The 144,179-nt window shown below is 38.8% G+C and overlaps 4 protein-coding genes and 1 pseudogene across 9 annotated transcripts; 3 read left to right on the top strand and 2 right to left on the bottom strand.

Annotated features, from left to right (window-relative positions):
• Positions 1 to 4,178: 4,178 nt before the first annotated feature.
• Positions 4,179 to 40,047, bottom strand: NSL1 (NSL1 component of MIS12 kinetochore complex). The gene is made up of 6 exons (XM_043569387.1): positions 39,802 to 40,047; positions 36,326 to 36,401; positions 31,732 to 31,862; positions 30,103 to 30,157; positions 7,490 to 7,557; positions 4,179 to 5,710 (listed from the first exon to the last, which is right to left on the bottom strand). The coding sequence occupies exons 1-6, from the start codon at positions 40,033 to 40,035 to the stop codon at positions 5,429 to 5,431; spliced, it is 846 nt and encodes a 281-aa protein (XP_043425322.1). The 5' UTR covers positions 40,036 to 40,047; the 3' UTR covers positions 4,179 to 5,428.
• LOC122476690 lies at positions 30,637 to 30,732 on the top strand (annotated as a pseudogene).
• Positions 40,048 to 40,157: 110 nt separating the features above from the next.
• TATDN3 (TatD DNase domain containing 3) lies at positions 40,158 to 61,720 on the top strand. 3 transcript variants are annotated; one of them, XM_043569389.1, is made up of 10 exons: positions 40,158 to 40,258; positions 41,769 to 41,801; positions 42,697 to 42,770; positions 42,988 to 43,072; positions 47,725 to 47,787; positions 49,034 to 49,143; positions 49,307 to 49,362; positions 50,677 to 50,789; positions 58,519 to 58,596; positions 61,377 to 61,720. In XM_043569389.1, exons 1-10 carry the CDS (start codon positions 40,193 to 40,195, stop codon positions 61,518 to 61,520), a joined length of 822 nt encoding a protein of 273 aa, XP_043425324.1. In that variant the 5' UTR covers positions 40,158 to 40,192; the 3' UTR covers positions 61,521 to 61,720. The 3 variants fall into 3 exon arrangements, with proteins under 3 accessions (XP_043425324.1, XP_043425323.1, XP_043425325.1); XM_043569388.1 differs by having other exon boundaries at positions 58,516 to 58,596; XM_043569390.1 differs by having other exon boundaries at positions 58,522 to 58,596; positions 61,377 to 61,598.
• Positions 61,721 to 73,936: 12,216 nt separating this feature from the next.
• On the bottom strand, positions 73,937 to 104,476 carry SPATA45 (spermatogenesis associated 45). Of its 4 annotated transcripts, none has more exons than XM_043569205.1 (4): positions 104,369 to 104,476; positions 99,847 to 100,012; positions 80,365 to 80,680; positions 73,937 to 74,064 (listed from the first exon to the last, which is right to left on the bottom strand). In XM_043569205.1, the coding sequence occupies exons 3-4, from the start codon at positions 80,639 to 80,641 to the stop codon at positions 74,045 to 74,047; spliced, it is 297 nt and encodes a 98-aa protein (XP_043425140.1). In that variant the 5' UTR covers positions 80,642 to 80,680; positions 99,847 to 100,012; positions 104,369 to 104,476; the 3' UTR covers positions 73,937 to 74,044. The 4 variants fall into 4 exon arrangements, with proteins under 4 accessions (XP_043425140.1, XP_043425141.1, XP_043425138.1 ...); XM_043569206.1 differs by lacking the exon at positions 104,369 to 104,476 and adding an exon at positions 104,012 to 104,199; XM_043569203.1 differs by lacking the exon at positions 104,369 to 104,476 and adding an exon at positions 100,159 to 100,285.
• A 61-nt stretch (positions 104,477 to 104,537) lies between these two features.
• On the top strand, positions 104,538 to 142,385 carry FLVCR1 (FLVCR heme transporter 1). The gene is made up of 10 exons (XM_043569202.1): positions 104,538 to 105,502; positions 110,621 to 110,765; positions 116,343 to 116,483; positions 125,048 to 125,115; positions 126,600 to 126,703; positions 136,511 to 136,621; positions 137,124 to 137,229; positions 137,667 to 137,778; positions 139,168 to 139,235; positions 139,392 to 142,385. Exons 1-10 carry the CDS (start codon positions 104,765 to 104,767, stop codon positions 139,479 to 139,481), a joined length of 1,683 nt encoding a protein of 560 aa, XP_043425137.1. The 5' UTR covers positions 104,538 to 104,764; the 3' UTR covers positions 139,482 to 142,385.
• The last annotated feature ends 1,794 nt before the right edge of the window (positions 142,386 to 144,179 follow it).

Raw genomic sequence — 144,179 nt, 5'->3', positions numbered from 1 at the left:
GATTCTGGGAGCAAATTGGCAAATTTCTCTTACCAATGTCTCTCTCTGCAGACACTTAGACTTGATCTTCCTCTGATCTACTAATTCATTACTCTTTCCTCCATACACATTCCTTCTTCATATGCTATGGTCTGGGCAACATACCTCTTGGTTTCTTTTTTTTTTTTTTTTTTAATATATGAAATTTATTGTCAAATTGTTTTCCATACAACACCCAGTGCTCATCCCAAAATGTGCCTTCCTCAATACCCATCACCCATCCTCTCCTCCCTCCCACCCCCCATCAACCCTCAGTTTGTTCTCAGTTTTTAACAGTCTCTTATGCTTTGGCTCTCTCCCACTCTAACCTCTTTTTTTTTTTTTTTTCTTTTTTCCTCCCCCTCCCCCATGGGTTCCTGTTAAGTTTCTCAGGATCCACATAAGAGTGAAACCATATGGTATCTGTCTTTCTCTGTATGGCTTATTTCACTCAGCATCACACTCTCCAGTTCCATCCACGTTGCTACAAAAGGCCATATTTCATTTTTTCTCATTGCCACGTAGTATTCCATTGTGCATATAAACCACAATTTCTTTATCCATTCATCAGTTGATGGACATTTAGGCTCTTTCCATAATTTGGCTATTGTTGAGAGTGCTGCTATGAACATTGGGGTACCTCTTGGTTTCTTCAGAAGACGAGTGTGTGTTTCTCTTACTCTTGCTATTTTGGGGTAAATACTACACAAGGAGAAAAATGGATTCAATAGATCTCCATTTCCTTTCACCTCCTTTGTCAAAATTAATGGCTTCTCATCACCAATTCTAAAATGTACAAAGTTCTTAAGAGCTGACCCTGCCTCTGTTCAAGTTCACCTATAACAAGTTTTTGTTTTCTTTTTTTTAATTTTCCTTATAACAAATCTTTTTAGACAAGACCTATACATCAAGCCTTACCTGATGGTCCTCAGTACACCATGCATTTGGTCTGACAACCACCAGCCTTGGGATATTCCCTTCACATTGCCAGGAATCCTCCTGATTATTTGCCTAAAATATCCAAAACTGCAGAAATGTCACCTCCTCCACAAAGACTTCCATGACTTCTCAAAGTTTGCCACATATACATCTATATAGCATTTACTGCTTTGCATGATCATTGTTCATATGGTCATTCTCTTCACTAGAATATAAACTTCTTGAAGACAATGTTTATCCTATGAACGTTTTCATTTCCTTCATCAAACCAAGTATTAATAGTGCTTACAGCATGCTCACTATGTAAACTTTGTGCCAAGTAGTAGTCTAAGGATTTTATATTATGAACACATTTACTTCACATAATAATATTAACATCATTCCCATGTTACATTAGAGAAGACAGCAACACAGAGAGGTTAAGTAACTTGCCCAATGTTATTTAACTCTTAATAATAACCAATAGGGGCGCCTGGGTGGCTCAGTCAGTTAAGCGTCTGACTTCGGCTCAGATCATGATCTCATGGTTCATGGGTTCAAGCCCTGCATCAGGCTCTGTGCTAACAGCTCAGAGCTTGGAACCTGCTTCAGATTCTGTGTCTCCCTCTGTCTCTGCCCCTCCCTCGCTCACACTCTGTCTCTCTAAAAATAAATAAACATTAAAAAATTAAAAACAAAACAAAACAAAACCAATAGATGATCTGGCTCTGAGACTATGCTCTGAACCTGACCTTTGAACTGAGTAGGTGCCTGACGTGTATTTGTTGAATGGATGAATCAACGTGAAGGTAGAGAAGGAAAAACCATAGCCTTCAAAAGAAGTCAAACAAATTCAGTCTTAGAGATAGCCATATTTTGAAGCCAACAAAAAGTTTTATTTTATTGACTTTGTTCTCCATTGCAGCCCAAGCCATAAAGACCCAGAGAAAGGGGGCTAGGATAAAATTTCTGTTGTCTACTGTTATGGACTGAGTATTTGCATCTCCTCAAAATCCCTAGTTGAAGCCCTAACCCCCAGTGTGGTTCTATTTGGAGACGGGGCCTCTAAGGGAATAATTTAAGATTAAATGAGGTTATATGGGTGGGGCTCTGATCCAATAGGATTAATGTCCTTACAAGAAGAGATACCAGCACTTCTACCCCTACGTATACACAAAGGAAGAGAGACTGCACCAGACACCGAATTTGCCAGCCTCTTCATCGTGGATTTCAAGCCTCCAGAAATATGAGAAATTGAATTGCTGTTGTTGAAGCCACCCAGTCTGATATTTTGTTACAGCAGCTCAAGTACACTAATATAGTTTGTAATGGCTGAAGTATGGAAAACAGATTTTCCTTCACTTCTTCCAGAAATCAGCTGCTTTAATGTGTTTTCTCTCCTTTGGAACTGGATTTGACCTTCTTGTGTTGTACTTTCGTTTTTGTTTTTTGTTTAAAGGAAATTTTAAGACTCCATGCAACCCAGCCTTCTTCATACCACAAGGAGGCTGATGTTTGATTTTGTTTTCCTTCAATACTGCCTACAACTATAGATTTTATTCCTTTTCATCATCTTAGCTAATTCATGCTTTATGCAGGAATTCAATCTCTCTTCTTTTTTTTTTTTTTTAATTTTTTTTTTCAACATTTATTTATTTTTGGGACAGAGAGAGACAGAGCATGAACGGGGGAGGGGCAGAGAGAGAGGGAGACACAGAATCGGAAACAGGCTCCAGGCTCTGAGCCATCAGCCCAGAGCCTGACGCGGGGCTCGAACTCACGGACCGCGAGATCGTGACCTGGCTGAAGTCGGACGCTTAACCGACTGCGCCACCCAGGCGCCCCTCAATCTCTCTTCTTAGAAGAAAATACTTCTAATCTCTCTTAGAAACGTATACTTAACCAATACTTTTACTTGTATCAGCCATGCTTATCCTAGTTAAAAATGGCAACATACTGTCTTGTCCAGTGGTCTTTGATTCAGAACTCTCCTATAACTGTGGAGTGGAACTTTGGGCTCTCTGAGGGATTTCAAGTTTCAGGTGTCTGGGACCTTTAAGGTATAACAAACTTTTTTTTTTTTTAAATTATAAAAATTTCCAAACAGACAAAAGAGTAGAGGAATGGGGCGCCTGAGTGGCCCAGTCAGTTAAACGTCCGACTTCAGCTCAGGTCATGATCTCACGGTTCATGAGTTCGAGCCTCGCGTCCGGCTCTGGGCTGACAGCTCAGAGCCTGGAGCCTGCTTCAGATTCTGTGTCTCCCTCTGTCTGCCCCTCTGCTGCTTACACTCTGTCTCTCACATTGTCCCAAAAATAAATTAACGTTAAAAAAAATTAAAAAAAAAGAGTAGAGGAATGGATACATTATACAGATCCACTATTATTAAGATTTTTGCCACATTTACTTAATCTATTCTTTTTTTCTTTGCTGACGTATTTCTGAGAAAATCCAAGACATGAAGTCATTAAATTCTATGTATCTCAATATGTACCTCTTAAAAAAGGAAGACATTTTCTTAGGGGCATGTGGGTGGCTCACTTGGTGAAGCATTTGACTTTGGCTCAGGTCATGATCTTATGGTTTCTGAGTTCAAGCAACACATCAGGCTTTGCACTGACAGCTCAGAGCCTCAAGCCTGCTTCGAGTTCTCTGTCTCCCTCTCTCTCTCTGCTCTCCCCACTCACGCAGTCTCTTTCTCTCTCAAAAAGAAGTAAATAGACATCTTAAAAAAAGGAAGACATTTTCTTATATAATCATCAATGCAATTATCCAGGAAAGTTAACAATTGTTTATAGGCTATTGAAGTGAAACACCTCATATAGAATTTTATGCCATAAAAAACTTAGCACTATATTAGAATAGCAATATTCTGTAGCCTCACAACAATTTAATTTTTTTTTTAATTTTTAATGTTTATTTTTGAGAGAGAGACAGAGACAGGGTGCCAGCAGGAGAAGGACAGGGAGAGAGGGAGACACAGAATCCAAAGCAGGCTCCAGGCTCTGAGCTGTCAGCACAGAGCCCAATATGGGGTTCGAACTCACGAACTGCAAAACCATGACCTGAGCTGAAGTCGGACACTTAACCAACTGAACCACCCAGGTGCTCCTGTAGCCTCATAACAACTTTAAAGTGAAATTTAGTATGTTGAGAAATGCAGGATGCTTATTTACCATTCAACTAAAGCTGAGCTCAAGATGCCTGAGATAATTAAAAAATACATAGTTTTAAGATTTCAGTTCTTTGTACATTATTTTAATAAAAAACACACTGCTGTTACAAATATACAGATATCAAATTGTAACATTAAAATACAGAGTGAAATACAGTGGCTTTATAAATTTTCTTCAATGAGACAGATTTTCTGTCACACTTAGACATTTTATGATTAAGTCATAATAAACAAGGGAAGTACAGATTTTCCAACCTCATGATTAGTAAATTCCTCTGCAAGTGAATGAAGTCGTACAGTCATCAAAAGGAGAAAAGTTAGATGGCCCTGTCTGCATTGTATTACTGTGACAAAGAGGTACAGTAAGAGCTATAAGAAACTGTAGTGAAATGTTAGAAGTATAGGCAACATAGCTTTCTCAGACTTCTACCAATAATTATGTCCTTGATAAATAAGCATCCTTAAATGTAAAATAGTTCAGTATGACTACATCTATTTTTGTTCCGCAATGACAATTTGTTAATGTATTAATGCGATATATATTTTTGAACTGCAATGATGTGGAAATAATGAAAAACCCTAAAAAGAAACTACTAGTCCTAAGTCAAATAATATTTAAAAGTGGAAAGGCCTGTGGAGAACAGAAGTGTGAACAAGAAATACTGGCTCCATGCCAATTTTTATTTCTAACAGAAAGTCTTATATAAATAAGTCTTCTTTGTCTTACAAAACAAAACAAAAACACAAAAATCCTAAAAATAACACCACAAATCCAAATTAGCTGAACTTGGGAGTAACAAAGTCAAAGCCAGTCTTCTCATCTGCATATCAATGTGATAAGTCAAAACTGCATTGAAAAAAAACAAAAACAAAACCCAAATGCATCTGCTCCTGGCTCCTAATCAGAACAGAGGATTACTTTTATCATTTAAATAAAGATACCTGTTACACTGCTCTTTTTCAGAGAAAGATGTACACCAGAAATCTAATAGAATGTGTTACTCGTGGTATTCCACAAAAGCTGTAAGGTAGCTGAGAGTTGATTACATTTAAGGACAGTAAAAGTTTGCACTCTTAATACCCACTGATCTCTTTGTGCCAATATTCAAAAAATATGCTTTTCATCACTAAAGACAAAATGATAAGGAAACACAATGATTACATTCTATGTCAGCATAGAGCTACTATATTTGTATAAAGGAATCACTAGTTAAAGAGTTATTTGTCTTTTTAAAGGAAGCCCTGTCTAGGCATTAGGCTGTAATCTAAATGTTGATAGTGCCGAATTTCAACTCGCAAGATAAACAAAAAGAGCTGTCAAGAGGTGTCAAGATTAATTCTCTTTGGCCGCAACGGATACCATTTTCTCTGGGGACAGTCTTTAGTTTGCCTTCTTTTCAGTACCACATCAGTGGCTTTCCTGGTAGAAGTCTCTGTTGGTGTGGTTTCTATTTGTGTAATAAAGCTCTCAGGTTTAACATCTGGTTGCTTGTAACAAGCGGAAAAGACTTCTTGGTGGACTCTCTGGAGCTGGATAATAGGCTGCATCTTTAAAACTTGGGAAAATCCATTTCCTTGTTCAATTAATGCAGGCAAGGACTTAAACAAACAACAGTAATACTTAACATTAATCTCAGTTTGAAACACAACCACACAGAAACAGATACAACACTCAAGATTTTAATTCTTTAGGTCAAGGCTTTTCTAAGACCTAATTATTTGGGTCATGGATATTTGCTTTTACCTTAAAATACCAATTTTAAATGCTGAGAGATTTTAACCAAAAACTAAAACTAAAAAGATATATTCTATTCCTACAATGTCTGGTAATAAAATAAAACAAAACTTTGGCAACAGGAAGTTAACAGAATTTCAGAGCCAAGGATTTGATGTCTGAGATTCCATATTTTAGGATGGTAAGTATTTTGGAAATCCCGATCATCAAGACCAGGCAGGGATCAGTACATTTTTCCTGTAAAGGGCCTCACACCCCTGTCACAATTACTCAACTCTGCCATTGTAATGTAAAGAAGCCACAGACAATAAGTAAATGGATAGGCAGAGCTGTGACATGAAGTTTTATTTACAAAAACAAGTGCAGGCTGGGTTCTTGCCTGGCTCACTAGTTTGCTAACTCCTGATAAAGAACATGCAATGGGAGAAGCATGAGCATCAGAAAATCATGGAATCAATACAAACCACAAAATAATGTCATAGAAAATTATCAGAACAAGGAAGATTCAGGAGTTTTTTAAAAATAATTTTCATATACTAGAAATCCAAATGTTTTCTTGTTTGCATAAAATAAATGTCGAGAAGATAAACAATTTTATTATAATACTAAGACTCCAAATTGAATACGCAGCATACATAATACAGTGATTAAGAGTATACTGGGGGGGGCGCCTGGGTGGCGCAGTTGGTTAGGCGTCCGACTTCAGCCAGGTCACGATCTCGCGGTCCGTGAGTTCGAGCCCCGCGTCAGGCTCTGGGCTGATGGCTCAGAGCCTGGAGCCTGTTTCCGATTCTGTGTCTCCCTCTCTCTCTGCCCCTCCCCCATTCATGCTCTGTCTCTCTCTGTCCCAAAAATAAATAAACGTTGAAAAAAAAAATTTATAAAAAAAAAAAAGAGTATACTGGGGCTCCTGGGTGGCTGAGTTGGTTAAGCGTCTGACTCTTGATTTCAGCGCAGGTCATGATTTCACAGCTCGTGAGATTGAGCCCCACACAGGGCTCTGCACTGACAGCGAGGAGCCTTCTTGGGATTTTCTCTCTTCCTCTCTCTCCACCCCTCCCCAATGTGCACATGTGTGATCTCTCTCTCTCTCTCTCTCTCTCTCTCTCTCTCTCTCTCTCTGTCAAACTAAATAAATAAAACTTTAAAAAAAAAAAAAAAAAAAAAGAAGTAAAGGCTCGGGAGCCAAATATCCAGGGTGTAAGTCCTGACTCATTTACTTGGGCAATCTAGAGCCTCTCTGAGCCGCAGTTTCTCAACTATAAAACACAAATTAGCAGTACCTATCTCATAGTGTTATTTTAAGGATTAAGATAATATATGTAAAGCAGTTAGATGGTGTCTGACCCATAAATGCTCACTACGTGTTAGGTGGTATTATTATCCAAAACTGTCTGATAGACTGCTAAATCTCAGAATTAAAAAATATAACCAATCTTCAAAGAAGTCAGATATATTGGCATATACTTCCTATTAAATGGTAGTTATTCTGAATGTTGTCACTTCATAAATTCATTAAAGATCTACTTAAAAGACTACTGAGAATTCCTGTTACAATAGACTAAAATACACATAGATGTTGAAAACAAACACCTAGCTACACATTTCATTCATTTTATAACTGTTTAGCATGTAGCTTTTACCTTCATGGCTTCACTGATCTCTTTAGCTATTGTTTCTCCTCTGCATTTCAAATTTTCCACACGAGAGGCTGCAAAGAAACCACCAAACAGTATTTTAGGTTCTTTATCTAATACCAAGTCATAAAAGATACACAGATGCTATTTGGACAAAAATCCATTAAGACTACCCACCTTAGCTCAATCTTTCTTAGCATACTTTGTAATCTATTACAACAAGTGTCCCATTAAATTTATCTAGATAAATAAAAAGACTATGGAAATGTTAGAACCGTAGAGTAAAACTAATAGGTATGATAGGCAACAAGAGTTCTATTAGGAGTAGTCCTAACACTATATGCCCCTAATAGCCTAATGTTTGTTCTATATGTGATCTACCACTGTATTTAACATCTTCAAGCACTCTCATCCCATTTTAAAGTAAATATAGGCTAATATTTGATACTTATTACTCTGAATTTTATACACGTAAAACACATTTGAATTTGGAATAAACAATCACATTGTATTGAGGATACTAGATGGAATTTCTGGAAAAAAATCTGGAATAGATTGTCAATAATATTAATTTAAAATTTTTAATATTTATTTTTTTTTAATTTTATTTATTTATTTTTTATTAATATCCAAGTTAGTTAGCATATAGTACAATAATGATTTCAGGAGTAGATTCCAGCGATTCATCCCCTATGAAGAACACCAGTGCTTATACCAAAAAGTGTCTTCCTTAATGCTCCTTACTCATTTAGCCCATCTCCCCACCCACAACTCCTCCAGCAACCCTCAGTTTGTTCTCTGTATTTAAGAGACTCTTATGTTTTGTCCCTCTCCTTGTTTTTATATTAATTTTACTTCCCTTCCCTTATGTTCATCTGTTCTTTCCTAATTCCTTGGTGCTTTACTGATTCCTAATACATTTTATTTTTTTCCAATCTTTGTTATAAATGTTCATGGCTACTTCATAACAGAACTGCATATGCAATGATATAAAAGGACAAAAATCCTACTAAACTCCAAGCAAAACTGGGTAAGAAAAATCCTTCCATTTTGAAATTATCTACAAATTAGTTTTTAGAAGAGTAGTTCTCACTGGAAATTACTTCAGATCTAAGCAAATATATAACCATGTTAGGAGAGCTACAACCTTACTGGCTTCAAGAAAGTGGCAGATAAGCCAAGCAAGAAAAATTTCTTTCATAGCTGCTATTTTCTTTTCTGACTTTCCTTAGGTCAAAAATGTAGACCACATTTAGGAAAAGAAAAAAAAAGGAAACGAATAGCAAAAGCACCTGGAAGAAAGAGGGTACTCAAAGAAAGGGAAAGGCAAAGGTAACAGGATGGCCTCAGAAAAAGGGTTCTTAACCAGCTTTGCTACCAGAGATTTCTTTGGCACTTGGATGAAGCCTACAGACCCTTTCTAAGAATAGTTTTAAATGTGTTAGTTTTTTTTTAAGTGAGGTACAATTTACATACAGCAAAATGTAGATCTCAAGTTTAACATTCAGTCACCTTTGACATATGCAAACCATACATGGGGCACTTCCTTCACCCTACAAAGTTCCCTTGTGCCCCTTTCCCAACCAACCTTCTCTACAAGAAGCAACCACTCATCTGATTTCTGTCATTATTCATCGCTTTTGCTTACTCTAGAATTTTAGAGTGTTTTACAATAAAATTTAAAATACAACTACTGAAGTGTTGTGATAGGTAATACATGTGCTTCTTTATTAATGATTTAAATAAGATCAAGTGGCAGGTCTAATAATTACCATCATACGAAAATAATGAGCATCAACAATATTGTGGGGTATCTGCAATAACTAAAATTGAAAATATCTGTGGCTTTTAGTAGCAAAAAGTTACAGGTACTGCTAATTCTACCACCATGATCTATATTCAACACTGAAGGAAATGCTAAATTTCAGTATGAGGTTAGTAAAAATAACAATGTATTTTTTTCTATCCAAATTAATAATCTCCCTGTATTCTAAGGACCCTTGCCTTAGAATAATATGCTAATTTCCAATCTTTTAAGATTTGGGGATATTTAGGGGATATATCCCCAAAGTACTTAGGCAATTATTAAATTTTCTTCTGAGCATGGCATATCAGTGATCCATCCCTTGGGACTCTTGTGGCAGTCTGGCTTCTAGCCAGGCTCTCACTTATTCTCTCCCCCTCGAACTTGCATACCTGTATGGGAATTGCTGAGTCTTCCAACATTTATTACGTTATTTTCCATGGACTAGGCCCAGCACTGGGTACTCAGAGTAAGGAAAAAGGGTCTCTGCCCCTCAAGGAACTTACCGGTTAGAAAAGAAAGACACACAGAAACAAGCCAGTTTTTGAAAAGGTTAAACTTGTCCTGCACAGCCTCACATTTCCATGATCCTGCCACAAATTCCACTCTCTGCCTGAATGAGCATTCCCCTGCTACAGACTCCCAGTCTCCTGAACAGTTCTAGTAGAATAACTGGAAAACTTCATTGCACTGATTTGTTTAGAATAGTTTCTCAACCCTTTGAGACTCAACTTCCCCCTTTAGAACATATTTCGTAAAGTCCCCTTTACTATTCTAAAAAAAAAAAAAAAGATAGTATTTCTGTACATATAAATAAAAATACAAAGGAAAAACAGATATAATGAAGTACTCAAATAATTGTACCTATTATCCTGAGTAAATTTGGATTCAAGAAAATTTATATTAGAAGTCATTCTACATAGAAAACAAAAGATCATAAGCAGAAATAGAAAAATTAGTGTTTTGGGGTGCCTGGGTGGCTCAGTCGGTTGGGCGTCCGACTTCAGCTCAGGTCACGATCTCGCGGTCCGTGAGTTCGAGCCCCGCGTCGGGCTCTGGGCTGATGGCTCAGAGCCTGGAGCCTGCTTCCGATTCTGTGTCTCCCTCTCTCTCTGCCCCTCCCCCGTTCATGCTCTGTCTCTCTCTGTCTCAAAAATAAATAAACGTTAAAGAAAAAAAATTTTTTTAAAAAGAAAAATTAGTGTTTTATAAGAAATAACAGTCTATATTACTTGAATATGACAAAAAAAAAAAAAAGAGGAAATAATGGAGTATGGATAACCTACCAAGACAAAGTATAGGCTGTTGAAATGGTGAAAATTAGGAAGTGCAGTATTACTACAAATGAGATGGCCTTATTGAAAGTGTCATGTCAAAATAATTCACCATATTATAACATGGTAAGGTATAAGGGAATTAAATCCTACTTAGAAATTCCACCATAATTCAGACTACATTCAGTATATACATTTACTTAAAAAGACTTCAGTGATCATACTGTCAAAAGGTGATGAGGAACACAGGATAGACTGGGCCAAAACAAGAATATAGAGCAGATACGTGGCTGCTCTTTATGGATACATTCTGAGTAAGAATAAACAGGAGCAATCCAAAAATAGAATCGGAATTTTAAATAGATTTTTCATATTAAAATTTTTAATAGTCACATAATTTATCATTATACAAAAATATAGTTTTTAATATTTAGCGTGGCAATAATAGCAAGTATTTAAAGAATAATTGTTGGGGCGCCTGGGTGGCGCAGTCGGTTAAGCGTCCGACTTCAGCTCAGGTCAGGATCTCGTGGTCCGCGAGTTCGAGCCCCGCGTCGGGCTCTGGGCTGATGGCTCAGAGCCTGGAGCCTGTTTCCGATTCTGTGTCACCCTCTCTCTCTGCCCCTCCCCCATTCATGCTCTGTCTCTCTCTGTCCCAAAAAAATAAATAAACGTTGAAAAAAAAAATGAAAAAAAAATTGTTAATGTTTATTCTATTTTGAGAGAAAGAAAGACAAAGCGTGAGCGGGAGAGGGGCAGAGACAAAGGGAGACACAGAATCCAAAGCAGCCTTCAGACTCTGAGCTATCAGCAAAGAGCCCAATGTAGGGCTCAAACCCACGAACTATCAGGTCATGACCAGAGCTGAAGTCAGACGCTGAACTGATTGAGCAATCCAGGCGCCCCTATAATAGCAAGTATTTGAAAATCATTTCTATTACAAAAATGAGGGGCACCTGGGTGACTCAGTCAGTTAAGCTTGTGACTTCAGCTCAGGTCATGGTCCCCGGTTCCTGGGTTCGGGCCCCGCATTGGGTTCTGTGCTGAAAGCTCAGAGCCTGGAGCCTGTTTCAGATTCTGTGTCTCCCTCTCTCTGCCCCTTCCTCATTGGTGCTCTCTCTCTCTCAAAATAAATAAATATTTTAAAACCTCTAATTAAAAAAAAAATGAGATTTCTACTTTTGTATGTTTCCATTAATTTAGTAACATTTGGTTCTAGTCCTATTTAAAAGCAGTCTCAAGTCTTCTATTACATATTTTCCATCACCTTTGTTGCTTTTGTAATAACTACATACTGTACCAGAAACTTTTTCAATTAAAAATTTTGGAAATGCTCCTAAGTAATTGTCTTTGGAAAAAAGGGAGTATGAAAGTTGTTAACTGATAAAACATGGCTTTGGCTGCAAAGATCTGTTTGTTTCTTTTTGGTTCTGTTTTCCTTTACTGCACATGTTAACAAACAGAGAAAGAGTATCTGAAGAAATACGATGATGTAATGATGTAAGTCAGAATAGTGGTTACCTCTCATGGCTAGGGATTACTGACCAGAAAGGAAGATAAGAAAACTTTTTTGGGTACTGGAAGTGTCACATAGTACAGCCTGCCCATAAAGTCAGGAAGCAGAATAAGTATGTATTAGTTTCAGATAATATACTATCTTTTTCTTTAAACTCAAATTACCTTTTCAGGTAAAATACTTCTAAATTTAAGACAATGGGTCCAATTGTTAATACGTGAAAACTACAATAAATAGACTATTTTCCTTGTTTTTAGACTTTTTGGCCACTTTCAATTGTGCTTATTGTATACATGAAAACATAATGGGCACCTTATTTGAAAATATAAGTAACATACTGTTTAAAAATAAGTTTGTCCTGGGGCACCTGGGTGTCTCAGCTGGTTGAACGTCCCACTTTTGATTTCAGCTCAGGTCACGATCAGCTCAGGTCATTGGATTGAGCCCCATGTTGGGCTCTGTGCTAAGTGTAAAGCCCGCTTAAGATTCTCTCTCTCTCTCTCTCTTTCTAAAAAAAAAAAAAGTTTGTCCCATGTTTCCTAACTATACAGACACTCAGTATATCTAGATTGAGGAGGAAGCTGCATGTGTTTATGTGTATGTGTGTATATAGATTCATCAAGCTGTGCACTGTATGTTATACCTCAACATACACACACACACACACACACACACACACACAATAATGAACAGAGTATTTTTTAACATTTACTCTTGAAACTCATCTTACTTTTATTTATAGGATATGGTAGTTAATATTATTCTTCATTGTTACTGCATGATTTACAAAATAATCTATTACCCAAGGGATTCCTAATTTTTGTATAAACATGTGCCTCTTTGAAAAAAACTGTCTATAAGCCTACACTGATGGACACAATAGCTGTTCTCCATCTGTAGCACAAGCAATGACAATGTAAAAGTCGCCCAGAGTAGTTTAAGTGTAAAATGGAGTTAGGTCAGAGACTTGGATAATTATAAACAGATTTTCACACATGAATTTCTGGTGGAATAATCTGAAATTGTGCTGGACATATAAGACATTTAGTATTCCTGGCTCCTGAGTATAGAATGCCAGCTGGGCCCTCCCCATTACTCTGGTAACCAAAAACTTCCCCCACTTTTCAAAACTGCCTCTAGGGGGCAGTACTGCCACCAGTGAGAACCAGTGTTCTAACTTAATTTTTAGAACTTCCTTGGGAACATCATTCTCTTAACCTTGGACTCCCTAAGTGTTGACACAATGCCTGACATGTAGAGCAGGTGCTCAGTACGTATGATGGAACAAGACTATGATAAGAGTGCGCTTTGGAGGCAAAAGAGGGGTGAGGTCAATCCAACAGGAAAACTGAAAGGAGAGTAGAAGTTTCAGAGGTGCTCTAAGAGTTGCCTTAAAAAAGATCTGGTGCTGGATGGCTGGGGTAAGTGGGAATAGGAGGTGGATGGTAGAGGATGTGCTACACCAAAACAAGGGAATAAATCAAGAAAGAAGAAAACACAGGAACCAGGAAACAGGATTCAAAACAGAAGTACAGGAAATTCCTAGGATGATGAGAAAGGGACAAATGGGACAAAAGTTTTGCAGCAGGCCTAGAGAGCAACCAGTCCTGCTTAGAATAGGAAGACAAAAGCCTCCCAGAGGAATATCTCCAAGAAAAAGGAAAAGGTTTAAAATGGATTTGATGGATAACCTAAAGTGTTTACCACATTGAGAGGAATTTTATAGTTCTACTGAAGTGTTTGGGAAAGAATTAGTGATAGACACAACAGCAAACAAAGCAAACAGAAAAATAAAGCCATTATCATTCTGAAGGAGGATGGGAAGCCGTTCAAGAAAGAAATATACTCATAGTAATGATTACCTGACTCATACTGAAGAACACTTATATAGTCATAACAATATAAATACTAAATATTACTGATTTCTTGACAAAAGTGAGAGATTAAAAGCGAAGCTGATGACTGTAGATTATTCTTTGAGAAACTTGGCTATGAAAAGGAAATAGGAGCACAGAGAAGAGAAACCCAATGGCATAGTACTGTCTACTTAATCCCAACAGCCCATTCCTGTAGTAGTGTGGGGTGGCATCCATTAACAATCAATCTTGTGTATTACCATTAGTAACCCTGTGAGGCAAGCAGGTTTCATCAGCCGCCTTTTATAGATAAGAAAACAGAGCTGTGAGAACTGAGAAATGATCTAGAATAGAACTAGAACCCACATTTCCTAGAATTCAAAGCACATGCTCTTTTATGTTCTATATGTAACTTTCCAAAATAACCATTTTGTCTGGAATTATACTATACTCATAACAATATAACAAATGGTCAAAAATTAGTTCTAACATATTAAAAATCTCTTGAAATAAAAATAAATTATGTCTGGTAAAAACTAAAAATAGAACAATTCTAGAATTAACTCTGCGTTAACTATTAACATTATAGTACCTTCTTTTTTTTTTTAAGGGAATTAAATTCCTTTCATTGAAAATTAAGGAACATCAATAATTTTAGGAAAAAAACCAAGCACACAAAGATTTTAAAAAGCACTATAAGAGGGGAGAAAACAAACACACAATTAAAAATGATCACTAACATATGTGAATACGTTGCCTATAAACACATCAAAATAGCATTTTCCAACATTAATATCTGCTTAGAAAATTTCAAAATATATAAAACTTTCACTCCCTCACTCAAGATTTTTAAATCAATTTTTCACTTCTCACTAGTAAAAGCATGTATGTACCCGTTACACAAACATCTGACTTAAGAATGTATCACATGCACAGAGCTGGCACCTGCCATGTAGGAGACTGGGGATGGGCTTCCTCTAGAAGCATTCCCAATGGCCTTCTCTCCATAGCTTTCATGGGAACATCTTTGTGACACCACTTCCCTCTCACTGCAAAGGTGTTTAGGGATCCAAACCGTTCCCCTCAAATCCTATTTAAACATCTGTAGTGGAACTAATGTACATCTGAAATGTGATTTTCCTAATATTTTTCAACATTAATGTGCAGTATTTCAGCTACATTGCAGGAAAAAAATGGTCTTTAAAGGGTAGCCTAGAAACTTACCCATTTATAAAAATACCACTTGCGAACTTTTTCAGGGGGAAAATGTATTTCAAATTCCAAAGCTCAGATTAAATAAGAACTTCTGAAACATAACCATTTGAAAGCGGGTTACTACCTGTAAATATTCTGGCAGTGGCTTAAGCAAGCCGGCATTATTAGGGAAGAAGAGGAACTATGTCTAAGTCTTCTACTTGTAGGGTCAGCAAAAGAACTGCAAGTATCAAGTCTACTATAGAGAAACTTAAAATAGTTCCTTGTCATCACTATATGTTTAGTGAAGGACAGGGGGAAGAAGGCAGTCTTTTCAATTAACATCAAAGAACGTAAAAAAAAAAAAAAAGACAATATAGAAGCAATTATTAGTTTTGCTAATAGGATCACAAAAGGTTATAACTGACAAACGAAAACTCATAGGTAGACAACTAATCAGAGGATTGCTGCAAGGATATTAAAAAAAAAAGTTTGCTCTTAAAAATGTGGAAGTTAGGCACCCTTGAGGACATTGCCTTCCCTAGTCACTTGCCTTCTAAAACATAGGGAAATGAAAAAGTGGAAATGAAAGATTGGGTAATCAACCTAGTTTTGCTTTCAGGTCACTGCACTGACTAAACTGGGAAACATGAACATCTAAAAGCCTGCACAAATTCAGACATCCAGCAAAAAAGCATTAACTGAGGTCTTCCTTTCTATTTTCAATGCATTTTATGTGCACAAATGAGCAAGCATGCATACCAAGGGATATGCCTTTCTAAAGGGATAACCAAAGGCATGAATGAGAACCATGAATTGAAAAGTAGCACCCCTGCTGAAAACGAAACAAAAAACTAGCAGTGATTTATGACGTTCTAGAAGATAACCCTTTGCTACAACTTGAACATAACTGTTGAACACACCTTCTGGGTAGCAGACACATATTCCTCTGTACCCACTCCCACCTGCTCCTCACCAGCATCTTTAGTACTGAAGAGATGTCTCTCTCTTAAGGTACCATATATTTTCACACTCCTAGCCTGTGTTTGCTGGCCTGGGCCAAGTCTCTAACATTCTCCTGTAATGTTCTTCCTCTCTATTCCCCCCACTCTAGCCATAGTGGTCTTTTATTCCATAAATACTCAAGATCAGTCTTGACTTAGGAACCTTGTTCTAGCTCTTCCCTGATTGAAAAGCTCTTCCTCTTGATTGTCATAGGACAAATTCCTTCTTGTTACTTCCTCAGAAAGTGTTTCTCAACGTAAACACATCACCCTCTCACTGATTACTTGTTTACTTTTACATTTATTTGTACTTTTCTTCTCCCACTTGAACATAAGCTCCATAGAGCAGGGACCTTGCTTGTGTTGTTCACCATTATCTCCTCCACAGTGAAAACAGTTCTGGCATATGGTAGGCCTTCAATAAATATATTGAATACATGGATGAATAACAGTCGCTTAGTATTTATTGAGCATGGTGCTATACACTGGCCACGTAGAATGCAAACACAAACTAAAAAAGCTCATGGAACTTTCACTTTTGTGAGACCATAAACAAGAAAATTCACAAATGTAAACAAGTGCTATTAAGGAAATAAACAAGTATTATGATGGAGTACTGGGAAAAGGCTATTGTCATTAGGGTGGTTAGGAAAGATCTCTCTGAGGAGGTACCGTTTAAAAGAGTAAGAAAAGAAAAGATGCCACCTTTAGAAACACCAAGAAAAAGCATGTGTGAAAGTGAGGCACTTTCAAAGAACTGAAAGGTGGACCATAGGTCTACAGCAAAAAGGAAAGTGGGGGCCAGATCACATAAGGGAATGTTAAGAAGTTTGAAATGTATTTTATATATGTACATATATGTATACATATTTGATTTAAAAAAATTTTTTTATATTTTATTTTATTTTTGAGAGAGAGACAGAGTGTGAGCAAGGGAGGGCAGAGTGATGGAGACAGAATCTGAAGTAGGCTCCAGGTTCCAAGCTGTCCAGCCCGACGTGAGGCTTGAACCCATATGAACATTAAGATCATGACCTGAGCCAAAGTTGGACGCTTACCCAATTGAGCTACCCAGGCACCCCCATATATTTTTTTAATTGGAAGATTTTAGAATTTTCAGCAGAGGAATGAAAGCTCTGTGTTTTTAAGAGTAGACTTCTGGTCAAGTTGTTCTTGGAAATTCACAAAACTCCCCAGCTTTGTTCAAAATATCATGGGATAAATACAGAAAATTAAAAAGACATATCCCAAAGCATATACAAAATAAACATTTCTATGAACCAAAAAAAGTAGAAGAGAAAAAGCTGTAAGTCAGGCCAAAGTTGCAGACCCACCAGTAGGCAGACAGTAGGTAGGCAGTAGGTAACTAGGAATTTGCTTCCTGTAACATAAAAGGGGCCCAAAGTGCTCCAGAGGAGCAGGAAATGGGAAGAGTCAACTTTGCAGTATGAAAACCACAGGTTGATGGGGCGCCTGGGTGGCTCAGTCGGTTAAGCCTCCGACTTCAGCTCAGGTCACGATCTCGCGGTCCGTGAGTTCGAGCCCCGCTTCAGGCTCTGGGCTGATGGCTCAGAGCCTGGAGCCTGCTTCCGATTCTGTGTCTCCCTCTCTCTCTGCCCCTGCCCCATTCATGCTCTGTCTCTCTCTGTCTCAAAAATAAATAAGAAACGTTAATAAAAAAAAAAAAAAATTTTGAAAACCACAGGTTGAGATACTGAGTTTTCCTATCCTGAAAAAGACCTGCCATTAACCACAGTCAGGAGCTGAGGCATACATTAGAAGTGATGGGAGGCAGACAATATTTCAAAGCCTGGGCCTGGACCAAGCTGCCTGCTGACTTAGTGACTAGACTCAGTGTCTCCTAAAGTACACTGGAACAGGGGCCCCATGCTGCCAATGCAAGATCGGCTCTTGCCTGAGACTGTTCAGGAGCAGATGAAAGGCAACCACACAACTACCAGACAGGAAGGGGGTTGGGGGGGTGGGGGGGAAGCAGTGACAATATGAAAATAAGCACATAAATAATCTTAATGAAAGAGTGTTTGCAAATCAAAATTCCAAAATACATGAAAAAAATCACAACCATGAATGACAGCCAATATAACTAATTTGAAGGTGAGAAATTTACTGCAGAGGGCATAAAAATAGAGCAATCTGAAAACAATTTTAAAAGTTTAGGATCCTCTCATAGCTAAAGGAAATCATAATAGACATGACAGCAGAAAAATAAATTATCAAATAAAAGTGAGAATAATACAAAAATAGAAGAAATGATAAAGAAGCAAAGTTCAAAGATTAGGTTAAAGATTTTCTAGAAGATAGGAGTCTTCTGATTAAAAGTATACTTGGAACTGTGAGTGGAACATGGGAGGAAAGAGGAAGCAAACAAAACAAATAAAAAATCCCACCCCCCTCAAATATATATATTTAAATAAAATTATGTGTGTGTGTACAAAGAAATTACAAATAGAGTTGAACTATTTATTACGCTGTTGAGTGAAAAAAAAGTCATAGAATGTATTACATAATACTTACATAAAAAAAATAACTCGGGGTACCTGGGTGGCTAAGTCGGTTAAGCGTCCGACTTTGGCTCAGATCATGATCTCATGTTTGTGAGTTCGAGCCCCGTGTCCGGTTCTGTGCTGACAGCTCAGAGCCTGGAGCCTGCTTTGGATTCTGTGTCTCCTTCTCTCTCTGCCCCTCCCCTACTTGTGCTCTGTCTCTGTCTCTCAAAAATAAATAAATGTAAAAAAAAATTAAAAATAAATAAATCATAACTCAAACCTCCCTGTGGCTGTCTGCCCATATACAAATACACTGATAAAGATCTAATGGGGGACCTGGATGGCTCAGTCAGTTAAGCATCTGACTCTTGATTTCAGCTCAGGTCATGGTCTCATGGTTATAAGATCAAGCCCCACGTCGGGCTCTACACTGGGTGTGGAGCCTGCTTAAGATTCTCACTCTCCCTCTCCTTCTGCCCCTGCCCGGCTCACACTTCACACAGGTATATACTTTCTCTCTCTCAAACCTCCCCCCCCCCCAACAAAAACAAGCAAAAAACAAGTAAACTGATAAAGATCTAAAATCAGACATATCAAACTGTTAAAGTAGTTGTTTATTTGAAGGTGTGTGGGATCAGGCAGACTTGGAAGGACTTTCATTTACTACTATATATACACTATTATTTTAAATTTCATATTAAACTTATTTTCACTAATTATAAAACTAATTAGCACAAAAACTAATTACAAAAATATAATTTAAAATACTAACAAAGATTTATGGCAGTTGAATTGGAAGACTTCCACCATATACTTAAAAGAGTAAATTGCACATAATTTGAATACACGAATCAATTTTCTATAAAATATATTATGCCCCAAATGTCCAATGCATATATACTCCTGTATGATTATATGAGTAGAGAAAAATGGATAAAAGAATTCGCACCAAGTTAACAGTGTATATCTGAGAGGAGGCCAAAAACAAAAAGTAAAAAATAGAATGCTATCCTTATTTTTTTTTAAGTGTATGACATGATATATATACACGTATACATAATTTTATGTATGTATATACATATATACACACATATATATGTATATGTACATATACATATATATGTATATATATACATACACATACATAATATTATATATTTATTTCACATATATATTATATCACATATATCACATATCACAAAAATATTATATATTTATTTCACTTCTTGAGCGTAAAATGTCAGATAATGATCGTAGAGAGCTAGCTAGGGATATAGTAGTAGACAAAACAAAGTCTTGGTTCACAGGGGGTTTATAAAACAGTGGGGGGAGAGATGAAGACAATAAAATAAACAGAAATTATAGTTAAGTGGTGAAAACACAAAAGCAGGTTAAGGGGACAGAGTATGAGCAAGGGGGTCAGAAGGGGATGTGACATAGGTTGTCAGGAAAGACCTCTCTGATGAAGTAACGCCTTGAACAGAGCTGACTGAGGTGAGTCAGGTAGGTGGTTTCAGATAGGAACCAGGGAACAGCCAGATAGGAACCAGTGCGAAAGACACAGGGCCAGTGTGTGGCACGTCCTTGGGGAAACAGCAAGAATGCTAGTGTGGCTGCAGCACAATAAGGAAAGGTGACAGAAGAGACCAAAGTCAGAGATGAAATCAGAGAATCAGCCATGGCCCAGGTCAGAGAGGATCTTATAGACCACGGAAGCAGGATGGGGAGTCATTACAGAGTGATAAGCAGGGGGTGACATGACCTGATTATGCTTTAAAAAGAATCCTTGGGATGCTGTGTGAAAAACTGGAATAAAAGGAAGGAAACCAGCGAGGAGACTATTGAAGTAATCCTGCTGAGAGAATATGGGTAAGAGAGGTAGTTAACGGATTTGGTGGAAAGTGGCTGAATTTGTAATATGTTCTCAAGGTATGGGCAGAAAAATCTGCAGGTGGACTGAAGGTATGGGAGTCAAGCAATAATCATGTATGTTCATATAATGTGTTTCTTATCTTTTAACATTTTTAGAATGTGAATGTATTTTACAATAATCAAGAAAAAGCAATAAAGTCATTTTCAATGTTAAAAAAATAAGAAAAAATACACACCAAACAATACACTAGATAAATAAAAATAAACATCTAGACACATTGTGGTAAACTTGCAGAGCATTAAGAATACAGAGAAAATCTAAAAAGTCAGGAAAGAAAAAACAGACCATCTTTAAAAGAATGGCATCTAGAGTCTCAGGAGATTTCTCATCAACAATGAATGTCAGGCACCCAAATTGGAAAAGGAGAAATAAAACTATCACTATTTGCAGATGATATAATATTTTATATAGAAAATTCTAAAGAATCCACTAAAAAAATAATAGAATAAATGAGTTCCACAATGTTGCAATATACAAGATCAATAAATAAAAATCAATTCCACTCTTTTATAAAAGCAATGAACAAAGTGAAAATAAAAATTTTTTTAATTCCAATTACATTAGCATCAAAAGGATAAAATACTTGGTAATAAATGCAACAAAAGAAGTGCTAAAAACTAGAAAACTTTGTTGAAAAAAATCAAAGAAGACCTAAATAAATGAAAGACATTTTTTTGTTCATGGATTGGAAAACTTAATATTAAGATAGCCTTACACCCAGATTAATCTACAGTTTCAACACAATCCCTATGCCAATGCCAGCTGGCTTCTTTGCAGAAATTGACAAACTGATTCTAAAATTCATATGGAAATTGAAGGGACCCAGGAGAGGCAAACAATCTTGAAAAAGAACAAAGGAGAAAAAGAACAAAAGAATCAAAGTACACTCTGATTTCAAAACTTAACTGCAAAACTTTATTAAAACTTTAATAATCAAACAGCCTAAGGATATAGAGACCAATGAAACAGAATTGTAAATCCAGAAATAAACTTGCACATTACAGTTAACTGACTTCCAACAAAGTTGCCAATACCATTCAATTAGGTGAAAAAATAGCCTTTTCAACAAATGGTGCTGAAAACAGTTATACGTACATATACAAAAGAATGAAGCTGGACTCCCATCTCACACCATATACAAAAATTAACCCAAAATGGATCAAAGACTTAAATGTAAGAGATAAAACTATAAAACTCTTAGAAGAATGCACAAGTATAAATCTTCACGACCATATATTAGGCCATGGTTTCTGAGATATGACATCAAAAGTATGAGCAACCAAAAGAAAGAAAATAAATTTGACTTACCAAAATTTAAAACTTTTGTACTGCAAATAATACCATCAAAAAAGTGAAAGACAACCCAAAGAATAGGAGAAAGTATTTGCAAATCATGTATCTGATAAAGGACTAGTTTCCAGAATAATAAAGAACAATTACAACTCAACAATAAAAAGATAAATAACACAATTTAAAAATGGTCAAAGGATTTAAATAGACATTTCTCCAACGGAGATAAAAAAAATGGTCAAAAAGCACATGAAAAGATGCTCATCATTAAAAATCATCAGAGAAATGTGTATCAAAATCATAGTGAGATATCATTTTCTACCTATTAGGAAGGTTATAAACAAAAAGACAAACATAAGAAGATTTGGTGAGGATGCAGAAAAAATGGAACCCTCATATGCTCCTGGCAGAAATGTGAATGGTACAGCTGCCTTGGAAAATAGTTCAGCAGTTCCTTAAAAAGCTAAACAGAGTTATCGGCAACCCCATTCTTAGTTATATACACTCAAGACAGTATATATACACACAAAACTTGTACACAAATGTTCGTAGCAGCATTATTCACAATAGCCAAAAACAAACAAACAAACAAAAAAACTAGAGACATGTCTCTATACTGGGGGTGCCTGGCTGGCTCAGTCAGTAGAGCATGCAACCCTTGATGCCATGAGTCAAGCCCCACATTGGGCATGGAGCTTATTAAAAAAAAAAGAGTCTTGGGATGCCTGGGTGGCTCAGTCAGTTAAGTGTCTGACTCTTGACCTTGGCTTAGGTCGTGATCTCATAGTTTGTGAGTTCACGCCCTGCATCAAGCTTAGTGCAGAACCTGCTTGTGATTCTCTCCCTTTCTCTCTCCCCACCCCGCCTCCTCTCTCTCAAAATAAACTTTTTAAAAAATCCCTACACTGATGAATGGATAAATAAAAATTATATACATGAAAGGGAATATTATTTGACAATAAAAAGAAATGAAGTAGTGATACATGCTACAACATGGATGGACTTTGAAAACACTATATTAATGCAAAGAAGGCATTCTTAAAGGACTACATATTGCATGATTCCATTTATATGAAATGTCCAAAACAGTCAAATCTATAGAGACAGGAAGAGATTGGTGACTACCTAGGGCCAGAGGAAAGAGATGAGAGATGGAGAGATTTCTTTCTGAAGTGATAAAAATGTTTAAAAATTGATTTTGGTGGGAATGCAAGCTGGTGCAGCCACTCTGGAAAACAGTATGGAGGTTCCTCAAAAAACTAAAAATAGAACTACCCTATGACCCAGCAATTGCACTACTAGGCATTTATCCAAGGGATACAGATGTGCTGTTCTGAAGGGATACATGCACCCCAATGTTTATAGCAGCACTATCAAAAATAGGCAAAGTATGAAAAGAGCCCAAATGTCCATCGATGGATGAATGGATAAAGAAGATGTGGTATATACATACAATGGAGTATTACTCAGCAACCAAAGAATGAAATCTTGCCATTTGCAACTACGTGGATGAAACTGCAGGGTATTATGCTAAGTGAAATTAGTCAGAGAAAAACAAAAATCATATGACTTCACTCATATGAGGACTTTCAGAGACAAAACAGATGAACATAAGGGAAGGGAAACAAAAATAATATAAAAACAGGGAGGGGGACAAAACAGAAGAGACTCATAAATATGGAGAACAAACTGAGGGTTACTGGAGGGGTTGTGGGAGGGGGGGTGGACTAAATGGGTTAAGGGGCTTCAAGGAATCTACTCCTGAAATCATTGTCACACTATATGCTAACTAATTTGGTTGTAAATTAAAAAAAATTAAAAATAAAATTAAAAAAAATTGATTTTGGTGATGGTTGTATAACTTTTTTTTTTAATGTTTTTATTTATTTTTGAGACAGAGAGAGACAGAGCATGAGCAGGGGAGGGGCAGAGAGAGAGGGAGACACAGAATCTGAAGCAGGCTCCAGGCTCTGAGCTGTCAGCACAGAGCCCGATGCAGGGCTCGAACTCACAGACTGAGATCATGACCTGAGCTGAAGTCGGACGCTTATCCGACTGAGCCACCCAGGCGCCCCGGTTGTATAACTCTTAAAGCCATCGAGCTGTACGCTTTAAATGTAAATTGAGGGGTACCTGGTTGCCTCAGTCCATACAGCATGATACTTGATTTTGGGGCTGCTAAGTTTGAGCCCCACACTGGGTGTAGAGCTTACTTAAAAATAAAATAATGGGTGTAAGTGATGAATCACTAAACTCTATACATGAAACTAATAATATACTATATGTTAACTAACTGGAACTTAAATAAAAACTTGAAGAAAAAAATAAAATCTTTTTTAAAAATTAAATAAAATAAATAAATAAATAAATGTGTAAATGTGTAAGATATATAATTTATATCTCAATAAAGCCATCCAAAACATGAGTGCCAAAGATAAGGATGTAATATATTCCCTATGGTAAATGAAAGTAAGTACAATACAATTCAAGAGCTAGGATGAAGTAAAAACTAAGAGAGTCAGGACGCCTGGGTGGCTCAGTTGGTTAAGGGTCCAACATCGGCTCAGCCCGCATTGGGTTCACTACTGTCAGCACAGAGCCTGCTTTGGATCCTCTGTTCCCCTCTCTGCCCCTTCTCTGTATGCGCACGCTCTCCCTCTCTCTGAAAAATAAACATTAAAAAAAACCCACAAAACTAAGAGAGTCTACCACCCTCAGACTTTTACTTAAATACCTAAAGAAGCACATCAGCAAGGATAGTGAACCTAGAAGGAAGGTCATGAGATTCAAGAAATAGTAATCACAGAACTTGGAAAATTTTGTTGATAAATTTAATCCTTGAGTGCAGAAAAGTAGTAATGAGTAAACTGTTTTTTAATAAAAGAAAAACTAACATTCTAGACACAAAGAAAAACATTGAGGAAGAGGTGTGCTTATTCAGTGGGTAAAGTGTAATAAGGTCCTTGTCTTGCACAGAAGGGGACTTGAAATAATCAACAACTCCACACTATGTTAGATAATTTTAGAATTCTAGTGTGCTAAAATTTTATAGGTAACACTAAAAGAAAAGAAACACAGCATATAGCTTCCAAACCAGAAAAAAAAAGAATAAAGAAAATTCTACCAACATGATAGAAGGCAAAAGAGAGAGAGAGAGAGAGAGAGAAAGTAGTCAAAGAAAACACCTATATTTGCAAACTAAAAAATACTCAGAACTAGACATGTCAAGACTTGGAAATATGGCTAAAGCAGGACTTAGCAGCCTTCAATGTATTTATTGAAAAATAACTCTCAAAGTGTTCAACTCAAGAAGCTATAAATTAGAGAAAACTCAAGAAAGCAGGAAGACCATACTAAAGATAAGATCAGAATTCAAGGAACCAGAAAACTTAAAAAAAAAAAAAAAAGACAGACTAAAAGCTGACTTTTGAAAAGACTGTAAAAACAAACAAAACCTAAAGCAAGATATTACGAAAAAAGAGAAAGCATAATCAATGTTAAGAAAGAAAATAATCATATGCGGAGGAGATTTTTCAAATAGAAGCAGCTAGTATATACAATTTCACACCAACAGACTAAGCACATGGATGAAACAAATACTACCAAAATATTTTCCAAACAAGTATTACCAAAATCAATTCAAGAAAAAAAAACTGAAGAAATAATCATTAACTATATTAATGGTTAGAATACCTAGCCAATGGCTAAGTCAAATAGCACCCAACCACCCAGTAGGCTCACAGTTTTATAGATGAATCTTATCAACTTTTCAAAGAGCAAATAACCTCTATGTTTACAAACTGTTTTATGAGGGCAGTGTAACCTTGATGACATTAGAAAAGGACAGCATGTTTTGTTTTTAAATTAATTTACTTATTTTTGAGAGAGAGAGAGGATGTGAGGGCATGGCTGGGAGAGGGTCAGAGAGATAGAAAGTGAGAGAGAGAGAGTATCCCAAGCAGACTCCACACTTCAGAACCCAGAACCCAACTCAGGGCTCAAACTCACCAACCGTGAGATCATAACCTGAATCAAAATCCAGAGCCAGACACTTAATGGACTAAGCCACCCAGGTGCCCCAGAATAGCATGTTTTAAACAGCACATGTTCATTTCGTGTGTGTGACTACAGATGCAAATATACTAGAGGTAAATATATTAAACAAAGTGTAAGTATAAAGTATATGCAAACTTAATTCCACAGTGTATGAAAGAAAAAAATATATTACTAAATGGGGTTTTCCCTATAAATGCAAAGATAACCAACAGAAAAATCTGTCAATGTTTATTTACCATATTAACAGAGTTAGAGACAAAAAGCATACGCTCTAAGGGCACAAGGGAACTTTATGAGTGGCAGAAAACATTCTATATCTGAATTGTGGTAATAGTTACATAGTTGTATATATTTGTCAAAACTCAAACTGTATGCATAAAATTGATGTACTTTATTATATGTAAACTATCCTGTAATAAAGTTAGTTAACAAATATATGATCTCAGTTGGGGCAAAAAAGTATTCAATAAAATTATACACTTATTCATAATTTTAAAATATTATGACCACTATCACTGCTACTAGTCACCATTATACTGGAGATTCTAATCAATGTAATAAGACAAAAAAAGATGTGCAGGAAAAAGACAAAACTCATCATTACTTGCAAATGGTACGATTATCTACATTTTAAAAAATCTAATTGGAACTAGATAAACCATTAGAACTAATAAGAGTTCAACAATAAAAATCAATGGTGTTCTTAAACATTAGCAATATTCAATTATAATATGTAATCCCAAAATGTTACCAGTTATCAACTCTTGATTGCAGTTCAGGTCATGATCTCACGGTTTGTGAGTTTGAGCCCCATGTTGGGTTCTGTGAACTGAGCATGGATTCTCTCTCTCTCTGTCTCTCTCTCTCTCTGCCCCTCCCCTGCTTGCACACACACTCTCTCTCTAAAAAAAAAAAAAAAAAAAAAAGGATCCAGAAAAGACCCCCAAATATATGGAAACTTAGCATATTAGAGTGTGACATTACAAAGCAGTGGAGAAAAGATGGGGGTGGGGGGAACTATTATTCAATAAATGATGCTGGGACAACTGGCTATCAGAATTAGATTCCTTCCTAAAAAAAAAAAATTCAGATGGATACAAGACCTAAACTTGATAATCGAAACAATAAATATCAAAGGACCTTTATGTCACTTGGGTAGAGGATTTCTTAAAGACACTCAAAGAACAAATTATAAGGGGAAAAACCTGGTAAATCTTATTAAAATTTACATATAATGTCATTATAAATAAAGTTGAAAGACAAGCCAAAAATTGAGAGCAAGTATTTACAGTGTTTATAACCAAACAATCCAGAATATGTGTACATGTGTATGGATATGTGTCTGTATGTATGACTCTTAGAAGTGAATAAGCTCAAACAACTCAACAGAAAAATGGGCAAAGAATATAAATAGAGGCAACTCACAGAAGAAACTGTAGGAAACATAAGAAAGTATACTCAACCTTTACTACTCAATGCCTATCAAATTGGCAAAAAAAAAATTTTAAATATGTGTATATGTATGTGTATATATGTATATATCAGATATACAAATATACATATACATATAATATATATACATATGTATATATATACACACATATAGAAAGCTTTACGGTAACAATTATTAGCAAAATATGGGCAAGAATATGTACAATGTCAAGAGGGGAAAAGTTACAGAATATGATCAGTATGATATAATTTATATAAAAATTTAAAAACAAATGCCACATATTATTTATGGTTACACATCCATAAAGTAAAAGCATAAAAATACAGATAGGAAAGAGCCACTCAGCTTGAAGATAGCGATTACTTCTAAAGTAAGAGGAAGGCAGGATAGGATGATGAGGGAGTAAAGAGAACATTTCAACTATATCCATAGCTTTTAGTTTCTAAAAAGGTCTGAAACAAATTTGGCAAAAATGTGAACAGCCCTTAAATATGGGTGGTAGCAACAAAGATGTTCGTTATGTCATATTCCATATTTTCTATATGTTTGAAATATTTCAAGAATTTTTAAAAAATCAACTCTTCCCAGGGTATTTGGGTGGCTCAGTCAGTTAAGGGTCCGACTGTCAAGTTTGGCTCAGGTCATATCTCTTAGTTTGTGAGTCTGAGCCCTGCGTCAGGCTCTGTACTGACAGCACAGAGTCTGCTTGGGATTTTCCCCTTCTCTCCCTTTCTCTACCCTTCCCCTGCTCACATTCTCTCTCTCAAAATAAATAAACTTTAAAAAAAAGTCAGCTTTCAAATAAATTTAGTATCATTTAATACTCTAACAAAAAGAAAAAAACTTTCAAGAAGTTCCCATAAAAGTTTTCCCATGCAGCTTATTCAGACTTTTAGGTTCTATACAAATTTATGCTTTCTATTTTCCTCCTAAGCCATTTTAATTAATTTTGCATGATTTTACCAGTTTGATGTATTATAAGCTACACAGTATCATAAGGTATGCCACTATAAATGATGGGATTTATAATAAGGTTATTATTATATCGTATTTCTTTACAAACTTGTACTTATGTATTTTAGTTCTATATTATAGAACTCCTCATCTCTTGTGATTGATAATACAACCTCAACAAGTAGGCAGAACAATGCTACAATATTTAGTGACAGAGCTGGAATTAACACCTAAAGCATCAGGCTCCAAATGTAGAACTCACCATAAAGAAACTGAGGTTAAAGAAATCAAGGGACTTGCCCCAAAATATACAGTTAATAAAACTGTAAGTTAATTTTGCTATGCTTAAAGAACTTATGCTACTCTAAGTTTATAAATATTATGAAAATGTAGAATGACAAAATCTCAAAATTTATCCAAAACACAGATTCTAATTATTCCTCTGCTTAATTCTGAAGTCAGAATCATATGATACAGAGGATATTTTCCACTAGTACTACATAACTGGAATGGTAGGAATAAAATCACATAGACCTTCAAAAGATCATTTAAGTAAATTTGTTTTCCCTCTTAAGATAAAAGGTTACAAATTTCTTTAGAGGAAAATTAACTATATCTAAAAAGTAATACTTGGGGGGGCTCAGTCAGTAGAACATGTGACTCCTGATCTTGGGGTCCTAAGTTTGAGCCCCATGTTAAGCACAGAGTTTACATTAAAAAAAAAAAAGTAATACTTGGGTAATTATGATATCACAGGTATCAATTATTATTTTTACGTTGTTCAAAACAAGCATATGTCAACCACTGCATTTTGCCAACTTACCCTTTTTAGTGAGCCATGACAATTAAGCATTAGGTCCCAGGTTAATTTTTATTTGTCAAACACAGTGAATGCTGTGATTTTAACAAACTTCAGAGTATGTTTACACTTGTACATCCCCTTCTTGGTTTATCTCATTGGCTTTAGGAGGTTTAGGAGCGGTAGGGGACATGTTAGAAAGTGGTGCACAATTTGACAAAGATTAACTACTCAAAGCCGTAAGTTTATAAATAGCCCATACAAATAAATCAAGGTCTTAACTGTTTTTCTAATAGTTCAGAAATGGTACTTCTGAATGCCAAAGGAAAATACCAAAAGGTCTCTTAGGAAAATCTTTTCAAATTTTTAAATGTAAGAATACAGCATTTAAAAAAATATATAGATCCACATTTTTAGCAATGCAAATTCTATTGCTAAATTTACATAAATTTGTATCAATTTTATTTCTCTGTGTTTTAAAGGATGCATCTAAATGGAAACAGAGTTGAGTTCAAAGGTGTATCAAGTATGCATATCTCTTAAGTTCAACATTATATTTTTATTGGATTTTATTTTGTAAATGATGAGAAACCAATGATGGTTATCACCGTGGGAAGTGACACTACGAAACTTTAATAGTATAACTTTAGCTGTAATTCAAAGAATGGATAGTATAGTAGCAGCTAGAAATGGGAGGGTATTACAATAGAAGTTAGAGATTGAAAAGGTTTTATAATAGTCTAGGTCAAGGGAGAGCTTTATACAAATTCAGACACAAATTCAGATATTCCTGGAGATCCTGAGTCAGTATGTTTGGAGCAAGCTCTCATAATCTTAGGTGAAGAGCTAAACACAGATGACTGGTAGTGAGAGCATCAAAGGGAAGATGCTCTCACGCTGACACCTTTAAAAGAGTATCAGGGACTCATAAAAATTACATGCGATGCTTCACTTGTACCACAAATGAACACTGACTCACCTGGATCAGGGTCATATTTTAGGTCCAATGGATGTACAACAGGGTGGTACTGCTTCTAAACACAATATAAATTAAACAGATTTAATCGTTTAATCCTTCATATAAACATTTCCTTCAGCGAATGTAAGCACATATACTATTAGTCAGTAGAATCCTTCTTTTTTTTGGGCTGGGGGAGAGATGCTGAAATCTGCTGGAGAGGCGAAAAGTTCAAAGGAAGTCTGAATTACAAACTAAGTCTTTTATAGTAGCGCCACCTACTGCGTACACTAAGAAATAGCACCATTAAAAACGCCGAAGAAAAGCGAACAAGCAAATTAAAGGCACGGAGACTGGATTTTGGATTTAAAGGACAAGGTAGTCTCCAAATTACGGACAGACTGTTTTTCAAAAGTTCCTTTTAAGGCGTCTGGGACTCAGAGCTCCTATGTCCACAGCAACTCTGTTTCACGCTACCATGTCAGCACACTAAAGCCTACACACCTTTTGATACGCTGGGACTGCTAAGAGCGAAGTACAGAAACAGGACCCACCTGCTGGCTTCGGCAGCACATATACTAAAACTGGAAGAATACAGAAAACTAGCACGGCCCTTGCACAAGGATGACACAGAACAGGATCCACAATTCAGCAAAAAGAAAAAGGAAAATGTTCCGCCTTACTCCTGTCCAAAGCCAGCAGGAGACAAAAATGTTTTCTAAAAGAGCTGTCTTTAGTATCCTTACCCCATCCATCCATTTTTCATCAGTTTTTAAACTTCCATTTCACCCAGGCCTGCTAACTTTCTCTCTTGTATGCAATACTGATTACTAGGTTTCTTTCCAGGAAAGAAGAGGGTAGTAGTAGGGAGAGAGAAAGTAAATACATTTTGAATGTTTTCCCTAGGAAACACTAAAAAGCAGTGGGGGGGAATGGAGTAGGGTATTCCTTTGAGAACTGTTATAGCAGAAAATAAATGAAAAATTCTGCTTCTATTTTTTCTCATGGAATAATGACTAAAAGTTTTAGGTAAAGTAACCATCTTTACTGTCTAAAACAATTCCTGACAAAAAAATTAACAAGAAGATTTATACGTGAGAGTATGCTAATTTCAAAAATTAATGACAAACAGTATAACATAATCTAAAGCAACACGTATTTCGCACTCCAGAGGCAATGGCATTCCCAGCAAACCTACCCTCGTCCCATCATGACTTTCGGAGCAAAACAAATTACACACAATTCAGAAAGCAAATTTCGGTGTTATGAACAGGTACTCAACCTTCATCATCAGTTTAACTAAAGGGTCTTCCAAAATATATAAACATACACAAATAATATGCAAACACAAACGACACACAGAAAGAAAAGGCTTAAAAGATAAATTTATTTTGCCTTCTTGGTCTCAGAATTGTAAAGTCATTGTCAGTCTTTCATCTTCAAATTCTATTTTAAAATCAGCTGTGTTTAAAATCTGTATGACTTAGAATAGGAAAAAATCTTACAAGAGACAAACAGTAGTAATTGAGGAAGAAAAGGCAAAGAAAACAAAATGTCATTTATGCCACATAGATCTTATACTTTAATTTTTTTATTATAGTAAAATAGACATTACACAAAATTTACTCTCTCAAAGATAAATCATCTTACCAGAATTTCTTGTTTTGCTTTTATGGTTTTGATGACACATTCAAGGATCTTTCTGGGATACTGCTTACGTTTTGTGGCTATATCTACTATGATTTCATCAAACTGATCTTCAAGTACTTTGATATCAGAATCTATTTCAAGAGAAAAAATATTAAAAATTTTCTTAAAATACATTGATTATATTCTATATAGTAATGTAATACAGATAAGCTAAATTTAGAAAACAAAAAATAATTAAGAAAAACAAATACGGTAAGTTAATGTATGATCCCACTTTGGTGATTAATTCATTTACTCGTTGAAAAATCAATTACTGAGCACCTATGGGAAGCTAGGCCTAAATCAGAAAAATACAAAGATGAATATAACGTGATCCCTGCTCTCTAAGGGATCACAGTTCACTGGAAGAAACAGGAAACTACAAAACAACTTGATAAATTCAACAGAGGTATGAACAAAATGCTATTCAGACACAGAACAATGGAACACTAACTCTGCTTGGGGAATTTAAGACTTTAAACAGAAAGTAACATTTGAGCTGAGCCTTGAAATCTAAATGTAAATCCATTAGATTAAAAAAAATGTAGGAAAAAAATACAGAGAGAAGCATTTTAGTCAGAGGAAACTGTATTTGCAAGATCATAAGAGTTTTGGGGAACTATTCTAAAAGTTCTAAATGGCTGCAGGATAAAGCATAAGGAAAGAAGGATGATATAATTACAAAAGAACTAGACTGTAAAGGGCATTTAATGTCACAGTTTCTAACATGTTTTGAGTTTATTGTGTGCTGCACCAAAGCTGTGACAGTAGCATAGAGTTGGTAAATCTGAAATAGACACAACTGGATAAATAGTAAGAAAAAGTAAGAGACACAGTGACTTTAGAATTTCTTTGATTTAGCTAAAACTATGTTATCCATTGCTTTCCTGTTTTAAAATAGTGACTCTCAAACTTCAGCAGAATGAAAAATCACATGGGGACCTTGTCAGGAGTACAGAAATTTTGATTCAACAAAGGCCTCTGAAACGGAGCCCCAAAATTAGACACCCCGGATGAAATGAATGCAGATGGTACATCAACCTTATTTTGAAAATCATCTTAGGGGCGCCTGGGTGGCGCAGTCGGTTGAGCGTCTGACTTCAGCCAGGTCACGATCTTGCGGTCCGTGAGTTTGAGCCCCGCGTCAGGCTCTGGGCTGAAGGCTCAGAGCCTGGAGCCTATTTCCAATTCTGTGTCTCCCTCTCCCTCTGCCCCTCCCCCGTTCATGCTCTGTCTCTCTCTGTCCCAAAAATAAACGTTGAAAAAAAATTAAAAAAAAAAAAAAAAAAAAAAAAGAAAATCATCTTAAAGAATAAGTAGTTAAAAATACTAAAGAGCTAGGCCATTGGCTTAACTGGCCTTACAGCACATGCGTTCTGCTGTATCAAAGTCTATGCTGGAAATGTATCTATTTTATTGAGTAGAAGCTTCCTTAAGAAGTCTGAAATAATAATATACATATTTTTGGAAACATTTCCAAACATTGTTGATATATATCAGCATATATATACATACTGGGTAAAGATTAATGACCTATATCAGGTATCTCTCATTCATGTGACAAATACTCATTAAGTCCAACTAAATTACTTCTTTTGAGAGTATTATGAGAAAATCAGCCATTGCTTACTTTGAATACTCACTTAAGTGGGCAGCCCTCCCTAAATTTTAATTTATCCATTTAAAAAGTTCAATCATTAGCCTGAAATAATAATGTACTATTTCACAGTTTAAAAAAAGTCCCCCAGCTAAATCTTTTATGTAGGAGGAAAGTGGTTTCTCAGCGCCACCTAATGATAAAGCTACAAAACTGAAATGTATAAACAATTTGAGGAGGGAGGATTTTGTCACCCAATGTAACAAGTATTTACTAGGTACTATGTGCCAAGCTAAGTGTTGGAAATATAATGATAAGAAAAATAAATAGAGCCCCTGCTCTCAAGGAACTTACACTTTAATTCTTTTTTTTTTTTTTTAATTTTTTTTTTTTCAACGTTTATTTATTTTGGGGACAGAGAGAGACAGAGCTTGAACGGGGGAGGGGCAGAGAGAGAGGGAGACACAGAATCAGAAACAGGCTCCAGGCTCTGAGCCATCAGCCCAGAGCCCGACGCGGGGCTCGAACTCCCGGACCGCGAGATCGTGACCTGGCTGAAGTCGGACGTTTAACCGACTGCGCCACCCAGGCGCCCCTTTAATTCTTAAATGTACCTGGTCAAACCTAAAATCAAGTCCTTTCAGGGTAGTTACAGAGGAAAGAAGGTTGATTTCACTTGTATATTCATTCATTCTTTCATTTCTCCACTCATTTCTAAAATGATCCCCGTGAACAAAACAGACAAAAAAAACCCTCTCCTTTGTGAAATTTACTTACTGCTTCTGTGTATTAGATCAGATACAAATCCTTTTAATTCTATCTGCTGAATATCCCTTGAACCCTTTTCTCTCCTTTCCTACTTAGGGCAAGTCTTCACCATCTTTTACTGTACTACTGTAATAACTTCCCTAAGATCAGCCTGCCTTGAATTTCTCTCTTCTCCAATCCAACCCCTACACAGCAGGCAGGTAGCTTTCTAAAACACAAAGCTTTTCATGTAAATTCTACTTTAAAAATCTCCACTGGCTTTCCATTTCCTACAGGATAAAATGCAAATTTCTCAGCAAACTCTCAGGGCTCTTTGTGATATGGCCCAAATTTATCTATCTGGCCACATCTGCCATTAGTTTCCCCAATTCATTTTTGGTATTTTCCAAACATATCACTCCTTTGTGCCTTTGCGTATGCTGTTTTCTTTGCTTCAAATGTCCTTCCTCCTTTTCATCTAGCATGCTGTCATTTATTAAATGCATTTAATTTAATAACAATCCACTCTGTTAGGTCTTCTCCCCCTTCCCAAACAGCATAGTAATTCTTCGTCCATTTCCTTCCATTAACAATGAATTCCTAAATGGTAAGGGCCAGGTATTCTCATCTACGTCCTAGAATTTGGTATAATGCCTGGTGTTATCAAGTGCCCATGAAAGAAGGTAAAATTGTAGTATTCTCAACTATTTCCCCTCACAGTTGTAAGGAGGAAAAGGAACAAAGAATAACCATACTCCAGCTAGGCTGCCAATTTATTAGAAAATACATATCTTAATCTATAAATTGATGAATCATATTGCTAAAGGCAGCCTGGAGCAAACAATAAAGCAATTCCAAAGTGACTTCACAGAACAAGAGTCAGATAAAGATACAGTAAAGGCTGTGTAGTTTGAAAATTCTCTTGGGGCGCCTGGGTGGCGCAGTCGGTTAAGCGTCCGACTTCAGCCAGGTCACGATCTCGCGGTCCGGGAGTTCGAGCCCCGCGTCAGGCTCTGGGCTGATGGCTCGGAGCCTGGAGCCTGTTTCCGATTCTGTGTCTCCCTCTCTCTCTGCCCCTCCCCCGTTCATGCTCTGTCTCTCTCTGTCCCAAAAATAAATAAACGTTGAAAAAAAAATTTTTTTTTAATTAAAAAAAAAAAAAAAAGAAAAAAAAAAAAAGAAAATTCTCTTAGGTGATTGTGATACACCCCCTCTCCCCTACTAACTGGCAATCACTCTGATATTTGGGAAATCTAATGTTACTGCTTTTACCATTTTAACATATAAACCAGAAAGTGAACATCGGTGACTCTGAAGAGATAACTATAATAATCCCAAGGATTAGACATGAAATTTTCTGGGCAAAGTATTATCTTAACGTTGAGAAGAAAAATTATAACCACAGAGGTTACTTGATAGGCTTGCGATCAGCTCAAGAGTATAACTGGATTAAGTGATATCCAGCAGTGATACCAAGTTATGCTGGTCAGCATCTCTAACATCACTATGGGGAAAGACAAGACACTCTGACCCTCTTGTCAGGGTAGTCCTTCTCTCAGACATTGTTGGAAAATTCTGCCTCTCTTCCCACATAGATCATTCCTTTTCTACTAATTTTGTCCTTCCTACACTGACCACTTTCTGTTAAAACTTTGATTTCTTCAGATACGTCAAAATCATTAGTTAGTACAATCAAATCTTCTTTGAAGAAAATAATCTGTCTTTAAGGAGGTTTCTCCATATATTTACCTCATACTTTACATGGTACTCTTATAATTTAACTTCATACTTCTAAGGGTACTTCACTATCTACTCTAAGGATTGCCTGTAAAACTACAACTTGATTTATAAGGCATTAATCACAGAAATTCTCTGGGCCTGTTTTTTTTTTTGTTTTGTTTTGTTTTTTTGTCTGGAGATAGTTGTACAGTATTTTCCAGTAAACTACTAACAAGGGTACTTTCAAAGATTAATCAGATTCTTGTTGAGAATGCCAGACAGCATATATATAGAATCAAGGTACCTACTGTATTGTTTGCTTCAGATTTATGGCTTCCATAGTCTTTTAGATTCATTTCCTTCCCCCATCCCCCTAGTGAAGGAAATTTTTTAAATGGGACACTGAAAATGGGGATTAAAATTAGCATCTGAAATAAAGTTAGCTACAAAAATAACTCAGAAATGACACAAGGAAGAAGTTAATACACATACCCATAAAACTATCTGAAGCTTCCTGCCATGCTTGGCCATTAATGCTGACATTCTCTTGCACAGCTGATTCAAAGGTCTGAAATAAATTCACAATACTCAAGTCACTAAAAATAACTTTAAATATTGAATTAAAACATTTTTCAAAGTAAGAATTTCAGATTTGTAAATAACATCAAGAAAAGTAGATTAGCTTATTAGTATATTCTTTTCAATTAAGTACTATTCCATCAGTCATTGATTCTTTCTACATTTTAACTCTGATTTAGAGTCAGTTGAATCTCAAAGGGATAAGCACTACCTACATATGCTGCTAAATGAGCGTTGGTGTTAACAACAGGGAAGAAATGCCTAAAAGATAGTGAAATTAATTTCTACTTCATAAAGGACTCTATTTTTTAGAGATGTACACTGAGATATACAGAGATGAAATGGCATGAGATCTGGAAGTGTAGAGGCACCTGGGTGGCCAGTTGGTTGAGCATCTGACTTTGGCTAGGGTCAAGATCTCACAATTGGTGAGTTAGAGCCCCATGCCAGGCTCTCTGCTGTCAGCACACAGCCTGCTTTGGATCCTCTGTCCCCCTCTTTCCCTATCCCTCTCGTGCTTGCACCCGTGCTCTCTCTTTCTCTCAAAATAAATAAACATTTAAAAACAAATATACAAAAATAAAATAAAATAGGAAGTGTAGGGGCACCTGGGTGGCTCAGTCAGTTGACTCTTGATTTCCACTCAGGTCGTGATCTTGCAGTTTGTGAGTTTGAGCCCATCGGGCTCCTTGCTGACCGTGCAGAGCCTGCTTGGATTCTCTCTCAGCCCCTGCTGATATGTCCCTCTCAAAATAAATAAATAAACTTAAAAAACAATTTTTTTTAAATAATAAAAAGTAAAATAAAATAGGAAGTGTAATGGGGCACCTGGCTGGCTCATGTGACTATAGAGCATGTGACTCCTGATCTCAGGGTTGTGAGTTCCAGCCCCACTTTGGGTGTGGAAACTACTTAAAAAATAAATAAATAAAATAGGAAGTGTAACAAGATTTTGGTAACTGTTAAATTTGGTGATGGATACAAGGGTGTCCACTGTACTAGTCTGTTTTTTGTAAGGTTAAAAATGTGTACGTTAAAAAATAAAGGACTAAAGGAATTTGATAGTATCATTAAAATTTTAAATGCACACTCCCTATTACCTAACAATTTCACTTCTAGCAAAGTATCCTAAAGAACTATTCCCAAAAAACATAAAAAATGCATTAGAAATATTTATGAAAGCACTATTTGAAATTGTGAAACATTGAGGGGAAAATAAAATCTAAATCACAATTTGGAAAATGGTTAAATATACTATATCCATATCATGCAACACTTAAAAAGAATGAAGTATATCTCTAAAAACCATTGCCAAATAATAAAGACATATTTGATAGAAAAAAAAAAAGCTAACCTGCTTTATTAGCATGACACTATTAACGTAAAAAACAAAAAACTAAAACAACAAAGAGAGAGAGAGAGATGTAAAACCCAAAAAAGGTATAGACGGGGTGCCTGGGTGGCTCAGTCAGTTAAGCGTCTGCCTCCTGATTTGGGGCCAGATCATGATTCCACCATTGTGAGATCCAGACCCCAAAGAGCTCTGTGCCCAAAGTGTGGAGCCTGCTGGGATTCTCTCTCTCCCTCTCTCAAAAGTAAACAAATATTAACAAAAAAAGTGGGGGGGGGGGCAGTATAGAAGGATTACACCCTCCAGGCCTTCCATAATAGTAAGTTACTTCCAGGAAGGAAGGGGGATAGGGGAGAGGAATTCAGACTTTTGTTTTATGCCTTTGTTACTATGAGAATGTATTTTACACATTTTGTATGAGTAAAAATAAGCATAAATCAAATAATGACTGATAATTATGGGTTAAATACACTTTAAAGATTTTATAAATTAAAATCCTTACTTTATACATGGTCATTCAAAGATTATCTCAGAACACAAACTGTAATATATTTCATTGCAAAATCATATCAATCTAATCTTTTTTTTAAGTTTATTTGAGAGAGAGAGAGTAAGCGAGGGAGGGACAGAGAGAGGGAGAAAGAGAACCCCAAGCAGGGTCCGCATTGTCAGCACAGGGCCTGATGCGCTGTTCGAACTTGCAAGCCCTGAAATTGTGACAGGAGCAGAAATCAAGTGTCAGAAGCTTGACTGACAGCTACCTGGTTGCCCCAATCCAATTTTTTTTTTCGAATTTCCATTACTACATTATGTGGTTTTAGCTAAAGAGATATGTCAGCATACTTAAGCCTCTGCCTTTTACCTGCTCTTAATATAAAACACAATAAATTCCTTGGTAGTTTAAGTCTTCAAATCTTTATCTTCTAATTCACTTAATCATCCGTTAAATAAGGTATGATAGGTTAAGCCAAGCTCCTTTTTTTCTGTAAAGTAAATGTTCTAAGTACATTAGCACTTCCTAGAAAGGGACAAATTCTAAGATCATTATGCAATGAAACAGTCTTTCCCCAAAAACTGCTAAAAAGGTCCTGAGGTATGTCTCTATTATCGTTCCCTTGCTTGCAAGAAGGTAGTAGCACAACTGGAACACAGAATCACTACCCAGGCACTGTTCCTTCCTTCTTCCATTTAACCTTTTTTTTTTATTGTTTGCACTGTGGTCATTCACAGAGTGTGAATGAGTTTTTGAACTTTTTTCCCCCCAACAGATAGACTGTGTGCTTCCTGAAGACAGGTGGTATCTATCCCTCAATGTGTTGTGTCTTTCCCCCCCCCCAAAAAGCTTCTTCAGGGCTTTGCAAAATATGAGAAAGGAAGGGGAAATGTTTTGAGGGCCACTGAAGTTTAAAATCAAGACCCCTTCCTTATCTACTTTAGACTTACAGAGAAAATGTTTTCGCGGACTTTACATGAAGTTCTGAAACAGGGAAATGGAAAGACCTAGTTTAGTGACTGACCGATTTCCAGGATTACCCTTTCCAGGAGTCTATGTCTGCACTGTCCAATAGGGGAGCCATCTGCCACTTTGTGGTTATTGAGGCCTTAAAATGTGGCTAGTCCGAAAGGAGATGAGCTTTAAATGTAAGACACCAGATTTGGAAAGTTTAGTACTACCAAAAGAATATGAAATTTCTCGTTCATTTTCTATTACATCAAGTTAAAACGGTATCTTGGATACAGATAGAGCGCGCTAAATGAAACATATCATTAAAGTTAATTTCACCTATTTTTTCTTCCTTTAATTTCAAGTTACATACATAGCTCCTGGTATTTTTCTACTGGACAGCGCCGGCCTTAAGCGATTAACGATACCCGGCTGACACTAGCATCTATCTCGTCCCCTTGCGTTTCTCGGGCCGCTTCTACGCGAGCGGGCGGCACCGCTAACTTTGCGAAGCCCGGCGTAAGCCCCTTCTGAGCCCTCAGACGGTGCGGGTTAAGGGGATGATAAGACAAGAGATGGCTACTGGGCCCGTACCCACTGCACATCTCGCAGCGCAGGCTCCCGAATCTCCTCTGGCAGCGCGTCCCCCAGCTTTTCCACAACGCGGCCGCACAGTTCTAGCATTTCCGTCACGGCCCGCTTCGAGGTGCAGCGCACCCGGAAGTCCTCTCGGGAGGTGGCGGCGACCGAAGCCCCGTCGTCCGCCCCGGCCACTGTCTCCACGTCCCTCGGAGGGGAAGGGACCACCAACACAGACGCCCGCGCCATTTCTCCTGTTTGAATCGCGGGCGGGAACTCTGGGAGCGGAAGGGCGGGGTCTCACTGGGGAAAGCAGCAAGCGTCCGGCCGGAATCTCAACCCGCCGCTGCGGCAGCGTTCCGGCAGGTGCTCGGCGGACCAGTGGAGTGCTGCGCTGGCGGCGGCGATGGGGGCGGTGGGCGTAGGGTTGGTGGACTGTCACTGCCACCTCTCGGCCCCGGACTTTGACAGCGTATGTAAGGGCGAGGCCCTGCCCGTGGGAGCGGGGAGGCTCGCGGCCCTTTACCTTCAGATTGTTTTTGCTCTCCTCCCTTAAGACCAAGCCTCAAATCCTCCCAGGCCCGTTTATGGCCTGGAGTGACTTGCTCCCGGCTCCGTATTTAATCTCAGTCCTCATGATTTTTCTTTCTGATCCTGAATAGCGTTAAGCCCTCTGTCTCCACGTAGCTTTTATTTGCTCTTCCCGTTTGCTGGAGTGCTTTCCCCCTTCCTCCCCTTGGTCCGGCCGTTTATCCCACCCGCCTCGCAACTCCTGGCGGAGCCCCCAGTTTTCCTGGGAAAATTGTGTTTTCGGCACTTTCCCGCGCACCGTGTGTTCCAGTTCTAATGGGGAAGAGAAGCAAACAAAAGGACAGAACACACAAAATCAGAGTTGCAAAGTTGCACAGTTGCAAACTGCTCCATTGGGGATGAGAGGCTGATGATAGAGAAGGAAGAGCGGGGTGTCTTTTAGGGGGAAAACCTCTCAAGAGGGGGCACTTAAGTTGGAATTGCAAAGACAAAGAGTCGGCCAAGCAAGGAGTTGGGTGTACGGTGGTGTAAAAAGCAAGCAGGTTGCAGGCCCCAGACAGGATAGAACTTGGCACATTCAGCCTACAAAAAGGCTGGTGGAGCCCACTGAGCTAGAAAGAGAGGGGTGGAAACAAGACTGGTGAAGTAGGCCAGTAAGGACAATGTGGATCCAGTAAAGGTTTTTTGTTTTTTGTTTTTTTAAGGGAGAGGGACAAATCTGATTTCCATTTTAAAAACCGTTTTGCTAATGTGTGGCAAATAGCAAGAGTGGAAGCTAGAAAACCCTAGCTTTTGGAGGCGTTTACTGTATGTAGACAGGAGATGATGGTGGTTGCAAGGGGGTTTGAGAGAAGCAGATGTTTGGCACATGTTGAAGCCTAATATCCTTCCAAGTGGAAATGTCATGTCTTTAAATGTCAGTCTTGGGTTCAGGAGAAAATAGGCTGGAGATCAAAATTGGGGACTCATTAGCATAATGGTATTAAAACCTGTGGATGAGATCACCCGAGGTATAGAGAGAGAGGAGCATAGGGTCCTGAAATCTGGCAGAGGAGAGAGAGCCAGCTAAGGAGACTGAAAAGTAGCAGCTAGTGGAGAGCGGTGTTTGCAGGAGTAGTATAGCAGAAGCCAAGAGTGGGAAATATTTCAGGAAAGAAGGAGTGAACAAGTGAGTTCTTAATGCTGCTGAAGGTAAAGTAAGAGGAGGATAGAGAAGTGTCCTTTATATTTCACAATAACAGTTTCTGTTTTAGTAGAGTGGGAACAGAAGCCAGATTTTAGGGAGAGACGAAGTAAACAGAAGGTGCATCACTATTGCTCTTCACATTCTGTTACACTGTTCCTTGCCTTTGTTGTCATTCTTTATGGTGCCTAACTACATTGATATATACAGCCAAAGAGCTGTATTATTTATTATCTAAAATAATTGTGATTACTTACGCTTGTTTTAGGATCTGGACGATGTTTTGGAGAAAGCCAAGAAAGTAAGTCGATACCTATCATTGCCTTTTGTTTTCCTATTAATTTCAAGCCAGAACAGCTTGAACTTTAGAGACAGTATGCTTATGTTGCTTTGTTAATAATAAGTAACATTAATTAACTGTTTACTATATGCCAGGCCCCGAGCTAAGCCCTTTCTTACATTGTCTCATTTTATGTTTCACAACATCCTTAGGAGGAAGCTACTATTTTGTAGCCAACCATTTGGTAGATGAGAAAACTCAGACCTAGAGATTAACCTATCCAAAGACACACTGCTAGTAACGTGATACAGATAAGATAGATAGTCTGGATCCAAAATATGTTCCCGCAACTACAGTGCTTACCAGTTATATGGAACAGATTGGTCCATCTCTCAGTTCTGAAATTAGCTCCAGAGATCATGGAGAAATTACAAAAGTTTCCTGAGACATTTTTAATTTGTTTCAGAAAAAAATGACTAATTTTTGGAAGTATTTATGAAATTCATTATAACGACCACTTTATAGTCTTCTGTAAAAGTGATAGTCAGGAATGGTTGCCAATACATTTTACATACACAGCAATCATTCACTATGGCAGCTTAATTAGGAGTTTGGAATTACACAGGCCTAATGATCTTTAGCGAGTTATTTGACTCCATCCACAACTCTCTCCTGATCTATATAGTGGATTACAGTAGTGCCTACTTCATGGGGTTGTGTAGATTAAATGAGGTAATACTTATATTCACTGAACATAGTGCCTGAAACATAGAGAGTACCCAGTGATAGGCATCCTGATTATATTGATGGTGTGTGAGTGAGTAAGAATAACTAAAAGTGGAGAAGACTTTAAATTTATCTTCAGTTATATTAAATGTGTATTGTTTGAGATTCTAACTATTCATTTTTGTTTCAGGCCAATGTTATGGCTCTTGTGGTGGTTGCTGAACATTCAGAAGAATTTGAGAAGATTATGCAGCTTTCAGAAAGGTGCTGCTTCTCTCATTAAGCATTTAACGAGTTGCTAATAAGGATGCAGTTATGATGTCATATTTATAATATCAGAGATCATCCATTTTGAAAGAGAATAAGAAGAAAAAAAGTCACATCGATGTAGCCCTAAAAAATTCTTTCATACTTGTTCTTTAGAGTAGCATTGTTTACTAGTTTAATATTCCTGCTCTCTTAATTTGTTCTACATTTTTAGGTATAAGGGGTTTGTCCTGCCATGTTTGGGTGTTCACCCTGTGCAAGGAGTTTCACCAGAAGACCAAAGAAGTGTCACATTAAAGGTAACAGTCATATAAAACAAGAACCATAAAAAAAAATGATACCTTTTTACTTTGTAATCCTCTTCTTTCTGACCTATATTCTAAGGCAATAATCCAGAAGAAGGAAATACTACCTTTCACGTAGGTATTTGTTACAGCATTATTTGTAATAGAGGAAAAAATGGAAACAGCCTAGAGGCTCAGAAATAAAAATTAATTTGTAGAATGTTAAACATACATACATACATATGGGATGCATGCATGGAAAATGAGAATTATAAGGTTTATTTTATATTAGTGATGAAGAAAATATTTAACAGTATAATATAGGGAGAAAAGCAGGATACCAAATGCTTTATTTGCTAGGAGTGACATCCAAGGAAAAATATATTCTATAAGGAAAAGGCTGGAGAGAAAAACACAGAAATGGTATTAGCTGTGATGATTGGGCAGAATTATAAGTGACTTGCTGTCACATTTTTTATCATGTTGTCCTATTGCTTTGGCAAAAAAGTGATAAAATATCCAGAAAAAGAAAGTTACAAATTCATAGATGTAGTATTGTAAGGGAGCAAATGAGCAGTGTCTTCTTGACCATTAAGCCATTTCTATAGGAATGCTCTGATCTATTAAGCTGCATTGCTTTTATACCCTCTGTGAAAAAAATCCTACCTACAAGATCTCACTGACTCACAATAGCCAATGTACCTTACATTTCAGACTTGTCTCCTGACTCAACATCAGGGTGATGCACAGTTCCTTAAATGCTTTATTACATAATGGAATCGATAGCCCCCCATTTTGAAGAAGTAAAGACTTTTTGTTACCTATGAATAAAGGAGGCTACAAGGTCTTTGACTTTTTATAATAGTGAATTTGTATTCTTTTTCAACGTTTTTTATTTATTTTTGGGACAGAGAGAGACAGAGCATGAACGGGGGAGGGGCAGAGAGAGAGGGAGACACAGAATCGGAAACAGGCTCCAGGCTCTGAGCCATCAGCCCAGAGCCTGACGCGGGGCTCGAACTCACGGACCGCGAGATCGTGACCTGGCTGAAGTCGGACGCTTAACCGACTGCGCCACCCAGGTGCCCCGAATTTGTATTCTTACATTAGGATACCCCAGGTAGCTCTATTTATTTGGAAACAATTAATTCACTTAAGGTAAAAATAAATACTTGTCCTATAGCTCTCCTGAGTTGTTCTCCTGATATGATAGAATTAGCTAAATTGCCAAAGAGTTAAAATTCCAAAAATACTGGGGATCATAGCAAGATAGCATTTCTTTCGTTGATCTTGATATTTCTATTAATAGGCATTCATTTAGTTAGTCAACAAGTGTTTACTGAGCACCTACTGCATTTCAAGCACTCCTCCGAGCAGCATGGAGTGAAATCCCTCTCGTGGAGGCTAGATTCTAGATAGGGGCAGACAGACCATTAACAATTAGATACACAAACAGGAAAACTTTAGGTAGCACTTAGTGCTTTAAAGACAATAAAACAAGATTATGTGATAGGGATTGTGGATGATGGTTTTTAGATTGTAGTCAAGGAAAGCCTCTCTGAGGTGGTGATGTTAGAAATGCAACCTGAATGCTATGAAGGAATTGGCCCTGCAGAGAGAGGCATCCAAGTGTTGTAGGCAAAGGAAACAACCAAGCACGGATGTCCTAAGGTAGGAACAAGAAATAAAGTGCTGATGTGGCTGGTGGCAAGGGGAAGTAACAGTGGTGAGGTCAGAGGGACTGGGCAGGGATCACGTCGTAAGGGCCTTGTTGGATTTCATCAATTCAATGGGATATTTAAGACAGGAGCAAAAGAGGAAGACAGAAGGAGCTCGGAGCCTATTACAGAGAGAGAGAGAGAGAGACAGAGAGAGAGAGAGAGAGAGACGGTGGTAGACTGGACCAGAGTGGTGGCAGCAGAGGTGAAAGGAGGTGGGTGGATTTGACATATTTTGGCACAGATGTAGAACTGATAGGACTGTTTCATTTATAAAAGTAGTTAAAATACCAACAATAGATGGGTAATTCTCGATTCTTAAAGCAGATATGAACTTAGGAAATCTCAGGATAGCCCTTTGAAAAACACCACAGATAAGCAGTTATTCCTATTTTACTCCTAGTGTGCTTGTCCATACCCTAGATTCATTTTCCCATATTGATTAAATTATAAGCCCCTAATATGTGGTACAAAGCTAGGTATGTAGTAAGCATTTATTAAGTTAATTTGGTTTATAAAATTAAAGTGGCCTAGCATCGCTTCCCAGCCCTTTGGCTAAGATCAAGTGTAAAGTTGCCTAGATCACACAAATCTTCCAGCACATTACTGAATTAATTCATTCAATATATATTATTACCAGGCAGGGCTTGGACCCTGGAGATGCTTCAGGGAACCAAAATTCACTGTCTGCAATCTAGTGCCCCCTGCAAATAGGGCATGTGCGCTGCAGTTGGTTCTGGTCCCTTCTTGGCCCACTTCATTCATTTGTGTTACACACCTGACCTGTTCTAAAGGTTCTGAAGACTAAACATTTTCTTTGATAAAAAATCTTTTGTAATTATTTAAAATCATTCAGAATAGGGGCGCCTGGGTGGCACAGTCGGTTAAGCGTCCGACTTCAGCCAGGTCACGATCTCACGGTCCGTGAGTTCGAGCCCCGCGTCAGGCTGTGGGCTGATGGCTCGGAGCCTGGAGCCTGTTTCCGAGTCTGTGTCTCCCTCTCTCTCTGCCCCTCGCCCGTTCATGCTCTGTCTCTCTCTGTCCCAAAAATAAATAAAAACGTTGAAAAAAAATTAAAAATAATAAATAAATAAAATAAAATCATTCAGAATAAATGTGCTCTCCTTCCCTTTTGCCCTTTGTCCCCTTTTTTCCTCCTCCCTCTTCCTTGTCTCTTTTTTTTTGTCAGCAGCATAGTAGGAACAGCATGGGCTTTGAAGTCAGAAAGGCCTGTCCTACTGGCTTCTGTGATCTGTGGCACTTTGCTAAGTCTTAATTCCCTCTTTTTTTTTTTTTTTTAAAAGAGGCTTCATGCCCAGCGCAGAGCCCAATATGGGGCTTGAACTCATAACTTTGTGATCAAGACCTGCACTGAGATCAAGAGTTGGTCACTTAACCCACTGAGCTGCCCAGATGCCCCACAATTTCCTCATTTGTAAACCATGAATAATTATACAATAGTAGTCCTAGTCATAGTTATAGAGGTTTAGGATTTTTGAAGCCCCATAATAGAACCATTAGCTATTAAGGAACTTGAGACCTTATGGAGGAAGTTGGAACAGAAATGAAGTCAGAAATAGATTTATGAATGTCTTTATAAAACTTTTTACATCTATTGAAATACTAGAGACCACACACATAAATACACACATGTATTAAGTTATTAGTATGAATTATATTAATTTCTATTTACTATCCCTGACTTGCCAGAACTTCCAGACTATTTCGTGAGAAGTTGGAACAGTCTTATTATAAATTTGTTGTTTTTTTTTTTCACAGATAATACATATTCCAAGAAGCACAATTTTTCCTATATCTGGTCTTCATCCAAACGTACACCTTCTTTCTAAGACTTTCCAAATATCAGCCATTTCCTGGGTAATCCCCAACTTTTCCAGTGCCTCTGAGCTTTCAGAGACAGAGTAACTTGTATATTTGATATGGAAGAAACTTTGGATGACACTGTTTAACCTCCTTGGCTGTTGTCAGACGCCTTCTCTGGTGTCTAAGGTTTTATACTCTTAGCTCCTACAACAATGTTAATTCCTCTTCGTTGAGTCTATTAGAATGTATTTCTAAGGCCTTGATCTACTCTCTCCCTCATCCTTTCTGTCTCTAGAGGTAGAATTGTAAAATCTCCTGTTCCTTTACCATCTGTTTCACCTCCCTCTTCTTAATTCTTCTTTGTTCTGATTATCTTCAGTAGAATTCTTTGCAATTTACATATCCTGAGACTGAAACTCTCAAAGTAGTTTATAAGATATCTAGAAGCAAATTTTCCATATATGTATTTATTTGTCTTTCCCTTTTCTTACAAGGGAACTCTCACAGGGTGAATTCTCTTTAAGTGGAAATAGTAATATCATGGAAACTAATAGTATACAGTTATTTCAGTAGTTGACAAAGAAGCATATGTGTGATATTTAGTGTTTATGCTGTTGAATCTTTAGGGAAAAAATAGGCTAGGCATGACTGTAAAGACAGAAGAAATCAGTGAAAACAGGCAGGAGGATGTATAGGATTGTCACTATGAAAAAACTAAAAAAACATCCTCAGAGGTGGACATACCACAGTGCACTCCCAAAAGCTCAATTACAAGGGTGACTACCTGTTGGCTTTCTTCTCTCTTGCTCAGCTATTCCAGGAGGAAATCCAAATCAGTCTTAAATGCCAGGGAATTCCTCTTAAATATTAGGAAGTGTTCTGGTGGAACTTTTCATTGAAAGTCTTGTTCTTGTAACCTGACTGGGTGTGGGATGTTTCTACTCAAATTTCCAAATAGTAGTATGTACCATTGTAGGATGACTATTAATACTTCTTCACTGGCTAAAGGTATTGAATGTATGTAAAGGATCCAGTATAGTACAGTGCCTGGCATATAAAATGTTTTTCCTAAAGTATCAGTTCCCTTCCTCTTTATTTAAGCAAATTTACTTTTTTTTCTCCCAGGATTTGGATGTAGCTTTGCCCATTATGGAGAATTACAAGGATCGATTATTGGCAATTGGAGAGGTAACACCAAATAGCTGATCAAATGACTTCCAATCCAGACTTAAATATGATATATGAATATAATCTTTAATTCACTGTTGGTGGTTACAACTGACTTAGATAATTATCTTCACCCTATTTAGCTGAATGATAATTTGTCAGTACTTCCTCAAAAAGCAAAATAGCTTGCTCTGTGGTAGTTAACTTGGTGTATACTGACATTAACTAGGCTAGAGTTTGTAATTAAAAAACATTTTTATTATACAATTTACAGTTGTGAAACATTTTTATCACTTGGTAATAAACTCCACTTCTAATCAAAGATAAAAGATAAGAGTAACACTTAAATTTAGAATATAGCAATGCGTGCCAAAATAGTGTCAAGGGAAACAGGCATTATAATCTTCCCTATCCAATGTAGTAACCACATACAACTGTTCAGCACTTGAAATGTGACTGCTCCAAACTGAGATGTGCTATAAATGTAAAATACACAGCATTTTAAAGTCTTAGTACCCAAAACAAGAATGTAAAATAACAATGATTTTTTATATTGATTTTATATTGAAATAATATTACTATATAATAATGATGTTTTTGACATATTGTATTAATAGGATTAAAGTATATTATTAAAATTAATTTCACCTGATTCTTGTTAGTGTTTTTATTTTATTTTTTTAAAAATGTTTATTTAGGGGCGCCTGGGTGGCGCAGTCGGTTGGGCGTCCGACTTCAGCCAGGTCACGATCTCGCGGTCCGTGAGTTCGAGCCCCGCGTCGGGCTCTGGGCTGATGGCTCAGAGCCTGGAGCCTGTTTCCGATTCTGTGTCTCCCTCTCTCTCTGCCCTTCCCCCGTTCATGCTCTGTCTCTCTCTGTCCCAAAAATAAATAAACGTTGAAAAAAAAATGTTTATTTTTTTTTGAGAGAGAGAGGGAGCATAAGCAAGGGAGAGGCAGAGAAAGAGAGGGAAACACAGTCTGATGCAGGCTCTAGTCCCTGAGCTGTCTGCACAGAGCCTGATGCAGGTCTTAAACCCATGAACTGTGACATCATGACCTGAGCCGAAGTCGGACACTTAACCGATTGAGCCAACCTAGGTGCTCCTTGTTAGTGTTTTTAACAAGGCTACTAGAAACTGTAAAGTTACACATGTGGCTTGCATGTATGGCTCCCGTCATGTTTCTTGGACAGCATGGCTCCATGGCATGTCTTTTAGGTTCATTAAAACATAAACGTGTAAATCTGTTGTATTTTTCTATTACAGGTGGGACTAGATTTCTCCCCCAGATTTGCTGGCACTGATGAACAGAAGGAAGAGCAGCGACAAGTCCTAATCCGACAGGTCCAATTAGCCAAAAGATTAAATTTGCCTCTGTAGGTTAATTAATCATCTTTCTGTATTAATAGCTATGGAGCAAATTAAATAATGATTCTCCTGAGATGGAGCTTTGCATTTCTTTTTCTCTGAATTGCTTTAATAGAACAAAATAATACTTACAGATTAAGTACCTAAAAAGAATTTTTTGTTGTTAAACAGAAATGTTCACTCACGCTCAGCTGGAAGACCCACCATCAGCCTCTTAAATGAGCAAGGTATTTAGGTTCCTGAGAGAAATGTGCCTAATATTTCAGTTTGACAGTTCCAGTCCATGTTCTCACGGAATAAACCGTGTTTCACTTTGATTTCTTAGAGGGAATGAAATGGGGCAAGGGTGGAGGTGGAAACCAACTAAGGTGATTTTGCAAGTCAGTCTACTTCCAGGTGTGACTATGCCATTTAAAAGGCCAGCATAAAGCAAGTGAAAACTTGGATCAAGTAATTTATATTCCCTAATTTAAAAATTGGCAGTTCCAATTTTTTAATCAGCTTAACCAGCTGATTAAAGACAGAGGAAAAAACAGAGCAAAGATGTGCTACTGTTTTGCATGTTTTCTGGCTGCTGCTTCAGAAAATGGTAATTCTACAGGCTGAGGCCATGATACATAAAATGCACTGTCAACTTCAGCTGCTTCTAAAGTAAAAGTATATCTTACAGAATTACAGAATAACACAGAAGTGTTATACACAGTAAGAAATATACTTTATTTTGAGTCACAATATATACACATGTATACTTTTTTTGTAGTATGACTTTATTTCGAGACTTCGTATATGTGCATAAAGAAACCTGAGAAACGTTTAAGGAGCAGTATATTTATATGGTATATATAAATATGTGTGCATACATGTATGCAGACACACACATACATATAAGCACATGCTGGTCAGTCGTGACTCACTAAATTGATTTCATAGTTCACTTAATAGTCGCAATCCACAAATGATCACACCTACTATTTGAAAAAAAAAACAGTATCAAATAGTAAAGTAAATGTAATTGCCTGCAGCTAGAAAGTATTGTATTTCTCAGTGATGAGAATCACTGGGATTACTAAAAATTACTGGGATTTTTAGGCAGGCTGAGTGGCCATCCTTTAAGAACTGAAGGTGATCTTGTGAAGCCAGCCCTGACTACAGAATCTCTCAGTCACTGATTCCCTGTCTCTTTCACAAGCATTCTTGCGAAGGATAATTTCACTGCTTAAAGACGTAGTAGGAACAATAATTGTTCCTACTAGAATAATTTCCAAATGTCTAGCAAAGGTTTGATGATAAAGGATGTTTAGAAATTTGTTTAAAAAATTGTATTTCAATTTTATTCTGAAGATTAACAACGTGCTGTATTTTTTATTGTACTGTTTGAACACTGTACATTTACCCGTTAGAAGTCATAGAACCTCATCCTTATGTCCTTGTGATCAACATTTACTTAAAATTTACAATCTATGTTGCCCAATTTGATTAGTGGAAAAACTTCTCATTAGGGAAATGAAAGGAAACTCTAGCTTATCATTAACCTTTGACAGGTGCTGACAAAGTGCTTCTGCATGCATTTGATGGCCGGCCATCTGTAGCCATGGAAGGAGTAAGAGCTGGGTACTTCTTCTCAATTCCTCCTTCTATCATAAGAAGTGGACAGGTAAGTTCTTTCATTAAGCCCCAATTTATGCTTTGTGAAATACACTTTAAAATACGAGCTTTTATTACACACTTGTAATACTTATTCTGGTTACATTACAAAAATTAATCATAGGTCCCTACCGCACATTGACATGAAAATTAACTCAAAAATGGATCAAAGACATAAACACAAGAGCTAAATCTATAAAATTATTAGAAGAAAACAGATCAAAATCTTCATAACCTTGGAATTGGCAATGGTTTCTTAGATATGACACCAAAAGCACAAGCAAAGAAAAAATAGACTTCACCAAAATTTAAAACTTCCACAGTAAAACAATTCTTATACTTTTTATACTAGAAGAGATACTATCGAGAAAGTAAAAAGATAACCTACAGAATGAGAAAAAGTATTTGCAAATTATATCTGATAAAGGTTTAGTGTCCAGAGTATATAAAACACCATTACTACTCACCAATTAGAAAAAAAATAGGTGTGCCTGAGTGCTCAGTCCGTTGAGCATCCAACCCTTGATTTCAGCTCAGGTCATGAACCCAGGGTTGTAGGACCGAGCCCTGTGTCAGGCTCTGCACTGGGCACAGAGTCTGCTTGGGATTTTCTCTTTCCCTCTTTCTCTGCCCCTTTCCTGTTCATGCTCTTGCTCTCACTCTCTCTCTCAAAATAAATAAATAAATAAATAATAAACAGGCAAATAACCCAGTTTAAAAATGGACGAAGGATTTAAGTAGATTTTCTCCAGAAGACATACAAATGGTCATAAGGACGTGAAAAGACATTAGCCAAAAAGAAAGCACAAATCAAGGGTACTATGCAGTACCACTTCACACCTACTCGGTTTGACAGTTTCTCAAAAAATTAAACACAGTTAACATATGACCCAGCAATTCCACTCCTTGGTAGATACCCAAGAGAAATGAAAACATATATCCACACATAAACTTGTACATGAATGTTCACAGCAGCAGGATTCATAATTGCCAAAAACTAGAAACAACCCAAATGTCCATCAGCCGATGAGTGGATAAACAAAATGTGGTGTGCCCATATAATGGAATATTATTCAATCATAAAAAGAATTGAAGTGCTCATTCCTGATAAACCATGGATGAACCTTGAAAACATTATGCTAAGAAAAAAGCCAGACACAAAAGAACACATATCATTCCATTTATATGAACTGTCCAGACTAGGCAAATTTCACAGAGGCTGAAAGTAGACTAATGATCGCTACTAATCATTAGTGACTACTAATAATGGGTAAAGCGTGTCTTTCTGGGGTGACGAAAAGTTCTGGAATTACATACTGCTGATGGTTGTACCACCTTGTGAATATAAAAACCATTGAAATGTATACTTTTATTTTATTAAAAAAAAATTTTTTTAATGTTTGTTTATTTTTGAGAGAGACAGAGAGTGAGCAGGGGAGGGGCAGAGAGAGGGAGACACAGAATCTGAAGCAGACTCCAGGCTCTGAGCTGTGAGCACAGAGCCTGACATGGGACTCGAACTCACAGACCACGAGATCGTGATCTGAGCTGAAGTCGGACACTCAACTGACAGAGCTACCCAGGCGCCCCTGAAATGTATACTTTTAAAGAATGAATATTATGGTATGTGAATTCTATCAATTAAAAATGCAACAAAAACTAATTTAGGTAATTTACCATATTTTTAGACACTCTTTTTTTTAATATTTTATTGTCTTTGATACTGAGGTGCATGTTACAGTCAATGGCACCTTAAATTCTGTGAAATACAGTAAATTGTCTACCAGTATTCAGAACTAATGTAAGTAAAGAGTACAGAATTGAGGTATAGCCAAGATTTTTTAGAAATGTCTCCAAGGGGCATCTGGATGGCTAATTGGTTAAGCATCCAACTCTTGACTTCAGCTCAGGTCATGATCCCAGCGTTGTGGGATCCCACAATGGGCTCCACACTGCCTGCATGGAGCCTGCTTACGATTCTTTCTCTCTCTCCTTCTGCTCCCTCCCTTGCTCCCTCTCTCTCTAAAATAAAATAAAATTTAAAAAAAATCTCCAGTAACAATTATTTATGTTTCATTATTTTTTGAATTGTAGTTTTTAAAATCAGGTTTATTGAGAAATATACCTATTGTGATTTGCCTTTTTTACATACACAATTCTAATGGTTTTAACAAAGGTGTACTACCACCACATTCAAGATACAGAGTATTTCCATCATCCCAAAAAGTTGCTTCATGCACCTTTCTGGTAAATTCCTCCTTCCACCCCCAATCCCTGGCAACCACTGATTTCTGTCCCTATGGTTTTACCTATTCTAGAATGCAATCTAAATGAAATAATTCATGTAAGCTTTTGGATCTGGCTTCTTTTACTTAATGCTTTTGGATTCATCCGTGTTGTTGCATATATGAGTAGTCTATTTTGTATATGTAGTTTATTTTGATTGCATGTGGATTTTCCAGATTACCCATTTACCAGTTGATAAACATTTAGGTTGTTTCCAGTTTCACACTATTATGGATAGAGCTGATATAGACATTAACATACAGATCTTTGTTTGGACATATATTTTCATTTCTTCTGTGTTAAAACCTAGAGGTGCTATTGCTGAGTCATAAGGTTAAGTGTATGTTTAACTTATTAAGAAACTGTCAAACTGACTTCCAATTGGCTGTCCCATTTTGGATTCTCAACAGCAGTAAGCCAAAGTCTTGGTTCTGCCTCCTTACTAGTACTTGGTGTTGTCATTTTTTTAGCTATTCTGATACGTGCATAACCATCTCTCATTGTGGTTTCCATTGCATTTCCTCGATTAATGATGTTTAAAATTTATGTTCCATGCTGACAGTGCAGAGCCTGCTTGGGATTCTCTCTCACTCCCTCTCCCTCAGTCTCCTTCTCTTTGTGTCCCTCCCTCACTCGTGCTCTCTCTCAAATAAAAAGTTTTTAAAAATTTAAAAGCACATCTTTGCAGGGGTGCCTAGGTGGCCCAGTCAGTACAGCATGTGACTCTTCATCTCAGAGTTGTGAGCCCCACATTGGGTGTAAAGATTACTTAGAAATAAAATGTTTTAAAAAATTTAAAATAAAAGCACATCATTTCATGTGCTTATTTAACATCCATACATCCACGTCTCTTCTTTGGTAAAATTTCATTCACGTATTTTGCACCTTTTTATTTGGTTTGTTTTTTATTGTTGAGTTGGCGAAGGTCTTTATATATTCTGGATGCAAGTCCTTTATCTGCTAAGTGTTTTGCAAATGTCTTCTCTCATTTTCTCGCAAATATATTCTTTTATTTTCTCTAGTGTCTTTCAAAGGGAAGTTCGTTATTTTGATGAGCTTCAGTTACTATTTTTCTTCTAGGATTTGCACTCTTAGTATCATATCTAAGAAATCTATCTAACCCAAGGTCAAAAAGATTTTCTCTTATGTTTTCTTCTAGAAGACTTACAGATTTAGTTTTACATTTAGATTTGTGATCTATTTTGTATATGTTGTGAAGTATGAGGCAAGATTCACTATTTTGCCTATAGATATCTGGTTCTGGTATAATTTGTGGGAAAGATGATCCTTTCTCCCTAAAACTACTTTGGCACTGTAAAAAAATTAATTGACTATATATCTGGATCTACTTCTCATTTTTCAATTCTGTTCCATTGATGTATATGTCTGTTCATATGCCAATATCACACAACCGTGATTATGTTAGATTTATAGTAAGTTTTGAAATCAGGTAGTGTGAGTATGCTGCAATAAAGCAAATATCACAATAAAGCTGTGTCTCAACAGTGGGCTTAGTAATTATTAAATCCCATGGTAAACAGATGTTCTGTCATCCAAGCTTTGTCGTTCCATTTATAGAGCACAAGCAGAATAAATTTAGCATTATTCTTAAGGGCTCTAGGATTTTTAGAATGGTAAGTAAACATTAAAGTCACCAGCTGCATTAGCACCTAACAAGAAAGTCAGCCTGTCCTTTGAATTTTGGGAGCCAGGCATTGACTTTTTCTCTCTAGCTATGAAGGTCCTAGATGGCGTCTTCTTCCACCAGAAGGCTGTTCTGTCTACACTGAAAATCTGTTTTATAGCGTAGCCACCTTCCTGAATTCTCCAAGCTGGATCTTCTGGAGAACTTGCTGCAGCTTCCATGTCAGCACTTGCTGCTCCTCCTTGCACTTTCATGTTTTGGAGACGGTGTCTTTCCTTAAACTTCATGGACCAACCTCTGCTGGTTTCAGAATTTACTTCTGCAGCTTCCTTGCCTCTTTCAGCTTTCATAGAATTAAAGGGCTTTGCTCTGGATTGGGCTTTGGCAGAAGGGAATGTTGTGGCTGGTTTCGTCTCCTTTCCAGGACACTCAAACTTTCTCCGTATCAGCAATGAGGGTGTTTCCCTTTCTTCTCATTCATGTGTTCACTGGAGCAGCACTTTTCATTTCCTCCAAGAACTTTTTCTTTGCATTCGTCACGGCTAACTGGCACAAGAGACCTCGCTTTCTGCCTGTCTCGGCTTTCCTCACCAAGCTTAATCGTATCTAGCTTTTGATTTAAAATGAGAGCTATGTGATTCTTCCTTTCCCTTGAACACTTAAAGGCCATTGTAGGGTGATTAATTGGCCTAATTTCAGTATTGTGTGTCTCAGGGAGTAGGGAGGCCGGGGGAGAGGGAGAGAGAGACGAGGGAATGGCTGGTGGGTGGACATACACATTTATCAGTTACGTGTACCGTCTTGTATAGGCACAGTTTGCGGTGCCACAAAGCAGTTACAATAGTAACATCAGAGGTCTCTGGTCACATATCAGCATAACAGATATAACAACAATGAAGATGTTTGGGATATTGCAAGAATCACCAAAATGTGAGACAGTGACACAAACTGAGTAAATGCTTTTGGAAAAATGGCGCTGATAGACTTGCTAGATACAGGGTTGCTGTAAACCTTCAATTTGTAAAAAGAAAAAAACAAAAACAAAGCCTCGATATCTGTGAAACACAGTAAAGCAAGGTTGCCTATATATTATCCTTTTTATAGTTAAAGTATAGTTTATAGTTAAGTTTCGGATTATTTATTGAAAATCTTCCCTGTTTTCTAATATAAACCTTTAATGCTATAGTTGCATTAGCACTAACCAGTTCTTATAGTTACAGTCCACAAATTTTGATGGATGCTGTATTTTCACTTTCTTTCAGCTTGAAATATTTTCTAACTTACCTTGTGACTTCCTCTTTGACCATATTGATTATTTCAAAGTGTGTTGCTTAATTTCCAAATACTTAGGAATTTTCCTGATAACTTTGTTATTAGGATCTGATCACTAATTCTATTGTGTTCAGGAAACATACATTATGTAATTTTAATTCTTCCAAATTAGTTGAGGGGGCGCCTGGATGCCTCAGTCAGTTAAATGTCTGACTTCAGCTCAGGTCATGATATCACAGTTTGAGAGTTTGAGCCCCACATCAGGCTCTGTGCTGAAGACTTGGAGCCTGGAGGCTGCTTCGGATTCTGTGTCTCCTCTCTCTGCCCCTCCCCCCACTCCCGTCTCTCTCAAAAATAAACAAACATTGAAAAAAATTTTTTTTAATAAAATAAATTAGTTGAGTGGCCCAGAATATGGTCGGTCTTGGTAAATAGAACATACATAACTTGAAAAGAATGTGTATTCTGCTACTGGGGGATGGAGTGTTCTAAAATGTCAGTTAGGTCAAGTTAATTGATAGTTCAAGATTATTTTTATTTCTCCTATTTTTATCAAGTGTGGAAAAATTTCCTATTTGATAATAATTTTTAGCTGTATCATTTCTTTTCCAAAACAAAAATACTATTTTTTCTAATTTTAAAGACAGTATGTACAGTATATGTACATTATAGAAAATTGAAAGACTTCAGAAAAGAACAAATTTCAAGTCAGTCTAAATCCTACCACTCAAAGATAATCATTGATAACATTGATTCAGATCAATTCTTAGTCTTTTTGTTTTGAGTCAGCTTCATGGATATTAGTGTCTATAAATATTGATCTACTTCATCTTTAAAGTGATTGCATAATATTTCACACTACGGATGTACCATAATTTATTTAATCATTACTGTAAGTAAAGATTAGGTCATTTCTAGTTTTTCACTGTTAATAAACAGTGCTTCAGTACTCAGCTATAAAATAGAATGCATTCTTGCCATTTGCAACAATATGGATGGACCTACAGGGTATTATGCTAACGGAAATAAATCAGACAGAAAAAGACAAATACCATATGATTTTACTTCTGTGTGGAATCTAAAAAAAGAAACAAATGAACAAATAAAACCAAACAGACTTATAAGAGAACTAGTGGTTGCCAGAGAGGAAGGGAGTGGGGAAATGGGCAAAGTAGGTGAAGGAGATTAAGAGGTACAGACTTTCAGTTACAAAATAAGTCATGGAGTTGAAAAGTACAGCACAGGGAATATAGTCAATACTATTGTAATAATCTTGTATGGTGACAGTATTAGGGTAGCACTTAGTAATGTAAATATCAAATCACTATGTTGTACACCTGAAACTAATATAATATTGCATGTCAACTATACTTCAATTTAAAGTACTTCAGTGGATGGGGCACCTGGGTGGCTCAGTCGGTTAAGCATCCGACTTCTACTCAGGTCGTGATCTCACAGTCATGAGTTCGAGCCCCGTATCGGGCTCTGTGCTGACAGCTTGGAGCCTGGAGCCTGCTTTGGATTCTGTGTCTCCCTTTCTGTCTCTCTCTGCCCCTACCCCGCTCATGCTCTGTCTGTCTGTGTCTCTCAAAAGTAATAAATGAACGTTAAAAAACATTTTAAGGTACTTCAGTGGATACCTTTGTACATCCACAAATACACGTGCACATTTGTGCAGTATTTCCTATAAACGGAATCATTGAGGAAAAGGGATACATTTTTAAATTTTTGGTTAGATTGTCACATTTCCTTAAAGGAAGTTTATGACAGTTTAGCGTTTATCTACCAATAGTGCATAATATTTCAATGCTTTTTGAAATTTTAATCTTAAAATACTTTATTTTAACCATGTTTCATTTTGTATCATCTGTCGCCCATCTTTTACTTTTTTTACTTTTTTTTCGTTTGGGTATAGTTGACACACAATGTTACATTAGTTTCAGGTGTACAACATAGTGATTCACTTCCCATTTTTACTTTAAAAGTGCAGTGGCAGCAAGAGAATTCTGTTCTTGCTTTAAAACTCATGAAGTTCATTACAATCCTTGTAACCCAGACAGAAAATCATAAACAGGAAAATAAAGCCATCTCCTACCCAATCTGAAACTTTAAATGTGCACATGAATTGAATTGGTAAACGCAGAGCCTTGAGTGACTCACAGCGAATAGTAGGAGCAAACACTGAGCGTGGTGGGTGGTGGTGGTGGAGACACCACAGAAGTCTCTTCCTTGGGTCTCCCTTGGGCGTGTGATACCAGGTGTTTGGCTTTCTTGCTGGGTGTGCTTCATCTTTGGCTATTGGTTACTGCTGCTTGGGTCCCTGGAGGCTTTGGATAATTTGGGGCAATGAATGTTTCTGTTTAAATCTATCAGTTGGTTGTAGAAGGATGAGAACACAGTGACCAATTATTGATTGAATAGGAAAGCATGAATTTTAGGTTCCTGGAGAGTAGGATGCATTGGTATATGGGTTTAGTGCACCTTTTTTATCTTCATGGCTCATGTTTTAAACTGGCTCTGTCTTTTCTCCAAGAAGCAGAAACTTGTGAAACAGTTGCCTTTAACTTCAATTTGCTTAGAAACAGATTCACCTGCGCTAGGACCAGAAAAACAGGTAAATGCTTATCTAAAATCTACATTATTTAGATTGTCTCTTTCTTTTGAGCTATTTTCAGTTTAGCCGTGTGTCTCATTACAGTGTAAATACAGTGGGATCCTATTTTAATGCTAGGTTGAGAGATTTTATTAATTATATAGCTCTTGTGCTCCAGCACATATTATTGGATATCAGCCGTGTCTTAATGTATGTAATAATGAGAGCCAGACAAGTACAGTAAAAAGTTCAGTATCTAGAGTCAGAAAGACCTGGATTCAAGTCCTGTCTCTGCTACCCACTAGCTGTGTGACTTTGGGCAAGTTGCTTAATCTCTTTGAAAGTGTGTCCTCGTTTACAAAATGTGGGCAAAATAGTAATAAAATACTTGAGAATATTACAGTGAGTATTAAATGAAATAATGTATATGAATGTCCAGCAGCGTCTGGTTTATAGATGTTCAAGAAATGTTTCTTTTTCTTCTGTCAATTAGCGTGTTACAATGAGGCTCTGTTTCTTTCAGTACAAATATTGATGTAATCATAGATTTATTGATGTGATCTTTGCTGTACATTTTATTATTGTAGGCCACAAAATGTCATATTTTAAGTATTGCTACCTTTTAAAATTGTAACTGAAAGGAAGCCAGAGTATCTGCTCTGTTTGCTTTGGACATCACCTGTTACATTGACCTCCGAGTGTGGCTTACTGAGTGCCCTTGACTGCCCATCAGATCTGTGTCTCCATGCCTACCAGGTTCAGAGGACTGGCACTCAAGACTCAGAAGTTTGGGAGCAGTAGTGATGTGATTTTTAATAAACTATGATTATTTACAATTGCAATGTTACTTTTGCTAATCAAAGTCCAATTAGTTACATATCTGTGTAAGTTGGCTCTTTAAAGAATATAGAAGACAGAGGAATGAGGAAATAGACGATCACAACTCCAGTTATTTTTTTGTTTGGGTATAGGACAAGATGGTACAGAATTGCTTTCCTGGTTAGCGTATACTAGAAGGAACAGAACGTAGCATTTTCCCCCTAAACAGAAATGAATTTCAGATGCTGTTCTCAGTTTATATTTGCCTCTAGCTGATGTGACAAAAATTCTGGGTTTCTGGCATAGAGCCTTGTGCATAGCAAGTACTCAGAAATATTTGTTGAATAAATGAATTTTGTAGCTGGATATACTTTTTGTTAAGTAAAGTGCATTTGTTTAGAAAATCAGAAAGCACAGAAAATCATAAACAAGAAAATAGAACCATGTACTACTGAAAAGTTATCACTAGAGAGCAGTGGCTACGAGCATAAACCCTGATACCAGATTTCACAGGTTTAAACCTCAACCAGCCTACAAACCAGCCATTTAGGATTCCTTCTTATCTATAAAAAAAAAAGTGACGCTAATAAAGCAGATAATAATAGTACCTATCTCATAGAGTTACTTTGAGGAATAAATGAGAAATCCTATGAAAAGTTTACAACAAAATCTTGCCTACAATAAGCACTAAATAAATGTTAGTTTTTATGTCCTTCCAGCCTTCTTAATATCCATATATGTACATGTATATTTTTCATAAAAACAAGAATAGCCTGAACAAATTTCATAACTTGCTTTATCTGGTAAACATCTGTATTTGTCAATATGCTTTTCCTCATCATGTTTAATAACTGTGTAATATTCCAGTATGTGAACATACCATAATATCTGTAACTTGATATTGTTATTTACATTGTTTCCAACACAGCATGATAAACAACATGATGAACATCCTTGAGCAAAAATCTTGGTGCATATTTTTCATTGTTTTTTTAGGCTAATTATCAAGGTGGTTTTTTTTTTTTTAATTTTAACAGTTAGCTTATTCCCCTAAGTATTATCATCCTGAGTAGAAAACATAATAATAATAATTTGTAAAATCTGAGTGCTGCTGATTATAGATACACTACTGTTTTGTAACAACTAAGAAAGAAAAATCACTGACAATTATGCTATGACATGCCATCGAATGTAAGTAAAACCAGTATCAATTTCAGAGATATTAAACATCTTAGAATCAGTGAAATACCAGTATGTAATCTATTTATTCTTCCAGACACACAACAGCAATTCTTTTTTTTTTTTCAACGTTTATTTATTTATTTTTTGGGGGGGACAGAGAGAGACAGAGCATGAACAGGGGAGGGGCAGAGAGAGAGGGAGACACAGAATCGGTAACAGGCTCCAGGCTCCGAGCCATCAGCCCAGAGCCCGACGCAGGGCTCGAACTCACGGACCACGAGATCGTGACCTGGCTGAAGTCGGACGCTTAACCGACTGCGCCACCCAGGCGCCCCACAATAGCAATTCTTGAATCCAACTGTAATAAACCTGTGAGGTGAAGAGGTCAGGCAGCAGAGCAGTGACCTTTACAAGCTAGTCACTTATACAACAGACCAAAGCACAGTTAATGCATCACGCAGGCAGGTCACCAAGTGTTCACCACCTGCAGACTGCTTTATGTGCTGGGCCCTGGGCCTCAGTGTTAATACCCGAGGACTCTTTTCAAGAACAACATCGACTTACAGTCAACATTGTACAGGCCAATGTTGTGGCTGTAGCTTTTAAGCTGAAGTTCAGGGCCTTCTCCCCAGCCTTGCCTCACCTCCCCTGCCATTAAGAAAAGAAAAAAAAAAAAAACCAAAAAAAAAAAAACCTCACTGGCTTTTACCAACTCACTTTGTTCTGCTCTATCTATGGTCTCTAAGATTGCTTCCCTTGAGTGTCATGTCTGATTCACTGTCTGCTTTGTTCTGTTTCAGGTACGAAATGAACCCCAAAACATTTCCATTTCAGCAGAATATATTGCCCAGGTGAAGGGGATCTCAGTAGAAGAAGTTATAGAAGTGACAACACAGAATGCATTGAAACTATTCCCCAAGCTTCGGCAGCTGCTCCAGAAGTAGCTTCAAAACCAAATCTGCTTCAGGGAGCAGCATCCGAGAGAAGGAAATGTTCTGATTAAAACTGAGGGTTCATGGGGGGTGGGAGGGAGGGGAGGGTGGGTGATGGGTATTGAGGAGGGCACCTTTTGGGATGAGCACTGGGTGTTGTATGGAAACCAATTTGACAATAAACTTCATATATTGAAAAAAAAAAAAAGAAATGTTCCGATTAAGAGTCTGAACTAGGGGCACCCAGGTGGACACCCAGTCAATTAAGCATCTGACTTCAGCTCAGGTCGTGATCTCACAGTTTGTGGCTTCGAGCCCTGTGTTGGGCTCTGTGCTGACATCTCAGAGCCTGGAACCTGCTTCAGATTCTGTGTCTCCCTCTCTCTGTTCCTCTCCACTCATGCTCTGTCTGTCTCTGTCTCTCAAAAATAAATAAACGTTAAAAAAAGAAAAGAGTCTGAACTGAAGAAGCCATTATATAAAGGTATAGAAGATTATAATTTTGGAGAAGATATTTCTCCTCAAACTGGGCTTGGATCCTGAAACCCTGGGTTCTGATTCCACTTTGTGCTTCTTTTTAATTATTGGGGCCCTAGCAGGAGATTGGGAAACACCACTGCTTCTTACCTTCCCCATTAAGTAGAACCACCAGATGAACCGAAACCATTTCTTCTGGCAAGGGTGGTTCCCACAGGTAAGACGTGAGTGCTACCGTGGTGGCTAAAGTTTGATGCTTCACCACCTGTTATATTTCCCATAGGATTTATCTGGTGAAAGGAGATCTAGTTTTTTATACTGTCAGAAATCTCTTTTTTCTGGGTTTGTAAAATTGAATTGTCAGGACTTTGAATTACTTCTTTTTAAGAAAGAAATGTATAGGTTCTTATATTGATCTTAGACTTTGACGTGTGAGGCGAATGGTGTGTCTAATCACCATTAAATACTAAGCCCCAAAGGTTAGGTAGTAACTAAGTTTAAGATCCAATCTGAATTTTGTCACATGTTTAAAATGTACATAGGTTTGTTAAAAATGTATCTATTTTTGCATGTAGTGATATTTTATATTTTTAAGTTTTAAAAATCGTGGCTGCAAAGAGTTTTGTGGATGGATTGGTGGGGATGTATGCAATGTCCCCACCATCATACATAATGAATGTACATAATGTCACTAAACTATACACTTTGAAGTTATTAAAGTGGTAGGTTTTAACCACAGTGTGTATTTTAACCACAATTTTTTTTTTAATCTTATATGTAGTTGACCAGGTGTTGTGACCATACCAAAACCTCATTATTGAATTTTACTAAATTATACAATCAGCAAATACTGGAAAAAGTACCTATCATAGAAAAAAATTGACTTCCTACAAACTAGGTGATTTTACATAAACTTTAATATTTTGAAATTATTTATGTAGGAATCGAAACTAGTTCTAGGGCAGATGGCCCAAAGTGAACTAGACTAGCTAAGAAACCAAAGAGGGTGCTTCATGAGGAGCTTAACTGCCCATCAGCATCACGAGAGATGAAATTCCTACATGTAGTGGGAGGTTCCATTAAAATCGGACTTCGGAGCTCTCTTTCACCTCTGTATTTCTTCTGCCTATTTCCCACCCCTTCTGCCCACACCCCCTTTGTCCATATCTCACCTTTAAATCCTTTAAGGCCCAGCTTACATGACTTTCCCTTGCCTGGTCATCCCAGCCAGACATAACCCCTCCCTCCAAATCGGGTAGCCACTTTCTTCATTTACTCCTCAATTTGTTTCATTGATTACATAAACAGTTCTTGAGCCCCTCCTTGTGTGTTTCCCACTAATCTAGGCTCATAGGCTACAGAGAGGAATGAGACATGGTCCTTGCCTTCAGTTCAAAATTTATAAAGTGGAAAAGTAATTTCAAAACTATGTTGAGAAGCACTATAATATAGGAGGAATAGAGTTCTATAAAACCAGTCTGATGACAACATGCATTACCTTTTACCTTTTTTTTTTTTAAGTTTATTCACTTATTTTTGAGGGAACGCAAGTGCAGGAGGGGCAGGGAGAGAGGAAGACAGAATTGCAAGCAGGCTCCATTCTGTGCAAAGCCCAAAGCGGGGCCGGAATCCGTGACCCATGAGATCATGACCTGAGCCAAGATCAAGATCAAGGACACTTCACCGACTGAGCCACCAAGGTGCTTCAACACACATTCCTTTTTACTAGGCTTACTTTGTGCATGTCTTTCAAATCTAGAGGTTGCGGACCATGTGAGAACTACTTTCTTTTTGCATCTTCTCTGTGGCCTGAAACAAGGTTTGCAATATCATATACTCTCACTTATCTTTTAAATGTGCAAATGGAGGCAGTAAGTCCAACTGACTGCAGCTGACAAGTCAGGTATGTTATCTTTCAATCTACTCTTTGAAATGGAGATCTCTTTTTTTTTTTTAATGTTTTTTTTTTTTTAATTTTTTTTTTTCAACGTTTATTTATTTTTGGGACAGAGAGAGACAGAGCATGAACGGGGGAGGGGCAGAGAGAGAGGGAGACACAGAATCGGAAACAGGCTCCAGGCTCTGAGCCATCAGCCCAGAGCCTGACGCGGGGCTCAAACTCACGGACCGCGAGATCGTGACCTGGCTGAAGTCGGACGCTTAACCGACTGCGCCACCCAGGCGCCCCTTAATGTTTATTTTTGAGAGAGAGACAGAGTGCAAGCAGGGGAGGGGCAGAGAGAGAGGGAGACACAGAATCCAAAACAGGCTCCAGGCTCTGAGCTGTCAGCACAGAGCTCTACATGGGGCTCGAACTCAACGAGCTGTGAGATCATGACCTGAGTCAAAGTCAGACACCCAACGGACTGAGCCACCCAGGCGTCCCAAAATGGAGATTTAATACTGTGTACCTTTTAGCTGGTTGGGTTTGTTTGTTTGTTGTTTTGTAGATGCATATTTTTCTCCTCCAGCCTATAAATGTATTTAATACTATTCAAAGATTTTCAAAGGTTAAACATTCTGAAAAATAGGAATAAAGCCTTATGGTCTGGAAAAGCAAATCTTTTGTTCCTATAGGAACGCCCGCCCCCAGGTGAAAGGCAAAGAGGACTTTTCTTCTTCCCACACCCCAGCCCAAGCACATGGTGACTTTCCTTACTAAAAGAAACCTTTCTTATTCCAACTTTTGTCTTTTATTATTCTGGTAAGAATCAGATGAATATGTATCATTTTTTAAATTAAAAAAGAAGACTCAATACCAGCTCTTTTCTTTCATTATTATGCAACTAAATGTTCATTTGATCACTTTGCTGCTTGCTCTCGATCTCCCGCCCCCTTTCGGTCATAATCCTCCAGCCTATAGCTGTTGTGTGTTTCCTTTGCCTCTCCCAGATCCCTCTTCCAAACTAAACATAAGGGTCTTGGAGCACCTGAGTGGCTCAGTCAGTTAAGCGTCCCACTTGAGCCCCACATCAGGCTGTGTTGACAGTGTGAAGCCTGCTTTGGATTCTCTCTCCCTCTCTCCCTCTCCACTGTCTCTCTCTCTCAAAAGTAAATAAATAAACATTAAAAATGAAAAGTAGCATGTAGCTCTATTAAAAAAAAGTCTTTTTGCATACTTGAGCTACACTCCTACTTCAGAGTTTAATTTTTTTATTTGCCCTTTCTTGCCCCTTTCATGCTTTTGATTGAATACTTCAGCATAGCAGATGTGAAGTGACATTTCATTTACAGGATCTGAGTAACTTAGAAAGGATTTCCAGAGAGTGTTCTGTGCTTTTTTAGAGCTTAGCTTTTCAAGCATAAGCAAATCTCACTGTCCTTTTTATTTTTCCCCCCACTGGGGGGGGATGGGCTAATTTTGTAAGGGGCATTAAGGAAGACACTTATTGGGATGAGCCCTGGGTGTTAAACATAGGAATGATAATGTATAATTTCTCGAATCTACTCCTAAAATTATTATTGCACTATTTGCTAACTAACTTGGATGTAAATTAAAAAAATAAATAATCGGGCGCCTGGGTGGCTCAGTGGGTTAAGTGTCCGACTTCGGCTCAGGGCATGATCTCACGGTCCGTGAGCTCGAGCCCTGCGTCAGGCTCTGTGCTGACAGCTCAGAGCCTGGAGCCTGCTTCAGATTCTGTGTTTCCCTCTCTCTCTGACCCTCCCCCGTTCATGCTCTGTCTCTCTCTGTCTCAAAAATAAAAATAAAAAAAACATTAAAAAAAATAAATAATCTTTAAAAACCGGTTCAAATAACATTTCTCAAGTTAATAGTTTAGTATAATAAATATGGAGAACCATGTATAGCATATAAGAACAAAAAGTGTTAAAAGTTTAATGTCCTCCGTGGAGGACCTTTCTGTGGATTGCTCTGAAGCCCAAGTCATTTAAACAAATTGTATTAATGCTCACAGCTAATATAGGATACATTTAGAGTTATAATCCCCTGACTTCCATTCCAGCACTTTTTTCCAAATATCCCAGTACCTCCGAATTTGATCTCTGCATGAGTTTAACATCTTTCAAAAGCCATTCTCCAGGTATTACAAATTAAGAACTCTGAAACTGAGTGGATAGGCAGTGACTAAAGGAAGCAGTAGAAGAGAGAAGGGGTCTTCAGGTTCATATGGATGGACGTCTATCTTTTTTTGGCCATCGCACATGTGAATTCCTTTCTGTAGAGTATCTCTCACCTTAATATGCAGAGACTGCTTCCCACTATAGAGGTCCAAAATGCCAAGCAGTCACTTTCCAGCCTTCTTTGCCACCAAGACACTGATACTCTTACCCACCCTGGATTAAAATGATGCTAGGGACGTGAGGAGGCCAGGACTGATCCGACTCCATTCTGGTGAGGGTGGGCAGTATAGCAGCAAATTTAGAGTCCAGTTTGGCAAGGTTGACAGTGTTCACTGCAGGGTCTGTGGCAGTGGTCTTTATGCTTTTAGTTCAGTGGCATGAATTTGGTTTTTTTCAGCCTTCTTGGAGATTTTATGAACCATCCAGTATCCTTTGGTAAGTTCATTTCCTTAAATTAGCCAAATTCAGTATCCATTGCTTATGTCTTTAAAAACCCTGATCGATGAGAACATTGACGCCCTGAAGTTGTTGTCACCAAGAGACCCTTGGGGAAATGAAGGAAAAAAAGAAGAAGAGAAGGAAATCTGGGACTCATTACAGAGTCTGGAGAGCTTTCCAGGCAGCACATGTCCCGTTCATGCTAAGGGGTGAGACACTGGCAGTCCATAGCAGATGGTGGTTGATCTTGTGAAAGAATTTAAAAAAGACATTCTTAGGGCAAGAAGGATATATGTTGATTTGGGGGATAAGACAAAGATAGACTGCAGTAAACATTTTCTTTTCATCCACTTTTCCTGTACTTGTGAAATCTCTTACCTTTATGAAGCATAGCCCATCTTCCACCCTAGAAACTGAAAATGCACACTTGCTTTCCCAAATTTTCTTACAACTATGACAGTTACATGACCTAAGTTCCTCCAATAAGTTGCACCCAACCCAGACTTGGAAGCTGGATGGGACGTAAAGAAATTTAGGCCGTGTGGACGCCACGCCGCTGTGGGAGGTGACCTCTGTACCCAGATGAGGCAACGGTGCCATCGAGTGTACTGCAGTATCCAGTATCCAAAGGCAGTGAGTCTTCATGTGCCTTGTGGCCCAATTTGGGCATTGTTTCTACAGAAACCTGGTTCTCTGGACTTCTTGCAGCTTGTGCGAGCTACCCAACATATTTAATAAATTCCTTGTCTGCTCAAATTATTCAAAGTTGGTTCTGTTTCTCGAAACTGAGGAATCTGACTGCTATAGTAGGCAGTGGGCCCACAAAACGCCACCATCTCCAAGTCCAAAACTTAACTTCCTTTCTTTCACTCCTGTCCTTGGCGTTTATGACTTCTTGCCCTTCTTGGCACTTTGCAGTTCATTTTGGACCTGATTCCCAGTTTTAAAATGTCAGGATGGGGAAGAAGCACGTTGAATTTAGCAGGACCCCCTTGACCTTAACCCCAGAGATGATCTTGAGTCATTAGCCCTGAGGGTTGGTCATGCCTTGCAGTTCGTTCATCGGTAGCCACAATTCAGTGCCTATTTATTAGCCCTTTTATAATGAAAGGACTCTTGTTGGGGATTCAGAAGAAAAGGCAGGAATTTATTTGGCTAGAAAGCATATACCCTTTGGAATCAGACAGAGGATTGAACCTATAAAGTTGTGTCCCCAAACCCTCCACAGAACAAGCCCTAACAGCAATTTTCCCCAATCTTCAAAGTTCACAAGAGATCTCCCTTCAGGCTCGCTTCTCAAGGCTCCTCTCTGGACTGAGGGTGTCTTACATGGCTACCCTCACCACCACAACAGGGGTCATCAATGCAGTACTGTCACCAAACACATTTCAAGTCCATCTTAACAGGTACCTTCTGAAATCAGTAGCTCCCTATAGTGGAATTCTACATGTAAATCCATTTTCATCCGCTTCTTCTGACTTTCTTATCTTGGGCCCAACTGGAGGTGTTTATTATGAATAGAAGGTAAGGAGTCTAGAATTGTCATTGAAATATCTAAAAGTTTAAAAACTATAGGTGTGTCTGGGTGGCTCAGTTGGTTAAGCATCCGACTTAGGCTCAGGTCACGATCTAGCAGTTTTGTGAGTTCGATCCCCGCATCGGGCTCTGTGCTGACAGCTCAGAGCCTGGAGCCTGCTTCAGATTCTGTGTCTCCCTCTCTCTCTACCCCTCCCCCACTCATGCTCTCTCTCTGTCTCTCTCTCTCTCTCTCTCTCTCAAAAATAAATAAACATTAAAAAAAATTTAAATATAGAGAGAAAACTTTTCATTGGTGAAATAAATGAGCCTCAGATATTTGGATTAGCTACATATACAATTATTGCATGAGTTAGATTTTTAAATGGCTGAAAAAAATCAAAAGAACAATATTTCATAATATGTGAATATTATATGAAATTCAGATTTCAGTGTCCATAAAGATTTACTGAAACCCAGTTACACGCTCACTCATTTCCAATGTCTGGGTTCATTCTACAGTGACAGAATTGGGTAGTTGCATCAGAGATCACATGGATGTAAAGACTAAAATACCTTTTAACCTTTTACAGAAAATGGTTTGCTGACCCCTGGCCTATACTTTTCAGAATGATGCCTGAGGCCTGGGATTTCTTCTAGTCTGGAATTCAGCCTCTAAAGAGGATCCTGTCACCTGAATTTAACTGCAAGTCTCACTCAGTCCCAGCTACACTGGTGGTTCTCATTCCTGCCTGGCAGAGGGGCTTTTAAAAAGTTCCCATGACCCAGGTCATTTATTATTATTTTTTTTTAATTTTTTTTTCAACGTTTATTTATTTTTGGGACAGAGAGAGACAGAGCATGAACGGGGGAGGGGCAGAGAGAGAGGGAGACACAGAATCAGAAACAGGCTCCAGGCTCTGAGCCATCAGCCCTGAGCCTGACGCGGGGCTCGAACTCACGGACCGCGAGATCGTGACCTGGCTGAAGTCGGACGCTTAACCGACTGCGCCACCCAGGCGCCCCATGACCCAGGTCATTTAAGTGACAACTGCTGGAATCAAGGTCTAGGGAAATGAATTTTTGAAAAGCTCACTAGATGCTTCTGAGGTGCAGCCAAAGTTGAGAACCAGGTGCTAAAAACTGGAGTGACTCCAAGAAAGGCATTTGTGGGCGTGCCTTAAACTGCAGTTCTTTTCAAACTTGAATGTATATAGAAGTCAACTGAGGATCTGGTTAAAGGACAGATTCCATTTCAGGAGAGCTGGGGTGATGGGGTCTAGGGCAGGCCCCCTAAAATATGCCACCATGCAAGATCGATTATTTGGGTTATTTTGAATTCAAGTGACTTACAAAGCAGTGGTGCAGGAAGGACACTCAGAGCCCCCTGTGTCCCCCTGCAAGCCGGAAGTCAGTCTCCTGTGTGAAAGGTACCCTCCTGTACCAGCGGGTAAAGAGAACTCCTTATCACCAGAGCCTGGGAACGCAGCACAGAGAAGCTGTATAAACAGCACTTGTTTTTCCTTCACCAATTTACTACCCCAAGCCCAGACTTGTCTTGTCAATTCCTCACAAATTTCTTGTATCTGGTATAAAGGTATGCACACTGACTGCTTCGCTCACTTCCCTTGAGTTTCATATTTTTGTGAACTCCCATATGAAATTAAATGTGTTTCTCTCCTGTTAACCTGTCTTAATTCATAATTATATTAATTATTAATAATAAACTGATTAATAATATCAATTATCTAATGCATAGTTTAATAATTATTTAATAAAAATAATTTAGTGGATAAACAATATTTAGTAAATAAATCAATAGTATTCATATTGTTTATTGTTACTAAATATTGTTAATAATTGATTAATATGTCATTTAATTATTCAGCCAGCCAAAGTACCTAGAGAGGAAGAAAGGAAAGTTTTTCTCCCCTACACCTGAGATTTTGTATTTCAAAAAACTTCCAGATGTTACTGGTGCTGCTGGCCTACGGACCACACTTTGAGTAGTAAGGCAAGGGCAAGGACTTCACGAACTTATAGAACATGTTCCATGACTTATTTTTGTCTGCTTAGTAATATATAGTTGCATAACAGAGTTCTTTCTACTTTAGTTGACGCCTCTGAGGCGGCGACATGCTAGTTGAGTTGCTGAAGGTGACAAGGGGCCAGATCTGAGAAGAATGGGGAAAGAACTTCCCAGGCAGAGAGGAGCCAATGTGAAGTCTCTAAAGCAAGAAGGACTCACTTTTCAATGGCCTGTGTGAATATAGCGTGACAAATGTGATGCTCAGTTTGTTTCATTTTAGGGGAAGATAACATTTAAAAAGGGGATGCATCAGTTCATCCTTGAAAATCAGTTCTTGAAATAGAAAATCAGAGGATATTACTCACCCTGTGCTCAAGGCAAAAAGAGAGTTGAGTCCCACGGCTCAAATTTTGGGTGATTCTTTGTTTGTTTGTTTGTTTTAATGTTATTCATTTGAGAGAGAGAGAGAGTGAGACAGCAAGCAGGGGAGGGGCACCGAGAGACTGAAGCAGGCTCCCCGTTGACAGCCGAGAGTCTGGTGCGGGGCTTGAACTCATGAACCGTGAGATCATGACCTTAGCTGAAGTCGGACACTTAACGAATTGAGCCACTCAAGTGCCCCCATTTTTTGGGTGATTCTAACTCCAGTGTGATATCTGTCATTCATATTTTTCTCTAGACAGCTCCACAAACTTATGCATGAGGAAGAGGTGCCTGCAGTAAAAGAGGAATGATTTAAAAGAAATTTTCCACTAAAACCCCCAGGGAAACTTCCTTGGATTCTCTAGTCTCTGCTTCTCCTCTGGCACTGTAAGTGGAGTTGTTCACACTGTAGAAAGAAGAGTGAAGGTTTGGGCAATATTTTCATAACTGAGTGTCCTCAAACCTGTCCACCCACACCTCTTCATTCCCTGGGTTCACCATCCAACCCTTCTTGTTCTGAGGTCTTATTTAGCTGAGAGTCCTGGTTGGTGCTGCCTGGCTTCTGGTTCTGCCTGGCCCCTCTCTTTGGACACATCTGTAGTGCCAGAAAAGAGATGTAGCTCCCTCACTGTGGCCTGCAAGACCCTCTCCAGGGAAGAGGCATTGGATGTTGGCAGTGTTGGGATGCAAGAATTTTATTGTACCCTTCAAGATTCTTCTGGCTGGTCTAAGAATCAAATTGACATGAGACAGATTAATAGGAGAATATCAAATTTAATTATGTATGTACAGGGAATCCACATAAACATGAGAGATTGCAAAGACCAGCAAAATGAGGTATATATGCTCATCCTATACTAAGGAGAAAGGGGTGGGGGACTGGGACTTCAAAGAGAAGGAAAGCAATTCACGGGAAGATGAATTGGGCCATACAGAAATAATGAGACACAAAGAGGAATTGTAGCAGACTTTTCTAGGTTCCTCCCTCTTCCAAACCTAGTTCATATTACACAGTAGTTATTGATGGTGATAGCTCTCTTCCTGGAGCAGGTCATCTGTCTAAATTCTTTCAGGCAGTTAGGGGGAGGGTCAAAGTTTCTTCTTGAGTCTTTTGGGCCTTGATGGTTTTCAGCTCAGAATAATCTATGTGCCAAAATGGCACATCTTAGGACAACTCATTCTGAACCCCAATAGCAGCTTCAACAGCAATAGTGGGCCATACCAATGTCTTTTCTGGAGTCTTGGAGGTGCCACAGGAAGACTTCCTGCACAAACATTAGTGGCCTTGACTTGGAAACTTCTTGACTTCTCTCGAGAGGAAGAGAGAGAGGGAGAGTCAGAGGGAGAATCTGCAGACAGTTCTACAGGGAGCCAGAGGAGAAAAGGAGGAAAATGCTGGTCCCCACATGTTTATTAGGGAACACGTGCATCAACAGATACAAAACATTCCTGGGAGGGGGAAGAGAGGGTGGCTGGACTTCTTGTGATTTCAGGTAGGTTCAGAGTCCCAGATACATATGGTCTTGTGACATTTTGGTTTCTGGTTTTAGCCCTTGGCTGTTGTATAGAGGGTGTATAGAGGAGGAGGCTGTGGAAACACCTATTAGGGAAAGAGGCTGGGGTAGGGATGGCTTCCAGGAGATGGTGGTGATTCCAGGAATCAGGTGAAAGAGGGACAACAGAATAAAGCAAAGAACCACTAATAATTCCTTAAAACCAGAGGTGCCTAGGAGAGAAGGTAGGACAGGATGACAGAGGAATGAGGTTAGAAAGGTTGTTAATTGTATAATTCATAACCTGACACTCCTTTACTATGTGTTTATTCCCCAGGATTCATCTTAGATTGGACCCAAGGAACAATGTTTTACCTGATGGTCTTTATTTGGGCTGCTAGGTGCTGGGAGATAATTCTCCATAGGTCTCTCACATTTCTGCATGTCTTGGGAGCAGAGGCACTGATAGCTTTTGTTCTAGACTATCTCTTCAAGGATGTTTGTAGTCAAGGACCTTGGATGACAGAAATAATGTCTCTCACTGTAACAGAGGGCAGGTTCATTTACCGTGCAGTATAATAAAGGTTGGGTTTCTTAAGCGCAGGGGTCCTTGGGTGTGAGGCAAAACCTCTGTGTGTGGCATTATCTGAACAGTTTCCCATCGCCTTGAAGGGGGTGGGGAAGCGCAAGGGGGGACCAACCTAAACATGAGGCTTGTGCTACTTGCTGTGCTCTGCGTAATAGAGTCTTTTGCCTCAGAGCCAGGAGTCTTCTGTCCTCTGTCAACGCTCATGAAGCTTGGTAGGCTAACCCTTCATAGCTCGTGACACTAGGTGTCTGCTTTTTGAGAAGCAAAAAATTAGTTTTGAGTCTGGCTTTTTACTGCACTCTCAGAGGTAATGAATCCTGTCTGCTGCACCCTTGCGTAGCCCTAGCTGAGGTAGGATTTAGGCCAGTAGGATCCATATCCCTTCCAATATTAAAACGCCTTGGCTTATGAATCTGAGCTTTCTGTGGAGGCAAAGGGCCACCAAATACAAGGCGAATATTTCACTGATGTAGAGACAAATGCCAAGAACCCAGGCACTGCTTGGCTTACCAAATAGAATAGAAGAGGCTGTTACCTCAAACTACCACAAGGAACACAAGCCAGGTTAAAATTTAAAAATTAGTCTGCTATGCAGGAAATAATGACACAAAGGTGACAGTAGCCAAATAGGATTTGGCCACGAGATGACTCTAGCAATGCCCACTTTGGGGATGGGCAATGAAATAGGACAAATTCTCTATAGGTACCTAGTATTACCTTCTCAAGTAGGTACTTATTCAAATTACCAAAATGGTAGCTTTAACAGAGTAAGTTAATGCAATTTAGCAATAGAAGCAAGCATTGACTTTAGCCTTCAACTTGATTAGTAGAATCGGTCAACATATGCTACTAATTTCAGAAACAAACTATTTAAACATTTTAGGTTAGGGGCGCCTGGCTGGCTCAGTTGGAAGAGCATGCGACTCTTGATCTTGGGTCATGGGTTTGAGTCCCATGTTAGGTGTAGAGATTACTTAGATAATAAATACACTTCTAAAAATTTAAAAGAGAAGATCACTGTAAACTATCTTCATCTTTGAAACTATCTTTAATCACTTAAAACCTCTTCAAAACATCTAAGTCTAAATAATGGGATGGAATGAATACAAATATGTTTTATGTGGAGTGCTTGGTGGCTCAGGTGGTTGGGCGTCCACTTTGCTCAGGTCATGATCTCACAGACTGTGAGTTCAAGCCCCACATCAGGCTCTGTGCTGACAGCTCGGAGCCTGGAGCCTGCTTTACATTCTGTGCCTCCCTCCCTCTCTCTCTGCCCCTCCCCTACCCATGCTCTGTCTCTCTCTCCTTCAGAAATAAACATTTAAAATTTTTTTAAAAATGTATATGTGTTTTATGTGACAATAAAATGTTTTCTTGGTGATCTGATTAATGATTTTTTGTTTTTTTTTATAATTAATGTTTGTAAATAAGACAGACATTGAAGAAGGATCAAAGAGGTTGTATTTCTGTGTGTCTCTGGAGATGCACTTTATCCAAATATGGCATTATCTGAAAAATAAAAAATCAGAAGTATTTGTTATACCACGTACACTACATTTTATAGTTCCAAAATAACCCTGAGGGCAGACAGGATGAGTACTGCTTCACAGGTAAAAAAAGTAAGCTTAGAAACACTAAGTGACTAAAAGCGTGAGACTAGTCAATGGCAGAAGCAGAACTTGAATCCAAATGCAATGTACTGAATGTCTGTGTCCTCCTGCCCAAATTCCTATGTTGAAGCCCTAATCACAATGTGATGGAGTCAAGACATGGGGGCTTTGGGAGGTAATTAAGTCACATGAGTGGAGTCCTCATAAATGGGATTAGTGCTCTTAGAAGTAGAAATTAAAGAGCCAGCTAGCTCCTTCTGCAATGTGACAACACAGCAAGAAAACAGCCCCCCGTGAGCCAGAGAGAGGGCATTTGTCAAGAACCCCACTGTGCTGGCATCCCGAAATCAGGCTTCCAGCCTCCAGAACTGTGAGAAATGAACGTTTGCTGTTTAAGCCACCCTGTCTGTTGTAACTGGTTATAACAGCCTGAACCAAAATACCTGCATCTTCTGTTTTGAAGGCTTGTATGTTTAGGTAAGACTGTCCCTCTTTCGGCCTCCACATCTCCAACTAGAAGACTGAAAAGAGTTTGGAGATCTCTGGCTAAGAAAACTCATTCCCTGGTCTATCATTCACTATTATAGAAGCAAAGAGGAGTCCTCAGAAGTCCCAAGTGCTCTTAGCAAAATCCCCAACACTTCTCATCCTTAACACTCATGGCCTGACCACCGCTTGAGACCATTAAGACCAATCTCATTCTGTTCCTTTTCCCTGTTTACTTTGGCTACCTCCAGAAGCCAGGAGTTCTGAGAGAGAGAGAAACCAAGAAACAGACTCTTCACTGTAAAGAACAAACTGACAGTTACGTTACCAGCTGGGAGGTGAGTGGGGGATGGGTCCAATAGGTGATGGGGATTAAAAAGCACACTTAGCATGATGAAAATAATAAGAATAAGAATAACAAAATAAAGGGGCGCCTGGGTGGCGCAGTCGGTTAAGTGTCCGACTTCAGCCAGGTCACGATCTCGCGGTCCGTGAGTTCGAGCCCCGCGTCAGGCTCTGGGCTGATGGCTCGGAGCCTGGAGCCTGTTTCTGATTCTGTGTCTCCCTCTCTCTCTGCCCCTCCCCCATTCATGCTCTGTCTCTCTCTGTCCCAAAAATAAATAAACGTTGAAAAAAAAATTAAAAAAAAAAAGAATAACAAAATAAAAACAAAGGGGGAAACAAAGAAGCCAGGAGTTCTGGGTTGTCCCACGTGCCCCGGATGCCAACCCCATGCTCTGGGAGCCCAAACATCCCTTCCCTAGCACTTCCCATCCTCCTGCTTTATGTTTCCCCATAGCACTTACCCACTTATAATACGTGCATCTATCCACTCAAATACCCACTGAAATCTAAGTTTTATAAGGCAGAGGTTTTCTCTATCACTGTATTGCCAAGCACATAGAGTAGTGCCTGACAGAAAGTAGATACTCCTAAAAATTTGCTGAATGAATGTGTTTCTTCCTCTAACACAGGTACATATAAAGGAAAAGAGTAAAGTGCTTTCTAATTCTTACTGTATACATCCTGGGGAGCCTGGGTGGCTCAGTTGCCTAAGCATCTGACTTTAACTCAGGTCATGATGTCGCGGTTCATGGGTTCGAGCATCATGTCAGGCTCTGTGCTGACAGCTCGGAGTCTGCTTCAGATTCTGTGTCTCCCTCTCTCTCTGCCCCTCCCCCACTCATGCTCTGTCTCTCTCTCTCTCAAAATTAAAATAAAACATCAAAAAATTTTAATTATTGTATAGGTCCAGCAAAACATACCTTCTTATTATCCTCTTCCATTTCTAAAGATTATTCTACAGCAACAAGTGTGCCCCGGGAGACTCTAAGTTTGTGAGCCATTGCCCAAGAGCATGACTACGGGTCTCAAGAGGAATGAGGTAAGATTTACCATTATTTCTGGAAAAATACATACTATGTCCTAATATTTATTCAACTACCAAATGAATATTTTCTATGTGCCTAATTTATGTCTGACACCATTCTTGGAAAAGAATGGACAAAGCAGTGAAAAAACAGACATCATCTCTGCTTAACCCTACAGAGGAAAAGAAAGCCAGGTATGGTATTGCAGGATATTGGAGAGTTCTTTAAAAGTGTTTTTTTTTTTAATTTGAGAGAGAGAGAATGAGCAGGGGAGGAGCAGAGAGAGAGGGGGACAGAGGACCCAAAGCGGACTCTTGTGTTGACAGCAGAGAGCCTAATGTGAGGCTCGAATTCCTGAACTGGGATATTGTGACCTGAGCCACAGTCAGAAGCTTAACTGACTGAGCCACCCAGGTGCCCCAGGATATTGGAGAGTTCTATTTATATAGGATAGTTTCTGATTAATTGGATTTTGAACAAAGATCTGAATAAAGTGAGGGAAAGAGAGAGAACTCCAGGCAGAGGGAACGGCATGTGCCAAGTCCCTGAGATGGGAACCAGAATGTTATGGACCAGGAACAGGAAGAAAGCCATGGTAGTTAAGTGAAATGAGGCCAGGGACAGTGGAGAGATAAGGATGAAAAGATAATTAGGGGCTTGTTCATTGAGAGCCTATAAGCACAGGAGAAGGTGTGTGGATTTCACCTAAGTGTGCTGTGAGACCATAGACCAGTTTTGAGCAATGAATAATGTATCTAATACATGTTTTAAAAAGATCACTCAGGTTGGGGCGCCTGGGTGGCGCAGTCGGTTAAGCGTCCGACTTCAGCCAGGTCACGATCTCGCAGTCCGTGAGTTCGAGCCCCGCGTCGGGCTCTGGGCTGATGGCTCGGAGCCTGGAGCCTGTTTCCGATTCTGTGACCCCCTCTCTCTCGGCCCCTCCCCCGTTCATGCTCTGTCTCTCTCTGTCCCAAAAATAAATAAACGTTGAAAAAAAAAAAAATTAAAAAAAAAAAAAAAGATCACTCAGGCTGTTGTGTAAAGAAGTGTGGGAGGCAGCAAGCACAGGGGCGGGAGGACAGCTGGCAGGCTGTACTTTGGGAGAGAGATGATTACGGATTGAATCAGGGTGATAGTGGTCAGATTCAGGACTGATTTTGAAGGAACAACTGATAGGACTTCCAGACAGATTGGATGTGGAATGTGGGACAAAGAAGAGTGTCAGACTCTGACACTATCCTAGATATCTGACACAAAAATCCTAGATTTTTGACCATTTTCTGAAATGAGGAGGGGGAAGGGGTGAGTATGTATGTTTGGGGGCGGAGGATAGGAATTCTTTTCGGCAATGGTAAATTTGAGATACCAAGTAGAGGTGGAAGTCCTCATGGATGCGTTTCAAACTCAGGAGAAAGGTCAAGGCCAGAAATAGAAATGTGGGAGTCATCAGAATTAGGATGGTATTTTTAAGTCCTGTAACAGGTTGAAGACCAGCAAACTGTCGCGTTGAGATCACCTAAAAACCAAGTGTAGTTGATCAGAAGCAGGTAATCTTATCTAAAAAGGATGTTATTTCACAGTTAATGGTGTTTATCATTTAATTGAGTACATATTTGTGAATGGTTTGCTGGAGTAATATGTTCATCATGTTTTATAAGTAATGTCCCATTTCCTTATTTTACAAATGAGGATTTTCTCTTTGCATCTGTTGGCTTCCTGGGGGAGGGGGTACTCTCTGATATCTATCTGTGTTCTCAGTTCAGTGTGGCAGGGCCAAACTTTTGGTTTGGAATGGGGCAAGTTCTCTCTTGGGGTAAGTTCACCGTTCACTGCTTTTAAGCCAGTTTCTCCAATATAAATAGTTTTCCAGTAACAAAGCCAACATTTTAACCTCCATCTATCTGTCAATTGATATAAACTCAGGAACAGAAGGGTCTTATTGTTGACCTTTTCAAACCTTAACAGTATTCAGAATAAAGTATACACTCAAAAAAAAATGTTAGCGCCCTTCTCTATATCCATGCACTTTCTACTTGTGGAAATAAAAAATAAATAAGCCCCAATATCTCTTATTTATCCTTGATGAAAATTAAAGTTGAAGCCAAAGACCTTGATTTTTAATTAGAGATTAATGAGAAAACCATGGGAAAAAATTCTAATAAGCTTGAGAATAAACAGCACCGGGTCAGTAATTACCTACCATTTGTTCAAACAAGTGTTTCTCAACCTTTTTGGTCTCAAGATCCATTATATTCCTACAAATTATTGAAGACTTTATCAAGGTTTTGTTCATGGGTGTTGTACCTCTCAATAGTTACATTAGAAATGTAAACTGAGGGAAAAAAATTAAAACTTAAGAATACAAGCCCACATTCCATTTAATGGTCAGAAGAATGATGTGATTGCACATCACATTGCTTCTGGAAAACTCCAGTGTACTGCCATGAGAGTAAAAAAGGCAAATAATATCTCGGCATCCTCATGAAAACTTTGACCCTGTGGGTTCCTGAAAAGACCTGAATACTCAGTGGTTCCCACACCACCATTTAAGAATGAATAGTTTAGGGGCGCCTGGGTGGCTCAGTCGGTTGAGCGTCCGACTTCGGGTCAGGTCACGATCTCATGGTCCATGAGTTCGAGCCCCGCGTCGGGCTCTGGGCTGATGGCTCAGAGCCTGGAGTCTGCTTCCAATTCTGCGTCTGCCTCTCTCTCTGCCCCTCCCCCGTTCATGCTCTGTCTCTGTCTCAAAAATAAATAAACGTTAAAAAAAAAAATTTAAAAAAGAATGAATAGTTTAGACTAAAAAAGAAAAAGCATGCATTTACATGCTAATTACCAGAACATTTCAATTAAGTCCATGCTTATTCTGTATCTTGTCATCATAAAGTTGAATTTCTATTTAAGCCTGTTTATTTAAAAGAACAAAGAGCTTTTCTGCAAGATTTAATGTTCCAGAATTATTGGCTTATAACTTTGGTATCATTAATATTGGTTATGGAAATTATATTTGTTAGACCCTGTTTTGTAGAAAACCATGTGTATTCGTGTAAAATGTTAAACTGTGTTTGTTATAGAAGGTGGATATTACCCTCCACTATTAAGCTTGTGAGCCTAACCAACTCTATGTGGTTTAACTCACCTACTACTGAGTAATTCAAGCAGAATAAAAGATTATGCAGATCCACTTAGAATTAGGAACACTAAAGGCCCTTGTAAAGAGTTATTTTTTGAGTAAAATTAACACATGGCTGTTACAGATTAACTTTAAAGCACAATGGAGGATCTCAGTTTTCTTTTTTTTTTAATTTTTTAACATTTTTATTTATTTTTGAGAGAGAGAGCACAAGTGGGGGAGGGGCAGAGAGAGAGGGAGACACAGAATCTGAAGCAGGCTCCAGGCTCTGAGCTGTCAGCATAGAGCCCGACGCGAGGCTCGAACCCACGAACCGCGAGATCATGACCTGAGCTGAAGCCAGATGTTTAACCAGCTGAGCCACCCAGGCACCCCAAGAATGTCAGTTTTCAATGCCACACTGTATCACCCTCTTCACACCACTTACCAAGAGCATGGGGGTAAATGTAAAGTCACAACCCCCTCATCAAAGAAGTTAAATCTCCAAAATACTGATTTTTCTTGTTGCAGATCTAACTTAATCGCGTGTTGTTTGTATTTAATACAATTACACTCTACTTTATTACTTTTTTTAACATGAAAAAAATGCCATCAGTTGCTTGTCTTGACTTGGAAACAAGTATTCACAATCAAAAGTGGTTACTCTTTCTCTTCCTCCTCTTGTGAAATAATACTACCACCACCATCAACCCCCACACCAACCTCCCTCCACATTGTACTATTGTTAATCAGGGCTTTTTGTTTGATATTTGTCATCAAAATCATTTCCATTGTATCTCAATTTTGTACATGAAATTTTTGCACAGGCAACAAATTGGTGAGATAGGTAGTCTCTGGAGCTTTTGTGGGCTATTATAATTATCTATAACAACTTCTCTCAAAATATGGTTCTCACGCCTTCAGCATCACAATTCCCTTAGCCTGATGAAAACGCAGATTCTAGGACCAAAGGAGGGCCTACGGAATGAATCAGTCTAGAGGTGGAGCTCAGGATTCTGAAAGCACAAGAAAAAGAAAATCTCTGGTCTACAGCAGATCTTATATCCACTAGCCTAGTTTACTGATGCTTTTCACCTCAGACAGACCTCCTTTAAACTGTCCCAGAACGATACTTACTGAACCTCTCTCAACCCCAGAAATTCTCCTCAAGTTTATTTATAAATCCCTCCTGTCAGTTGGGGATGGAATCCTACCATACATAACAACTTACTTTTTGCAGGAAAGTGCTTTTTCTCGGTGTGAACAAGGAGACTCAGTGTGACCCAGGAGCTCCTGCCACTGTCAGGAACGGGTTCTTTGATTTGGGTGTGAGTAAAGGACTGGTAGGCACCACTGAAATGCCTCTTTTGAACTCTCAATAAACTGACTTGATTGCTTCTTTCCACAAAGCAGTTGGAGTCACGCTTTTCGTTTATCTCCTCCAGGAGATGTTTTTTGCTAGCTTTAAGTTTTTTAATGATGTCATTGGTTCTGTTTTTAGAGGTCATTATGGTGACAAACTAATCGTCAAATGATTCTTCAGTATCCTGAAACAAATGAAAAAATACAATCAGTTGCTGCTTGACCTAGCAGCCAGTATTCACCATCAGGTTTTTACCAGTTCTTTCTTCTCCTCCTGTAAAATACCACCACCACTGTGCCCCTGACCCCACATCTCACTCCATTTTTATTATTGTTTCCTAAGGTCTTTTTGTTTTTTGATGTTTCTTCGGAGGAAAAAAAATCATAAAAAGAGGATTGTAGTAAGAAAAGATATTTTGTTTTTGAAATTGATACTATGTATTGATTCTTGCTTTTAGGAACTCTCATTGTTTCTTTTGATTATAAAAATAATACATAGTCATTGTAGACAATTAAGAAAATACAGAAAAGCATAAGGTAGCCAAGGTAAAAATCACTCTTGATCATTGTCTAGAGACAATGAAATTAACATTTTGGATGTTTCTTTCCCAATAAATATCTAAAGGGATTTTATTATAAAAAGTGCGGGGATGGGGCCCTGGGTGGCTCAGTCGGTTAAGTGTCCAACTTTGGCTTAGGCCATAATCTCGTGGTTCATGGGTTCGAGCCCTGTGTCAGGTTCTTTGCTGACAACTCAGAGCCTGGACCTTGCTTCACATTCTGTGTCTCCCTCTTCTCTGCACCTCCCCTGCTTGTGCTCTGTCTCTCTCTCCCAAGAATAAATAAACATTAAAAAAAAAAAAGTACAGGGGCGCCTGGGTGGTTCAGTCAGTTAAGCATCTGACTCTTAATTTCAGCTCAGGGTTGTGAGATTCAGCCCTATGTTAGGCTCTGCACTGGGCATGGAACGTGCTAAAGATTTTCGCTCTCTCCTTCTCCCTCTGCCCCTTCCCTGCTCATTCTCTCTCTCTCTTTCTCCTACTCTCAAAATAAATCAATATTTATTTTAAAAAGTACAGAAAAAAGACATTAAATTGGCTATGGCAGGACATGAACTTAAGTATTTCGGAAGAATTTGCTTGTTAGGGCTATAAATTTGTCTTTTCAGGCAAGTGAAGTACTTAAAAAATCAAATATGTTAAATTTATGAAAGAAGTTTAAAATATTTAAAGTATTAGCTAAGTTTGTAAATGGACTAATTACTTAGAGGTGTTTAGTATTTTCAGCTTGAATTAACTGAACATTAATTTCAGAGAAAGTGAGGGTGATCAGAATTTAAACTTTTTAAATTATATCTCCTCTAACACTTTGATTGTTTATCCTGCCTAGGAGATGTACAAATGAAATCAAATTGGGACATGACTAAAGAAAAAGAAAAGAAAACAAGGTAATTGTCTCTTATGTACTTTCGAGCTGAATTTATATTCTGTTAAAAGCCCATTATATATGTTTACTGCAAATGAAATCTAGACGTGTTAGTTAAAAGCTCACTGAGGAGATCACAAAATTTAAATTCTCATTCTAAATTACCTGGAAACTGGAGCCAACTAAAATTAGACACAGTAAGAGTCTAACAGCAAGAACATGAAGTTTTGAGTCCGATTTGGTCCCTATTCAAGCTACGCTAACTGTATGACTACAGTTAAGTTACCTTCTCTGGGCACTCAGTTTCCTTGTTTTGCTTTTTGTTTTTTGCTTTTAGTTTTTTAATGTTTATTTATTTATCTTGGGAGAGAGAGATAGAGTGAGCAGAGGAGGGGCAGAGAGGGAGAGAGATCCCAAGTAGGCTCCATGCTGTCAGTGCAGAGCCAGATGTGGGGCTAGAATTCACGAACCCGTGAGATCGTGACCTGAGCAGAAATCAAGAGTTGGAAGCTTAACCCCTGAGTCTCCAGGTGCCTCTCCTTGTATGTTAAGTGGAAATAATACCCAACTCACAGAGTGTCATAAGGATTAAATAACTTAATACATACAAGAGCCTAATATAGCCAATCCTCAATAAATGGTAACTTTATCAGGCACAGTGGGATTTGTTCAGCTGGATGTACAGTATTTTTTCATTTGGGTTTGTTTGTTTGTCCCTCCAGTTATTAATCTGTTTACTTGCCATGCAGCCAGAACCAGCTACATAATTTGTGGGGCCCAGTGAAAAATGAAATTGCAGGGTGCTGTGTTGAAAATTCATGGGCCCTTTTGAACATGGGGGCCTTGTGTTAGTGAAGAGGTCACATGCCTATGAAACTGACTCTGTGTATGACATAGTAACAGGATGGTTTCTATGGTTACTTCACCCAGTTTTATAGTCTCTTAAGTGGAGATAAATAAGGTGTATAACATATGACTTTTTAGGGGCACCTGGGTGACTCAGTTGGTTAAACATCCAACTTCAGCTCAGGTCATGATCTCACGGTTTGTGAGTTCGAGCCCTGCATCGGGCTGTGCACTGACAGCTCAGAGCCTGGAACCTGCTTCAAATTCTGTGTCTCCCTCTCTCTCTGCCCCTCCCCCTCTTGTGCTGTGTGTGTGTGTCTCTCTCTCTCAAAAATAAATAAAAATTTTTTAAAAATTAAAAAAAAATGACTTTTTAAAGAGCTTTGAGTGGCACCTCGCTGACTCAGTTGGTAGAGCATGTGACTCTTGGTCTCAGTTTGGAAGTTTGAGTCCCATATTGGGTGTAGAGATTACTTTTTAAAAATCAAAACACACACACACACACACACACACACACACACGTGTGTGTGTGTACCTCGATACTTACAGCCTTATTACCAACAATAGCCAAACTATGGAAACAGCCCAAATGTCCATCAACTGATGAATTGATAAAGAAGATGTGGTATATACATTTATAATGAAATATTACTCAGCCATCAAAAAGAATGAAATTTTGCCATTTGCAATGACATGGATGGAGCTTGAGTGTACTATGCTCATTGAAACGAGACAGGCAGAGAAAGACAAATACCATATGACTTCACTCATATGTGGAATTTAAGAAACAAAACAGATTAACATATGGCAAGGGAAAAGAAAAACAGAGAGAGAGAGAGAGAGAGGGAAACAAACCGTAAAAGACTCTTAGTGATAGAGAACAAACCAAAGGTTGGTGGGTGGGTGATGGGTATTAAGGGAGGGCACTTGTTATGGAGTACTGGGTGTTATATGTAAGCGATGAATCACTAAATTCTATTCCTGAAACCAATATTACACTATATGTTAACTAACTAGAATTTAAATAAAACTTTGAAATAAATAAATACAAATAGGCAAAAAAAACCCCAAAAATAAAAAATAAAGGACTTTGAAAATATTAAGCATGTATATACAGTACATCCTCATTATTCATGAATTCCATCTTTGTAAATTTGCCTACTCATAAATACTTATTTGTTATCTCAGAATCAATACTTGTGGCATTTTAATAGTCATTCCCAGAAATGCACAGAGTAGCAAAAATCTGAGTCTCCTTGATGTGCATATTCCCAGCTAAGGTCGAACAAGGGGAACTCTGCCTTCTTGATTCAGCTTTCATCCTATAAACAAGTGTCCTTTTCCTGATCTGTTTAGTATTACTAGGGTTTTTTGTTTGTTTGTTTTTCTTTTTTTTTAGAATGCTCCCCAAGTACAGTGCTAAAGTGCTGGCTAGTGCTCCTAAGCAGCAAGAAGGCTGTAATGTGCCTTATGTGTGTTAGATAAGCTTTGTTCAAGCATGTATAGTGCTGTTGGTTGTGAGTTCAATGTTAATGAATCAACAGTATGTATTAAATAATTATACATACAGATACATACATGAAATAAGGTTATATATTGATTGGTTGACAAAAATCTTATTACCAGAGACTCACAAGGACCTATCCCTGTATTTCCCCTAAGAGCAATTGACTGAGTATTTGCTAATTCAATACTTGGGGCGACTTTATAGAACATAACTACTGCAAAAACAAAAATCAACTGCATAGATGTAGAAAATATACTCCTGTTTCTACAGGTATGTTATTATAAATTACCTTTAATGTACAGCAACCCAAAGCCTATTTGAAGTCCACTGGTTTGGATCAGCCCACTGAGATATTACCTTGGTGATGGGACATTATGAGCTAAGCCATTCTAACTTTGTTCTATTCATAGAACCCTAATTAAGAGAAGTTTTGGAGTTAGAGAGACCATTTACTTATCAGCCATGTATCCTCTAATAAATTACTCAATCTCTCAATATCAATCTCTTCATCTGGGATAAAGATACCTATTTCATTAAGCTGTAGGTTTGTGTGTATACTGTAGGAGGTAGGGAAGAAGTTGGAATTCAATGAGATGTGCATGGAAAGCTCTTTACATTGTGCCTGGCATCAATTTATTACACATACTGATATTTGTTGAACACCTACTCTGTGCCTGGTGTTGTTCTGGGTACTGGGGACAAATGGATACCTATCCCAATGGAGCTTATAGTCTAAAGGTTTAAGGTAGGTACTTAGTAAACCATAGGTATTTTTATTGGTTTTATTAAAACTTCTTATTTCACTTGGGGAATTATTTTATTCATATGTCTTTTTTTTTATCAGAAGAGGAAGCCTCCCTGTAAAAAAAAATCTTCAGAAATACAAAAGTAATCATTTCTTTTTCTTTTTACAGGAATACAGGATAGTAGAAATAAGACTGGTATTGAAGAGAGCAGTTCACAATGCCAGAGAAATGAATTCCCTAAAGAACTATATGAAGGGTCAGCAAAAGAAGACCACCCAACTCTGATGAGTTTGGTGTCTCTGATGAGACCAGTGCAGGGCAGCTGCTGAAGATAAGAGGGTATTTTGCTGTTGGTTTTGTTTTTTTCGTAAAGCTCCCAGATAATCCAAAAGGCTTATCAAGAGATCTAATTAGTTGGGCACAACCCTGGCACCTGTGGGCCAGGGGCTAAATCCTCCCTCGCTAGAGTGCAACCTGGAAGAATATTTCTGCATCTGTGAGCTTCAGCGTCCTTAGCTGAAATGGGCTGATATCAGTACTAAGGTATTGTGAGGATGAAATGAGACAACAGATGAAGGGACTTGTAAACTATAAAGTATATAAAGCAAGTGTTGGGGAGGGAAAATTTTCCTCTAACTTCAAGATTCTTCTGGCTGGTCTAAGAATTAAATTGACATAAGACAGATAACAGGAAAGAATCAAAGTTAATTTGTACGTACAGAGGTCCTACAGACACGACCGAGGCTGGCAGCTTGTTTTATACAAAGAAACAATAAATTAGTGAGGAGTTGACAGGATAAAGAAAACTTATGTTTGGGAACTTTAACTAGTAAGAATTTCTAAACAGAATTTGGACTGGGGTCGTAAGTTAGTAAAAGTAAGAAGGTTTGTTTATAAAGGCTTCTTCACCCTGAATTCTCTCTCTCTGATGATAAGGATGTCTCTCTACCTCCTGGTACAGGGAGGGTACCTTTCACATGGGAGATTAATTTCTTGCTTTCTGGAGACAAAGGAGTGTCAGGGTCTCCTTTTTGCACTGGTTGTTTCTTAAGTAACTTTAACTCAAAATAATCAAGATGCCAAAGTGGCATATTTTGGGGTAGCCTGCCCCGAGCCCCAACACAAGCATTATAAGTTTTTTCTAAAATGTACATTGGTTACATTAGTTTGTCAATTCAGAAAGTTATGTGTGTTGTATCTAAGGGTAATGCTCTATCATTATTTTACAAGGCAATCATTTGTCACATAAGAGAGCCAATTTGAATAATTCTTAAGCCAACAATTTTTCCTCGCTCAAAGGTTACTCTTCCAATAAAGATTTTGGCCACATTCTAAGGTATCCTATCCCCATTTTCCTAGATTTACTCTTATTTGCTATGATGGGTAGGCCACCACAGGATGTGATGCTTAAGCATGAGCATTATTTTGAGCCAAAAACAATCAAGGCCCAAAAGGTTCAGGAAGAAACTTTGACTTTCCCCTTGGCTGCCTAAAAGAATTCAAATAGAGGACCTGGTCCAGAAAGGGAGCAATCACCGCAGATAACTACAGTATAATATGAACTACATTGGTTTTGGAGTGCCATGCAGGCTAAGCTGTTAACTTCTGACTCGAGTATTTTCAAAGTTTGCATAGTGATATCAAACTCTTGTTCCATTACCACAGAGAGATTTAGGATTGCTTTTCCCAATTCATAATCTCCAAAGTTTGGAAATACAACCCTCAATGCTGATAAAAAAAAAACCTTGGAGTTGTGATGTACAAGCAGATTTTTTGACTTCCTGAGTGATACATTTACATAGCACACGTTTAAGAACAGAGGAGCCCACGTTTGTAATTTGCCTGGCATTTGGGGTGGAGTATTCAGTGACAGAAGAGGCCAAGTATCCAAATTCACATCATTCTGACCATTTAGGTGGGAACCCTTTACATACTTTGTTGCCACATAAAATAGACCAGTGTGGTTTACAGACAAGGTTGGAGTTGAACCTGTAATTCCCAGGGTCTGGAGTATTCCATGACTTTTGCCATTGGTAAAGTGAACTTTCATACATTTCCATGATCCATGAGTTCCTGTCAATCTGTAAGATTGCAGAATACTATAGTTGTTATAGGAAGCCTATAGTCTGGTTTGGGCAGCTGTAAAACTTGGTTCTGTCAGTCAGGAATAAAGGCGGGTTTTAAAATTGGGTGGAGAAAGGATAAAGAGGTCTGTTTGGGGGCTGCATATTTAGTAGCTCTGTCAGTCCTATCATTTCCGAAAGATATAGCATCAGTTTTCTTAGTATGGGCTGAACAGTGAACAATGACAGTTCTAAAAGGGAGATGAAGAGCTTGTGGTAGGCAGCAATTATATGCCCATTAGCAACGGGAGTACCTGCAGAATTGAAGAATCCATAGGATTTCCAAATGGTGCCAACAGCATATTTGGACTCTGTGTAAATAGTAGCAGTTTTCCCTATGTCAGACTATAATCTCTAGTAAGAGCTGTGAGTTCGGCTGCTTGGGCTGACTTTACAGTGGGCAAAGAACATGCCTCCATTGTTTCCTATGGGGAAACTATGGCATAACTAGTTATGTTTCCCCATAAATGTCATTAACAGGAGCCATCAAAAACTAGAAGTTAAGTCTGGGTTGTCTAAAGGGATGTCTGAGAAATCCTCTCATGGCTTTGAGACCATTTCTATAGTTGTAAGGCAATCACTGGGAATAGCGTGGGCTCTCCATTGTCAGGGAGGGGTAGTAAGGTAGCTGGATTTAAAGTGTTACAACGATGTGAGATGATGGGAGGGCTAGTCAAAAGAGCTTGTTTGTAAGTGGTCTGTCACTGTGTAGAGAGGTGCCGTGTCTTATGAACTCGTAAGTGAGCAGACACAGCATGGGGAACACACAGGTGAATGGGGGAGCCTAATGGAAGAGTACTGGCTTTGTCAATCAAGGTGGCAGCTGTGGTCACCACAAATAAATAAACATGGGGGTCAAGCCAATGCCACAGGGTCTAACTGGCATGAGAAATATGCTATTGGTTGTATCTGAGAGCAAAAGTTTGTCCTGGAATGCTTGCAGTGATGCCATTATTTTCATGGCAGTATAGATGAAAAGGTTTGTTAAAATTAGGTAAACCAAGAGCTGGGGGTGTTGACAATGTTAGTTTCCAGGCGTGAAAGGAGGTTAATGTCTCTGAAAGCCAGGAAATGGGCTCTGGCTGGTGTCTGGGAGAAGGGCATACAGAAGTTTATCAAGGTCTACAAAATCAGGAATTCTTTGGCTGCAATAGTCAGCTGCCTCCCCCCCCCCCCCCTCAATTTACATAACCATTGATTTGTTTCAGGGAGATAGATGGACAAAATTGATGGATGGTGTTGTGGAGTAAGCTTCTGATGCCCTGAGATGTCTCATGTCCTAAGTAGTTAGTGGTTGTTTGCAACCATTGAAGTTTAGATCTGGAGGCTTTATGGTCTCACTCAGCCAGTGCCTTTAGGGGGATGAGGGAGTCTATACAAGTTCCCTACTTAGTTTGATTACCCCCTGATTAAAATCAGAGGTGACAGGTAGAGATAAATCCTCGGAGCAGATGGTAGAGAAAGTCACATGAGTGTCAATTAAGAAATCCAATTCCTGATCCTCATTTTAAGGTTAATGGTGGGCTCTGGGGTGTGACTGAGGACCAGCTGGCACTGTCATTCAAGGGGGAATTGTCCCTCAGGAGAAAAGCACACTCTCTGAGGGTGATAGGATTTAGGGAAATTGCTTCTTAAATTTTCCTCTTTCTTAATACAGGACAATTTCTCTTCCAGTGACCTGGATTCTTGCAATATCTGTGCTTGTCTGGAGGCGAATAGGGGGAGATCTGAATGGGCCTTGAATTACTCTCAGAGTCCTGCTTTTGCCTTTCCAAAGATTCAGGTTGCAAAGCAGGAATTGTTGCTATCAGTTCTTTTTCTCCTGCTTTCCTGCAAGCTATTTTCAAAGAATTAATTAGCTGCCTTCAGGGGCAGCTGGGTGGCTCAGTCGGTTAAGCGGTTAAGCATCCAACTTCGGCTCAGGTCACAATCTCATGGCTTGTGAGTTCGAGCCCCACAACAGGCTCTGTGCTGACAGCTCGGAACCTGGAGCCTGCTTTGGGTTCTGTGTCTCCCTCTCTCTGCCTCTCTCCTGCTCATGCACACACACACACTCTCTCTCAGAAAATAAACATTAAAAAAAATTTTTTTAAAGTAGCTGTCTCCATTATTATGCTTAGTGGTTGCCCTCACCAACAGAGCAGGTGGATTTGTTATTTAACATCCGGGAGAAAATTTCCCACTAAAGCAGAAATTAAAAGATTGCTATGTTCCAGGGCTTCTGGATTTAATGCCGTTTGTCTTTGAAAAGTATGTACAGAACATTCAACAAAGGCTTTTATGTGCTCAAAGAAGAGCTAAGTACATAGTTCATAGTACTATGTAGAGTGCTCAAAGGAGAGCTCAAAGAAGAGCTATTATGTGCTCAAAGAACAACTAAGTACATAGTTCAATCTCAGACCAATTTACTCTGAGGGGGAACACCTCGAACATTGCTCCTATGAAGCCTTAGATATCAGCCTCCAACTGAACTGTTTCCTGGTCATGTGCAGGAGGGGCTGGGAACGGCTAGGGCCATCTGTTTCCTTAGTGAGGGTGGTATTCTCCAGGGGACCATCTAGCTTGTCTCATAACCATCATATTGATGTGGAAATGTTGGGGATTGTAGCCAATGACCAAGATAGAATTTTTGAGACATCTTCAATGTGAAACGGTGGTTTTATTAAAACATGGGGACAGGATGGTGGGCAGAAAGAGCTGCACTGGGGTTGTGACGGGTGACTGATTATACCAGGGGGTTAGGGAAAATGTAAGTCTCTAAGGAATTTTGGAAGCAAGGTTTCCAGGACCTCGAGGGGGCTAGCTATGGTTAGGAAAGGGCCAATTATTACTGTCTAATAAAACCATAGTTATGAGACCCTTTAGATATCTTTCAGTGGGCCATATGCTTAGAGTATAATTGCCAACATATATCTTGGGGGGTAGAGATAAAGGAATTTCGAAAAGAGTTTTTACACGTTTAAGTAGACTTACAGGATCCTGGGGGGTTGGCTAAGAGTGCCTTTTGCCCTCAGCGAAGTGTCATCATCCAGGCAGCTGACTTCCTAGAGGAAGGTCACTTTGCCTGTCTCAAGGACTTGTCCGTGGACTGTAAATTGTAAGGAAATTTAATTGTTTTCTTTTGCCTTTCTTTCCCATGTCAATATAACCATGGGTGGGAAGAACAGTCCTTAATAGCCAGTCTAGGCCCGTGTGAGTGGGGTTGTAAATAGCCACTAATCTTTCTAATTCTTCTGTAAATTTGGTAGGATCCTCCCAGAGCATAGGTAAAGGGGTTTTATTTTTATTTTTTTAATGTTTTTTAAAAATTTATTTTGAGAGAGAGAGAGAGCAGGGGAGGGATATAAAGAGAGGGAGAGAGAGAGAGAACACCGAGCAGGCTCTTCATTTTTCAGCACAGAGCCCGATGTGGGGCTTGATCTCAGGAACCGTGAGATCATGACCTGAGCTGAAATCAAGAGTTGGAAGCTTAACTGCCTGAGCCACCCAGGTGCCCCTAGGGGCTTTATAATTTAAAAGATCTGCTGCTGTCCTGGGGACATGAGTTCTTTGCCAGGAGACATCCACAAAGGACATAGCATAGGAATGCCTGCAACTGGCAGAGCTTGATTACAGAGCCCTAGAAAGTGGGAGGAGTCAAATAAGAGCAAAGCCCTGTTGCTCTTCCTGGGTGCTTTTGCTCAGTTCACTTGCTGACATTCAGTATTTACCTAAGTAAGTTGTTTTCCCTAGGATTAGAGGTCAGGCAGAAGTGCTCTGCAAATATTGTCAGGAAAGGGAAATTGTAACAGGCAGCTGGTTGTTAAAATGTTTTTTTTTTTTCCTGGGGAAGTTGGAGTTTTAACATTCGAGGAGATGGGGCTGGGCTTTGAGAAGGGGAGTTTATTTTATTTTATTTTATTTAAAAAAATTTTTTTTAATGTTTATTTTTGAAACAGAGAGAGACAGAGCATGAATGGGGGAGGGTCAGAGAGAGAGGGAGACACAGAATCCGAAGCAGGCTCCAGGCTCTGAGCTGTCAGCAAAGAGCCTGACGCGGGGCTCGAACTCACAGACCATGAGATCATGACCTGAGCCGAAGTCAGAAGTTCAACCGACTGAGCCACCCAGGTGCCCCAGAGAAGGGGAGTTTAGACCAAGGGTCCAGATCCAAAACTTTGCTTTCACAGTCTATCTTTGGAAATGAACTCTCTAGATCTTTGTGAGAGCTGCATATTTTACACTGTCTTGTGGGATGCCTCTTGTGTCCTTGGTTAAGCCATAAGAAGGCTTAAGCTTGACTCACTACTGAGATGAATAGATCCTACTCATCCGCGGCCAGACAACAGATCTTCTAAATTAGAAAAACTACTGTATTTGAAAAATTTTAGAGAGCTCTCATCCTAAAGAATTGTCTTATTAAAATTAAAAAGTAGATACAAAAGAATGTAACAGCAAACCTCAGGGAATCCTTTTTCCAAGATGAAAAAACAGAAATTAGTCCTTAGACCAAAAATTAAAACTCCGCATCCGGGGCGCCTGGGTGGCGCAGTCGGTTAAGCGTCCGACTTCAGCCAGGTCACGATCTCGTGGTCCGTGAGTTCGAGCCCCGCGTCGGGCTCTGGGCTGATGGCTCAGAGCCTGGAGCCTGTTTCCGATTCTGTGTCTCCCTCTCTCTCTGCCCCTCCCCCGTTCATGCTCTGTCTCTCTCTGTCCCAAAAATAAATAAAAGTTGAAAAAAAATTAAAAAAAAAACAAACTCCGCATCCAACATAAGTTCTTCCTTCTTAAGATCCAAACAATTAAGCAGACCATCTTCTGGCACACCTGTTTATTTTATGTCTAAGAGCTGTGGTCCTGGAAACTGTAGGTATCTAAAAAGTGGGAAAAAAATAGTAAAATCTTACTAAACTTGTTTTGTGTGCTGGGAGCTTGGCTTGGCTGTCTGCCTGCCTGGGACATGCTGGCTGTCAGTTCTTTCTTTTGGCTATCTTTGAGAATGATTCTGGATCTTGAGAAGGTAATAATCTTTGCACCCTCTTTGAAGACCCTTTGAAGGGTCCATAAAGTTGTTCAATACTGCCAGAAATATTTACTATCCATACCAGCTAAAAATTGACAGGATATTTAAAAAAAAAAATGTTTTTTAAGTAGCTATATGGTTAAAAATTGATCAGAAAGTGGAAGCTGATAGTCAAAGCCTGATAGGAATTTTTTTTTTAGGTCTCCTCCCCTATGCTATAATAAAACTATGTGCCCTGTTAAATGACAAAAATTCAACTGAGGACATTTTAATGGTCTAATTGGCTTTATTAGTTGATTCATGAGTTGGGTAGCATCCTACCTAGGAAGTAGAGGGGAGCTCCAACGGGCTATAGAAAAGCAAAGGTTTTTAAAGGTAGACAGAAAATGGAAAAAAGAAAATTATTTGCAAAGAATCCATTGTTTTAGGCAAAGTTACCTTCTTAAAGGGAATGGGAAGGGCCCATGAGTAAATTTCCTAGTGCTGACCAGGAACTTTTCATGTTGACTACGTAAAGCTTGCACTCCTGGGGAGTTGAAACCACAGTCAGGTTAGGTACTAAGCCTTTGGGTTACGGAATTGAGACCTTAACCTACTTGATGCCATTTTGGGCCTGTGGTTTTCTTTTTAACAATTTCCCCCCTCTTTTGATCAAGCTCTCTGCTGTCAGCACAGAGCCCGCTTGGGATCCTCTGTCCCACTCTCTCTTTCTCAAAAATATATAAACATTTTTTTTAAATGCAGCTCTAGAGGCAATGCAAAGTCTATCTATTGCTTTCACCAATCCTAAAACTTCCCCCATTTTTCTCATAAGGCTTGTAAATTATTGACCTTAAAAAACCAAAGTTCTTCTCAGAGGAACTTACATTCTTTCTTTGTCCTTTCGAGATATAAATCTTACATTGCCTTTGCAATATAAACACCCCAGGGGGTATCTAAAACAATGGCCACACTTGCCTAAGACTAAATGGGGTAGGAGCAGGAAAAATGACCTTTTAAAAAATACAAAGTACTCCACAGCTTCCATAAGATTACTTGTCAAGAGCAAATACAAATCATGTGCCTTCTCCACAAATACTACTGGTAAAAAGCTTTAGCCATCCAAGTAGATAAACTTAACTTATATATTAGTGAGTTTTATATTGCTATACTTGATTCGTAGCTAACAATTTTTAATGGAAAGCTATAAAAACTCTGTTTTCTACATTACAAATACAGTGTTTTTCTACCTCCAGATGGTATTACCAGAATTAATTTGTAAAAGAGCACTATATAACTGGCTTAAAATTAAGCACTTATAACTCAAGCAGTTCTAAATCTCAAAAATATATTAGAAACTAAGCTAAGTGTTTTTCAGGTTCATGTGATCTAGGAAATTTTTCAGTTAATAAAAGCAAAGTTTAAATTTGTTGGTTTAATAAATATAAGAAATACAGATGGCCAATAGACACATGAAGAGATGTTCAACATCACTCATCACCAGGGAAATGCAAATCAAAGCTATAAGGACAAACCACCTCACACCTGTCAGAATGGCTAACATCAAAAACAAGAAACAACAGGGGCACCTGGGTGGCTCAGTCAGTTAAGCATCCGACTTCGGCTCAGGTCATGATCTTGTGGTTCGTGAGTTCAAGCCCCACTTCGGGCTCTGTGCTGACAGGTCAGAGCCTGGAGCCTGCTTCAGATTCTGTGTCTCCCTCTCTCTCTCTGATCCTCCCCCGTTCGTGCTCTGTCTCTCTCTGTCTCAAAAATAAATAAACGTTAAAAACAAAACAAGAAACAACAAATGTTGGTGGGGATGTGGAGAAAATGAACTCCTCATGCACTGTTGGTGGGAACACAAACTGATGTAGCTACTGTGGAAAACAGTACAGAAGTTTGTCAAAAAATTAAAAATAGAACACTATATGATCCAGGAATCACACTACTGGGTGTGTACCCAAAGAAAATGAAAACACTAACTCAAAAAAATATATGCACCCCTATGTTTTTTGCAATATTATTGACAACAGCCAAGATATGGAAGCGGCCCAAGTGTCTATCCATAGATGAATGGATAAAGAAGATGTGATATATATGTAATATATACAATGGACTATTACCTAACATATAATATATGCAATGGAATATTCCTCAGCCATAAAAGGAGTAAGACCTTGCCATTTGCAATGACATGGATGGACCTAGAGGGTATAACACTAAGTGAAATAAGTCAGTCAGAGAAAGACAAATATCATATTTCATTCATATGTGTAATTTAAGAAACAAAACAAGTGAACAAATAAAGGAAAAAAGAGACAAAAAAACACACAGACCCTTAAATACAGAGAAGAAACTGGTGGTTACCAGAGGGGAGATCAATAGGGGGATGGTTGAGATAGGTGAAGGGGATTAAGAGTATACTTATCGTGATGAGCACTGAGTAAAGTATAGAATTGTTGACTCAGGGTGCCTGGGTAGCTCAGCCAGGTAAGCCTCTGACTCTGGCTCAGGTCATGATCTCACAGTTTGTGGGTTTGAGCCCCACATCAGGCTCTGTGCTGACAGCTCAGAGCCTGGAACCTGCTTCAGATTCTGTCTCCATCTCTCTCTGTCCCTCCCCCACTCATGCTCTGTCTCTCTCAAAAATAAATAAGCATTAAAAGAATTGTTGACTCACTATATTGTACTCTTGAAACTAGTATTACATTATATGTTACTTACATTTCAATTTAAAAAAGAGAAAAAAAGTATGATACAGATGCTGAAAAAAATAAGTCTTTAGAGTTACCAGCATTAAGTATGATACTTTTCCACCTTGGTTTACTAAAAGTCAAACAAGCTCATGTTATCTTTGTTACCAAAATTGTCAGCCTAAATAAATAAATAAATAAATAAATAAATAAATAAATAAATAACTTAAGATGGTGGCTAATTGCTCTAATGTTTCATAAATTTTTCATGAGTAATCTTGGTATGATTATTTTTTTTAATGTTTTACTTATTTTTGAGACAGAGACAGAGCATGAGCAGGGGAGAGGCAGAGAGAGAGGGAGACACAGAATCTGAAGCAGGCTCCAGGCTCTGAGCTGTCAGCACAGAGCCTGACGTGGGGCTCGAACTCATAGACCATGAGATCATGACCTGAGCTGAAGTTGGAAGCTTAACCAACTGAGCCACCCAGGTGCCCCTCTCGGTATGATTATTAATAAATGAATTAAATAGATGTAAATATGCATCAAACTGGGTAAATTTCTGGAACTAATGAAAAAACTGAATTCAAGCCGAACAAGAATTAATTATATGGGACCAAGTGAACTGATGAGGATGATTTTAATTTTATGACTTTTTGTTTAAAATATAGTTGGTTCTTTAATCTTCTGTTTTATAGATAGAAGGAAGCCTTTCCTCTTAAGCTATGACTTATAGCAATTTGATAAATTATACCTTTGTAACCAGAATTGAAATATCTTTTTCTCCCTATCTGATCTCTCCAGAATTCAGAAACTCTCAGTGATATTCTTATATTTTCATGGCAATATAGTTATTTGCCCAGGTTCAATAAGAATCTGCTCTCCTTGTAACATGACACAGTTGGAAGATGGTTATATTACAAAGGCTTTGACTGGAATGTCATATTTGAAAGAGACATGCATAGATTTAGATGTGACCAGACTGCTTTAAGGAACTAAGGTTGACTTTATGGAGTCAATAAAATTCCTTGGAAATATCAGCGTGGTACCTTCCTTGCAGGATTCCTAACAGCCTTACCAGTTGAGTCAGGAAGGTCACTTCCTGGCAGGTGCAAGCCTCTCAGGATATTCGGGGGACCCCAAGAAGAGAGTAACTAATCCAAATCTATAGGTATTACAAAGTTTGACTAGAAGTATTTGGTTTGACTTCTTCACCTTGAGAAGCTGTTAAAAGGAGATTCCTTATGAAAAGTTCCAGCAAGCAAACCAAAAGGAGCATATATAATCAATCATCACTCCTGCTGTATTTATATAATCAAGCCAAGCTTATTGAAAGTAGATTTATTTTGCAAACAAATTAGTCTTAGCTTTGCTATCTTTGGTAGAAATCACAGTATTTATAAAGAAAAATTATGTTTCAATAACATACCTTTGTAGATATTAGAAGCTAATACTATTCATTGTAAATTGGACTGGATCCTAAACTCTTCTAGCTATAAATCTTCAAACTATCATTTCCAATTTTTCCCTACCATTGTCTTGAAATCATTAAGAACTAAAACTTCCCTTTTCCCAAAGCCATGCAAACTAAAGTTGGACAACTTGGTATATAAAATTCAGAGAAATCACCACAAGAGCTCATGTGTGGATGATCCTTGTTGACTATTACTATGGGCGCCACTCAGAAAAATCACAGAGACACTCAAACTGCAAACTAGGAAAGTCTATCAGATTGCTACTATCTGCCCTCAGTCCATCTAGAAATACTTCAAATCTAACATCTAGAAATCTCAAGTGGCTACCCTCAGAACTCAGAAACTGGTTTACAACTTGTTCCAATCATTAACCATTATTTTTCTTTTGTTTCCACAGAAATGCCTCTGATTAAATACCTGATTGTTTGCATAATATAGGCCTAACTTTGGTAGCCTACCTGAAAGATGGCCTTCTGAAATGAATTTAACTGAACTGACCTATCGTCAGGACTGAGTCTAGTTCGATGAGACTGAACAATCTACTGGCTCAACTTCTGGACGATGAAATTTCTTGAGGAAATTTCAAAGGCAGGACTGTGGAGGACCAAAATGTACCACCCCAAAATGTGTTTCTCTGGCTCAACAAGGAGGAATTTGTGTACTCATGGGGGGAAAATGTTGCTTCTATGAATAAAATCTGTTAAAAGATTAGTATTTTTCAGCAAATAAACTAATTTTACCCATTATATGAGACTGACCTATTCCCAGAGTAGGAGACTGATCTAACGGGGTGTGGGGTAACATGCTTCAATCTGTTCTTTTCTGTTTGTTCATCCTCATTTTCACCTGCATTGTGTTCTCCTTTTATGGATCTCTTGCCACTCAGTTACTAACTCTCCACAGCCACCAGCTCAACTTAAAAAAAAAATATTTGTTTGTTTATTTATTTATTGAGAGAGAGAGAGAGAGAGAGAGAGAGAGAGAGAGAGAGGAAGGGACAGAGAAAGGAGAGAGACCAAGAAGGCACCAAGCTCAGCACAGAGCCGAAGATGGGGCTCAATTTCATGACTATGAGATCATGACCTGAGCCGAAATCAAGAGTCGGACGCTTAACTGGCTGAGCCACTCAGGCACCCCATCAACTTTTAATACGGGAAACATCTAAGGAAGTGTCAGAGGAAGAAACTGCTGAGGTTCAGGGCAGGCCACCCGAGGATGTGCTGCTTTGGCATGAGGATTATTTTGAGTTAAAAACAATGAAGGCCCGAAAGGCTCAGGAAGAACCTAAGACCTTTCCCCTGTCAATCTTACAAATAAAATTGCCAGTTACTTTATTTGGGAATAGCAGAGGAATTGCAATTCAGGAAAGGCAAACTATGGTGAACATAGGCAAGTCCAAAGAGACAAAGGGAAAGTCAGCTTTTAGTAGGTTTTAGAAGAAAATGGCAGAGGGTTGTTTTGAACAAGAGTTCGTTGGAGGAGCGCCTGGATGGGTCAGTGGCTTAAGCGTCTGACTTCAGCTTGGGTCATGATCTCTTGGTTCGTGGGTTCAAGCCCCACGTAGAGTTCTGTGCTGACAGCTTGGAGCCCCCTTGGGATTCTCTCTCTCTCCTTCTCTCTTTCTCTGCCCCTCCCCCACTTGCATTTTTTCTCTCTGTCTCTCAAAATAAATAGATAAACAACAAAAAAAGAGTTCATTGGAGAAGAACAAGAGTTTGGAGTTGTGGAAATTTCTCACCAGCTGTAAGCAGTGATTAGTGCTTTGTTGCTGGGGCTGGGAGGGAAATTCCTTCTTTTTCTTAAAAGCAAGAGATAAATACCTCTGTGAAAAATGCCCTCCCTTGTCAAGAGAATTCTTATCTTCCTTCTCCCTGCTGCAAGGAGGGGTTCAGGTGCCAGAGCTCCCCTGTCAGGGCTTTGAGACTCCATTTGAAATGAGGTTTCCTTTACTCATTCTTACACCTCAGACTTCCTAGAATAATTTAGATAGGGGACCTGATCCAGGAAGGGAGCTATCACCACAGACAACTAACTACATTATAATATGAACTAGGTGTGGTAGGCAGGGGGGAAGCTAGCCAAGTCAGTTTGCTAAAATTCCTCTTTGGGTCTCATTGTTTCTGTAAGGCCCCAGAAAACATCTGTTCACCAGCCATGCACCCGGTTTCACCTCCCTCTGAATCGCTTCCTTTCTTTTGAAGTACCAGACCCTTACTCCCTTCTCCTTAGTTCAGGATGACATATATACCTCATTTGGCCTGTCTTTGGAATCTCTTATGTTTTGGATTCCCTGTGCGTATGTAATTAAACTTGCTTTCTCCTATTAATCTGTCTTACATTGTTTTAATTATTTGACCAGCCAAAAGAGCTAAGAGAGTGAGGGGGGAAATTTCCCCCTTCCTGACAGCTACTCACTTCAGACATTACCAAGGTCTCATTTCGTTCCTACTCTAAGGTTGTAGGATACAACACCAGGCATGCACAGTCATGGCCAAATATGTAAAATTGAATTTAAAGTGTGTTTAGTTACATTTCAGAGGGAGACAGGCCTGGTTTAACCTCTGATATAATTTCATTTTTAAAATTTTGCAATAATGGGGCTGGCCATTTTCCTAATACTAGTCACTGCCACCTAAAAACATTTGTTGAGTTAGATGCCAGTGACTCTGTATGAAATGAACTGCTCCCCGGGAGTAAAAAATTTCCTGTACCCTTCAAGCTTCTTTTATCTGGTCTAAGGATTAAGTTAACATGAGGCAGATTAACAGAAGAGGAAAAAAAAAACAAACCCAAAACCCCAAAAATTTAATTATGTGCACACACAGGCCCAATAATGAAATTGAGACCTAAGGCAATGACAAGGCAGGCAGTTTTTAAACTTTTTCATCAAAGAGACAATAAACTTGTGAGGAGTAGACAGGAAAAAGAAAACTCATGTTCAGGAGCTTCAATTAGTAAGCAATTCTAAACAGCATGTGGGCTGAGGTAGTAAATTAGTCAAAAGTAACAGCGTTTGTTTATATGGCCTTCTTGGCTTTAAATTCCCTGTTTCTGCTGATAAGGATTCCCTATCTCTCTACCTCCTGGCACAGGGAAGGTGCCTTCCACATGGGAGATTTATTTCCCCTTTTCACAGGACAGAGTTAGGTCAGAGTGTCCTTGCACTGGCTGTTTCTTCAGCAGCTTTAATGCAAAGTCATCAGGAAGCCATTGTGGCACCTTTTGGGGTGACCTGCCCTGGGCCCCTACATTGCCAACTAAAGAAATTGTTTTGGTACTGAGGGTGTTATAATAAGATATAAAATCCAGTCCCCAGCTTCAAGATGCTCAAATCTAGATAAGGGATAAAATATGCAAAGGAAAAGCTAAGTAACCACCAGGAAATGTTCAGTGAGTAGCTCCAAAGGTGTCACTAGTCAGAAGAGGATGACATCTCTAGGGGCTCCAATCACGGAGACAGACTAACAAAGGAGGTAGGAATGGAACTGACCTGGACCATAAAGGATGGGTAGGATTTGGCTAAGTTAAGGGAAGATGGAGAGCATTTCTTACCCGATCATGAGGCAGACTGCAAGATAAACACAAACATGGCATACTAGAGTCACTGAGTGGCCCGATACGGTGTGATTTCTTCTCTGCTGTGCCAATCCTTCTCTGCTGTTGGTTTTGTCTCCAATCTGCATACTCAGCCACATCCAGCTCCTTCTGTGATCCAGACCTAAGGCAGAGGTGGCAGGGAGGGCGGGATGGATATTAGCAACCTCCCAAGCCTGGAGATCAGGAATTAGTCTTGCTAATATATACCTACTACCATGCTAATGTGTTTTAGTGATTTATAATAAGAACAATATATCTGGTCTTCACCCCAAAGTGTCTGGCACAGAACTTCTCAAATCTTGGGACTTTCCTGTGCTGATTTCTTTGTCATGTTAAGGAAGTGACTTTTGGAAAGAACCTAGGGATGGGGCCTGGTTGCCAAGGGAACCAACCTAGTGACCAAAGGGTTGGAACTTTCAGTCCCCTCCCCCTTCCATTTGGTTTCTCTGTAAGAACCCAACTGGCATCATGGGCCAAAAGGAACCAAGACAAAAATACACAGAAGGGAAAATCCTGGGATTCTTTTCTATGAATGTTTTACACACACACACACACACACACACACACACACACACACACACAATGCCTCAAGGGGAAAAAAGGTACATAATAGGAGGATTCAGGTTTCCAGCCTCTTCCACCCCTCCTTTCCCAACTTAATCTTTCCACAGACTACAATAGCATAAATTCAGCCACTCGGGTGGATAGAGCACGGTAATGGTGGTATAAACTGAAGGTAAGGCTGCTGAAATCTACCCGCTTCCTCATGAAACATGGTGGATTTTACATCTAATAGCCTTGTTCTGGTTTGCATCTTAGCCTCTTAGACTGCAGGAGACCTTTGCTCAGGAACAGCCACATCACTCTTGATAGCATCTTGGACCTTGGTTCCTGGATGCCATTCACATCTCAGATTGCTCAACTGCTACTTATTCAAATCTCTCTCAGACTTGGCATTCCACACCCATAATGTAGCTCAATCTCCTCTTGACTCCCAGCCAAGTGATGCTCCCAATACTGTCCTCTCTGGCAGAGAGTAAGGTTTATGCTGTTATTCATCCAAATTTTTGATATAAAGTATGATTCATGCCTAGCTGGTTAATAAGTATTCAGAGAGAGGAGGCAAGGTTAAGAGTCTGGGATGACACTACAAAGAGATACTGCTGAGTTTTCCCTTTTCTGTAGTCCATTCTTTACTTAGGGAACTTTGTTGAACTAAGCATATGAATTTTGTCTAATCCTTTCTTTGGAAGTATTTTACTTTTCTTAAGTCATAGAAACCGAGAGTCAGAAGAAATCTTAGATCTCATATAGTTCAATTTTCTATGGAATTCCGGAATCCTATCCACAGCACACCTCGTCCAATACAGGTACCATCTGTTGTCTAGATATGTCGCATAGTGGCCCATTCAACTGTTGACCACCTCTAATAAGAAATCTACCACTTGTTAGGCCAAGAGTAGTTGGTATACTCCATTGTGTGCTGCCCTTTCATGGCATTCTCAGAGCACCCTCCGGGGAGGAGCTCTACAATTAGGAATTCAGTCTGAGAGAGGTTGGAGTAACTCCAGGGCAATCCAAGCAGGCTTCAATAGGCAAGATGGGATCAAATCTAAGATAACATGAGAACAAGATATAACTCTGAGGAAAGACATGAGTTGATAATAATGGCTTTGGGTAACATTTCCTGGGTATAGTACTGATTACTATAGATCAGAGGTCAGGCACTATTTAAGCACGTTATATTTATCAGCCATTTACTTCTCACAACAATTTCATGAATATTGTCTTCATATTCCAGTTGCAGAAACTGAGGTACACTGTAACTAGTCCAAAGTCATGCAGCTGAAAGAGCTAGAATTTGAATCCAGGCCAATTGGATCTGGAGCCTGGACCCTAACCACTATATAAACTACCTTAATAACTGTAATTAAGAATGCCTAAACCATGTGCCAGCCATCATTCACTCATTTATTCCTCATAATAACAATCCTATGAAGTATATACTATCATAAAACAGCTAAGTAACTTGCCCAAGGGTGTGCAGTTAGTGAGTACTGAAGTTGGGATTCAAATCCAGGTAGATTTTCTCCTGGATTTTCTCCTTTTTCTTCTAGAAAAAGCAGATTTTCTAGATCTGCTTTTCTCCACTCCTCTAAACCCTCTTGATGTGATGCTCCATGTAGATGGTGACAGGGTCAGATACAGAGCTTTGCCATGGGCAGGGAAGGCAAATGACAAAGTGGGCAAGAGTAGAATAGGTGCCAGATGGTAACAATGTGGAGGGAAATAGATACTGACTGTGATCCAGGATGCCCAGAGGACTCTCAGCACAGTCCTTCTTGCTAAGGACATAGAGAAGCCAAATCATCTCTAAATAGAAAAAGCCTATATACAATCAGAAAGAATGCCCCCTTACAGAAGTACATTCAGGAAGCTGCCTCCGTGCAGAGAAGGAAGTTACTGTTCCGATCTGGCAGAAGACAAGCTCCAACACACACTGGATAATGGGGAAATGAGGCCTAATATAATCTGCCATTTTCTGGTTTCAGGAAGGGGGTGGGACATTTGCAGATATCTGAATGTTTACTGTGAACATCTGGAATGAAGGTATGACTGGGACAAGTAAAGAAAGGTCCATTTAAAATTCTACCCGTTGGATTCCCTTTCTAAACAGCTTTGCCATGAGCTATGTAGAAACTTTCATGGTACGTGAAGGTATTTAAAAAATGCCTCTGAGTATTGAATGATAAGTCGTGCGGAATGTTAAGCAGTGAAATTTGTTTTTTGTTTTTTCCAGAAATCCATAAAATAAACTTGTTAATTAAGACTGAAGTCCTTTGGATTCCATATTTGGTTATTTGTTTGTTCATTCAGAGAACACAGCTCTATAATTTGAAATATTATCTAAATCAATGTTTAGAAAATCATATTTGCAGGGAAATTTGCAAGTCTAAAAAACAGATTCATTTGCAAAGCAAGTAATTATTTAAAATATTAAATAGTAATTCGATGCTTGTTAGCTGCAGTCATTCAGGAAATGCATTTTCAGACTTGCCTTCATGGAGCTTACCTTCTAGTGGGGAGGGAGAAAATAACCAGAAAAAAAAAAAAGTAAAATATAGGACATTTTAGACAGTGGTAAGCTCTAAGAAGAAAAATTAAGTAGGGAAGGGGACAGAGGAGGATGAGGGGGAGGAGGAAGAGGAGGAGGAGGGTGGCGATATAGCATGGCCAAAAACAATATTAAAATGCACACGGTATTTCTTAAAGTTTAGGATTACATAGTATTTCTTTTTTTTTTTATTTTTTTAATGTTTTTATTTATTTTTGACAGAAGGACAGAGCATGAGCAGGGGAAGGGGCAGAGAGAGAGGGAGACACAGAATCCGAAGTGGGCACTGGGCTATCAGCACAGAGCCCAATGCGGGGCTTGAACTCACAGAGAGATCATGACCTGAGCTGAAGTCAGATGCTCAACCGACTGAGCCACCCAGGCGCCTCAGAATTACACAGTATTTCACCTGTACTGAGAGGTATCTGATGTATATCTGAGGCATAGATCTGATATACATCACCAAAATAACGTTAAGAGGCAAGAGAAGATGTACAGGCTTTTAGGCTTCTAGATAGCAGCACCTTTCAAGATTAAACCCATAGTGAGACACCTCGGATTTCAATTTCACTTTAATAATGAATATTTGGAGTCTTTCTATTTGTTTTGTTGCAAAATTAGTTTCCTAAACTAGCAGCAGGGCTAACATTTTCTCTAGAAGACTCTCAAGGCTACGAACGCGTGCTCTTGAGAGCAGGAACTATGTTTCTTTTTTGTTTTTAATTCCCCGGGGCACCACAGTGTCTGGAACATACCGTCAAAACAAGTTCGGTACCTGGAACCCACTGAACCCACTGAATGTGCATGTCCAGTAAGTGCTAACCACAGGAGGTGGTCCAAGGGAGAATGTTGAGTCACGAGGTCTGCTCAGGCACAGCAGCTGTCACCAGCCTCAGTCATCAGCCGGCTGTGTGTGTGTGTGTGTGTGTGTGTGTGTGGTGGTTTGGGGGCGGGGGGGGGGCGGTTCCAACTTCACAAGGGCAGATTTCTGACGAAATCTCTTACTTGGATTGAAACCCTTTCTGGTGTTTTCCCTCTGCCGAAGTGGCACGAACATCTGAAACGTGGTCCTGTCTGCTCTAAAGGAAGGGTCCGATCTTGACAGACAGCTGTGCTGGGGCGAGGCCAAATTCGTCCTCTGACTGTGGACCTGGCCGTAGGGGAGCCCCTCTTCGTCTGCCTCTTTGTCTCCGGCGTTTCTGCCTACCCCTTGCTCCCAGTCCCGAGTGGCCGAGCTGCCCAGGCCGCCTCTCACCCTCCCGCCCACCCTTTGCACCTCCTCCCCACCTCCTTCCTCCCTCTCCCCACGTCTGTTACTCGGGGCTACAGCATCCTTCCGGGGAGGAGGACGCCCAACCTTACCTTCCAGCCCCGCCTTCCGGCTTTCTTCCCGGCAAATTTGCTCCCGCCTCCTCCCTCACGGAAGCTCCCCGATTGGCTTACGCGCCGGGAGGAGACTCCCACTGATTGGTCAGTGGGCCGTCACCCGCGGTGACATGACGTTGTTGGGGCGGGGCCTGGCGCAGGGTGACCGCGGGCCTGGAGGCGCTCGAGTACATCTGCTTCGCCTGCGGACTCCGACTGCTCGGGCTGAGGTTCGCGGCTCATACTCAGGCTCACTCTGCCGCGGAAAGGGTCGCATGAGCGGTGGGCCAAGGGGTTGGGGTTGGGGTGCAGGGAGGGCCTCGGGTCCTGGGCCCGGGGTGCGGAGGGGGGAGGAGGGCCGGGGCTCGAGGCGGCTCGGGGGACCCCAGGGACATGATGAAGCTGAACGATGAGGAGGGGGCAGCGATGGCACCCGGGCACCAGCCCACGAATGGATACCTCCTGGTGCCGGGAGGCGAGCCCCCCGGAAAGGTGAGCGCCGAGCTGCAGAACGGGCCCAAAGCCGGCTGCCTGACCCTGAATGGAGTGTCTCGGGACAGCCTCGCTGCCGCGGCGGAAGCCCTATGCAGGCCGCAGACTCCGTTGGCTCCAGAGGAGGAGACCCAGACTCGGCTGCTGCCCACGGGCCCCGGGGAAGAGACCCCGGGGACCGAGGGCTCCCCGGCGCCCCAGACCGCGCTGTCTGCGCGGCGGTTTGTGGTGCTCCTGATCTTCAGCCTGTACTCGCTGGTGAACGCCTTTCAGTGGATCCAGTACAGTGTCATCAGCAACGTCTTCGAGGGCTTCTACGGCGTCTCCTCCCTGCACATTGACTGGCTGTCCATGGTGTACATGCTGGCCTACGTGCCCCTCATCTTCCCGGCCACGTGGCTGCTGGACACCAGAGGCCTACGGCTCACCGCCTTGCTGGGCTCAGGCCTCAACTGCCTGGGCGCCTGGGTCAAGTGCGCCAGCGTGCAGCAGCATCTCTTCTGGGTCACCATGCTGGGCCAGTGCCTCTGCTCCGTGGCCCAGGTGTTCATTCTCGGCTTGCCCTCCCGCATCGCCTCAGTGTGGTTTGGGCCCAAGGAGGTATCCACGGCTTGTGCCACCGCCGTGCTAGGCAATCAGGTAAGGACTAGGGTGATAGATGAATATCAGATCCTTAAAGAACCACATAAAGTACTAGGCTGTATGAGCTGAGCATATGGATGGACCCTCAGGAGGCAGTTGTGTATAAATGAAGGAAAGGAGATGTGTAGTCGTAAGATAGGAGGCAGTCTTGGATTAAAGAGGACGTTCGATTTATTTGTAAGGATAGAACTTTGAAAAGCGGTTTAAAGTGACCGCCTTATCATCTTGCTTTGAGAATGACCTATAAAATAATGAACTGAACTGGCGCATATAACCCTAACATCATAGAAAACTTGTCAGCGTAGTAAGGAATGAGACTTAGGCAGGTATTAGGGTCACCCCCAGTGTTTTCTTTGTAAAAGGAAGGTGTTGGATTCTGGGAAGTTTGTTCTCATTTTGAGTGAGCAGCTCCTGTTTTATTTTCATTCATTCATTCATTCATTTTAAAATTTTATTTATCTTTTTTAGTAATCTCTACACCCAACGGGGGCCGGAACTCATGACTCCCGAGATCAAGAGTTGCATGCTCTTCCCACAAAGCCAGCCAGGCGCCCCTCCTGTTTAATTTTATATATTAGCAGTCAGCAGAGTGCCTGGCACATGACACTTATAAATGACAGCTAAATAAATGTTCTGGTGGTAAAGACCTCACAACATTCCTGAATCCACTTAGCGATTGTTAACAGTAAGAAAATGCAAGACAGATCACAGATCATGGAAAAGCGTGGCTTATTTTGTCAATTGTTCCTTAAAGTGCTTCCTAGTCCTTCTAACACAATAGGTTCAAATTCCAGCAACATTCCAGTAGCATTACTAAGTGGAATGGTGTGTGTGTGTGTGTGTGTGTGTGTGTGTGTGTGTGTGTGTGTGTTGTAGTTGAAGACTGATTCTTATATTGTTAATACATTTTGCAAGTGGAGTTCTGTGATACTTTCTGTATATTGTATTGAGTGTTCATTCAGCTTGAGTAGAACGTAGTTAAAAGTCTGTAAACCAAGAACTTCATGCAATAAGATTTAGCTAAAAATCTATAAAAAAGACTAGCTCTACGTGCTTCCTACTTTTTCTTTATTTTCTTTGTCTAAAAGTACAGAAGAAAGGGTAGCTTGAACTGTAGTTGTTGTGTATTCAAAATAATTTATATAACTGATATTTTAGTTGATTGCTTTCATGTGTTTAGATAGGAACTGTTTTCTTAAAGTATTTTTCATTTACAAAATTATATTCAATATTAATACTTCATTGAGCATGACAGAAATATTAACTCCATATCTATGGATTATCTGTTTATGAACAATAAATGGAAATGTTTTCCCATAGGCAGATTTTCCCTCTAACATTTAGCACACCTCTGCCTTCTTCCTATAAGGAAGGTGTTCTCGTCCCTCCTGTGGCTCTAGTAGCTGTGAACTTGCTCATGGCCCCCATCTTCAGCCTAAATTGTGGAGTGATCATTCATAATAATATTCAACATTATTGAATAAGAACCTGGCACTATGCTAAGTATTTTACATGCATTGTGTCCTTGAATTTAATAATGTTAAGGTAGGAACCATTAGTCTCACCATTTTACAGATAAAGAAACTGAGACTTGAAGGGGTAAAATTATTTTCCAAAAGTCACACAGCTAATTGGTGGCAGCATTTATACCTAAGTCCATCTGATTCCAGCATCCTAACTTTTCATTCTCCATCTCTACTGCCAGGTCTGTAACCTGAGAGACCCTTCAAAAAAAAAAAAAAATGCTGATTTATTTATTTTTGAGAGAGAGAGCACAAGTAGGGGAGGGGCGGAGAGAGAGAGGGAGACACAGAATCCTAAGCATGCTCCAGGCTCTGAGCTGTCGGCACAAAGCCCGATGCAGGGCTTGAACTCATGAGCTGTGAGATCATGACCTGAGACAAAATCGGATGCTTAAACTAGTCCAAGGTGCCCCTTGAGAGACTCTTTTTATTTTGTATTTTTATTAAAAAAAAATTAAGTTTATTTATTTTTGAGAGTGGGGACAGAGAGAGAGGGAGAGAGCAAGAATCCCAAGCAGGCTCCGCACTGTCAGCACAGAGCCTGATGTGGGGCTCGAACTCACAAACCGGGAGATCATGACCTGAGCCAAAAACAGGAGTCGGACACTTAACCGACCAAGCCTCCCAGGCACCCCAAGAGACCCGTTTTAAAACATAGATCAGGGGTGCCTGGGCAGCTCAGTCGGTTGGGCATCTGACTTTGGCTCAGGTCATGATCTTGCGGTTTGTAGGTTCAAGCCCCACATCTGGCTCTGTGCTGATACCTCAGAGCCTGGAGCCTGCTTCGGATTCTGTGTCTCCCTCTCTCTGTGCTCCAACCCCTCTCGTGCTCTGTCTCTCTCTGTGTCTCAAAGATGAATAAATGTTAAAAAAAAAAATTAAAAAAAAAGAACATAGATCAGATCCTGTCATTGCTCTGCTTTGAACTTGCCAGTGATTTCCCATAATACCTAAAATCTAAACTTTACTCGAAAATGTCTTCTTCTGTTCCTTAAACAACACTAATTTTGGATTTTGTGTAAGGCCCTTTGCAGAAACATTCTCTCTGCCTGGAATGTTCTTCCTCTTCGGGTCACATTATTACATCCTTACTCTCACTTAACTTTCAGTTTAAATTCATTTTAAATATCATTTAGTGGTGTTTCTTGAAGATCCCCTTTAGAGTTGCCCAGTCACTCATTACATCATTATACTATCTCCATATAGCACTTATCACATCTGATATATTTATACGTTTATGTATTCATTGTTATTATTCATTTCCCAAAGCCGCCATTAGATTCTAAGTGTCATGAAAATAGGCGTGTGGTCTGAACATATACAGTTGTATCTCCCCCCTTTAAGGCAGTTCCTGGCACATTGTCGATTTTCTATAAAATTTTGTTGAATAAATGAATGAGCTTCAGACTCATATAGATACTGTGGGGCTGAATATTTCCATATGATTCCACCCATCAAAATTTACCTTGTCTTTTAGTTCATTTCTCTTCCCTTCTACTGCTACTGTCTTAGCTTTGGCCACCTGCAGCCCTTACCTAGAGCTTGCTGACTGATTTTCCTATCTGCAACCCTTGCTCTTTTCCTGCTACTCTGCACATTTATCCCCTGTGGTCTTCATAACGTGCACATCTGTTCAGGGTACTCCCTTGCCCTCTGCAGTGGCTTCCTTTGCCTTTAGGATAAAATTCAAGCTCTGTAATGTGACAATGGGAGACCCTCCGGATCTGCCTCCTGCCAGCTCCTCTGCTTCGCCTCTGCACACCCACCATTCCTCACATCCACATTCCATCACTGCTCTGAGGGGAATTGTCCACAACTTGCAGCCTCTCACAAGGTCATGGTCTTTTCCTTCCTCTGTACATGATGGCCCCTTGATTGGGAACACTCCGGTTTCACTTGGCTAATTCCAATTTCTTCTTCAGATCTTAGCTCCTGCAGAAATCTTTCCTGAACCCCAAGTATATACAAGGTGCTCCTTCAAAGTAGTGTCTTAGCTAGAGTGTATACCCCATCTTGTATACCCAAACTGTATACCCCAGTTTGCCTGGGATGGTCCAGGTATACAGTTGTTCATTAGGCTAATTACTCATGTAGTCCCTTTCACTCTGAATAGTGTCCTTGTTCAGATAATAGATCACATGATCATCCAGGTTTACCTCTCCATCACTGTACTTACCACACTCTATTGTAATTACTTGTTTAATGTCTCTATCGAGCTTTTTGTAAGGGAGCAAATGAAGTATTTGGTGACTATTAGTGTCTGCCTCAGGTGCCTTTTGGAAACCTGTCTTGGGCCCTTCCTCTTCACCTTCATCCCTGAAAGAATCTATCTTTCTCTATTGAGCTCCCTTAATACTTTGATTTTGTTTCATTGTGATTATCATATTCAACCTTACGTTTTTCTTACTGCAGTGAAATTCACATTACATAAAATTAACCATCTTAAAGTATAGCTCAATGGTATTTAGTACATTCCCAGTGTTGTCCAACCGTCACCTCCCTCTAGTTCCAAAACATTTTTATCTCCCCTCAAAGAAGACCCAATACCCACTTAGCAGTCACTCCTCCCTCCCTGCTGCTTCTTTCCCCTGGTAACCACTAATTTGCTTTTTCTCTCTATAGATTCACCTGCCCTAGACATAGCATGTAAATGGAATCATACAATATGTGACCTTTTATTTCTGGCTTCTTTCACTTAGGATGTTTTCAAAGTTCATCCATGTTGTAGCATATATTAGTACTTCATTCTTTTTATGGCCAAATAATCTTTCATTGTATGGACATACCACACTTTGTTTATCCATTCATCTGCTGATAGACATATGGGTTGTTTCCACCTTCTGACTATTGCAGTAGGGTGCTATGAATATTCATGTATAATATTTGATATTTGTGTGAATACCTGTTTTCAGTTTTTGCCACACTGGCGGCACTGTTTTACAATCCTACTAACAGTGTACAAGGGTTGTAATTTTTCCACGTCTTGCCAGTGTTTGTTATTTTCCAATTTTTTGTTTGTTTGTTTATTACAGCCATCCTTGTGGGTAAGAAATGGTATCTCGTTATGGTGTTGATTTGCATTTCCCTACTAATTAACTTACGTTGACCATTTTTCTTCACGTGTTTGTTGAACATTTATATAGATCTTCTTTGGAAAAATGTGTATTCAAGTCCTTTGCCCATTTTTGAATTGGTTATCTGTCTTTTTGCTGTCGAGTTGTGAGAGTTCTCTATGTATTCTGGATAGTAGACCCTTCTTAGATATACGATTTGCAGATATTTTCTCCCATTCTATACATCATCTTTTCTCAGCCTTATGCTGCATATTCTTATTCCCCTTTTTGATTGTAAGCATCTAACGGGTAAGGACCGTACCTTATACATCTTTACAGCAGACTCATTCAGATAGTAGGAGTTTGTTGAATAGGAAAGACATTTGTCAGCACTTAGCCTTTAACATTAGAACATGGTGCTTTAGGGTTTACACCTGACACCTCAAATACTGGCTGTCTTCTCTATGTTGTAATAATTGCCAGTTTGTCCTTTTTTTCTCTTATACTAATGGCTATTAACAGGGTTATTTATTTTACAGCTTGGAGCTGCCATTGGCTTTTTGCTGCCACCAGTGTTAGTGCCCAACACGCAGAATAACACAGATCTTCTGGCCTGTAATATCAGCACCATGTTTTATGGAACATCATCTGTTGCCACGTTTTTATGTTTTTTAACAATAATTGGTGAGTGAATTTTTTCCCCTATTGCTTAAATAGATAAATGCATGACAAACACATGAAAATAAAAATAGCTAACCCTCAACATTTTTATGCTAATATCTCCAGTGCCATTTGCTTGTTTCATTCTTGCTGTTGCCCTTGTTCAGATAACGAACGCTACAACCCTAGGGATATGTTATGGTCGGCTACATCTCTTTAAATATTGTAAAGGTTTGAACACTAATTCATCTAATTTACCTCCCTACTAACTTTTCTTCCCTGATGACTGTTGTTGCAAACATATTAGCTGCCTCCTCTTTGCATACTCCTCCACGTGTTCTGCATCTTATGCTAACATAGCCAGGAACAAGTTCTTCTCATGCTTTAAATGATGCAAATAGGCTACAACTTTTTTTTTTTTTAACGATAAATCCCTCCAAGGATCCCCATTTTAACAATTAACTGGATCTGAAAATGTTGACCGGTGCACGATCCTGGGCAGCAGCAAGCTGTTCAGCAGAATCTCAGACCGGCAACCGTCTGCTTGTTAGGCCACTCCAGCAAAGCCCTGCTGCCTCCAGTCGTCACTGAGTCCTCTCGTCTGGGCCTGTCTCTTGAAGCAGTCAGTCAAAATCAGCTGCAAGCAGCCATCAGCAGTTTGGAAGAAGGTTTGGGAAGGTCTGCTTTTTAAAGTTTATTTTTATTTTTTTAATTAAACTTTTAAATTTTAATTTAATTTTTTTAGAGAGAGAGAGAGAGGGAAAGAGAATGAGCAGGGGAGGGGCAGAGAGAGAGAGAGAGAGAGAGAGAGAGAGAGAGAGAGAATCCCAAGCAGGCTCCACACTCAGCATGGAGCCCGATGCGGGGCTCGATCCCACGACCCTTGGATCATGACCTGAGGTGAAATCAAGAGTCAATGCTTAACCGGCTGAGCCACCCAGGTGCTCCTAAAGTTTATTTTTAATGGGAAACAATTTTGATTTCAGGCAAAAGGATAGGTTTTTTAAGTAATATGTTTGCTAATATAACTATCATATTGACCTTTGGGCATTCAGTATTGTTTAAGACTCAGTATGTCTTAAATTGATTTGAAGAAGAAAGCAACTTTACAAAGGCCATCTTTCAATCAGTAACATTTACATCAAGTTGCATTATAGCTGGAGTTTTAAAGTTTATAGATTAATTTTTACCACGGCTATAATAGTAATGAAAAATTCAAATTTTGTGATCTCCAGATATGAAATCTTTAGTTTTCAAAGAAATGCAGGCTGAAGACAGTTTTGATAGAGACTGCCTCTATAGGTGAACTGCCCATATATTTAATCTCCCAAAGATAATGAACAAAATACTCTCTTGGTAGCATATAAAGTATGCTGACACGTCCAACCTACTTACGGTTGGTTTTTATGTTTCAATTAGGGAGTGACACATTTTCCCTGTACAGACTACTGAAAAAGGACAAATTATCCCTGTACTATTTTAGCAATTTAACAAAGATATAAACAAAATCTACAGTTGGCCCTCCAACAACATGGGTTTAAACTTCACAGGCCCACTTATACATGGGTTTTTTGCAGTCCTGTAAATGTATTTTCTCTTCCTTATGATTTTCTTAGTAACATTTTCTTTTCTCTAGCTTGCTTTATTTTAAGAATACCAGGGGCGCCTGGGTGGCTCAGCTGGTTGAGCGTCCAGCTCTTGATGTTGGCTCAGGTCATGATCTCGTGGTCGTGCGATGGAGCCCTACATCGGGCTCTGCACTGAGCATGGAGCCTTCTTGGAACTCTCTCTCTCCCTCTGCCCCTCTCCCCTACTTGCTCTCTGGTCAGCAGTAGGCTATTAGTTATTAAGTTTGGGGGGAGTCAGAAGTCATTCATGAATTTTCAACTGTGTAGGGGATTGGTGCCCCAAACCCCCACATTGTTCGGGGTTAACTGTTTATTTTTTAAAAACAAACTCTTAAGTCTACTTTTCTGGTAGCTGTATTTGATTTGCTAAATGAAATGTAGTTTATATACATTGTGCATAAATGGATCCTCTGTTAGCACTAGGGATTATTAAAAATGTGAAACCCTCTTTCCTTTGATTGCTTGTGTTATCTTCACATCAGTTCTGGTTTTCCTTTTTTTTGTCTTCAGTTGCTTGTCTCTTCGGAAGAAGTGAGAGAACAGGTTCTATAGGTGATATCTATACATATGAAATTATGTGTATGACGCATATGTGTTTAAGCATATCTATATGAGATGCTACAAAGATAAGATACTTATTTGTCAAGGAAGGGGACAAAAAGGCAATAATAATAGGTGTGACCGTTGACATAGCACCCGGTGTTATTTGAGAAATTAAGAGACCTATTCATGTACATTATTGCTTATTTATGTACTCATGGTCTGAATAGACAGTGGAAATGGAGCAGGGAAAAAAGGACTCACTGTCAAATTTTGCTTGGTGACCTGTAATCTTAATGTTATGATGCCAAGCATAGAATAAATGCAAGATAATTTACAGTTGTGACCTGAAAGTCTCAGGTTGAAATTGTGATACTTTAACAAAAAATGTACTTATTTTTCTTATTCCCAAATATTTGTGATTGAGGGAGATATGGGCTATTTTTAAAATCCCTACTCAAATGTCCTTAATCACTAAGGGACAGTCCTACTTCCCTCGAAATTCTACCCATAAATACTTTGGAAGCCCAACCAAATCTGGTAAAGTAATTTGGCTTTGCTGATGCTTTTCAGCAACGTGTCATATACTAAATTGGTATTCAGCAGTCTTTCAAAAATGCTATCTTGAGGCTTCATGCCATGTAACCCTCCTGCCTTCCCTCACGGAACTTACATGTGAATGTAATCCGTCTAGCATTTCTAGGAATTAACCCAAGCCTTCCACTGAATTGCACACTAATACCTCATTCTTCACACCCCACATGATTATACCCTCTAACATGTGGTTGTTTGGTAAGTACCGAACGTGTTTAAAGGCACGTTACATGCTGTATCCTTCAGTCTTCACAGCCGTATGAGGACGGTACTATTATCATTCCCATTTTATAGATGAGGAAAGTGAGGCACAGAACGTAAGTGAATTTAACCTATCCATGGTCACAGTAAATACTGAAGGTGAAATTTGCACCCAGGTACCCTAAGTCCCTATTTAAAATGTTATGTATAAAAATAGGTCATTTTAATTTTTATTTAGTGTTGTTTTTGCTCCACTTCAAATTGCTCTTGTATAAGTGGTGATGCTGTTGTATTTGAAAGCTGTTCTTGTGCAGCACAGCAGTAAACTATATCACTTAACTCAAGTGTGTACGTTAAAATGCTTACCATCCTGATTCACTAACATGAGTGAATGAGAGAAACCAAAAGTAATGGCAATCAGCATATTTAATGTTACGGCACTTAAACACATGAATAAGGAACATGTATGCGTAATTTTACTTTTGATTCTTATGTTCAGGATATTTATATATAGGCTACTATTATAAACTTTTAACAGAAATATGTTTCACCCAGGCTATGAGAATTTCAAGCCCCTGCGATAAAGTCTCTGACTTCTTAAAAATAAATATTCCTCAAAAAGACAATGTATTTTGTGTAGCATTCAATAATTACAAAATTATTTTGCAAATGTCACATAATCCTCATAGCAGCTTGTCGTTATTTCCATTTTATGAATGAGAAATCTATAGTTGAGAGACATGAATTGGCTTCTTCAGAGTTATACAAAATATGAGGCAGAGCCAGTATTCGAACCTTTACATGTCTTCTAATAAGCTAATATGTGTAATGTCTGCTTGAATCAAACAGGACAAATAATGAAATCAAAAGGTAATGTTATTACCTAATTCCAAAAAGTAGAAGTACTCGTAAACACAATAGATATGCTTATTCATCATGGGAGAAAAAGTTTGAATGTGGTGCCCCCCAAATCCTTTGGCTACTTTGGAGAATAACTGCTTTAATAGTTTATTACTATCACTATTAATTATTATTATTATTATTAATTATGATGATGATGATGATGATGTAAGCTCTGTGCCCAGTGTGGGGCTTGAACTCACGACCCTAAGAACAAGAGTCGCATGTTCTACCAACTGAGCCAGCCAGGTGCCCGGTAGTTAATCATTGTATTGGCTCACGCTTTTGGTGGGGAGAAGAAAGTAGAAGACTTTGCTTTTTAGTTTTCAAGGGAGAAAGAAAAGCCATATTTCATCATTTGAAAGAATCAGTGCCAAGTGAACAGGGGCAGAGACCCTGTTTTCTGTTCCTCTGTTTCCTTTTCTTTGTATAGAATTAAACCTGACTTTAGTGTATTGTGTAGCTAATACAGGCCTGATTTTATCCAACAGGGCAGTTAATTACCTGAAACTAAATGATAACACGTGTATTCAGGAAATAAATTTAGTAGAGTTGAAGATTAATAAGAATTGTTCTCATTTTGAATTGGAGTTCAAAGCTGAGCCTTTTATACTTAACTTTACCAGAGTAAATAGAAACCTAAGAGGCTTAAGACTCACTCAATCCCCATGACTCCCTTGTAAGCATGGTTTTTATATTCTGAAGCTTTGTTTTGCAACTGTGTGAGTTGTGTATTACCAATATTAATGAAAAGAGATATCTCCTATCTTAACTAGGACACAAAGAGACTTTCAGGAAAGGACAACAGTCGCCCTCCACAGTGCAAGGAGCAGATAGGGTGAACGGAAGAGGAGGGATTGCAACAACTTAAACATTTTATGTCTACCAATCCAGTCCTCTGATGTAAGCATATTAACCAGTGAATATTCATGAGTATGTCTCCTCTTGAATTAGTTGTGACACCTGTAAAAATAGAAGTCTGTTTTAGTTTGATAAGTTTTCAGTATATCGTAATTAACTGATGTTTTGGTGAGCTCTGCTGCCATGAATCCACCTGGACCTGTTTCAATTCTAGAGGTGTAATTAAATCAGTTGATAAATTTCATATCAAAATTTAAAAGGAAATAGTTAACTAACTCAAGATAATCTTCTAAGAGTCCAATAACAGGGGCGCCTGGGTGGCTCAGTCGGTTAAGCGTCCGACTTCGACTCAGGTCACGATCTTGCGGTCTGTGAGTTCGAGCCCCGCGTCGGGCTCAGGGCTGATGGCTCGGAGCCTGGAGTCTGCTTCAGATTCTGTGTCTCCCTCTCTGACCCTCCCCCGTTCATGCTCTGTCTCTCTGTGTCTCAAAAATAAATAAATGTTTAAAAACAAAGTTCAATAAACATACTGGTTTGCTTATTTCTGATGTTATCTCCAATTACAAATTGAACTAAATTTAGAAATGGAATTGTTGACTACCTACTATGATAAAAATTAATCTTGCTTAACTGAAAATGGAATAATCAGTGGGCAAGGTTATGGCATGTTATTGATGGTTTTGCAGTTAAGTCATGTGAACTGGCCAAATCTCTGAGTTGTAGTCAGTTTCCGGGGGACCAGGAGGACATTCCTCAGTTAAAAATTAATGAAACTGAAAGCCTCACTATAAGACTCTCACTACCTCTTTAAATTTAAACTGATTTAGTCCACTCACTAAATACGTGTATTTAATTTCCTTTTCATGTCTGTTTCTAGCATTCAAAGAAAAACCTCAGTATCCACCAAGTCAGGCTCAAGCAGCTCTTCAAAACAGCCCCCCGGCTGAGTACTCCTATAAGAAATCAATAAGGAACCTATTTAGAAACGTTCCCTTTGTCCTTCTATTGATCACTTATGGTAAGTGGTTTTCTTTTATTTTCTGCCATGTCTCTGTAAACCTTTGAGCATTGTAGATTATTTTCGTTTAATCTAGTGGTTTGAGCTTTAATGAGCTAGGTTTGTTAACTGTAAAAATAATGACGGCACAGTCATAAATTTTGAACTAAAAGTGAAAACTTCAGGATGGATTTTCTTACACGTTTTTATTTATTTATTTATTTATTTATTTATTTATTTATTTTTAATTTTTTTTTTCAACGTTTATTTATTTTTGGGACAGAGAGAGACAGAGCATGAACGGGGGAGGGGCAGAGAGAGAGGGAGACACAGAATCGGAAACAGGCTCCAGGCTCTGAGCCATCAGCGACGCGGGGCTCGAACTCACGGACTGTGGGATCGTGACCTGGCTGAAGTCGGACGCTCAACCGACTGCGCCACCCAGGCGCCCCAACTTACACGTTTTTAAAACAAAAACAAATAATAGATCTCAAATAGACAAATTCTGTCAACTTTTTTGAGTTTTCACAGAGTATTTTAAGTCCTTTATAAATTACCGTAAGCTTATGGGAGATGTCACCAACAGCTCCCTTCTCTGACCCTTTGCAAACTGGCGTCTGTTTGGACCTACCCAGTCAGGACTAGACACTAACGCGATCACCTTAGCCAGTTCTAACTTGAAAAAGAATTCTCACCCTTCTAGATATTTCAGGACAGCTGACAGATACTCCTCTGACACTGTGGCCTTGACTGCAGGCACCAACATATTTGCCTCCCTTCAGAGTTTGCTGACAGTTCATTCTTTGTTTTCCTTAAAAACATTTTTTAATGTTTATTTTTAATGTTTATTTTTGAATGTTTATTTTTGAATGTTTAATGTTTATTTTTATTAATGTTAATGTTATTTTTGAAGACAGAGAGTGAGTGGGGGAGGGACAGAGAGAGAGGGAGAGAGAGAGACACAGAATCCGAAGCAGGCTCCAGGCTCCGAGCTGTCAGCACAGAGCCTGACGCGGGGCTCGAACTCAGGAGCCGTGAGATCATGACCTGAGCCAAAGTGGGACGCTTAACTGACAGAGCCACCCAGGTGCCCCTGTTCTTTGTTTTTCATGTTAACTCTGTTTGTATCAACTGCCAGCACCCCTTATTTCTGTCTTGTCTTCAGAAGTCACTCACTGCTGTTCTCTTTTTTTACATCTTTTTGGGAGTGCACACCCTAGTACATAACTGTTTTACAAGTGGTTAAAAATTATGCCCTCATCTAAACACTCACCCTTTTACCAGGATTACTTCATCTTTTTTTCTTTTTTTTTAGTACAAATTGTTGAACACCAAAGTAGAGCGTTTAGTATGGTGAGTCCCTATGTACCCATCATCACCCAGCTTCAATGATCAGCATTTCACCATTCTTGCTTTATTTCTTTCCTCTACTTTTTTCCTGGAATATTTTTTAAGCAGATCCCCAGATGTTATGTCATATCATCATTAATACTTTAGCATGTCATAGTTCCTTTTCTTAATTTTGCTGGTTACTTCTGTTGGTTAGCTTAACCCTAAAACACGTAACTGGGAAGTAGAGTAAATACAGTGGGTCATTTTTATCTATAAGAACAAATTCGTTTCTGTAGTCTATCATTTTTTTTTAATGTATGAAATTTATTGTCAAATCGGTTTCCATACAACACCCAGTGCTCATCCCAAAAGATGCCCTCTTCAATGCCCATCACCTACCTTCCCCTCCCTCCCACCCCCCATCAACCCTCAGTTTGTTCTTTTAAGAGTCTCTTATGCTTTGGCTCTCTTCCAACTCTAACCTCTTTTTTTTTTTTTTTTCCTTCCCCCTCCCGCATGGGTTTCTGTTAAGTTTCTCAGGATCCACATAAGAGTGAAAACATATGGCATCTGTCTTTCTCTGTATTGTAGCCTATCATTTAAGGAAGAAAGATTCCTACCTTCTTTTATCTCTCACTGTTTCCCAAGACAAAACTTTCTTTCAGTCCATTTATAACCAACCCCTTGTCACAGACACACACGTACACAAACATGCCTCCACGTGCATATACACTGTTAATACTAGTCTCTGTAATTTTGTGCCATTACTTCTTTTACCTGAAATGTGCTCCTTTTTTCCACTAAGCGATCCTACAAGGGCCAACTTAATGTTTGCCTCACTTATTGTTCATTTTGTTACTCATTCATTTATTTGTTTATTCCATCAGTAATTATCAACATTGACTGTAGAGTAGTGCTCTAGATACTGTGTGGGCTAAAAAGAAGCATAGTATGTGATTTCTTCCCTGAAGAAATTAGAATCCAACTGGGGACGTAATATAAACATCTAAAAAGCGAACAACAGTTTAAGAGTCATTTCTTTTGTAACACATCATTTAGTACTTCCTTGATTACACATAAGTGATAAGGTGAAAATTTTTTTATTTTTTTTTGAAATTTATAAAGGTCTTCCCTATATATTATTTTATCTAACTTTTTTGAGATAGAAATATTATACCTCTTTTATAAAGGATCAGAGTTCTCTTTTCTTAATTCTAAATTTTATTTATTTGTACAAAATTTAGTAGGTTACAAAGGATGCATAGTGCACACAGTATAAAATTCACAAGGTACAAAGGGCGTACAATGAAAAACCAGTCTTCCCCCATCTCTGTCCCCAGGTTACCTCTCTGTTTCCAGGGAGTTCCCCTCCCTGGAGACAATCACTGGTATCATCGGCTTCCTTGTGAGGCTGGTATAACCTTGATACCAAAATCAGACAGGAACAGTGCAAGAAAAGAATTATAGGTCAATTGCACTTACGAAAAAATGTAAAAATGCAAAATAAAATATTAGCTAAGCTACGTTAGCAATTTATAAAAATGACAATACATCCTGGCCAAGTTTGGTTTAAGAAATGATGTTGTACTAAGCTGATTTAGCACTAGAAATTCATGAATATAATTTATTGCAGTAAAAGATCAAAGAGGAAAATTTGCCCAATAGCTGAAGGAAAAGCATTTGATAGAATTCAATACCCGTTGATTAAAGACTTAGCAAACTGCAAAGAAAAATGAACTTTATGAATCTGATAAAGTTTACCTACAAAAACTCTCTACCAGACATCATTCTAAAGGCAGAACTTTAGGAGCAGCAGTATCTTTTAAAACAAGGATGTCTGTGTCATCGCTTTTATTCATCATCCAGCTGGAAGTTCTGGCTGGCTCACTAACACAAAATTTAAAAGTAGATGAGTTGAAAAGAAGAAAGTTGCTGTTATTCATAGATAATATGATTATATACACCAAAAGTCACCAAACTATGGCCTATGAGTCAACTCTGTTGCCTGTTTTTATAAATAAAGTTTTGTTTGTTTACATATTGTCTATTGCTGCTTTTGAGCTGCAAGGGTAGCACTGAGTAGTTGCATCAGAGACCCCAGCACCTGCAAAGCTAAAGATATTTACTGTCTGGCCCTTTGCAGAGAATGTTTACTGACCTCCTGATCTATAAAAATAATGCAAGAGAACCTACAGATAACTATTAAAGCTATTAAGAATGAGTTCAGCAAGATTAGTAGATAATCTGACAATGTGAAAATATCAACTACATTCCTATGTATTTATAGGAATTGTATTCCTTTTTAAAAAGATGTTTATTTCTTTATTATTATATAGAATTTATTTCTTTATTATATATATTATAATATATTATATATATTTCTTTATTATTATTATAGAGAGGGAGGGAGAGAATCCCAAGCAGGCTCCACACTCAGGGCGGAGCCCAACCTAGGGCTCTATTCCATGAACCATGAGATCATGACCTGAGCCCAAATCAGGAATCAGATGCTTAAATGAATGTGCCACCAAGGCACCCCGATAAGAATTGTATTCCTATAAAAAGATATTTTTATAACAGCAGCCAACACTATAAGATGTCTAGGAAAAAATCCAACAAAAGAATTTTGTAAATTAGAAAATTAGAACACATTAGAAGACAAGAGAAGACCTCACTTAAATGGAGAGCTATGTTTATAGAAGACTTGAGATTATAGTGATGGCAGTTAACGTTACAGAACCACTGTATTAATAAATGACAGTTGCAGATTTGGATTGACAGAAAAGCCAGATGCAGACACTAATTAGGACACTAAACAGAATTTACTTGTTGAAGGAATTAGAAAGAAGGGGTTGGGAAAAGCCGTGGAGAGTTTAATAATATTCCCCAGGACAGTTGGAAAACTTTCTTGACCTCGTAGTCTTCACCAGAGGAGTAAGAGTTAGGGATCATAATTTTGAATGAGTGAGTCACATCACACCTTTTAGCAGTGCACCTGTCTCCCTCCATGTCTAGTATTATATATTGAAAGTTGGAGCAGAGTTGCACATGGGATGGTCTGGATAGGGACTATACTCCTGAGATAGGTTTTCAGGATTATATACGATATCCAAAATTTAGGAACCAAATAGTCCAAGCTAACATTGTTTTTGAGGTAGGGCTATTTGGAGAAAATTGTATCCCTTACTATGCCAACTATTGCTACTTGCTATCTGAAACTCAGAAAAATAATATATTCTAGGCTCAGATAACAATATCTCTTGCTAATGTAATTCTTATCCAGACTCTTGCTATCCTTACTCCGGTCTGGAATAGATTCAAGATCCCATAGGATACAGCGCAGTAGAGGACCCCCAGGCCAGAGCACAGGCCTTCTTTGTTTTCCTTGGCCTCTCCAGGCTAACCTAGCTGGGTCCCTATATATTCCTGAACTCAATGGGACATGAGCAACAAAGGCCAGTTACTCAGGGTTTTTTGATATGATCTTTAGATAGCTATAGGTCTCCTTTTGCAATCTTCTGTATACACAGGGTTTGTAATGGAACTTGACTACTTCTAAAATTCCTGTGATTCTCGAGAAGTAAGGGCCAAGAGCAAAGATAATTTTGTTGAAGACCAAGTTGAGGGCGCATTCTTTTTTTTTTTTTTTTTTTAATTTTTTTTTTCAACGTTTATTTATTTTTGGGACAGAGAGAGACAGAGCATGAACGGGGGAGGGGCAGAGAGAGAGGGAGACACAGAATCGGAAACAGGCTCCAGGCTCTGAGCCATCAGCCCAGAGCCTGACGTGGGGCTCGAACTCCCGGACCGCGAGATCGTGACCTGGCTGAAGTCGGACGCTTAACCGACTGCGCCACCCAGGCGGAGGGCGCATTCTTATATCAGGATATATAAAACAATGATTATTAAGATGCCATGTAAAATCAAGGGACAGACCGTTAGGTTACCACAACAGAGATCCCAGCGATCTACCCCTGTGTCTGTTTGCAGGCTAGGTTGTATTGTAGCAATGAAGTTCTGCCAGAAAAACCTCAGTGGCCTAACACATCAAAAATGTATTTATTGCCGATACTACATGTCCATTGTGAATCGGCAGCAAGGCTCTGCTCATCAGTTAACTCAGGGATCCAGGATGACATCTTGGCACAGGCTATTGTGATTACTAGGACAGCAAATGGGTAACGTCACTTTTGCTCACATTTAAAGTCATATGGCCATGGCACTAGGTACCTGGAAGGAAAAAAAACCACTTATACAGTGATCCTCCCTTGTGCCTGGTTTCCTCTTCTGTGGTTTCAGTTACCCGCGATCAACCGCAGTCAGGAAGCAGGGGCAACTCCTTCTGGCCTGTCCACAGAAGCTCAGCGGTAGCCTGACACTCAGTCACACCGTGTCGTTCACCTCACTTCATCTCATCACATAGGCACTTTGTCTTTAATCCACAGTAAGACGAAAACAGTACAATAAGATTTTGAGAGAGACCACATTCACATAGCTTCTGTTACTGTATATTGTTATAATTGTTCTGCTCTTTTATTAGGTACTGTTGTTAATCTCTTACTCTGCCAATTTATAAATTAAACTTTAATATAGGTGTGTATGTATGTATAGGAAAAAACAGTATGCATAGGGTTGGTGCCCTCTGCAGTTCCAGGCATCCACCGGGGGACTTGGAACGTATCCCCTGCACACAAGAGAGGACTGCTGTATTTGCAGTCATCTCCAATGACTAGAAGGGGCATATATGAAAACTAGATGTTCGGTACAAGAGAAACTATACAGCGAATTGTCCTGGGATAATTGAGCAATAAAGTCAAATTAGCTCTCTATGTCATACCATGAACAAAAAATGAATCGCAGTGGATTAAAGACCAAAGGGTAAAAATTAGAACTTTAAAGTTTTAGAAGCACATGTTTTAGAAACTGGCTTTAGTATTCTTAAAAAGAATTTCTCATGTAAAAAACACAAGGGCACCTGGCTGGCTCGCAGAACATGCAGCTTTTGATCTCGAGGTTGTGAGTATCAAGTCCCACGTTGGGTATAAAGAGTGCTTAAAAATCAAATCTTGGGGCATCAGGGTGGCTGAGTCAGTTGAGCATCCAACTCTTGACTTCGGCTCAGGTCATGATTCTAGGGTCGTGGGATCAAGCTGCATGTTGAGCTCTGCACTGAGCATGGAGCCTGCTTAAGATTCTCTCTCTCTCTCTCTCTCTCTCTCTCTCTCTCCTTCTGCCCCTCTCCCCCACTTAGACTTCCTCTCTCTCTAAAATAAAAAAATAAATGGGGCACCTGGGTGGCTGAGTCGGTTAACTATTCGACTTCGGTTCAGGTCATGATCTCATGGTTTGTGTGTTCGAGCCCCACGTCGGGCTCTGTGCTGACAGCTCAGAGCCTGGAGCCTGCTTTGGATTCTGTGTCTTCCTGTCTCTCTGCCCCTTCCCCACTCACACAATGCTCTCTCTCGCAAAAATGAAAAATTAAAATGAAAAACAATTGTAATAAAATAAAATCTTAAAAAATAATAAAACATAAACCCTAAAGAAAAAGATTGATAAGTATGATTACATTAAGATAATAGTCTTTTCTAAAAAGATATCACGGGGGGCCCTGGGTGGCTCAGTCTGTTGAGCATCTGACTTCAGCTCAGATCACAATCTTGCAGTTCATGAGTTCAAGCCCCGCGTCGGGCTCTGTGCTGACAGCTCAGAGTTTGGAGCCTGCTTCAGATTCTGTGTCTCCCTCTCTCTCTCTGCACCTCCCCTGCTCTCTCTCTCTCTCAGAAATAAACAGTAGAAAAAAATAAAATGAAATGAAAAGACACCATAAAAAGTGAAAAGACAAGACATAAAGCATGAGAAAGTGTCGGTGGTGCATATAACCAACAAAGGATTAGCACCTACAATGTAAAAATAGCTCATACCACTCAGTGAGAAGAGAACAAACAATTTAAGGGAACCAGAAGGCCTTTATGTGTTTGTGTATTACTCATGTATGATGCTAAATAAACCTTATTACTTATCAAAGCAATGCAAATCAAGACACAGTAAGAAATAATATTACATGTATTCAAGTTGGCAAAAAAATAAATATTTTTTAATCTAGAGAAAACAAATATGGCAAGAATATGGAGTAAAGGAACTCTGCGAGTAGTATAAACTGATCTGTTCGAAAGGCCAATTTGGCTCTATCCAGAAAATAGACATTCTGCTCCTAGATATAGACTTAGAGAAATCCTTATATGTAATAACAAAAAGATAATATTCATTGCAATATTATTTTAAATAGCAAAAAATAGGGAAAAGCCTCAAGTGTCTGTTGACTTTACAAGAGATCATTAAATTGCAGTATTTTTCACACAATGGACTATTAAATAGTAGAGAAAACTAATGAACCAGAATTTAAAGCATTGCCTCAGGTAAATCTCAAAATCATAATATTGGGTGATAAGAACAAGCTGCAGATGATACACATATATTATAATATCTAAAACGATAAGCGCTGACATCAGGAAAGGAGTTACTTCTGAGAAAGAACAAGAGAGAAGAACAGGATTAGAGAAGATCTAAAAAATTAAAGCAAAAATGGCAAAATGTTAAGGGTTTATGAAGCTGGGTGATGAGTAAGGGTATTTGCTAAACTACTATCTACACTATTTTCTATGCTTGAAATATTTAATAATAAAGAGAAAGAAAGAATAAACGTAAGTCTTGCTAGGTTGAGAGGCTTACCTAAAGTCATGCAAGATATGCCAGGAATCCTCAAGATTCAAACGTAGTCATGTGCTTTCTGATAACCAGCTGTTTTTATTTTTCCCTTTTTACATATTCTGTAATTAATATTATTTTACTAATTGCCTTGAAGTCTTTGATGCAGGGGTGACATCTCTGAAGTAGGGATTCTGTCTTCTGTTTGAACATTCATTAGCTCGAGTACCCTGTAGGTGCTCAATAAGCAATCCGTTCAGTGCTTGATGGCTATGTACAGTGTTACGCGTGGAGACATTATTTATGGTTGGCATATCTGAGTCTAACTAATAATAAATGATGTAATGACAGAATTTTACTATTGTAATCTCTAGTAAGTTTAGGTATTAAATTGATCACTCCATATCCTGAAAGGGAATGGCAAGAGACTTTAGTTTTCTGTCAGCTGTCTAGGAAATACATGCTATTTTCACAATTGCCCCAGAGTGCTCATATCACATTATGAACTAGTAAGTGGTGCATTTACCATTTTCTGTTTGTTATTGTAGGTATCATAACTGGAGCATTTTATTCAGTCTCAACATTATTGAATCAAATGATATTGACATATTACAAGGTAAGTGTCTGTCTGTGCCGTGTCACATGCCTGGCCAAGAATGTTTCTTAAGCAGTGTGATTCCTGTTAGTGTGATCATAAGATTAAAGATTTATAGGGTAACCGGCTGGCTCAGTCAATGGAGTGTGCGACTCTTGATCTCGGGGATGTAGGTTCAAGCCCCACATAGGGTATAGAGATTACTCAAAAATAAAATCTTGAAAAAAAAGGTTTATGACCTTATTGCTTTTAAGAGATTTATATTTGTTTTAATTGAGAATACATTTAATCTAATTTATAAAGCACACAAAATGGAAAGCAGAGGTTATTGTTACAGTGATAATACCTAAGTCTTTTTTTGATACTTTTTTTTATTTAATGTTTATTTATTTTTGAGAGAGAGAGAGAGAGAGAGAGAGAGAGAGCGCGCGCATGAGCGGGGGAGGGGCAGAGAGAGAGGGAGACACAGAATCTGATGTAGGCTCCAGGCTCTGAGCTGTCAGCACCGAGCCCGACATGGGGCTCAAACCCGTTGATCGCGAGATCATGACCTGAGCTGAAGTCAGATGCTTAACCAACTGAGCCACCCAGGCACTCAATACTTTTTTAAAAAAATGTGACTGGTTATATGGGAAAAGACAAAGAGACAATTTTAAAAGAAACCCATCCAAATATAAAGAAGTAAATATCAAGCTGTGACCTCTCTTTCCTTTTGAAAGGAGAAAGCAGTTGTAATATATAAAAACAGATTAATCTCAGACTTCTGTGAATTCTAACAAAGATCATTGCATTTTCTAACCATGGAGGAATGAGAAAAATTTCTTTTGATTTCTCCCACATTTTAGGTTTTCTTTTTTTCTGGTTTGAAAATAGAATGCCCTTCACATGTTCGTTACCTGCCCCCTAATCCACTCACCTAACAGATATACTAAATTTCCCACTATATTCTATGCTTAATTTTATCTGATTATTTCCATTGACTGTGGAATGTAAGGGAATGTGAAAGATCTGTTTGAATTAGAAGTATCTGATTAACTTCTCTTGATTTTTGTTTTTTAATTTATTTAAATTCAAATTAACATACAATGTAGTATTGGTTTCAGGAGCAGAATCCCATGATGCATCACTCACATGTAACACCCAGTGCTCATCCTAACAAGTGCCCTCACTAATGCCTGTCACCCCTCCAGCGACCCTCAATTTGTTTTCTGTATTTAAGAGTCTCTTATGGTTTGCCTCCCTTTCCATTTCATCTTATTTTTCCTTCCCTTCCCCTATGTTCATCATCTGTTTTTTTTTAAATTCTACATTTAAGTGAAATCATGATATTTCTTTTTCTCTGATTTATTTTGCTTAGCATAATACATTCTAGTTCCATCCACATTGTTGCAAATGATAAGATGTTCTTTTTGATTGCTGAGTAGTATTCCATTGTATATATATACCACATCTTCTTGATCCATTCAAGAAGTATCTGATTAACTTCTTATGAAAATTTTTTTAAGGGAGAAGAAGTGAATGCTGGAAAGATTGGGCTAACATTGGTAGTGGCTGGAATGGTGGGCTCTATTCTTTGTGGCTTTTGGCTTGATTATACCAAAATATACAAGTAAGTGATGGTAGATAAATGTACGGTGTACAACCTAAGGTATTTTGGGTTTAATGGAGACTGTGATTTTTATTTTCATAAATTTAAGAAGTGTTATTATTATGGAAAGACCTGGATGTTAGACGTTCTTAGATTCCCTTCTCTTCTAAGTGAAGTCTATCTATCTATCTATCTATCTATCTACCTCCCCTCTGGTAACCATCAGTTTGTTCTCTATACTGAAGAGTCTGTTTCTTGGTTTGTCTCTCTCTCCCACTCTTTTTTTTCCTTTGGTTTCTTTCTTACATTCCACATATGAGTGAAATCATATGGTATTAGTCTTTCTCTGACTGACTGATTTCGCTTAGCATTATACTCTCTAGCTCCATCCATGTCGTGGCAAATGCCAAGAGTTCATTCATTTTTTTATGGCTGAATAATACGCCATTGTGTGTATATACTTTACCCATTCATCTATTGATGGATTTGGGCTGCTTCCATAGTTTGGCTATTGTAAATAATGCTGCAGTAAACATAGGGGAACAATTATTTTCATTACTAAATGCTCCCCATGATAAATGTAGTTACCATCTGTCACTATACAAAGTTCTTATATTATTGACTATATTCCCTATTCTGTACTTTCCATTCCCATGACCTATTTATTTTATTACTGGAGGTTGTATCTCTTGATTCCTTCACCTCTTTTGCCCACCCCCCCCCCCCACTCCTACAACCACCAGTTTGTTCTCTGTATTTATGAGTCTGTTTCTGTTTGTTTGTTCATTCATTTTGTCTTTTAGATTCCACATGTATGTGAAATCATATGGTATTTCTGTATTTCCGTCTGACTTATTTCACTTAGCATAATGCCTTCAAGGTCCATCCATGTTGTCACAAATGACAAGATTTCATTCTTTTTTTACAGCTAATATTCCATTGTATGTGTGTGTATTCTTTATTCATTTATATATGTAAATACATACATTTCTTTATTCATTCATCTATCAATGGACACTTAGGTTGCTTCCATATCTTGGCTATTATAAATAATGCTGCAGTAAACATAGGAGTGCACATATCTTTTTTTTCCTCATTTTCTAGCTTTTATTATTATTTTTTCAAACATAATTTATTGTCAAGTTAGGTAACATACAGTGTATACAGTATGCTCTTGGTTTTGGGGGTAGATTCCCATGATTCACTGCTTACATACAACACCCAATGCTCATCTCAAGAGGAATGCACATATCTTTTTGAATTAGTGTTTTTATTTTCCTGGGGGAAAGCCCAGAAGTAGAATTACTGGATCATATAGTATTTCAATTTTTCATTTTTTGAGGAACTTCCATACTGTTTTCCATGGTGGCTGCATCAAGCTACATTTACCAACAGGGCACAAGGATTCCCTTTTCTCCACATCCTCCCCAACACTTGTTATTTCTTGTGTTTGTGATACTAGCCGTTCTGAAAAGTATGTGGTGACATTTCATGATGGTTTTGATTTGCATTTCATTGATGATTAGTGATGTTGAGCATCTTTTCATGTGTCTCCTGGCCATCTATATGCCTTTGGGAAAATGTCTATTCTGGTCCTCAATTTTTAATTGAATTATTTGGGTTTTTGGTGTTGAGTTGTATTGGTTCTTTATATAATTTTAGATATTAATCCTTTATTGTATATATCATTTGCAAATCTCTCCCCCATTCAGTAAGTTGCCTTTTCCTTTTCTTGATAGTTTCATTTGGTATAGAAGAGCTTTTTAGTTTGATATAGTTCTAATAGTTTATTTTTGCTTTTGTTTCCTTTGAGGAAACAAATACAGAAAAATATTGCTAAGGAGAATGTCTAAGAGGTTACTATGTGTCTTCTTTTAGGAGTTTTATGATTTCAGGTCTTACATTTAGGTCTTTAATTCATTTTGATTTTATGTTTGTGTATGGTGTGAGGAACTGTTCTAGTTTCATTCTTTTGCATGTGGGTGTCCAGTTTTCCCAGCACCCAGTTACTGAAGAGACTATGTTTCTTGCCTCCTTTCTTATAGATTAATTCACTGTGTAAGCGTGGGTTTATTTCTGACTCTCTATTCTGTTTTATTGGTCTTTGTGTCTATTTTTGGGCCAGTACCATACCGTTCTGATTATTATAAATTTGTAGTATTATTTGAAATATGGGATTATGATACTTTTCAGTTTTATTCTTTCTCAAGGGTGCTTTGGCTATTTGGGGTTTTTGTAGTTTCATTTTCTTTTTAATACAGTTGTGAATGGGACTGTTTCCTCAATTTCTTTTCGTGGTACTTTGTTATTGTATAAGAACACAACAGAGTCTGTATATTAATGTCATATCCTGTAACTTTACTGAATTCATTCATTTGTTTTAATAGTTTTTGGTGGAGTCTTTAGGCATATATAGTATCATATCATCTGCAAATAGGGACAGTTTTACTTCTTTCTTACCAATTTGGATGCCTTTTATTTCTTTTTCTTGTCTGATTGTTGTGACTAAGACTTCCAATACTATTTTGAATAAAGGAGGTGAGAATGGCCATTCTTGTCTTGTTCCTCATCTTAAGAAAAGTTTTCAGGGGCGCCTGGGTGGCGCAGTCGGTTAAGCGTCCGACTTCAGCCAGGTCACGATCTCGCGGTCTGTGAGTTCGAGCCCCGTGTCGGGCTCTGGGCTGATGGCTCAGAGCCTGGAGCCTGTTTCCGATTCTGTGTCTCCCTCTCTCTCTGCCCCTCCCCCATTCATGCTCTATCTCTCTCTGTCCCAAAAATAAATAAAAAACGTTGAAAAAAAATTAAAAAAAAAAGTTTTCAGCTTTTTATCATTATGATGTTAACTGTATTTTTGTCACATATGGGCTTTATTAAGTTGAAGTATGTTCTCTCTAAACCTACTTTGTTGAAAGCTTTTATCATGAATGAATGTTGAATTTTGTCAAATGCTTTTTCTGCATCTGTTGAGTTGATCATATGATTTTTATTGTTCATTTTGTTAATGTGGTGCATCTCATTGATTTATTTGCAGCTATTGAATCATCCTTGCATCCGTGGAAAAAAATCCTACCTGATCCTTTTAATGTATTGTTGAATTCAGTTTGCTAATATTTCTGTTGAGGATTTGCAGCTATGTTCATCAGGGATATTAGTCTGTAATTTTCTTTTTTGTAAGGTCTTTGTCTGGTTTCAGTAGCATTGTAATGCTGGCCTTATAAAATGAATTTGGAAATGTTCCTTCTTATTATATTTTTTGGAATAGTTTGAGAAGTATAGATATTAGCTCTTTAAATGTTTGGTAGAATTCACCTGTGAATTCATCTGGTTCTAGACTTTTGCCCTTGGGAGGTTTTTGATTAGTGATTCATTTTTGTTACTAACAACCAGTCTTTAGATTTTTCTACTTCTTCCTGAATCAGTCTTAGAAAATTACATGTTTCTAGGAATTTATCCATTTCTTCTAAGCTGTCCAATTTTTTGGCATACAATTTTTCATGGTATTCTCTTATAATCCTTTGTATTCCTCTGGTGTCAGTTGTAATTTCTTTCATTTCTGACTTTATTTATATGGGTCTCCTCTTTTTTCTTGATGAGTATGGCTAAAGGTATGTAAATTTTGCTTACTTTTCAAAGAACTGGCTCTTAGTGTCATAATCTTTTATAGTCTATAAATCTTGTATAGACTATAGTCTATAGTCATTATAAAATGACTTTTATAGTCATTTATTTATGCTCTGTTCTTTATTATTTCTTTCCTTCAACTGACTTTGGACTTTCTTTGTTCTTATTCTAGTTCCTTTAGGTATAAGTTTGAGATTTTTTCTTGCTTTTTGAAGTAGGCCTGTATCACTATAAACTTCCCTTTTAGTGCTGCTTTTGCTTTGTCCCAAAGATTGTGAACACTATGTTCCCATTTTCATTTGTTTCCAGGTATGTTAATTTTCTCTTTGATTTCTTCATTGTCCCTTTGGTTATTTGGTAGCATATTGCTTAACTTCCATGTGTTTGTGTTTTTTCCAGTTTCTTCTTGTATTTTTTAAAAATGTTTACTTTTGAGAGAGAGAGAGAGAGAGCATGAGCAAGCAGGGTAGGAGCAGAGAGGGGGAAACAGAGGATCCGAAGCAGATTCTTTGCTGACAGCAGAGAGCCTGATATGGCGCTCGAATTCACGAACCGTGAGATCATGACCTGAGCCAAAGTCGGATGCTTAAATGACTCAGCCACCCAGGCATCATTATAATTTTTAAATTTATTCTTTATTTTTTGTTTCATACCATTGTGGTCAAAAAAGATACTTGATATGATTTCAGTCTTCTTGAATTGATTGAAGCTTGTTTTGTGGCCTAACATGTGATATATCTTAGAGAATTTTCCATGTGCACTTGAAAAGAATGTGTATTCTACTGTTTTTAGATGGCATGCTTTGTATGTATGTTAAGTTTATCTGGTTTTAATGGATCGTTCAAAGCCACTGTTTACTTATTTTCTGAGTGATTTATCCATTAATGTAAGTATGGGGGGGGGTGTGTTAAAGTCCCCTACTGTTACTGTGTTACTCAATTTCTCCCTTTATGTTTGTTAATATTTGCTTTATATAATTAGGACTTCTATGTTGAGTACATAGTTATTTACAATTATTATACCTTTTTGTTGGATTGATTCCTTTATCATTATGCAATGCCCTTGTTTGTCTCCTTTTACAATCTTTGTTTTGAAGTATTTTGTCTAGGGTCGCCTGGGTGGCTCAGTCAGTTAAGCATCCGACTTTGGCTCAGGTCATGATCTCATGGTTTGCGAATCCAAACCCTGCATCAGGCTCTGTGCTGACAGCTCAGAGCCTGGAGCCTGCTTCAAATTCTGTGTCTTCTTCTCTCTCTGCCCCTCCCTCACTCATGCTCTGTCTCTGTCTCTGTCTCTGTCTCTCTCTCTCTCTCAACAATAAATGTTAGGGGTGCCTGGGTGGCTCAGTCAGTTAAGCGTCCGACTTCAGCTCAGGTCACGATCTCGCGGTCCGTGAGTTCGAGCCCTGCGTCAGGCTCTGGGCTGATGGCTCAGAGCCTGGAGCCTGCTTCCCATTCTGTGTCTCCCTCTCTCTCTGCCCCGCCCCCGTTCATGCTCTGTCTCTCTCTGTGTCAAAAATAAATAAACATTAAAAACAAAAACAAAAACAAAAAAAACCACACACAAAAAACAATAAATGTTAAAAAAAATTTTTTTAAGTAAAGTATTTTGCCTAACCTAAATATTGCTACCCCAGCATTTTTTTTTTTTTTTGCTTCCATTTGCATGAAATGTCTTTTTCCATCCCTTCACATCTGTATGTGTCATTAGGTCTGAAATGAATCTCTTGGTGGCAGCATATAGATGGGTCTTGTTTTCATCCATTCTGTCACCTTATGTCTTTTGATTGGAGCAGTTAGTCCATTTACATTTAAAGTAATTATTGATGCGGCGTGCCTAGGGGGCTCAGTCAGTTAAGTGTTCAGCTTCAGCTCAGGTTGTGATCTCACAGTTTGTGGGTTTGAGCCCCATGTCGGGCTCTGTGCTGACAGCTCAGAGCCTGGAGCCTATTTCAGATTCTGTGTCTCTGTCTCTCTCTGCCCCTCCCCCACTCATGCTCCATCTCTGGCTCTCAAGAAGAAAATAAAACATTAAAAAAAAGATATTTTTAGACTTTTTAAAAAAATGTTTATTTATTTTTTGAGAGAGACAGAGCACAAGCAGGGGAGGGGCAAAGAGAGAGGAGGAAACAGAATCTGAGGCAGGCTCCAGGCTCTGAGCTGTCAGCACAGAGCCCAGTGCAGAGAGCTTGACCTCACAAGCTGTGAGATCACAACCTGAGCTGAATTCAGATGCTTAACCGACTGAGCCACCCGGGTGCCCCCCCCCGCCAAAAAAAATATTTAAAGTAATTATTGATGCATATATACTTACTGACATTTTAATTGTTTTAGGATTGTTTTTGTAGTTCTTCCCTGTTCCTTTCTTGCTCTCTTCCTTTGTGATTTGATGACTTTCTTTAGTGTTATGCTTGGATTTCTTTCTCTTTATTTTTTGTGTATCTATTATAGGTTTTGGGTTTGTTGTTACCATGAGATTCATATATAACATCCCATGTATATAGCAGCCTATTTGAAGTTGATGATTGCTTAAGTTGAAATGCATTTTGAAAGCACTATTTTTTTACTCCCCCCTCCACTTTTTAGGTATATGATGTTATATTTTGCATCTTTTAATTTTTATCCCTCAGCTAATTTTTGTAGATATCATTGATTTTGCTACTTTTGTCCTTCAATCTTTATAGTAGCTTTATAAGTGATTGATCTTCCTTTACTATATGTTTGCCTTTGCTAATGAAATTTTTTCCTTTCATAGTCATCTTACTTCTATTTATGGCCTTTTTTTTTTTTTTTCTGTTTACAGTAGTCCTTTTAGAGGCTCCTGGGTGGCTCAGTTGGTTAAGCACCTGACTCTCGATTTCGGCTCAGGTCATGATCTCACGGTTTATTGCTTCGAGCCCTGTGTTGGGCTTCATTAGTCCCTTTAACATTTCTTGTAAGGCCGGTGTAGTGGTGATGAACTCCTTTAACTTTTATTTGTCTTGGAAACTCTTTATCTCTCCTTGAATTCTGAATGATAATCTTGCCCGGTAGAGTATTCTTCATTGTGGGTTTTTTCCTTTCATCATTTTGAATATATCCTGCTACTCCCTTCTGCCCTGCAAAGTTTTTGCTGAGAAATCAGCTGATAGCCTTATGGAGCTCCCCATGTACATAAGTATTTACTTTTCTGTTGCTGCCTTTAAGATTCTTTAACTTGTTGACGTTTTAATTATTATGTGCCTTGGTGTGGTCCTCCTTGGGTTCATCTTCTTTGGGGCTGTCTTTGTTTCCTGGAATTGGATGTCTGTTTTTTTTTCTCCAGGTTGTGGAAGTTTTCAGCTATTATTTCTTCAAATAAGTTTTCTGCTCTTTTCTTTTTCTGGGACCTCTCTAATGCAAATGTTAGTATGCTTGATGTTGTCCCAGAGGTCCCTTAACTTCCTTATTTTTAAAAATTCTTTTTTCTTTTTTGTTGTTCAGCTTGAGTATCTTCCAGATCTCTGATTCATTCTTCTGCATTCTCTAATCTGCTTATTGATTCCCTATGGTTTGTTTTTCATTTCAGTCATTATATTCTTCACCTCTGGTTGGTTCTTTTTTTATATTTTGTGTCTCTTTTTTGAAGTTCTCAGTGAGTTCGTCCACTCTTCTCTCAAGTCCTGTGAGTATCTTTCTGACCATTACTTTGAACTCTGTCAGGTACATTACTTACTTATGCCTGTCTTGTTTAGTTCTTTTTCTGAGATTTCTCTTTTATGCTTTTCTTTGAGACATATTCCTCTCCCTTCTTTTGTCTGACCTTCTGTGTTTGTTTCTGTGAGTTAGGTGGAACAGCTACCTCTCCTGGTCTTGAAGGAGTGGACTTATGTAATAACATCCCCTGTGTAGAATTTGTGTGCCTGGCTGCTTTGGCTGATTAGCTGGAGCTGCATTTGGTCCAGGCCAAAGATCCTGGGGTGCTCCGTGCCAAAGGCCAGCCTGGTGGGACAAGTAGAGTTGGAGCAGATACAGTCTGGGAGGGTTCCCTTTGCAGGACAGATGGGGCTGGTGTGTGCTAGGGGCCTGGACTCTGTTCCCATCTGTGCTCTCCAGGGGGAGGAGGAATGTAAACAGTGGTGCTCACTGGCATCTCCAAACCCAAAGTGAGTTCCAGCAGTTTCCCCATTGTTTGGTAGATGTTCTAGTAGTAAAAGTTGCCCTTTAAACCACTGTTTTGTTTTTTTATTTTGCTGTGTCCCAGGCCAGACGAATTTGCATGGGGGACAGTTCTGTGATCTCTCTCCTACTGCAGATCATAGGGTCTGCAGTGGGGTTCCCATTGTTACCCTGTCTCTGTCTCTGTTGCTGTTCTCTACATGGTCCCTCTATGTTCTATTATGCAGAAACTGTTCAATCAGCCCTAAGGTCTTCTTCAGGAGGAATTGCTCTATGCATGGATTCTACGTGTCTGCGGGAGGACATGAGTTCAGGGTCTTCCTAGCCTTCCATCTTGGGCCCCTAGGCCAACAGTAGCTACACTTTTTAACAGGCAGAAACTCCCCATATGCTTGGGAGAAATGAATGAATGTAACTGTGCATAAATGAATAGAAGGAAATAAAATGAATGAATGAAATATGGAACGGTCACCTATATATCTTCTGTACCTTTCAAGGCCCAAGATCTGTTTGATACCATTATGTAAGCCCTTCCAAAGACCTCCAATGTTGAAATTCTCCAAGATAGTTTTCCCATAATTTAAGATAGTACTTGCTGTGGCTTCATTATTATGAAATGTTAGCTTACAGTGAAACCCATTCAATCTGTAGATGAAGGGAACATATGTAAAGAATTAAATTTATTTATAGTCTTCGGCCCACTTTACAATTAGAAAACTTGCTAGGCATAGGAATATGTTCTTTTTGGCCTTGATTTTGTTCTCAGAGTAACTGCCATTCATTCACCAAACTTCTGTTGTGGGCATAATTCGTCTAGGAATTATGACAAGCAATATATGATCCCTGTCTTTAAGACACTTGTAGTCTAAAAGGGGAAAATAAGGCATGCATATATGAAAAAATAATAATATAACAGACTAAAATCAATATCATAAGTCCAATAGATGTCTGTCATGTGACAGTTATGTAGCTACTAAAATGATAAGGGAACTTGGAAGAAGAGACAACTTTGTAAGCTGCAGTGGTTAGGAAAGGTGTTTTGGAAGAGGTAAAATTTGGACTGAATCTTGAGATACAGCTACAGAACTATCCCATTTGGTGGCACAAAAATTATTTTATCCATATGAATATTCCTTCCTGTCTGAACACTGCATGTGGTGTGAGTTTTGTTGATTGCTGCTGTTGAATCTTAAATGTAAGCTTTATAAACGTGAGCTTTAAAGTCAATGCTTTGGGGCGCCTGGGTGGCTTGGTTGGTTAAGCGTCCGGCTTCAGCTCAGGTCATGATCTCACGGTCCGTGAGTTCGAGCCCCACGTCGGGCTCTGTGCTGACAGCTCAGAGCCTGGAGCCTGTTTCGGATTCTGTGTCTCCCTCTCTTTCTGCCCCTCCCCTGTTCATGCTCTGTCTCTCTCTGTCTCAAAAATAAATAAACATTAAAAAAAAAAAAATTTAAAGTCAATGCTTTGTGCTATCAACAATAGCCAAAGTATGGAAAGAGCCCAAGGGTCCATGGAGTATTACTCGGCAATGGAGTATTACTCGGCAATCAAAAAGGATGAAATCTTGCCATTTGCAACTATGTGCATGGAACTAGAGGATATTATGCTAAGTGAAATTAATCAGTCAGAGAAAGACAAATATCATATGACTGCACTCATATGAGGACTTTAAGATATAAAACAGATGAGCATAAGGGAAGGGAAGCAAAAATAATATAAAAACAGGGAGGGGGATAAAACATAAGAGACTCTTAAATATAGAGAACAGAGGGTTGCTGGAGGGGTTGTGGGAGGTGGGGATGGGCTAAATGGGTAAGGGGCATTAAGGAATCTACTCCTGAAATCATTGTTGCACTATATGCTAACTTGGATGTAAATTAAAAAATAAATTATAAAAAAATAAAAGTAAACAAAGTCAATGCTTTGGTGGAAACATTTTTCCATATAAGGGAAACCTAATTTTGAAAACCAAGGAATTTATTACTGTATGGACAGAGCAATGGTTAGTAACATGATTTTTATATGCCTAGGAAAATCAGACAAAATACTAACAATTTTGTTTTTGTTTTAGACAGACTACTCTGATAGTTTACATCTTATCTTTTCTTGGAATGGTTATATTTACTTTCACATTGGACCTTGGATACAGTATCGTTGTGTTTGTTACTGGAGGGTTGCTTGGGTAAGCATCAAATGTGTTTAGGGGGAATGATAGCATGCTGTTATAATTGTGAAATATTACTACTATGGTTTTAAATTTTTAGTTCATCCAGATGTCCTTAAAGATATTTTAAACTTTAAAGAATCTGTGCTGTGCATATGAATTTGTAATTCTTTAGAATACAAAAAGTGTGAAAATGTTTTTTGGTATATATGACAGGTGAAAAATGATAAGCCTTACTTAGTCCAGGTAACTTTATTTAGTTAGAAAAACAACTGACTTGGCGAATCAGAGATAATTTTTTTTTTTCAGAAAAAGGAAAACTTGGGAACTGCTTTGCTTTTCAGTTCTTCTATCCTTGGACTGATTGGTGAATAATAATAGGGGCTTGCTTTCACACATCAAGTTCAAAATCTTTAGTTATTTGATCACTAGAATAGGGCTGAGAAGTAGAATGATTGCCACAGTGTATGCTATGGTCCTTCAATTAATTGTTTCTGTAATTCTGGATTTATTTTCGTAGTTTCTTCATGACTGGTTACCTCCCATTGGGTTTTGAATTTGCTGTTGAAATCACTTACCCTGAATCTGAAGGCACCTCATCTGGTCTTCTTAATGCTGCCGCACAGGTAAACCCCTGACCTCTCTTAAATCTGAGATGAGTAGTTTACAGACTATTCTAAATTTTTTTTTAATGTTTATTTATTTTTGAGAGAGAGAGAGAGAGAGAGAGAGAGCGAGCGAGCGCATAGTGGTGGAGGGACAGAGAGAAACAGAGACGCAGAATCCAAAGCAGGCTCCAGGCTCCGAGCTGTCAGCACAGAACCCGATGCAGGGCTCAAACTCATGAACTGCGAGATCATGACCTGAGCCAAAGTTGGTTGCCCAACCAACTGAGCCACCCAGGTGCCCCAGTTTACTGGGTATTCTAGTGAATAAGAAGTTTAAACTTTCTGCCTTTCCAAATCATATGAATAAAATAGTTAAGAAAAGTTCTCAGGAAAACATTACACTTATTTCAAAGAAGCAAATTCAACAACAATTATTTTCTCTTATTTTATTTTAGATATTTGGAATTCTGTTCACATTGGCTCAAGGAAAACTCACAACAGACTATAGTCCTAAAGCAGGAAACATTTTCCTCTGTGTTTGGATGTTTCTAGGCATCATTTTAACAGGTAAATGAGGGTATTTTCCTGACAAAAGTACTTGTGTCATATCGTCTTTATATTTTTCACGTATATTGATTCTCAGTGGCTTCCAGAACTCAAAGGGAAAGAGGAAATAAAAAGCGGGATTACTACTTATTTTTTCCCAAGGATATGAATCTATGAATTAATTTTTCAGATTTTAACTTCAATACCATTACTATGCATAAAAACCAAAGCCAGCGTATGAAGGAGTCGGTAAAGATCTGGAATCGGCAGACCTAGACTCGAGTTCTGACTCTGCTGCTCGCTCGCTGTGTGACTTTAGACAAATTGCTTACACTCTCATATCCTCCTTTTCTCATTCACGTGATAGGGTATTAAAAAGCCTGCCCTAGAGGGTTGCTATGAGGATTAACTGAAGTGGTTCATGAAAAGCTCCTAGCATGGTGTCTGGCACTTAGGACGTGCCCAGTCACGTCAGCGGTTACCAGAATGAGTGGCGGTGGAAACGGCACAAGGGACGGTTAGTCAGTTCTTACACTTCTTAGGTGTAATCGGAATAGACATGGGCAGGAACGACGGCGGTGCCCGACTTTTAGAGAAGGAGCAGAAAAGGACTTTAATCCGTACTTTGTCCGGGTGCATGCGCATCAAAGTGGATTTAGAAGCAAGGCTTAATGTCCACAGTGTTTCCGCACCCACGCTGGCTTCTACTGCTGTCTCACTCTGTTAATTTCTCTCTGCAGTCCTTTCCCCCACTCAGACAGCAGCGTAAACTCTTACACGGTGTACGGATACCTGCCAAGCAAACCACACTTCCTGCCTCCTCCCCCTTGTCCTTGATGCTCCAATGATCCCAAACTCCCTCTGGTACCAGATTCTTGGCTGTTCTATTCCTGTCTCACATTCTTTGCATATCCTGTTTGCTGCCTGCCTAGATGCCTTCCTCTCTCTTCTTATCTGCTTGACAAGTTCCTACTCATTTTTCAAGTTTCAATGCAAATATGTCTTCTCTGGCAAGCCTTCCCCTGATTTTTCTCTGGACTGACATGGGCTTTTTTTCTCCCATGTTCCCACTGTACCTTGTACATATGTGCATTATTGCAATTATCCTACAGTGTTATAATTGCATGGTAACATTTCCCTAGATGGGCGAGTGCTCTATGGAAAGAATTGTGCTTTTCATCTTTGGTTCCTAGCATCCTGTATTTATTCATTAATGAATGATTTGCTAATTAAGCTAATGGCTTAGAGAGGCCCTGGTATGATTTCATGCTACAAGGATGCTGTTGGATATCATGGTACTACAGTGTGCTAAATTTGACAATATCAAAGAAGACTTTGTGCCGCTTAGAGAACAGCATATCCATATATGCTCTTTGGTAACATCAACTCTTTGGGGTTTTTCTGTTTCAGCATTAATCAAGTCTGATCTCAGAAGACACAATATAAACATAGGAATTGCAAATGGTGATATTAAAGCTGTAAGTAATGAATATTTTTATGATTAAACTATTGAGAAATGTGTGAAACCTGTCTGTCTAGTCAGCTATTTTGTATTCCTGAGCCAATCATTGATCTGCCATAATGGCAGATGCCAGATGCTGTAAGTTGTTTTTATTTCCTGATTCTTTCTGCAGGTACCAGTTGAAGATACAGTTGAAGATAGTCCCACAGATCAAGAATCAAAAACTATTGTGATGTCCAAGCAGTCAGAATCGGCAATTTGAGGTGAAAAAAAAGTTAACATCATGCGATACTTGAGCAGTAAGGCTTGGTTTAAACGTTATGGGATACGGATACTTCCTTGAAAATTATTACGTGACCCATAATTATTATCTTGCTTAATTGTAACCTTAAGCAATATTTTGCTTAGCAGACTTTGGCCCATCTCATATTAACACTACCATTTATCAACTGAGCCTTCCATTCATAGTCCTCTCTTGTCAACCTGAAAGTAAGCTTCTTGATGTGTATTTTCCAAAAGTGGTTTTGTTGTGTTTTGTTTTGTTTTGTTTCTTTGTAGAAAATGGAAGGTTGGAAGGCTTTCTGAAATGATAATGTGGAGGCCTAATCCCCGTAAATCACATAGGACTTCATGCAATTTAGAACCAAGTGACCAATATATTCCTAATTGGCTCCTTTCCATTGTTCTGATCTACTGTCCAGTGACCCTCAGTAGGAGTACATTACACCAACACGACACTCCTAGCCCATCAAAGGACACCACTGGGATGACACCTGCACGGAACCTCTAAGATTTTTCCCATTTCTTATATTCTTGTTAAGCAGTGCTTTGTAATGTGTACTGTCAGTGGCCATCAAAACTATCGTGGGAACAGGTTGAACCCATGACTTTGGTCTTAGACTTGAATTCTAATGAAGCTAAGGGGCCCAGACAGACTCATTATCTTGAGTTCTCTGCACTGCCTTCCTACCATGGTATAAATGCTGATACTGTTTTCTCACTTCAACTTGACAGTAATTTTGTACCCACTGCCTTGTTTACTCTTTTTTCAACATGGGCAAGATTGGAGATATTGTCACTTCAGCTCCATACCACTCAGAGTAAAGCAAATATCACAATAAAGTGACTCAAATGAATTCTTTGGTTTCCCAATACACATAAAAGTCATGTTTACACTGTTCTGTAGTCTAGTAAGTGTGCAATAGACTGCAGGAACAATGGACATACCTTCAGTGAAAAAAGACTTATTGCTAAAAAATGCTAACCATCAGCTGAGCTTTCAGTAACTCATAATCACCACCATTGGTCACCACAACAAATATAATAATGAAAAAGGTTGAAATATTGCATGAATTACAAAATGTGACACAGACACAAAATGAGCAAATGCTTGGAAAATTGGCACCAATATACTTGCTCGATTCAGGGTTGCCCCAGACCTTCAAGTTGTTGGAAAAAAAAAAAACAAACCCACAATATCTGTGAAGTGCAGTAAATCAAAGCACAATAAAATGAGGTATGCCTGTATATATAACTTTGTAGTAAGAAAATGTCATCCTATGTGTTACTGGTTTTTTTCATGTTTTCTTGTATCATCCCTAATACTTTTGCTTCAATATTGCAAAGAAATCTATGGTGACTTAGCCTAGGAGTTCTCATTTAGTGAAGACCTCTTAAGATGCTTTAATTCTCTACTAACATCTGTGTGACCATTCTCCTTTGAGGAATACTGTGCCCAGGTATGTGCTCCTGCAGTGTATTGTGGGAGTGTATCCTTTCTTCACCCGACTGTACATACTGTTCCAAAAGTCTGCTCTTTCACATGCTCAGGGTAAGGAGAATAGGACCAAATGTGCTTCTACAGTGCCTACCACTGCGTTTTGTTTACAATGAGAATTTACATGTTGTTCACGTCCTGACTCTCTAAGCTCATAGGGAATATCTTTAGAATACTAACATCTAAACAGCCATAATATTTACATTATGTCCACATAAACAACAACAACAAAAAGCCAATCAGGTGTGCCCTTGAAGTAAATTAGCAATTCTGATTTGGGCAGATTATATGCATTGCTTTATGTTGATATTATAACATTCTCCGTAATCAAATGACAGTAAATGATGTAGGATCTTACCTGGAGAATGTGTCACCAGAAGAACTTAGCTGGGAATCAGAAGCTCTGGGTCTGTGACTGTCTGGGTCACAGACCTGGGTCTGTGTCCCTGTCACTCTCTGGGCAGCGTTTTCCTTATCCATATAATGAATGTATTCACTTTGATCTCAAAGACCTTTTTTGCATCTTCAATGCCATTCATCATGGGGTAGACCAAATCAGGTACCGTGGGAACTTAAATCTAGCTAGAGAAAAATCCCCTAGAGAATTGGATTAACAGCTGTGATTGTTACTTTGTGGATCTGGGGGATTTAAAATCTTTTTTTTTTTTTTTTTTTTTTTTTTTAGCTTTTTTATTCAGTTGGTGATAGCTCAGGCAGAATGTGCTGAATCATTAACTTCCTTAGATATTTACATTATAGGTTTTATGACCAAAAATATATCCTAAGATCCCTCCTAAATAATTATTTTTATTTTTGAACTATCAGTGTTGTTTTAAACAATCGTGTACTTGTTGAGTTCCCTGGCTTTTGAAAAAGAATTACAGATAAAGGTTGGAATACTTTATTTCCGAAAAGCATATGCATATATGTCATGTGTATCTTTCTTTGTTGATCAGAAAAAGGATGAAATAGGATGTGACAAAACACAAAATGAATTGATAATTTTTCTGTATTTTGAGTTAAAGTTGCCTGTAATTTGTGAAACAAGAAATGTCATATAATTCTATGTCTGATCTTTGGAAAATAGAGTTGGGTAACCATCACTTCTGTAAATTTTAACAAAATAATTTTAGAAAGAAATTGGATGCTTTCAAAAGCTGTTGCATTTATAAATTATGCAGAAAAGAAAAATACTAGCTTTTGCCTTTTGTGAATGTTGGAGAAATGTCTTTAAAATATTGTTTATATGTAAACTCAGAATATGCCAGAAGAATTCCTGTCTGGATGAAGTCATCTTTCATGTTTGAAATTTTGCTTTTTGTACTATTTGTCTGTATGCTTGTTCTTCAGTGTTTCAGACCTGAAATAAATTTATTTTTTTAATGTTAATTTTGTATGGCTTTTTGAAAAAAATTTTAAGCTGTTAATTTATTTTTTGAGAGAGAGTGTGAGCCAGGTGGGAGATGGGTGGGGCAGAGAGAAGGAGACAGAATGTGAAGCAGGCTCCTCACTGTCAGCACGGAGCCCAACGCAGGCCTCGAACCCCTGAACCTTGAGATCATGACCTGAGCAGAAGTCAGACACTTAACCGACTGAGCCGCCCAGGCACCCCTAAGTTCTGATACTTAGGTACACATGGGGAGTGGAAAGGGACTGTAAGATTTCAGAATGAGCCAAGGAGGGAGCAAGTGTTTTGTGGAGCACAACCAGGAGACCATGTTCACCAGGGTTAGTGCTCAAACAGCACAGCACAGCAGTGAGGGATTAATCTCCTCCCCTTGCTTTTTGGTGCCTGACCCCTCCTTGGGCAGATAGGTGCCTACAAGGAGCCATCTGGGACACTACACCTAAGCTTCAGACTTTACCCGTTTCTCCTGGGAGCATGTGCCTGCGTGGTACCTTATATCTATAGCAGGAGTTAATTTTTTCTCAAGACCTTGCTGATTAACATAATAAAACCAAACTCTAATTTTCTTCACTAAAAAATAGATATGATGGACGTGCATTCTTCATAAGAGTCAGTGAGATAATACATGAAAAAACATTTAGCTGAAAGCTTGACATAGCCAACCCTCAAACGTTTTGGCTACTATTTTTATGCATTAATGATTGGTAACTAGCAACATATTACCACTTAAAAGTATTTGGATTTGAAGAGAAAAGTTCAAGTGACTTACATCAAAAGAATACCAATGAGGAGTGCCTGGGTGGCTCGGTCAGTTAAGCGTCTGATTCTTGACTTCAGCTCAGGTCATGATCTCATTGTTCATGGGTTCAAGCCCCTTGTCGGGCTCTGCACTGACAATGTGGAGCCTGCTTGGGACTCTCCCCCTCTCCTCTCTCTCTGCCCCTCCCTTGCTCGCTCGCTCTCTCTCTCTCAAAATAAATAAACTTAAAAAAGAATACCACTGAGAAAAATTGAGGTTCTGGGGAGCATAGAGAAGACACTTAGGGAGGAGGAGAATGACCTGGCAGGAGGCTGCCCCTTCCACAGCCTCCTGAAGCTAGTCCTGGAGGACTAATAAACTGGTTGGCAAGGATTAAGGAAATGGTGAGATTGAGAGTGGAGGCTGGATGAAAGATTAGCCTACGGCAGTGACTTCCAAAGGTTTTGGTCCCAGAAAACTTTTACAGTTAAGAATCATTGAGCAACATCAGGCGCCTGGGTCGCTCAGTCAGTTAAGTGTCCGACTTTGGCTCAGGTCATGATCTCACAGTTCATGGGTTCGAGCCCCACATCACGCTCTGTGCCGACAGCTCGGAGCCTGGAACCTGCTTCAGATTCTTCTGTATGTCCCTCTCTCTGCCCCTCCCCCACGCATGCTCTAGCTCTCCTTCAAAAATAAACATCAAAAAAAAAAAATCATTGAGGAACCCAAAAGAACTTTTGTTTTTCTGAGTTATAGCTGTCAATATTTATCATACTAGAAATTAAAACAAAAATATTTTATTCATTTAAAAATAACTTCATTACATCATCACATAAATTATATTTTTATGACAAATAACTATTTTCCAAAACAAATGTAGTGAGAACAGTGATACTTTTCAATCTCTAAAGACTACAAAAGCCTTCAATGTCTGGCTTCATAGAAGACTGCTGGATTCTCATACCTGATCCTACCTTCAATCTGTAGAGATATGCTACTTTGACGTGTTTGAAGAAAAAACCTTGTGCACATG

The sequence above is a fragment of the Prionailurus bengalensis genome, chromosome E4 (assembly GCF_016509475.1).
Source record: "Prionailurus bengalensis isolate Pbe53 chromosome E4, Fcat_Pben_1.1_paternal_pri, whole genome shotgun sequence".
Taxonomy (NCBI): Eukaryota; Metazoa; Chordata; class Mammalia; order Carnivora; family Felidae; genus Prionailurus; species Prionailurus bengalensis.
Note: the sequence above shows the minus strand (reverse complement) of the source record. Positions and strands in the feature narration are given on the sequence as shown.

What these genes read in the sequence shown, in the direction of transcription:
- FLVCR1 (XM_043569202.1), top strand. Translation starts at nt 104,765, where the DNA reads ATGATGAAGCTGAACGATGAGGAGGGGGCAGCGATGGCACCCGGGCAC. An exon ending in CCGCCGTGCTAGGCAATCAG is followed by an intron (nt 105,503 to 110,620) that starts GTAAGGACTAGG and finishes TTTATTTTACAG; the next exon opens with CTTGGAGCTGCCATTGGCTT. An exon ending in CCTTCTATTGATCACTTATG is followed by an intron (nt 116,484 to 125,047) that starts GTAAGTGGTTTT and finishes TTGTTATTGTAG; the next exon opens with GTATCATAACTGGAGCATTT.
- NSL1 (XM_043569387.1), bottom strand. Translation starts at nt 40,035, where the DNA reads ATGGCGCGGGCGTCTGTGTTGGTGGTCCCTTCCCCTCCGAGGGACGTG. An exon ending in AAAATATGACCCTGATCCAG is followed by an intron (nt 7,558 to 30,102) that starts GTGAGTCAGTGT and finishes GTTTCTTTGCAG; the next exon opens with CCTCTCGTGTGGAAAATTTG. An exon ending in AGATCAGTGAAGCCATGAAG is followed by an intron (nt 5,711 to 7,489) that starts GTAAAAGCTACA and finishes TGTTTGTTTAAG; the next exon opens with TCCTTGCCTGCATTAATTGA.
- SPATA45 (XM_043569205.1), bottom strand. Translation starts at nt 80,641, where the DNA reads ATGACCTCTAAAAACAGAACCAATGACATCATTAAAAAACTTAAAGCT. An exon ending in AAAGCACTTTCCTGCAAAAA is followed by an intron (nt 74,065 to 80,364) that starts GTAAGTTGTTAT and finishes TTTATTTTTCAG; the next exon opens with ATAATGCCATATTTGGATAA.
- TATDN3 (XM_043569388.1), top strand. Translation starts at nt 40,193, where the DNA reads ATGGGGGCGGTGGGCGTAGGGTTGGTGGACTGTCACTGCCACCTCTCG. An exon ending in GATTATTGGCAATTGGAGAG is followed by an intron (nt 47,788 to 49,033) that starts GTAACACCAAAT and finishes TTTCTATTACAG; the next exon opens with GTGGGACTAGATTTCTCCCC. An exon ending in CGCTAGGACCAGAAAAACAG is followed by an intron (nt 58,597 to 61,376) that starts GTAAATGCTTAT and finishes GTTCTGTTTCAG; the next exon opens with GTACGAAATGAACCCCAAAA.